The 122,500-nt window shown below is 34.8% G+C and overlaps 4 protein-coding genes across 8 annotated transcripts in view; 3 read left to right on the top strand and 1 right to left on the bottom strand.

Annotated features, from left to right (window-relative positions):
- The window catches only part of LOC131937157 (macrophage mannose receptor 1), a 136,790-nt gene extending 131,797 nt beyond the window's left edge, over positions 1-4,993 (top strand). For all 5 annotated transcript variants that reach the window (XM_059294359.1, XM_059294360.1, XM_059294362.1 and 2 more), the window contains one exon: positions 3,477-4,993. In XM_059294359.1, the coding sequence (XP_059150342.1) occupies positions 3,477-3,703 (227 nt within the window). In that variant the 3' untranslated portion in view covers positions 3,704-4,993. The remainder of the gene's footprint in view (positions 1-3,476) is intronic.
- Positions 4,994-28,291: 23,298 nt separating this feature from the next.
- LOC131937073 (SH3 domain-binding glutamic acid-rich-like protein 2) lies at positions 28,292-28,639 on the bottom strand. The gene has a single exon (XM_059294262.1). The coding sequence runs from the start codon at positions 28,637-28,639 to the stop codon at positions 28,292-28,294; it is 348 nt and encodes a 115-aa protein (XP_059150245.1).
- Positions 28,640-28,808: 169 nt separating this feature from the next.
- Positions 28,809-34,684, top strand: LOC131937155 (collectin-11). The gene is made up of 4 exons (XM_059294355.1): positions 28,809-29,082; positions 31,007-31,180; positions 31,314-31,499; positions 34,109-34,684. The coding sequence occupies exons 1-4, from the start codon at positions 29,025-29,027 to the stop codon at positions 34,237-34,239; spliced, it is 549 nt and encodes a 182-aa protein (XP_059150338.1). The 5' UTR covers positions 28,809-29,024; the 3' UTR covers positions 34,240-34,684.
- A 6,844-nt stretch (positions 34,685-41,528) lies between these two features.
- On the top strand, positions 41,529-117,786 carry LOC131937154 (retinal-specific phospholipid-transporting ATPase ABCA4). The gene is made up of 28 exons (XM_059294354.1): positions 41,529-41,619; positions 43,164-43,352; positions 47,492-47,665; positions 48,298-48,551; positions 57,247-57,481; positions 58,778-58,951; positions 59,777-59,940; positions 60,217-60,339; positions 63,433-63,550; positions 64,347-64,504; positions 66,529-66,684; positions 66,933-67,143; positions 72,660-72,757; positions 78,033-78,184; positions 79,756-79,800; positions 89,712-89,827; positions 96,137-96,492; positions 97,221-97,364; positions 100,265-100,489; positions 105,633-105,906; positions 107,926-108,063; positions 108,323-108,440; positions 110,899-111,059; positions 111,618-111,844; positions 113,693-113,880; positions 114,634-114,804; positions 115,746-115,938; positions 117,568-117,786. Exons 1-28 carry the CDS (start codon positions 41,550-41,552, stop codon positions 117,745-117,747), a joined length of 4,812 nt encoding a protein of 1,603 aa, XP_059150337.1. The 5' UTR covers positions 41,529-41,549; the 3' UTR covers positions 117,748-117,786.
- The last annotated feature ends 4,714 nt before the right edge of the window (positions 117,787-122,500 follow it).

The following is a 122,500-nucleotide window of genomic DNA, read 5'->3' as shown; positions in this document are numbered from 1 at the left end:
ATTTAAAAGACTTTAAGTATTTAAAATGGAGTTACCATCCCCTGTTGTTTTATATAAGAATACTAGCCGTCCCGGCCAGGCCTTGCACTGGCATCTCTGAAAAACGTATCTGTAAAGGACCATAACTTGTGTGTTTAGTAATGAGCATAAACCCGGCATAGCCCACCCTAACCACAACCAACAAAAACACAGAAAAAACGCAAACATAACACTAACACAAAACAAACACAAACGAAAACACAAAAACAAACGCAAAGACAAACCCAACCACAAACACAAAATAACACAAACACTAACGCAAACAAAAAACGCAAACATAAGACTAACACAAAACAAACACAAACGAAAACACAAACCCATCCACAAACACAAAAAAGCACAAACACTATTGCAAAAAATAAGCAAACGAAAAAAATCCCAACGCAAACACAAACCCAACCACAACCAAACGAAACCAAAACACACAAAAAAACGCAAACAACACAAACACAAATACAAACACAAACGAAAACACAAAAACAAACACAAACACAACCACAAACACAACGAAAACACAAACGCAAAGAACAAAGCAAACGAAAACACCAACGCAAAGAAAAAATAGCAAACGAAAACAAACCCAAACCCAAATCCAAACGCAAACACAACCACAAACGCAAACCCAAACTCAAACACAAAGAAAACACAAACGCCAATATAATTTAAAGTGTCCACAGTCTAGCCCGGGGCACCAAATCGCCCCATGACGACGTGCGTCGTAACCGCCTGATTCAACTTAGTAAACGACTGACTGTAGTACACAACTTATTCATAGTCTTTTGAACTCACTTACGCGAACGTAGGTACCATAGCGTACACGGTAAGTCCCGGGGCGCCAAATATCACCCTGTCGGATGCCAGAGGATGCCCGGATTTGATTCACGTAAAGACTATAGTAACATTTCTTATCCATAGTCTATCGCACTGTTTAAAACGAAATTATGCAGCATAGCGCTCACATGATAGCCCAGGGCGCCAAATAGAACCGTGCAGGGGCGGCGGCGGACGCGCCTGTTTCAATTTAGAAAACAAAATTATTAAACCCCAGGCTTATTCGTAAATGGAAAGAAAAAAACATATAGGATTTGTAGGACCTGGCTTCTTAAATGTTATTGATTTAAAAAAAAAGAATTAGTAGGGTTCATTGTATAGAATAAATAAAAGGCAGTATTAGAAATACCAACGACATTGCAATTAATCAATCCTCGCTAATTATGTAAAAAAAATTTCCTAACACCAAAACAAAGTAATAAAAAGTATATTCTTTCTTCCCCGGATTTAATGGGTTTTTTAAAGGAAAGTAACTGTGTTTTCCAAATCAAAGGACGTTATGAGAACTAAAGGACAAAATGCAAATACATTTCAGACACAATTTTGGAAATTTTTAAAACGTTAATACACTTTTTTTTTTATTTTATGTAATGTTCATAATTGAAAATTAGTATTCTAAGTATATAAAATGAAAATTGTTTTGAAAGACTTTCATTAGACATTTTTTAACTCATAAATTTAGACCACGGGCACTATAATAATTTAACACTTAAATCCATTGAAGTATCCACGACAAACATTTTTAAAAACAATCATTTTACAAACAAACATTCTGAATTTAACTTTATACATTAGACTAGCCGTCCCGGCCAGGCCCTGCTCTGGCCTCTGTGAAAAACCTATCTGTAAAGGACCATGACATGGGTGTTTTGTAATCAGCATATATCCGGCATTGCCCACCCTAACCACAACCAACCAAAACCAAAACACACAAAAAAAGAACCGCGAACATAACACAAACAAACATAAACAAACACAAACAAACAAAACACAAACACAACACAAACACAACACAAACACAACACAAACACAAACACAACACAAACACAAACACAAACACAAACACAATCACAACACAACACAACACAAACAAAACACAATACAAACAAAACACAACACAACACAAACAAAACACAACACTACACAACAAACAAAAAAACACAACACAAACCGGGACGGCTAGTATTATATAAAATTGTATATCTTCTTGTAGTTTGGAGCAGATGTCTATAAAAGAGCTTTCTGAAACCTATCTGTAAAGAAACATGACATGTGTGTTTAGTAATCAGCATATACTCGGCATTGCCCACTCTTAACAAAACCAACCAAAACCAAAACACAAATAAAGAAAGGAAACACAACATCAACACAAACACTAATACAAACGATAACACAAACACAAACCCAACCACAAACACAAAACCAACCACAAACACAAATACAAAAAACCCAAATAAAAAAAACAACAGAAAAACGAAAAGAAAGAACGAAAACGAACAAAATCAAAATGCAAATCCAACCACTAACGCAAACCCAAACTAAACACAAAGAAAACACAAACGCGAACATAAACGCAAAGTGCTCACAGTCAAGCTCGGGGCGCCAAATCGCACCATGCCGGGGCGCCGGCTGAATCGCCTGTTTCAGCTTAATAAACGACTATAATACCCCAAATTGAACACGTGAATGCACGGGGCCCCAAATAGCACCCTGTCTGGGCGCCAGAGGACGCCCAGATTCAATTCACTTTAAGACTATAGTTAGCTTTCTTATCCATACTCTATCGCACTGTTTAAAGCGAAATTATGCACCATAGCGCTCACAGGATAGCACAGGGCGCCTAATTGAACCCTGGTGGGGCGCCGGCGGACGCGCCTGTTTCAATTTAAGGAACAATTATAATACTCCAAGCTTATCCGTGAACGGAAAGAAATAAACATATAGGACATGTAGGACCTGGCTTATTAACTGTTTTTGATTTTTTTAAAATAATTAGTAAACAGTAAGTTCAGTGTATAGAATAAATAAAAGGCAGTATTAAAAATACCTATAACATTTGCACTTGATCAATCCCCGCTAATTATGTAATTATTTTTTTCCCAACACCAAAACAAAGCAATAAAACGTAAATTCATTTCCACTAATGCAATGTTTTATAAAGGGAAGTAATTGTGTTTTCCTAATTTATCAAAGGGAAGTAAGTGCTAAAGGACTAAATATAAATAATTTTCAGACATAATTAAAATTTTTGTAAAAGATGATTATTTTATAAAAATTGTGTTTAATGAACATGTCGACAATTATTACTATCAGTTTGAAAAATGAAAATTATTTCCCAACACTTTCAGTATTAATTTTTTAACTCATAAATTTAGACCATGAGCGCTTTAATAATCTAACACTTGAATCCATCCAGGTCTCGTTTCTTATATTCCTTTGTAATCCACGACAAACATTTTACAAACATACAGAATTGAGCTTTATATATTAGATTCGAGAAAGTTTTTATGGGAGATCACTCCCGGTTTTTTAAAAATTGCATTTGAAACAAAATAAATCAAGCACATCAACTTTGTTAAACTAACATGACGTTTTCAATTCTACAGATGTTTCAAACAGGCTTACTGGTGGACAGATTGCAGGGATTGTAATAGGAATTATGGGATTCTGTGTTATCATTGTAGCTGTCGCTGTTGTCGTTAGAAAAAAAACCCTTCCCACAAGATGTCTACGAAATTTGATTGGACAAGGCTCAGGATATGAAAACGCTCTCTACAAATGTGGGGAGGAGCGGAAAGACAATATCCAGCTGGGTCTGTCTACTGAGTCTTGAGTCGCTGTGCTATGTAAAATCACTCAAAGACTTGACTTAAGTTTTAATTATTGTGTGTGATACCTGACTTTTAGTGAATGTTGATTCATGAAACAAACAAAAAAAAAACATTCGCAGAGACAGATGATTGAAAATTATATTTGTATTATTTATAATAGAATTTTAAGATTTTCAAGCACACTTGTGCATTAGATGGATTCTATTTTCTATTTGATTTCTAAACCAAAACGTTATCGCTCATTTTTACATTCTCGTATATACGAAGTATAGAGAAAGTCTTGTAATCGCGCAAAAAAAAAAATCGAGATTTTTTGCAAATCTCGACGTTTTACACCTCACTAATACGGAAAACATAGTTTTGTAAGCTTGTCCGTATGTCTGTGTGTGTGTGTCTGTCTGTGTGTTTATAAACACGATAACTTTAGTACCGTTACAGCTAGGTTGATAAGATTTCATATATAAGTATTTTATCAAAATCGTAGATCTGTGTCAACATTTGAGCGATTTCCGATAACCGGAAGTGATAATTTTTCAAAAGCCTATAACTTGAGCACTATTTCAGATAGATAAATGAAATTTAACATGTAAGTAACAGATCTTTTTCTTCTTCGTTCTTAATTTTTAGTGTTTGAAGGGATCGAGCCTTATCTGCCAGAGGGTTTGAACTTGAGACTTTTTCAAATTTATCAACCATGAGATTTTGCCGACTCGACCACGCCTCCATCACAATTAAGGATACGTGTCAACTGGTTATGCGCCATTGAGGCCATTGACTCCGATTTCAGCCTGCTTTTCTTTTTGGATTTACTTCCATAGCCTTTGTCCAACCAAGAACAAACTACAAGGCAGCAGTTGTTAGATTTTGGAGTTGTCTCTCCTAGAAGAGTGGTTGTCCCCAGCTAACGAGCCTCGAGACTCTCGGGTTAGCATTCAAGAGGTTTACCGTCTCGACCACGCCGACCCCGTAAAAGATCTAATTCTCTACCTTCTGTCTCTACTTCTTTCGAGTAATTTCCGTTGACCGGAAGAAGTAATTAACGCCATTTCCGATTTCTAAAAAAAAAATGGATTAAAAATCATAACTATATCCCAAGCTCCCATCCCCGGTTGTTTCATATAAGAATATTCAAGAAAGTTTAGGGGAGATCACTCCCGGTTTATTAAATTTCATTCTGTTTCTTTATCATTTTATTGTATCATGTTCTTTAAAAATAGGTTGACTATCATTACATAAAAGCTTTCAAACTGTTTGTAAGCAAAGATATATATTAAAAGTATATCGTTTTCGACAATTATGCATGGTTACAGTTTATGCATACATAACTCTTCTTAAACAAGAATCTGAACATTATTGCATTGATAAAGTAAAAGAGACTAATAGTGAAATAAAGACCTGATATTTGATTTTTCTATTTGATATTTATAGGAGGCAACCGGCGTGCAGGATGATTTATTATATATTCGATTATATATATATATATATATATATATATATATATATATATATATATATATATATATATATATATATATATATATATATATATATATATATATATATATATATGGCGATTGTTGGATTCCTTGATGAAAATTACGGTTTTTCATAAGACTCTCAGCCCAATGAGCTGATTCATCTGTCTGCCTCCATGTCATCATCATGTTTGAACATCTTAGTTGACACGTTCTACTGAACATTGGCTTTGCCTATGCCTGGTTTTCTGTGAACAAGTTTAAGTTCAGGCCACACGTTTTTTAGTTTAGATTTAACTTTATTCACAAATTCTTTTCCATTAGGATTTGGATTAATTATTTTGGCAGCCATCTGGTATGTCTGTCTCTTGATCTGACGGTCCTTTTGGTCCATGTCGCATTGCACATAGAATGCTATACAAACAAGAGCCAAACAATACGTTACCCACAATGAATCCGCACCCAAAATAATGAAAATGCAATCACAATTTAGTCTAGATAGAACATTGGCCAGTACGTCCCGGTAAGTGCGCGCATTGGCCGGCCAATGTACGAAATACGCTCTTACTGCTACGTTCTTCGGGCTTTGGCCAAGAGAGCCGGCCAAAGCGCACATTGGCCGGCCAATCCGGGTTTGGACCGCATTTCGGGCTTTGACCGTAACATATATATATATATATATATATATATATATATATATATATATATATATATATATATATATATATATATATATATATATATATATATATATATATATGTGTGTATATTTATTATATATGTATTAGGACTTCACCAACGCGTTATCAATTATAATTATATGTTCTTAGACGCGTGACCTTCTTTTCTAAAAATAAGTTATTTAAATGTAAACAATGCTTGCGCTTGGATCATAAATATCAGGACACGGGTTTACCTCCACTACCGCATGAAAACCTTGAGTGTACATTAATCACTCACCGAAATAATATGGTAGAACACACTTCGGTGACCGCTTCTGTGTCAGAGACGTAGAGGGGCGCTCTCACGGCCCCCACCCCCCGATTACACTACCGCATAGGCGCGGCGTACGACCCCTGGCTCCTTAAGGGAACAAGATACTCATGTTTTCGATAAAATTTTAATTTTGCTCCCCAAAATTTTTATTTCTTAATTCGATACTAATACCTTTTATCTATCTAACCCGAACATTTCGGACTTCTACAGCTTACGGTTATCCGTTTATTGCGATGTGAAACATGGTACCCCCCGGCAAGTTTTCACACTTCTTCGCGGACAGCGGCTATCTTCGAGCGGGTATTACATGTATTTATGGCCCGCGAGGCACCATAAACTTTACAGCAATCTAAGGGCCAAGCACTCGTGTACCCGCTGGTGTAGTGACCTTTTCTTTTGTTCTAAAAATAAGTGAGATAGAAGTTGTTTTCTACAAAGTAAAATTTTATATGAAACTCCATATAAGGGCATGCGCGTAAAAATTATGAAGGGGAAGAGATTCATTGATACGCTTGACCAATCATATTATAGTACAGTAAATCAAAATAATTCACGATAGGCTGCAACTAACCACGTGTGCTAGGCAGCCATCTTGTTTGTAGATAAACAAAACAATCCCCTGTCTTGTTTGTTTACCTCATTTGCGTATACTCTTCTATTAGTTGTTTTAAAGTTATAGAACAACATTAAGTTTAGTAATTGAAACGTGGCCTAGAAATGCACTGTTGATTATCACTGGAACATTATTAAACACTGTTTCGTACGCTTTATACTAAGCTGAAACAATGCGTCATGGACATGACTATCAGTTTGAAGAATGTACTGTCCATCCCCTTTACTCCCTTCATTACGTTCTCGCCATTCAACCAACGGCCGGTTTATAATCTAGTTACGGCATGCTGTGATAGGCTTGAACGCGTTCATCAGGCTTTACACCGGACTGTATACGACACATGTGTTAATGTTTATGCCCATTTCTCCGTATAGGTTGTGGTAGCAACGAATGTAAATACTATATAGGATAGCTAAGAAGCATTCACTTAGGCCCTGTACTTGACCCTATCTACACAGATGTGTTATTCGCGGTTGAATGAACATTGGTAATCTATGGCTCATCGGTTCTTCACCTACTATCCAGCGGTGGGGTGGGGTGGAGGGGCCGTGTCTAGCCTCAAGCGTTGTACCAAGTGTTGTGTGGTAGGCTATTATCATAAGGCAATAAACTTGTGTAAGCTACAATTTGAGTAGAGAAAGACATTATTTTGAAGTGAGAAGACCAGCTAACAAACAAAACTTAAGCTGGTTTGGTGATAGCTGTTCTGAGAATACCGCTCGATTGATAGGATGTGTAATACTTAATAGTCATACATTTATTACCTGTTGTATACATATTTTCTGCTTACATAGAAAAAATCTGTCTAAAACTTACAACATAAATCAAAGCGTATGTTATTAGACAAATGGTTCTTCCACATATAATAAGACGTTTTTTTCTGTTTTCTATAAGAGAAAACGGACCGTGTCTTTTCCAGCTCTTCTTTTCACGTTTTCTCAACTTTGCATTTTTACTCAAAATTCAACATTCAAATCGCTAAGGCTTTGGAACCCTTTGTCATACAAGAATAAAACATTCCACGTGCATTCAGCATGATACCATCTACAAAACTACATTTGTACATTAAGTTTACTACAATACTTTAGGAAATATTGATATTTATGTAATACCACCCCCTAATTTTTGCACATACATTTACGTAAAAATTTGTATTAAAAATTGAGTACAAGCTATCGCAATGAGTAAACGTAGAAATGTATAGTTTGGTTTGAGAAATCTAAATCTTTCATCCGCTTTTTAAAATCTCTTATGGGAACAAAGCCTTAGCGATTTGAAAAGGTGTTAGTTTTCACACCTTTTCGCGGTTTCCATGGCAACCAGTACTGCTATTGACGGCTATATATTATTTTTGTCTATAGTTTAATAACTATAATTATATGAACTTATTAAACAACCAGAAATGTGTTAAATGAAAAAAAAAATTATCTGTGGTGCCTATCCTTAAAACTAACAGGCGCCATTTAAAAAAATTATTTGACGTGTTTTAAATATCAGTGTGACTGATGCAATATGTTATTTTTTCATCTGTCGCAAGGTGACGAAACTGTACAGAACGATTTCCTCGCGTTACAAAGTTATTTTTAGAAACCTGTTGTAGTTTTACCGCTGAATATAGTAGTACCCCTTACTCGCTATGCAGGAAGCTCGATTAACGGATGTCAAGTGCCAACATAGTCGCTCTAAAACTCTGGGCGCCAAACCGTGTATTGACGAAAGTTATACCCTATATGGCGCCGCCCATACGAAACTTTAGTTTTCTTTTTCGCAGAAATATTCTCGGGAGTATTCTCATCTACTCCCTAAAGTTTCATGGCACTCGGATGAACCGCATCCGAGTTTTATTTTTTTATATACCGTGTATAGAGAAAAAAAAATCGCTCCCCCAGGGGGGCGCCGCCCATGCAATATTAAACAATATTTTTTTGCTGAACCCTACCATTGAGTGATCTAATCATCTCCCCAAAGTTTCATAGTACACGGATGAACGGTGTGAAACCGAAATTTTATAAACCGTATTTATAGAAAAATCGGACCTTCCGGTGGCGCCGCCCTTGCGAAATTAAAAATTTTTTTTTCAGAACCCTTCCCTAGAGTGGTATAATGAACTCCCCAAAGTCTCATGGCTATCGGATGAACGATAAAACCAAAATCGACTTTTATTTTTATATACCGTATATAGAGAAAAACAAATCGCGCCCTACCGGGGCGCCACCCCTGCAAATTTGATTTTTTTTTCGCAGAAACCTCCCCAGGAATATTCTCAACAACTTCCTAAAGTTTCATGACGATCGTGTGAACGGTGTCACGGCAATTCACTTTTATTATTTTTATAAACCGCATATCGAGAAATATCGCACCCTCCCGTGGCGCCGCCCTTGCGAAATTAAAAATGATTTTTGTACAGAACCCTTTCCTAGAGTGCTTTTATCAACTCCCTAAAGTTTCATGCCTATCGGATGAACAGTGTGTAATCAGAATAGACTTTTATTTTTATATACCGTATATATAGAAAAACAAATCGCGCCCTGCCGGGGCGCCACCCCTGCGAATTTGATTTTTTTTTCGCAGAAACCTCCCCAGGAATATTCTCAACAACTTCCCAAAGTATCACGGCGATGTGATAAGAGGTGTGGTAATGCATAAAAGACACACAGACACACACACATACACACAGACATACATTGCTTTATATATATATATATATATATATATATATATATATATATATATATATATATATATATATATATATTAGGTAGGTAGGTAGGTAATAACCCCCGGACTGAGGTTTATATAAAGAAATAAACCGGGAGTGATCTCCCCTAAACTTTCTTGAATAATCTTATATAACATGGAATATAGACATGATTTTTAATTACTTAAACTTTTAAAAATAGAATAAAATCTCATAGAAAAAAGTATTTCGCACCAAGCGAATGCCAAAACAAAATGTGCATAATAGTGCGCAATATTATTAGAACTTTATAAATTTACATGCGTTTTTTGAGAAATCGGAAATAGCGTAAATTACTACTTCCGTTCAACAGAAATTACTCAAAATTTAAGAGAAGGTAGAGAATTAGATCTTTTACTTACATATAAAATTTCATTTATCTATCAGAAATAGTGCTCAAGTTATAAAGTTATAGGCTTTTGAAAAATTCAAAGTAGAAAAAGTACCACTTCCGGTTATCGGAAATCGCTCAAAAGTTTATAACGATCTACGATTTTAATAAAATACTTATATATAAAATTTCATCAACCTAGCTGTAACAGTACTCAAGTTATCTTGCTTACACACAGACAGACAGACAGACAGACACACACACACACAAAGACACACAGACATACGGACAAGCAAAATTATGTTTTTCCGTATCAGTGAGGTGTAAAACGCCGAGATTTGTAAAAATCTCGATTTTTTTTTTTTTGCACGATTACAAGACTTTCTCTATATGTCGTATATACGAGAAAGTAAAAATAACGATGATGTAAACCAAGAAATAAAAAGAAATTACATTAAATTTATTTAATTTTTTTACGACAAAGAAAATAGTTCCTAGACTAAAAAAAGGTATTCGGAATCAAGGAGTGACCTTAATGTATTTGATCAAAGATCGGGCACCGACAACACCTTAGATATAGGCCATCCTCATGTGGGAGACGTGCGGATCAAAGCAACACATTCTTAACAATTCAAATGATGTGAGGGATTCACCGGCGGAAGCTTGGTTCATATCCACCTTGGCATACAAAAGCATGGAATAAATATAAAATCAAATTTATTTCTCGACAAATCGTATATTTTCTGGAATGGAGTTCGTTCAATCTAATAAAGGAAATTTAAAGGTGATTTTTGAAGGCTATGTTTATGTCAAACAAAAAGATATGGCGAACGGCGTTGTGTCATTTGAGTGAACCAAAAGACGCAACAAGGCAGAATGCAAAGCAAAAATAAAGATTCACGGTGAACAGCTTGTTGGACGATGTAATGAACATTCGCATGGACCAGATCCATCTCAACTGGAAGTGTGTAAAGTAGTGCAGCAGATGAAACAATTGGCAGAAAACCGGAAGCAACACCCCAGCAGATCATCACTCAGTCCATTACTACGATTACTGAAGATGCCAAGGCCAAGCTGTCCTCGATTCCACACATACGGCGTAACATCAGGCGTCAACGACAAATGCTAAAACACCCACTGTCTGATCCAAGGAATGTTGATGATATAATCATTCCTGAATAATATACAATGCCACAAGATGGACAACAATTTCTTCTGTTCGATTCCCGTGCCAAATCAAAAGGTAGGATGTTTTTGTTTGGAAACAAGGACACCCTTAGGTTATTGGAGGTTAATTGGCTCTGGTTTATGGATGGTACATTCAAAACAGCTCCTGCGTTGTTTTCACAACTGTACACAGTCCATGCATTGATCAATTGACGGACTGTTCCATGTGTTTATGCCTTACTTCAAAACAAAACACAGGAAACATACACAACACTCTTACAGCAGCTAACGGTCTTAAACAAAAACCTGCAACCAATTTCTATTATGATTGACTTTGAAATGGCTGTGATAAAAAGTGTTGAAAGGGTATTTCCAGAGTGTGAGGTCAAATGATGTTTCTTCCATATTAGCCAAAATATATACAGAAAAATTCAGGACTCTGGCCTTCAACAACTCTACCAAACTGATAGTGAATTAGCTCTCAAGCTCAGAATGCTACGTGCGTTGGCCTTTGTTACCATCGAATACATGAGTTATGCCTTCGAAAAATTATTGGAAATTTTCCCCCAAGAAGCAATGCCGATTGCAGACTACTTTGAGGACTACTATATTGGCAGACCACAACGTCGAGGTCGGAGACAGCCATTGTTTCCACTTGATATGTGGAACATGCACACACGTGCTGAAGACCATATGTCAAAAACAAGCAACTCAGTTGAAGGCTGGCACAGAAGTTTTTAGTCGAATATGAGATGTTGCCACCCAAATATTTGGAAATTTATTGACTTTACTATAAAGGAACAATCTTTCCTAGAGGTTTATTGTACACAGATTAATTCAGGTCACTATTTACAAAAACAGAAAAAAATATATTGATAGCAGCTCTCGAATTTTAACTGTTGTTAAAAGTTTAATGAGTCCAGCATTATTGAGTATTTGCGAGGCATCGCTCACAATCTCAATCTGTTTTTTTTAAGTTATAATAAAAATTAAAAAAAATTTCAATTGTTTGTTTTGTATTTATATATTAATTTTGTTTCTGATCATCTTTGGTTTTTCCTTATATAAACCTCAATTGGGGGGTTTTTGTCCAGGGGGTTTATATCGCGGGGGGTATTTGTCCAGGGGGTTTATGTCGCGGGGAGGGGGTTTTGTCCAGGGTTTTTTTGACCGGGAGCCGTGTGGGTGGGGGTGGGTAGGTAGGTAGGTAGGTAGGTAGGTAGGTAGGTATGTAGGTAGTTAGGTAGGTAGCTAGGTAGGTAGGTAGGTAGGTAGGTAGGTAGGTAGGTAGGTAGGTAGGTAGGTAGGTAGGTAGGTAGGTAGGTAGGTAGGTAGGTGGGTAGGTAGGTGGGTAGGAGTGTAGGTGGGTGGGTAGTACCATTTTTGTAAAAAAAATACAAATATCTGAACGTACAAACTCATTCATAACTCCTGAGGTTGTAAAAATACCCGCGAGGGTCACTATAGAATAGGCGTTATCTTCGGGAAAACTTCGGAAGGCCTTTAGAACTGTCCGGTCCGAATTCCCTATGTAAACATTGTTAATTTGGTGAAAAATGATGATTATTTTCAAAACAATATTTGGGAACTTTGGCTCGTTGTTTTTATAAACCTGGGTAAATGAATTGGCCCTATGGATAAAATATCGGTCAGCCTCTGCTCGCACGGCGAAGGCTGAAAAGTGACCACGAATGACATTCTCATTACATAAGCTATATATATATATATATATATATATAAATTGCGGAACGACCCCCCTCGTATTTTGTGAGGTCGTATACCGACCCTGGAGGGTGACAAAAAACGTTATTCCCGTCGGAAAAAAAATAATTTTCGTTACATTGGTCCGGAAGGCGTATTTTCTTATATAAGCATTGCAACTGTTTGTTAAAACAACTAAGCAAAGACTACGTCATTCGGTCAATTTACAAGGGAGGTAGCTTTTTAAAGTAATTATATTTTAAACAATTTTATATTTTAAACATAAACAGAAAATGACAAAGTATAGCATTTGTTTCAGTAAAAAATAAAATTGTTAATTAAAGTATGTATGATAGTTAAATGTAAAAATTAATTTTAAAAGTCAATGTAATATAAATTATAAGGTATACTGTTCAGGGAACTTCAGTAGTTCTAATTACCTTTTGAGCCATACATTGCGAACATCCGATCATTATCTCTGAAAACGACCTCTAAACAAATAAACCGGGAGTGATCTCCCCTAAACTTTCTCGAATATTCTTATATAAAATAACAGGGGATGGAAACTCGGGCTATAGACATGATTTTTAATCCATTTTAAATACTTAAAGTTTTAAAAATAGAATAAAATCTCGTAGACAAATTAATTGCACACCAAGTGAGCGCAAATAAAAAAAGCGCATAATAGTGCGCAATATTATTAGTACTTTTAAAATTTACATTAGTTTTTTGAGAAATCGGAAGTAGCGTAAATTACTACTTCCAGTCAACGGAAATTACTCAAAATTTAACAGAAGGTAGAGAATTAGATCTTTTACTTACATGTGAAATTTCATTTATCTATCTGAAATAGTACTCAAGTTATAGGCTTTTAAAAAATTCAAAGTAGGAAAAGTACCACTTCCGGTTATCGGAAATCGCTCAAAAGTTGATACGGATCTACGATTTTGATAAAATACTTATATATGAAATTTCATCAACCTAGCTGTAACGGTACTCAAGTTATCGTGTTTACACACGGACAGACACACACACAGACACACACACACAGACATACGGACAAGATTGCAAAATTATGTTTTTCCGTATCAGTGAGGTGTAAAACGTCGAGATTTGTAAAAATCTCGATTTTTTTTTTTGCACGATTACAATACTTTCTCTATACTACGTATATACGAGAAAGTAAAAAGAACAACAATTTCTCTAAAATTAACATTGCTGTTAAAACGTGAGCACCCCACATATCAGCCGAATACTAATTAATTATTAAGCAATCAAATTCTCAAATGTTTTTGAAAACCTAAGCGAAGCTAGGCAGTATGCCTATTTTACTATAATTTATCAATAAAAACGGTGTTGGCCAGTCCATGCGTTTTATCCAGTGATTGGATGGTACTAGTTGTTCCTTTACAGCATCCGCTGCCATATTAACTGACGCTTAGGACATTACCTTTGATAAGTCTGCAAAAATGGGTTTTGGATGAGATAATTTTACATGGCCGCAGTCTTACTTGGTTACAGAGATGCGTGTATTATTGTCGCTTCTGTGGTACAGTCTCATTCATAATTGAAAAAATGCTGCCTATCTATCCCTCAGTGTCGAAACTAGACCCCTCCCCTTTCCTAATTTTTCTTACTTATTAAAGTGTTTGTGGACATGATATTTTTTGTTTTTCCATCTGTTACACGAATAATTCAGAGGTTTTCAAAAAACGTGAGATGGCCCCCATACAGTTTTTAAAGTGAGAAGCACAGACTCTCCAAATCTAGCCCATCATGTCAAACTGGCACAGTTTTTTATAACATTTTCATCAAAACGTTACCAGTCGTGTATTTTTAGATGTGTGCCTTGTTTAATTTAATGAAAACAATGTCGGCACATGGATCTTAGTTATTGGGGTTTGGGTTTATCCAGACTACCTACGAGACACCCCAGGGCAAGCTGTAAACTTTGTTTTACGCCAATAAACCCTAGGCGACGGCCCAGTTGTCAGGGGAATAGCGGGAGCCATCGATTACATTAATGTGACGGGTGCAATCCCCTGGTTAGATTTAAACATTGAATGTAGTAGCGAGAGTTATGCCTAGTGCTGTGTTAACTTTAAACGATTGTAGGGGCCAAACTGCTCATAGGTGCTCCGGATGACACTGCCGCCAGTGGATTCAAGTAGTAACCCTATCTTCCTGTGCAATAAGCGAATCGCAGGTGCAAAGATAGCTACAGGTGATCTCGGGGCGCTAAATCAAACACTGCACTCCAATATTTAAACAATATATCCATAAGGCCGATTTATTTTCCCAGGTTTATAAGCGAGACGTACAGAGCCAAACTTCCAAAACATTGTTTTGAAAATAGTCATCGTTCTAAAGGCCTTACGGAGTTTTCCGGAACATATCATAGTTTTTTTGCCAACCCCCAGGTTCGGTCTAAGACCTCAGGAGTTATGAAGAGGTTCCTACGTGGGAATTTCTTTTCGATATATAGTCTAGGTCAGTTTTGACCCCCTCTCTGTGGACTTGTTGGCCAACCTACACCGGCCCCCGTGTTCTTTCGCCCTAAGGCAGGAGCCAAATTTGAAGCGCCTAAAGCTTTATATATGTTACGGTCAAAGCCCAAAGTCGGCCACAGCACGCATTGGCCTGCCAGTGCGCGCATTGGCCACTATCGCCTCCTATTGACCGGTCAAAGTCCGAAACTGTACTTAAGCTCGGCCTTTGGCAGGCCTATCCGCGGACTGGCCATGGGGTACACTACCCTAACGATGGTACTTTTAATAGCTACACTACTCAAACTATGGTAATTGTAATAGCTACACTACTCAAATGATGGTACTTTCAATAGCTACACTACTCAAATGATGGTACTTTTAATAGCTACACTACCCAAACGATGGTACTTTTAATAGCTACACTACTCAAACTATGGTAATTGTAATAGCTACACTACCCAAACGATGGTACTTTTAATAGTTACACTACTCAAACGATGGTACTTTTAATAGTTACACTACTCAAACGATGATACATTTTATGCACATATTGACAAACTAATTAAACACTGGTACTTTCATCAGCATAAATTGAAACACTGATCAAACTGTTATTTTGTACTAAAACAACATTACCGAGCTAAAGGCTATAACACAATATCACAAAATTATACCTTTTCACTTTGGTGATAACATACTTAAACCTGATATACATGTATTACAAACAATATAGCCATCGACCATTAACGATTAATGCAATACACTGTTTGACCTCTCTCGGGCACACAAAATACACTTCTATCGATGTTAGTAAATTTAGCGTTAGTACAATAGCATTACCTTAGGCGTGCACAGTTCATCGAGGTGATGACAGTTTAATGGCTATGTGAAGCTGTAGAAATGTGTGTGGATAAAACCTTCCACTGTTTCAAGATTGGTATCGATTATTTCGAGCATATTTCTTTTTGCTTTCTTCCTAGACCCACTAGTTCTCGGGTCACAGTTCCCCTCCTTTGAATTTTCCTTCCATTTAGAGTTATACACCTAACACAGTGGTTCTTTCTGTTACTCTAAGGACTTAGGTGTAAACGAAGGTTCGTGCCCTTAAGATCAAATAAGGTGATAACGCCCTTTAGGTCAAGTAAGGTAAAGTCTCCCACTAGGTCATGTAATATGATGTCTCCCATTAGATCATGTAATATGATGTCTCCCATTAGGTCATGTAATATGATGTCTCCCATTAGATCATGTAATATGATGTCTCCCATTAGATCATGTAATATAATGTCTCCCATTAGGTCATGTAATATGATGTCTCCCATTAGGTCATGTAATATGATGTCTCCCATTAGGTCATGTAATATTATGTCTCCCATTAAATCATGTAATATTATGTCTCCCATTAGATCATGTAATATGATGTCTCCCATTAGGTCATGTAATAGAATGTCTCCCATTAGATCATGTAATATGATGTCTCCCATTAGGTCATGTAATATGATATCTCTGACTAGGTCATGTAATATGATGTCTCTCACTAGGTCATGTAATATGATGTCTCCCATTAGGTCATGTAATATTATGTCTCCCATTAGGTCATGTAATATGATGTCTCCCATTAGATCATGTAATATGATGTCTCTCACTAGGTCATGTAATATGATGTCTCCCATTAGGTCACGTAATATGATATCTCTCACTAGATCATGTAATATGATGTCTCTCACTAGGTCATGTAATATGATGTCTCCCATTAGATCATGTAATATGATGTCTCCCATTAGGTCATGTAATATGATGTCTCCCATTAGATCATGTAATATGATGTCTCCCATTAGGTCATATAATATGATATCTCCCATTAGGTCACGTAATATGATATCTCTCACTAGATCATGTAATATGATGTCTCTCACTAGGTCATGTAATATGATGTCTCTCACTAGGTCATGTAATATGATGTCTCCCATTAGGTCATGTAATATTATGTCTCCCATTAGGTCATGTAATATGATGTCTCCCATTAGATCATGTAATATGATGTCTCTCAATAGGTCATGTAATATGATGTCTCCCATTAGATCATGTAATATGATGTCTCTCACTAGGTCATGTAATATGATGTCTCCCATTAGATCATGTAATATTATGTCTCCCATTAGATCATGTAATATGATGTCTCCCATTAGGTCATATAATATGATATCTCCCATTAGGTCATGTAATATTATGTCTCCCATTAGGTCATGTAATATGATGTCTCCCATTAGGTCATGTAATATTATGTCTCCCATTAGGTCATGTAATATGATGTCTCCCATTAGGTCATGTAATATGATGTCTCCCATTAGGTCATGTAATATGATGTCTCTCACTAGATCATGTAATATGATGTCTCCCATTAGGTCATGTAATATGAGGTCTCCCATTAGATCATGTAATATGATGTCTCTCACTAGGTCATGTAATATGATGTCTCCCATTAGGTCATGTAGTATGATGTCTCGCATTAGGTCGTGTAATATGATGTCTCCCATTAGGTCATGTAATATTATGTCTCCCATTAGGTCATGTAATATGATGTGTCCCATTAGATCATGTAATATGATGTCTCTCACTAGGTCGTGTAATATGGTGTCTCCCATTAGGTCATGTAGTATGATGTCTCCCATTAGGTCATGTAATATGATGTCTCCCATTAGGTCATGTAATATAATGTCTCCCATTAGGTCATGTAATATGATGTCTCCCATTAGGTCATGTAATATGATGTCTCCCATTAGGTCATATAATATAATGTCTCCCATTAGATCATGTAATATGATGTCTCCCATTAGGTCATGTAATTGATGTCTCCCATTAGGTCATGTAATATGATGTCTCTCACTAGGTCATGTAATATGATGTCTCCCATTAGGTCATATAATATAATGTCTCCCATTAGATCATGTAATATGATGTCTCCCATTAGGTCATGTAATATGATGTCTCCCATTAGGTCATGTAATATGATGTCTCCCATTAGGTCATATAATATAATGTCTCCCATTAGGTCATGTAATATGGTGTCTCCCATTAGGTCATGTAATATGATGTCTCCCATTAGGTCATGTAATATGATGTCTCCCATTAGGTCATGTAATATGATGTCTCCCATGAGATCATGTAATATGATGTCTCTCACTAGGTCATGTAATATGATGTCTCTCACTAGGTCATGTAATATGATATCTCTCACTAGATCATGTAATATGATGTCTCCCATTAGGTCATGTAATATGATGTCTCCCATTAGGTCATGTAATATTATGTCTCCCATTAGGTCATGTAATATGATGTCTCCCATTAGATCATGTAATATTATGTCTCCCATTAGGTCATGTAATATGATGTCTCCCATTAGATCATGTAATATTATGTCTCCCATTAGGTCATGTAATATGATGTCTCTCACTAGGTCATGTAATATGCTGTCTCCCATTAGGTCATGTAATATGATGTCTCCCATTAGGTCATGTAATATGATGTCTCCCATTAGGTCATGTAATATGATGTCTCCCATTAGGTCATATAATATAATGTCTCCCATTAGATCATGTAATATGATGTCTCCCATTAGGTCATGTAATTGATGTCTCCCATTAGGTCATGTAATATGATGTCTCTCACTAGGTCATGTAATATGATGTCTCCCATTAGGTCATATAATATAATGTCTCCCATTAGATCATGTAATATGATGTCTCCCATTAGGTCATGTAATATGATGTCTCCCATTAGGTCATGTAATATGATGTCTCCCATTAGGTCATATAATATAATGTCTCCCATTAGGTCATGTAATATGGTGTCTCCCATTAGGTCATGTAATATGATGTCTCCCATTAGGTCATGTAATATGATGTCTCCCATTAGGTCATGTAATATGATGTCTCCCATGAGATCATGTAATATGATGTCTCTCACTAGGTCATGTAATATGATGTCTCTCACTAGGTCATGTAATATGATATCTCTCACTAGATCATGTAATATGATGTCTCCCATTAGGTCATGTAATATGATGTCTCCCATTAGGTCATGTAATATTATGTCTCCCATTAGGTCATGTAATATGATGTCTCCCATTAGATCATGTAATATTATGTCTCCCATTAGGTCATGTAATATGATGTCTCCCATTAGATCATGTAATATTATGTCTCCCATTAGGTCATGTAATATGATGTCTCTCACTAGGTCATGTAATATGCTGTCTCCCATTAGGTCATGTAATATGATGTCTCCCATTAGATCATGTAATATGATGTCTCCCATTAGGTCATGTAATATGATGTCTCCCATTAGGTCATGTAATATGATGTCTCTCACTAGGTCATGTAATATGATGTCTCCCATTAGATCATGTAATATGATGTCTCCCATTAGGTCATGTAATATGATGTCTCCCATTAGGTCATGTAATATGATGTCTCTCACTAGGTCATGTAATATGATGTCTCCCATTAGGTCATGTAATATGATGTCTCCCATTAGGTCATGTAATATGATGTCTCCCATTAGGTCATGTAATATGATGTCTCCCATTAGGTCATGTAATATGATGTCTCTCACTAGGTCATGTAATATGATGTCTCCCACTAGGTCATGTAATATGATATTTTCTATTCAGCTTAGCCTGGTGGGGTTTGTAGTAAATTATAACCTTCGTCTTTGTTAGGGAAAGTATCGTGAAATGGGTGTTTGTGGTAAGAAATTCTTTACTGAAAAAAGTATAGATGTGATTGTAAGTGTGTGCCAAAATTAAAAACCTCGTTCAGTTTATGTTGGGTTCCAAAGTTAAAAACCCCGTTCAGTTTATGTTGAGTGCTAATGTTAAAAACCTCTTTCAGTTTATGTTTGGTGCCAAAAATAAAGACATGTTTACATTGTGTGGGGTGTCAACGTTAAGGGCGTTGTTCATTTCTATCTAGTTATAATTCATTTAAAAGACATACATTACGTGCGTAAGCATAAAACAAAACTGCTGACAAATCATAAATTTTCAAACATCAAAATTTTTTAGAACCGTTAAATTAAGTACAAGTGTTCGATCCAAAACACACGGGAAAAATTGTAAAACGGAAGCGAACAAATTTCCACTCGGAAATAGATTAACATCTCTAATGTTGAAAGACCTAGTTCATTGATTTTTTTCTAATCTGATGCCGTTTAATTAATTGAAGTCTGATGTTTTTTTTTAATTATTAACTTAAATGGAAACTAACAGTTGATATGAACTGTCAGACCAACCATACTGACCAACCATACTGACCAACCATACTGACTAACCCAAACTAGCACAAGAGCTGATTACATTGCATTCGCTCACTCTTCTAGATTTTATAGCGTTAATAAGGTAAGTGAATTTTGTATATCAAATAATATATTATGTATCTCGTTAATATTAAAAATAGTTAGCGTACTTTTAAACCGTTATTTGCAAGTACAAAAGACATAGCTATTTTTAATCTTTCAATTATCCATTAACACAAATTTATTAACCAAACCCTTGCCCAATCTTAACCTACTCTAAATAAAACCCTTGCCCAAACCCTTAGCCTAAGTCTAAATCAAACCCTTGCACCACTTTAACGTTAACTCTAAAATGATAAAATAACGTAAAAAACGTATCTGGTAATTCAATAGTTTCATTTACGCTGGGTTTAGGTTAACGTTAGCATTAAAATATTTTGTTGAAAAAAATCAGTTATAGAAAACATTGTAATGTTAATATTAAATAATAACATTTGATAATGTTTACTATATTGTTTAATTTAGCTGAAATCGGTATTACAATGCTACCTACGTTTGCCTATCTGCTTCCATTGCTGTTTACATGTAAGTAAAACATACAATGTTTAATTTTGGTTCGAATAATACATTAGACAAAGCTATATTTTTTAAGCAAAGCAACATTTAACTATCAATAGCCAAAATCAGACACAGTTATAAATGGTGCGCGAACCTTTGACCACAGGTGCTTTGACCATAGGGGGTTTGACCATAGGTGGTTTGACCGTAGGTGGTTTGACCATAGGGGCTTTGATCATAACGGGGCTTTGACAATAAGGGGTTTGACCACAGGTGTTTTCGTAGCAAAGGGTCTGTGATCCCAGGTGGTTTGTGAACAGGTGTTTGATCACACGCGCTGTTTAGACATATGGACAAACAGATGTACTAACATGTGGTCAAACAGATGTACTGATATGTGGTCAAAAAGATGTACTGACATATGGACAAACAGATGTACTGACATGTGGTCAAACAGATGTACTGATATGTGGTCAAAAAGATGTACTGACATATGGACAAACAGATGTACTGACACATTTGTGTGAAATAGCACATCTTAATTTTGTTAACCATACAAGTATTTCTTCTTTGACTGTACTAATTGCATGTTTTTTAAAATCCTTTTTTATCTTTTATTTACGCTATATATTTTCAAGTACATCTACATTATTTATTTATGAAATTTGTTATATGTCGTATTATTTGTGTTGTATTTAAATTTTAAATAAATCTATAAGCCCTAGCACCAGCCTTTATGTGGAGACTAAAATAACGAGAATTTTTTTAGTGCATGTTAATTTCTACTAATGGTCTCTCGGGAAACATGTATAAAATCGTATTTGTTGTATCATAAATTTAAATCAAATAACAGTTTCTAATTTCTATTTTAAAAACCTATATATTATGGTTAACCGCCTTCTGTGGTCAAACCCCCGTTGTGATCAAAGCCCCGCTGTGGACAAAACCCTTATGGTCAAAGCACTTGTGGTAAAAGCACATAGAACCATATAAATGCATATATATATATATATATATATATATATATATATATATATATATATATATATATATATATATATATATATATATATATATATATATATCAGGTCATTAAATGCCCCTTTTTTCCATTTGGTACAAATACCTGCATAGGAAAAATTTTATATGATGTCGTTACTAAAAGATATAGATCTATAGCTCCAAAAAAGTGAGATATTAATTTCATATTTAAAAATATATTTATCGCAGTTTTTACAAGCTTTTATTTAACTCACTTCCTCTATCGTCAGTCGTCAGTCTGTCGTCAGTCTAGATAGAAACTGCAGGAGTGAAAATTCGGACAGTTGTACTTGACCGATACGATTCACATTTGGCACGTGGGTCAAGACATGAAGACAAGGCAATCTGAAACTAAATTTGATTTAATTGGGTTCCTAATTAATTTTTTATGAATTAATTAAAATTTGGACCGAATTAGTAGGCATGTCTATCAAACCACAGCACACGCGTCATCAGGTTCAATAGCTGCGCCATCAGGTTCAATAGCTGCGCCATCACGTTCAATAGACGCGCAATGGTTTTTAGTCATGTAACACTATTGTAAATAAAACAGGTAAAGTACTGAAAAAAAATTCATAAAAAAACGTTTTAATAACAAGCTTTTATGTACTAATGCACTAAAAAGTAGAAAATAAATTATACACTACTATTTAAATTACTATAAAGAAAAGCGTGGGTCTCTTCTCAAATATTAGTAAGGGTATCCAATAGGTACTAAAGCATTAAAGTGACCCACGCTTTTCTTTATAGTAATTTAAATAGTAGTGTATAATTTATTTTCTACTTTTTTAGTGCATTAGTACATACAAGCTTGTTATTAAAACGTTTTTTTATGAATTTTTTAAAAATGTTTTAATCTTTTAACTAATTACAGTTTTTTTTTACTGAGTGTAGTTACAGTTGTGTTACAGACATAGCTATTTAAAGTGTAAAATTTAACAATCTTTGTAGAAACTGATTTCCAGAAATGACAGTTGTTATGTTGAGTCGCTATCGCAATAAATCTCTCATGCTCAATTAGATCGGTCACAGTTAAGTTTATACTCATTGCTTTTACAAATTACAATGACAAGCAGTTTTGACAGTACAGTACTACCAGTGGGTGATATGTTCAAAATATTGTAGCTTTGAAATTTCGAATTTAAATACTGGTCAACATTTTATATAAGCAAGTCTATTCCGATAAATTATTTCCATTGTATTGCAGGAAGATTTTTGCCAGTGAAGTAAAAGTATTGAACTTATTTGTACGATAAGAACCGTATTGCGATGCATTTGAGTGTTTCAGAAATGTCCTGTGGTGTGCAATATAATAATATACCATTCCAAATAATAGAAGAAATAAATGCTTTTAACTTTCTCGTATACGAAGTATAGAGAAAGTATTGTAATCGTGAAAAAAATAAACTTTCTCGAATGTTCTTATAAACCACTACGTGGGATGGCAACTCGGAATATAGACGTTATTTTAAATTACTTAAAATTTGAAAAATAGAATAGAATTTCGTAGAAAAAAGAATTGCGCACCAAGCGAACGCCAAGCGAAATGTGTATAATAATGCTGAATATTATTAGTACTTTATAAATTCACATGCGTTTTGTTTGTTGAGAAAACTGAAATAGCATAAATTACTACTTCCGGTCAACTAAAATTACTTATAATTTGACAGAAGGTGGAGAATTAGATCTTTTACTTACATGTCAAATTTCAATTATCTATCTGAAATAGTACTCAACTTATAGGCATTTGAAAAATTGAATGTAGAATAAATTCCACTTCCGTTTATCGGAAATCGTTGAAAAGGTAAAAAGGATCTACAAATTTGATATAATACTTATACATGAAATTTTTCTCTTACAAAAATTTGCCAGCTGACTCTACCAGTGATAGTACAAGAAGGATCAATGATATATATTTTGCTCTATGAAATTTTAGAACTCCTTAAAAGGTAGTTTTTTTCCAAGATGGCCACCGTTGCCATGGCAACCATATTTCAGAAGAGTCCCTGATGCATGCAAAAAAAAATTCTTTATGTACCCTAACTTATACATACACAAATAATTAATTATACGTGATTAATTAAAACGTTTTTTTCCCGTTTATTCCCCGAGCCTACCCCCTTAAACAGTGTAAGTAATTAAAAATGGATTAAAAATCATGTCCATATCCCGAGTTGCCATCCCCCGTAGTGTTATATAAGAATATTTGAGAAAGTTTAGGGGAGAACACTCCCGGTTTATTTTTTTTTTATGCCCGGGCCTTTGCTTTCTAATACACCAGTTTTATTGTAAGGATTAGGGCCTACAGTAACTTTTAGTCACAGCTTCTGTTTATATTTATAAACACGTTTAGATTTAGTTTTTCGGTGAGAACTTACGTTGGATTAGAAAACGTTCAAGGGCTTACATTTTTGCATTCGATATTTTAATTTAGTTTACTTCTGTTCTAGAATTGATTGATAATTTGGCACTAATAGTGCAACCTTTAAAACTAAATATAAAGGATTGCAATTGTTTTAATTTCTATCAAAGAGGGTTCATGTATAATGATATGATACAGCTGCTTATCATTTTAAAAATTCTTACATCTTTGTGTTTATGTATTGAGCGTAGCCTTGTGCAATGTTCTTTAATTTTTTAGCGCAATTTCCATACTGGACAATTGCGATTATTAACTCGTCATTTCTAGTGATGGATGGATGGATGGATGGATGTGTGTCCGCAGCTTTAAGTCGTATCTCCTCCTCAACGAAGCAATATCGAGGACTAGTTCCAAAGCAAATATGTTAAGCAAGTTCAGAGGATGCTTGTGGGCCAAAAAAAAATCCCGAAATTCCTTCCTGGATTTCCCGGAAAAGCCAAAAAACCTCGAAAAATGCAGTTTTTGGCCCATATCTCGGCAACCGGATCACTTAGCGACTTGAAACATTTACCAATCGATTTCCGCCATTGTTTACAACAATATTGCCGAAGAAAGTTTTCAAAAATATCCTTTCGTTCGGTCACAAAAAATTAATTAAGAACATTTAAACTGAGCATCGTGTAGGCCTACTCGTTAAAATAAAACTATTTCCTTTGATATAGGTTAATATAGTTGTCTTTTTTTTAGCGCAAAAAAATATCCTTTCGTTCGGTCACAAAAAATTAAAAATTGTTATGGATAGCATAAGGAAATTGCGCTTAAATTGTCACTAGACTTTTTATTAACTTGTTTAATGTATTTATTTTAATCATATAAGTGTAACACTGGTGACCCTGAGAGATAACACACAACACAACGACGCTGTTGTTGTCCGATACTGGCCCCTTTTTAGTGAATTATTACATAAAAGCTTGTTATTGAAACGTTTTTTTTATGAATTTTTTTTAGTACTTTACATGTTTTTATTTACAATAGAGTTACATGACTAAAAACCATTGCGTGCTACTGAACGTGATTGCGCGTGTGGAGTAGTTGGATAGAACTGCCTACTAATTTGGTCAAAATTTTAATAAATTGATAAAAATAAATTAGGCATCCGATTAAGTCAAAAATTCATGTCTTGTACCACGTTCCAACTACGAACCGTATCTGTCAGTTAGAAGTGCTTGCCATTTCGCTCGGGCGTTTCGATCAAGACAGACAAACAGACTTACGAGGAAGTGAGTTAAATAAAAGCTTGTAATAATACCTTAACCCTAACCCTAACCCTAGCCGAAAACGGCTGCTTTGATAGTTATTTGTTCATTTATATATTACTTATTTTTCTTTGTTTTTTTTTTTTACTTTCTCGTATATACGAAGTATAGAGAAAGTCTTGTAATCGAGCAAAAGATAAAATCGAGATTTTGTGCAAATCTCGACGTTTTAGGGCTCCCTGAGTCGGAAAAACATAGTTTTGCAATCTTGTCCGTATGTCTGTGTGTATGTATGTGTGTCTGTCTGTGTGTGTGTAAACACCATAACTTGAGTACCGTTACAGCTAGCATGATGAAATTTTATATATAAGTAGTTATCAAAATTGTAGATCCGTATCAACTTTTGAGCGATTTCCGATAACCGGAAGTGGTACTTTTTCTACTTTGAATTTTTCAAAAGCCTATAACTTGAGTACTATTTCACATAGTTAAATGAAATTTCACATGTAAGTAAAAGATCTAATTTTCTACTATCTATCACATTTTGAGTAATTTCCGGGAAGAAGTAATTTACGCTTTTTCCGATTTCTCAAAAAACGAATGTAAATTTATAAAGTACTAATAATATTGCGCACTATTATGCATATTTTATTTGGCGTTCACTTGGTGTGCAATTCTTATTTCTACGAGATTTTATTTTATTTAAAAAAAATTAAGTATTTAAAGTGGATTAAACATCATGTGTATATCGCGAGGTCCCATCCCCTGTTGTTTTATTTTGTTTTATTTTATTTTATTTATTTTTTTTCTCAGTTTTCAAAACTGTTTACTGTATAATGGTGTTAAGGTAAAAAGTATATCACATCATCTATATATATAATTCTCTTCTGCGAGCCGTTAGAAAACAAGCTGCAAACGCCTCCTTGCAGTCCCCTCTCTTTCTCTCTATCACTATCACTACCACCCCCACCCCACCCCCACATTGTCTGGTGAGTGGTGGTCACGCTAAATGTTTACAAAGCTAAATGTTTACAAATCGTAGAGCCGTAGAGCCGGGTGTCTATTAGGGGCAGATAATTTAGTTCGATTTTAAACTTACAGGAGGTAACTAAGAAATAACTAAGAGGAGGCTGCTTTCACGGGCGGGGGGGGGGGGGGGTGTAGGGTCGGGGTTAGGGGAAAGGGGGAGGGGTTAGTGTTTTAAAGCAAATATTTTCAGTGGCAGCATTGGTACTGTCGAATTCACAAATTATGAATTACTGAAAAGTAGAAAATAAAACAACTAAATAGCGGCGTATGATACGCTGCGGGTCGGCTCGTATTTCTTATTTTTGAATATTAACAAAACATGCATGAGAGATTTAACAAAACAATCTTTAGAACCTATTTTTCACACAACTAAATAATTAGCTGGGAAACTGAATAACAATTGAATAGCTTTCATTTAATGAGACTCTGAATAATATGAGACGTTTTGATTACAATAATTATTTTCCAGGGGTGCAAAGTTTGCTGACACTAGCCACTAAGTCATGGAGAAAGCTACAATCAAATTATTTGTTACCTGTCATAAAACTGCTTGACACAAAGGTCGATTATATTAATTCAAGATAAAACTTGTAAACTTATGGTCAAAGCTTTATATATGTAAAAAGATAAATTGATTTTTCCCATTGAAAGCAGCAATTGGGAAATTCATTGTTTTACAACTTGTATAAAAGATATTTAAAGCTAAATAGAATGTCTATTCTTTTGTTATGGTGATCTGAACTCTCATTATGTATCAGAAATAGTGGTTTAAGAATGAAGTTAGGTGCCCTTGCATTGCTGATAAATTAAATACTAAAATGTGTTATTCTAAATAAATTAATGGTTAACACTGGACATTTACACACCCCTGTCCATCCTTTTAAAGGAAAAGCACTAGGCAATGAAATTATTATACTATTGTAAAAAACATGAGCAATTTTCTCAACCAATTCTGGAAAATACTTTCTATTATGATGATAAAAATCTACCATTTACTCACAAAAGTTTGAGATTTAAGCAATTGAAAGGATCAGCAAATACTGGACAAAGCATAGTAAAAATTTAGCAAAGTAAAAAAAATTAGCTTAATTTGTGCCTGTAGTTTTCCTTTAGTTCAGGATAGTCACAAGTTAACAAAGACAACTGACTTAACTGTATATGTATTTTTAAAAACAATTCAAGTTCTCTCTTTACATTACATCCACACAATTCAACCTTAATTGTATATACACAAACAATTCCTACATTCATATTCATTCTAAAGATTATTACATGATTGTATTCATCTTATACATTAGATGTTCATACAACTTTTTAAAATGTATAACTACCATGACTGAGAAAAAATCCAAAACAAGTGGGTGGCTATTCTAAAACATCTGCAACAAATGCCGCCAACAGACGTGGTTATGTACATCAGGGACGAGATTCAACTCTAAGTATCACACAGTCTTCAAAACATCACATGTATTCAGGGCAAATGAACATCACACTAGTTTGTATTGTCATAGGAATAAGGATATCATGAGCTTTTCCCTGATCAGTTTTTTCTGTGTTCCTCCTCATCTTCCCCAGTGATAACTGATGCCTTGGAAGTTTTGTTTGGATTTTCAAGTTTTAGAAATTCATACAACTGATCCCATTCTAATGACTCGACAAATTTGGAATAATCCCCACAATAATCATCTCCATTAAACACAGGTTTCTGGTTTGGTTTCTTTGGTTTGGCATTGCAGTGCATAAATTTGAGCTGTTCATCATTTCGAGGATCAAGGACATCAACCACATCATATGGAATTTTTAAAGCACTCAGGATATCTTGGACATGTTGTTTCTTCCTAACCTCGTTGCTAACAGCAGAATTAATAATGAACACCTTGACGCTCATGTTTATTGAGAGCAATTTGAGGAGGACGGATCCCATGTTGTTTTATATAAGAATATTTGAGGAAGTTTAGGGGAGAACATTCCCGGTTTATTTTAATTTATAAATTAACAATATTTATTACGTGTTAAATCTATATACTTTGTCTTAATTATATATTTTTGTCGATAAGCTGTGGGTTAATTTTCGGTTAATCGCCTATTAATTGAGTCAATTAATTATTTATTTTACTTCAACATATGTTTATTCTTATCATAAAACGTTGTTTTTATCAGTGACAGTTAGTTTATTCAACCAATTTGCCGTACTGACAAACCCGTACGTCAAGTTCTTACCCCTTGGTATTACAATTTCTGGATCAAGTCCCCTTTCATGCGCCAGAGCGTGTATGGAGTCTAGGTGTTTTTCCTTTATTTTCAACAGCTCACTTCATACCTGCAGCCTAGGTGAATATAACTACTTTATACATAGTACTACCTTTGATCTTAGCTAGCGTTTCATTCATATCTAAAGTTTACCCTCCTTTATAAAGTATTAAACATCGGTACCCGTTACACGTGAATAATAGGCCAATATATTTTTAATGTTGTATTTATAAAATAGTTATTGGTCAAAACGCAATATGCTTTACATACGTTGAACTATATTAGTGACAAAGAAAAAAAAATCTAACCAGCTAAAATTCCAACACCTTTAAAATAACATAGGTCACCAATACATATTAGAACAATCTAAACCAAATTATATACATTATTGGTCAACACAACACCATACTAAATGCACACACTGATTTAAGAGACTTAAACGATTATGTTAAAAATATTATTAAAGGTATCGAATAGATAATAAAGCGACGCACGCTTTTATTAATAGTTTTTTAAATAGTATTGTATAATTTATGTTCTACTTTTTAGTGCCTTATTACATAAAAGCTTGTTATTAAAAAGTTTTTTATTAAAAAAATTATTATAAGCTTTTATTTAACTTGCTTTCTCTGTCTGTCTAGATCAAAACGCTCGAGCTAAATTTCGGGCACTTCTGACAGATTCGGTTCAAAGTTGGCACGTGGGTCAAGACATGAAGACAATGCAATCTGACATTAAAGTTGAATTAATTGGATGCCTAATTACTGTTTTATGATTTTACTCAATGTTGTCCGAATTAGTAAAATAACTTGCCCAACTATTCCGCTCTATTATAGGTACTTTATCATGTTCATTAGGTGCTTAATGGTTTTTAGTCATGCAACTCTATTTAAATTTCTTTTAAGTTAAACTACTGAAAAAAAAATTCATAAAAAAACGTTTTAATAACAAGCTTTATATAAAATAATGAAGGTCTGAAATAGTTTTGTCTGAAACTCATTATTATCTAGATCTAGTGATAGAGTTATCTACATTCTACGACTGGTTTGGTTAAGTCGAGTTTTCTGGTACTTCTAGATCTAGAACCTAGATAGATAAATCAGTTGTATTCTTGAGTTAGATGATCCTTGAAGCTAAAAAGCAAAGATTTATATCAAATATTTAAGGGCTAAAATAAATAATAAAAGAAACTAAAAAACTCAATAATTCATTGTGATTTAAAATGGTTTTTATTTTAACTACTTAATTTTGGTTTGACCTAGAATCTAGATCTATAACTTCCTTGGCAGCCGATCTTTAGATTCTAGATCTAGAGAAATTTATTTTATACTCTAACTTAAATATAAAGGACTGTTAAAAATTGATATTAGTGTTGGAACGTAATAAAAATAGCAAACCATGTATCGCTAAAGCTATGGCCGACTGAAAGTTAGCTATTATACTTTTGAATGGGTGAAAAAATCTTGTATGGAAGCCGCTATTATTGTTATAAAAAGTAAATAAATCATGTGACGTCACAATAAAGCCATTATTCTGAAACTTTATAATTAGTGTGGTTAATCTACTAATTAATATATGAATAAATTAATTAACGTCTTTAAATTAATGTGTGATTAACGGTCTGTGTAAAAACAAAAATTATTCTCTACCTAACTACGTATTGTACAGTTCTATACATAGTGCAGATTCTCTCCTGTCACCAAACGGACAAACAAAAAAACATAGTAAATGTAATTATCCTCTTGATCAAACATTTGTTGTCTCTGGTAGTTTTGCAGACTATTTGAGGGCAAGTGATCATTCGGGTAAACGTCTGGCTTCTCTCTGCCGTAAAACTATTTCAGAATTGTTTATAGCATCCCTTCCCATGCATGTAAAAAAATGATTATTAACAAACTCAGCCGTTTAGCGGTAGCAATACAATCACGAACATGCATCTAGCAATTCACTTTGAGAAGTTGTTTGTACAAAAGTCATATTTATCTATTTTCAAACGAACTTTTAGGCGATTATCCTGTTGAGTGGACACGGGCTACAGAACACAAAGGAGTTTACAGCACAACTATGTTATGTAACCCCGGTACCAATTTCACCCTCCAGCAAAACGGAAGTCAAAGTCTTTGTGTTCGGATATCCAGCGAAAGTGTCAACTACACAAATGCAAAGTTAGCTTGCGAGGGTAAGTTTTAGCACTCAGATTATAACTGCAATAAGTAGTTTTGAAAATCTTTAGAGATCTCTGAAAGATCTCTGGATGTTAGGGTTTTTATAACATTTTCTCATTTCTTATACATCGAATTTTGCTGCTCTAGTGTTGGGCGGTACTCTTTACACCCCTAAAACGGACGAGAAGCTCAATATTTTTCAACAACTAGTGACGTCGTTGAATGTTATGCTATGGATAGGATTGGATGACATCGAAACAGAGGATGTTTTTAAATGGGCCGATGATGGGTCCATACTTACATCGTCATGGCGAGTTCGTTTATTTCCTTCAGGTTTGTATTATGCCTTGTCCACTTGCTAATTTTGTTATATTTCTATTTCATAAAATTGTGCATACATTACTGAAGTATCTAAAAACTTTCTATACGATTTGTTATAATTTGTTAAAAATCAACATTAACGATTAATAACAACACAATGTATTGAGATTATCCTTAGTAAATATGCTTTAAAAAGTATTTCGTTGCCCTATTTATTCATTTTAAGCTGGTAACGTGTAATGATTCTTAGTTGATTGCGTGGGCCTACAAGACTAATCAATAATAGCTAGAGAATGATAATCAAAAAGTTATTTATTGAAGCATGCGCTGCTAAATATAGATTATAATTATACTTGTTATTAGAACAAACCGATGTGGTTAATTTCCTTAGTGAAATTGTAAGTTAGCATTGTGGCTACTAAATTACTTATCCTATGTCTAAAAGTTACCAACTGACAACCGACATATATAGAGGTAAATATTGCAAATATATTAAATTAGTTTTCAAGCAGTTCAAAACATTTCTAAAATGATGCCATTTCACTTGATCTACTTATCTTCATTACTCCTTGTTACTTTCTCGTATATACGAAGTATAGAGAAAGTCTTGTAATCGTGCAAAAAAAAAATCGAAATTTTTGCAAATCTCGACGTTTTAGGGCTCCCTAGGTCGGAAAAACATAGTTCTGCAAACTTGTCCGTATGTCTGTGTGTATGTATGCCTGTGTGTCTGTGTGTGTGTGTGTGTGTGTGTGTAAACACGATAACTCGAGTACCATTACAGCTAGGTTATGAAATTTTATACATAAGTATGATATAAAAATTGAAGATCCGTATAAACTTTTGGGCGATTTCCGATAAGCGGAAGTGGTAATTTTTCTACTTTGAATTTTTCAAAAGCCTATAATTACAAGCTTTTATTTAACTCACTTCCTCTGTCGTCGGTCTGTCGTAAGTCTAGATCGAAACGCAGGAGTGAAAATTTGGAAACTTCTACTTGACCGATACGATTCACATTTGGCACGTGGGTCAAGACATGAAGACAATGCAATCTGAAACTAAATTTGACTTAATTGGATGCCTAATTATTTTTTATGAATTAATTAAAATTTGGACCGAATTAGTAGGCATGTCTATCCAACCACACCACACGCGTCATCACGTTCAATAGCTGCGCCATCAGGTTCAATAGCTGCGCCATCACGTTCAATAGACGCGCAATGGTTTTTAGTCATGTAACAATATTGTAAATAAAACATGTAAAGTACTGAAAAAAATTCATAAAAAAAAACGTTTTAATAACAAGCTTTTATGTACTAATGCACTAAAAAGTAGAAAATAAATTATACACTACTATTTAAATTACTATAAATAAAAGCGTGGGTCTCTTCTCAAATGTTAGTAAAGGTATCCAATAGGTACTAAAGTACTAAAGTGACCCACGCTTTTCTTTATAGTAATTTAAATTGTAGTGTATAATTTATTTTCTACTTTTTAGTGCATTAGTACATAAAAGCTTGTTATTAAAACGTTTTTTTAATGAATTTTTTTAGTATTATTTCAGATAGATAAATGACATTTCAGATGTAAGTAAAAGTTATAATTCTCTGCCTTCTGTCAAATTTTGAATAATTTCCGTCGAACGGAAGTCGTAATTTACGCTATTTCCGATTTCTCAAAAAACGCCTGTGAATTTATAAAGTACTAATAATATCCCGCACTAATATGCACATTTATTTGGCGTTCACTTGGTGTGTAATTCTTTTTTTTACGAGATTCTATTCTATTATAAAAAGTTTAAGTAATTAAAAATGGATTTAAAATATTGTCTATGTCCCGAGTTGCCATCCCCGTAGTAATATGATAGAATATTCGAGAAATTTTAGGGGAGATCTCTTCCGGTTTATGTATCATAGGGACTGAACTTTATATCTTCCATTTTTCCCAATCCTCGGATGTTGATTTTACAGCCCCCCAAGACATCCCTGCTGTCTTAATTTTTCCAAAAAGACTCCACTTCATGGTCTGCCTTGAGCGCTCTCATTCGCCTTCCTTGGTAGTACCACTCAAGCGCCTGACGTGTCACATTAGTGTGAAACTTTCGCAATGTTTGTCCTACCCAACTCAACTTCCTCCTTCATATTTGTACTGTCATAGGCCTCGCCCTTCTCCTTTGGTCTATATTAGGCACTTTGTCCTGCCACCTCAATTTCAGAAGCTGTCTAAGACGTTAGTTCATGAAGGTCTGCATCAGCTAGTCTGTGAAGATCTTGGAGGCTCTCCGTGTCTTTGCTCCGTTTAGCAAAACCGCCGACTATTAAATATAGAATCCTAACTTTTGTTATGTTGGAGATTGCAGAAACTTTCCACATTGGCCTCAAAACTGTGAAAATGCTGCCAATTAATATGGAATTAATAACACAATTTATCGCGTCTTTGGTATCATACAGCTAGGCAAAATGTATTTATCAAAATATTCTTTTATATGCAGGTTAGAGAAATTCGTTTAAATATCGGTTTAGAACATTACACTCAGTAAATTAACCCAATTCCCGCCCCTACCCCCCACGCTTCGACACTCTCAGTTATTAGTTTTTATAATTTTCAACAAATATTTCCAGGGCAACCAGACAATGCCTGGGGAAACGAAGACTGCGTCAGCTACAACTACTACTTTCCTAAACAAATTAACGATGCTGCTTGCGACATTAAAATGAATTATTTGTGTGAAATGTCTATTCTACAACTTTAATGGCTACACATTAACTAGAAACACACATACATTGGAAACTGGATTCTGCAGAACGTATTATGGACACTCGATTCTACAAGATGCCTTATGGATACTCGATGATCTTCTTATATAAGGATAGCGTGGAATTCTGTAATATTTAAGTCGAATTAAACTTTGGTCATATTCAGGGCAAAGGTCAGCAGTGTGAGCCTGCTTCGTTTTAAAAATAAAGATGGCTGTCCAACGTGTTACTTTCTTGTCATTTACAATTGGTAGCTTTAATTAATAACTGCTTTTTGCTTCTATTGTTTTTTTCTGTTAGGTTCCAAGATTTCTATTGATTATCTAATTCGGGAATACAGCAATAAATAAATTTAAGCAATTTGTAACGTCCGTGTTAGGTCGATACTATGGGAGAAACTCCATTATAGGTTTAAGATTACACAATATGTAATTGCATTATTTACTGAGCTATTTCATGAAATTATTCTTTGTTTCTTAACATTGGAATATGTTAAATTGCAATATAAATTAATTAAATTTAACATTGGAATAGTTAAGGAGATATGCTTCGTTTTTTTTTATTTGTTACAATTTAAGTTCAAAAGCATTTTTAGTATGTTTTGCACATGAAAGCAAGTATTAAAAAGCAAAAAAGAATTTTGGTTGTCATGGAAATGCAAAAAAAAAAAAAAAAAAAAAAAAAATCCGCCATTTTGAATTTTTCGGTACTTTTAAAATGCTAAGCTTTTTTTTTTGCATTAATAGCAATCAAATTTAAACAGCTTGCATTTCAGTATATATTAAAACTTTTGTCACTATAACTTTTTGAAAGAGCTACTCGTCAGGTTTTTACTAGGTCTGAAAAATCGCACAATTATTAGTATTCAAAAGTTTCAAAATGTGCATATTATTTACAACATTTTTTTTCTATGAAAGCCATCACAATTTCCTCTTGATAAAATTTTTGTTTTTGCATGAAGAACAATTAGTGAAAATTCGGAGGGCGTTGTTTAATAAATAAAAATAGTAGCAGGTTTTTAAGTGTTAAAAAACTGCGAAATGAGAAAAACAACAAAAAGTAACGTAAAGTAGGCCACGAAAATACCATATCTGTGTAATTTGTAAAGCCGATTGTAAGCTTTCGGTGTTTCCAAGAGGATTGAAAATACGCTTATCAAATACATGATCCAATGATGCCAAAAAAATATGTAGACGGATATAAAACTTTTTGTAGAGAGCTTTCGAATTGAGAAAAAAAAAGATTATTTATTAATTAATTGGGTCATAAAAATGGTATTTTAAACTCATTTTTTTTACAATTAAGTCTATTATTTTAATAATACAAAAATGGACAAAGTATCCAAAAGTGCAAGATACCTATCATGATGAAAGAATTCGGTGATTTTTGAGGTACAGAGCATATCCCATTAAAAAGAATATTATACAAAATATTTTTAGCAAATATTATGAGAGTTCCTAGTCAAGATGATAGCGCGTTAGTTAATCACTCAGTTGGTACGAATACGAAACCCTAACAGTCATTTGCAATGCTTCCACCCAAAAATTGGACAGAGGAAAATAACAAAGTACGCTGTCAAGACATGAACACAATGCAATCTGACATTAAATTGATTTTTTATGAATTAATTAAAATGTTATCCAAATTAGTAGGCTGTCTTTTCCAACTATTCTGCACTATTATACGCGCATAAAAAACGTTTTAATAACAAGCTTTTATGTAATAATGCCCTAAAAAGTAGAGAATAAATTATACACTACTATTTAAATTGTAGTGGGTCTATTCCTATATATTAGTAAAGATATTCAATAGGTCATAGGTTCCCAAACTTTGTGTCGCTATCTCCCGGGGGTTCGCAAAGGGCTGTCTGTGTGTGTGTGGGGGGGGGGTCTCCAACTGGTAGACTAAACGCTAGCAATAAAAAAAAGAATGAATAGAAGAATATCTGAAATTCGGCTTTATTAACATCACTGAAAATTGAATAGAGAAGAAACAATGCGTAGTGTGCAGTTGTTCTCAGCCAGCAGTCTTTTAAACCTTCAAAATAAAACATCACTTAGAGCCAGTCATTCGGAACACCAAACAGATATGGAGTTCTCGGTCGGTATGAAGCCAATTGCAAATGTCAGAGACTTGATCGAACGGGTCTACGACAAATTCCCGAAAGACACTTGCCAGAATGCCGTTTGCCCGAAGGCCGATTTCCCGAATGGACACTTGCCCGAATGCGACAAACGCCTGAATGGGCACTTGCCCGAATGCGACAAATGCACGAATTGACACTTGCCCGAATGCGATAAATGCCCGTTATAGTTATATATTGTCGGCACCCCGTCAAAAGAGCGCACGACAACAGAGCGCCGACATAAGAGCGCAGACAAAAGAGCGCAGACAAAAGAGCGCCGACATAAGAGCGCAAACTAAAGATCGAAAAACCATATTTAATAAATAGGAACAAGAAAATTAACTCAGATCAGAAGGCATCGTTTGATGTTAACTCTTTATTGTTTCAATAAAAAACGAATTGTTCAGTTTCTTTAACAAAAAACTGGTTTAATCAACGTGAAGTCCAATTATTCAAAACGCAATCTAATAAAACATACACAGATTTTAAATGTTAGGCATAAAGTGAGAATATAAACTGAAATGAAATGTAACAAAATGAAAATATATTTCAAATTAATAAAACGTTTCTTTATAGTTGCATTTATATTGCTAAGTTCTGGACTATACCTCGTATAGTAGTCCATTATTGGATCATTAGCATAGGTTGAAGCAATCCCCTGCAATCTTCGGTTCAGCTGAACATATTTTTTCTTTGAAGCTTCTGGTTGATCAACTCCAGCTAGATGACGTTCCAGTTCGATTTCGATGTGATCTTGTTCCAGACGAAACTGGTTGATCAATTTATAAACGGCAGGGTGATTGCAATATACCGTTTGTTGGAATGCGCGATGCCATGCCTCGACTGAGTTGTTTGTACGGGGTAGATTTTCAGCGATACGATTATGCACATTCCAAATAGCAAGAGCGAAAGGCGGGTCACCTCGACGGTTTCTCCTTCGCCTCCCTATGTAAGTATCCTCCCGAACAACATCGTTCAGCATTTCATCCGTCCTCGGCAGCCATCTTTCTTGCAGCATCTCCATGTCGTACTTCATCAGCATTTGCTCTGTCCTTTCCACATCTGTGGCCTTCGACCAATATAATAACCTTTCTGTGATTCGATCTTCTCCATGTTACTTGGGTTAGAAATATTTTCAAACTGCATTCATAACATATTACCCATAATATATAAATAAACACGTCGTGTTATCGTACCGCCGATTGTTTCAAACAAGTATGCCCAATTCGTTTAGCGTACATGTGTTTTTTTCATTGGCTGCGCTCTTATGTCGGCGCTCTTTTGTCTGCGCTCTTTTGTTGGCGCTCTTTTGACGGGTCACCATAAATTGTCTTATATAAACCTAAGTCGGGGGGTTATTGACCAGAGGGTTTATGTCGCGGGGATTATTGTCCAGAGGTTTTATGTCGCGGGGGTTTATGCCCAGGGGGGTTGTTTCCAGTTGGTTTTTTTCACCGGACACCGAATTAAACCAAATCGCACACTACCCCGCCCCTCACCCATTGGTATGCTGGTCGCGGGGCACATTAAAAAACATGTTGGGCCACAGTGAAAGATCCCTGAGGGCCGACAGGATCAGTGTTGTATTGGACTTTTTTTTATTCCTTTCAGTTAAAAAATGACTATTTAACTGACCCTTCCGATTCGTTACTATGCTATTGTTGTATATTGAAATTTGAAATGACCGCTGTTGTTATACCCGAGTCACTTGTGCACAGCCAGACCACCCTTGTCTACACTCCAATCAGAACCCAACACTCCTACCCTAACTACACAATATATAACCTACCAAATACCACTACACTCCAATCAGAACCCAACACCCCGACCCAAACTACACAATATATCACCTACCAAATACCACTACTCCCCAATCAGAACCCAACATCCGATCCGAACTACACAATATATAACCTACCAAATACCACTACACTCCAATCAGAACCCAACACCCCGACCCGAACTACATAATATATCACCTACCAAATACCACTACTCCCCAATCAGAACCCAACACCCCGACTCGAACTACACAATATATAACCTACCAAATACCACTACACCCCAATCAAAACCTAACACCCCGACCCAAACTACACAATATATCACCTACCAAATACCACTACACCCCAATCAAAACCCAACACCCCGACTCGAACTACACAATATATAACCTACCAAATACCACTACACCCCAATCAGAACCCAACACCCCGACCCGAACTACACAATATATCACCTACCAAATACCACTACACTCCAATCAGAACCCAACACCCCGACCCGAACTACATAATATATCACCTACCAAATACCACTACTCCCCAATCAGAACCCAACACCCCGACTCGAACTACACAATATATAACCTACCAAATACCACTACACCCCAATCAAAACCTAACACCCCGACCCAAACTACACAATATATCACCTACCAAATACCACTACACCCCAATCAAAACCCAACACCCCGACTCGAACTACACAATATATAACCTACCAAATACCACTACACCCCAATCAGAACCCAACACCCCGACCCGAACTACACAATATATCACCTACCAAATACCACTACTCCCCAATCAGAACCCAACACCCCGACTCGAACTACACAATATATAACCTACCAAATACCACTACACCCCAATCAAAACCCAACACCCCGACCCAAACTACACAATATATCACCTACCAAATACCACTACACCCCAATCAAAACCCAACACCCCGACTCGAACTACACAATATATAACCTACCAAATACCACTACACCCCAATCAGAACCCAACACCCCGACCCGAACTACACAATATATCACCTACCAAATACCACTACTCCCCAATCAGAACCCAACACCCCGACTCGAACTACACAATATATAACCTACCAAATACCACTACACCCCAATCAAAACCCAACACCCCGACTCGAACTACACAATATATCACCTACCAAATACCACTACACCCTCCAACACTACGATCCACACGCAATTATTTATTTCCCATACACACCATTGTAACCGTAGCAGAATTTCATAATATGCGATTATTGAGACATAAAATAGCTGTGTTCTCGTGTATATCAATACACGCATGTAACAGCAAGATCCGCAACTAAACCACACCATATTACTGCTATAGTATAGTAACGGTTGATACCGTGTTAATTGAATTAGGCTAAAACAATATTGTAAGCATCCTAAAATTTGTAGACCGCCAACTATCCTGAAATTTGAAGACCACCAACTACCCTAAAATTTGTAGACCGCCAACTATCCTAAAATGTGTAGACCGCCAACTATCTAATAAAGTTTTGACCGCCAACTATCCTAAAATGTGTAGACCGCCAACTATCCTAAAATTTGTAGACCGCCAACTATCCCTAAAGTCTACGCTTGTGAACTGACAACTGCTACTGTGCTATATCTTTAGTATAAACAGTGGCGTAGCGAGGTCGGTTGGTACCCGGTGCGGCACTTAATTGTGTCACCCCCCAGAGGCGTAGCGACCCTTCCCGGGGACAAACTTTCAAATTTTCGATTTGCACCCCCCTCAAACTTTCGATTTGCACCCCCCCTCAAGTTTTCCTTTATATATTTTGCTATTTTCTGCCTTGGTGTCACCCCTAAATGGTGTCACCCGGTGCGTTCCGCACCCCCCCCCCCCCCTCGCTACGCCTCTGAGTATAAACACTCTCTTCATTGTGTTTACGTGCACACTTATTAATGCGCACATTTTGTATTCTTTACTCGATCTTCGCACTTTTAGCACGTTATAATACAAACAAAACGGATATATGTTTAAAAAGTTTGCATGGTAAAAAAATTGTGAAGTAGCTTTTGGTAAGTGAACAATAAACATTTGACTGGGATAAGATAAAGGTTACGTCTATACCAGACGACACATCAAATATAAATATCTATCGGTAGAAAATAACATTGTAACATAAATATAAGTGACTACGTATGATAAAAACAAAACAACTTTCCATGTTAAATGTAGGCCTATCTGACCTATCTTTTAGAACAATTCATTCTCTATAGATCTAGATCTAGATCTAGTCATTAATCATAGGATCAAATTATTTGTAACGTCGATCTAACTCAATAGTATGTTCCTCATTAAGTTATTGGCCAAGCATATATTTTGTACATGTATGAATTTAGACACATCATTAAATCACTAACTATAATAACAATAGGTAATCTATCGTTTTAGGTACGTCAAATCGCCCGAGACTAGTAATATTCGAGAAAGGTAGCTCATTAATATGGCTTTAATGTATCTATATATGTAATTCTCTTCTTGGAGACCATAGAAAACACCAAGCTGTGAGCGCCTCCTAGCAGCCCCCTCTTTTCCTCTCTAGGCATATCCCTACCATCCCCAACCCCACATGGTCTGGTGAGCTGTGGTTCACGCTAAATGTTTACAATCGTAAAGCCGGGTTTAGTGACGGCTATTAGGGGCATATAATTTAGTTTGAAACGATTTTAAACTTAGGGGAGGTAACTAAGAGAAGGCTGCTTTCACAGGGGGGGGGGTAGAGGTTGGGGGAAAGGAGGGTTTTAGTGTTTTAAAGCAAATATTTTCAATGGCAGCATTCAAATTATGAATTACTGAAAAGTAGAAAATAAAACAACTAAATAGCGGCTCGTATTATTATATTTTTGTGTCAAATATAATAGATAATTGAATAATAAACCAAAAGCAATGTCTAAATATATCAATATAGGACAGAAATCAACTTTAAACAGCCTTCTTTCGAGCAAGATTTGCTATATAACCAGCGGCCATCTGTAAGTTAGAGTGGTTTCCCCTGAATCTCTAAGAGGAGGCTGCTTTCATGGGAGGGGGGGTTGGGGTTGTGGAAAAGGAGGGGGGGGGGGGAAGGTTATCGTCCTTAACGAGCTACTGATATTGTTTTGAGGCAAATATTTTCAGTGTCAGCATTGGTACTGTCGAATTTCACATATTATGAATTACTGAAAAGTAGAAAATAAAACAATTGATAAGCGGCGTATGATACGCCGCGGGTTGGCTCGTTAATTATATTTTATCCCTGATTGTGTATAGTTTTATTCTTAAATTATGATTCACCTGATTTTAGTGTTTTTATTTATTAGGTTGTGTTTTCTGAATCATGAGCAGAGAGTCAGTTCTGAAGCGTCAGATGGGAGCATTACTCTATAAGACATGGCATCAACATAGACGCTCATACATAATGATTCTAGTGGAAATAGGTTCAGTACCTTTATCTTTCTCTCTCTCTCTCTCCCTGCCTTTATTCATATGTCTCTACTCCACAACTGGACAACTCCACTCGTTATCGATTGGTTAAATATATATATATATATTGGTCAAACAAATCGTGGCGATATGTCCCACAAATATTTTCCCAATAACCCGTTTTCACCCAGTGCCGATAAATATAAAATTATCAAGTTAAATACATTGTAATATGTAAAAAAATAGAGAGAGAAAGAGAGTAGTTCATCGAGATTATATATAAATATATATATATATATATATATATATATATATATATATATATATATATATATATATATATATATATATATATATATATATATATATATATATATGTATATATATATATGTATATATGTATATATATGTATATATGTATGTATATATATATATATGTATATATATATATATATGTATATTTATTTACTTATTTATTTATTTATTGATTTATATACATATATATATATATATATATATATATATATATATATATATATATATATATATACAAATGTATATAAGTAAATATATATATATATATATATATATATATATATATATATATATATATATATATATATACAAATGTATATAAGTAAATATATATATATATATATATATATATATATATATATATATATATATATATATATATATATATATATATATACAAATGTATATAAGGGGGGTTAATAAGTTTTGCCTAAAGCGCTAAATAACCTGGCGCCGGCACTGTATGTATGTATGTTTGTATTTATGTGTATGTCTATGCGTAGGTGTAGGTGTGTGTAAAGCTGTAGGTGTCTGTATGGGGGTAGTTGTAGATGTAATTGTAGGCGTTGACGTAAGTTTAGGCATAGGTATGGTCGTAGGCGTAAGCAAAAGCATTGGTAGAGGTATATGTATAGGTATATGAATTGGTTTTATATATGTATGCATGTATATTGCGGGGTAAATTAACTGCTGTACTGAAAATGGTCTTCGGTGTTAGGTGGAATAGACAGACAGAGAGACAGACAAACCGACGGAAGGCAGTCCAGCCGGTAGGTAGACTGGCAGTCAGTCAGACACAGACAATTTGTTCGTCTCTTGTGACCAGCTTTATAGACCTTCCTTCCTCTGTATGTCTAGTTTTCTGTCGTGCTTCAACTGACCGCTTCAAATTTGGCGCGTGGGTCAAGACCCAATGCTAATGCAATATAACATGATTTGACTTGATTGGATGCCTTATAAACGTTTTATGAAATAATTCAAATGTCCTAAAATTAGTTGGGTGACCTATTATTTATCGCACTGTTGTACGCTGATTTTTATGTGCATTTGGTGTGCAACAGTTTTAGTCATATTATTAAAAAATGTTAAAGTACTGAAAAGAAATGCAAAAAAAAAACGTTTTAACCCATATTCTGCTAGCGTCCCACTTTTTTGGAAATCTCACCGCTTGCCACAGATTTACTTGAACGTGTACATAGACGAACAGAAAATATTTGTATTTTAAATTCTTGCATTGATTCAGTTTTTCCATATCTGATGTCTTTTCTGTTGGCCTACACGTTCTATGAGCAATCAGCAACGTTTGGATTTGATACGTTGTATTTAAATAAAGAAGTATTGGACAAGAGTCGAAGCTGGCATCCCTTGAGCTATTTTCCCAAGGAAACGGCTTACTCCGACATGATGCGTATCGGAAGAGAACCCCTTACACGTACGTATTTCTATTTTAAGTCCCTTTTACTGGTATGTGTCTTAACACCAAGTCACTGTAGTACTGTGTAGGCTTAAGTAATGGCGCGTACTGGGGTATTTGTCTATTGCTCTATGGCGGACAATTTTTGGCATAATATTTCAGATTTAATGTCAAATATTGTTCTTATAAGAAAATTATATTTTAAATATATTTTAAATTAGACTTCCCAGCCAGACGCTACACTACCCTTTGTGAATAAAGTAGGTGTAAAGGACAATGACTTGTATGTAAGCAGCATATACAAAGCGCTACAATAAAGTAGGTGTAAAGGACAATGACTTGTATGTAAGCAGCATATACAAAGTGCTACCCATGTATTGGGAATATATTAAAGTTCCAATTAAATTTCTAGACGCAAATTTTGAGAAAATAAATATAACTCTAAACCAATCTCTAAACATTACCATAACAACGACAACAACAAAAAACACAATTAATATTACAAACAGAAGCATGAAAATGAAGATAAAGATGTATTGAACGTGAATGTCAACGTAAACGTAAACCTGACTATAAACATAACTACAGTTGTAAACGTAATCGTAATCTTAAGCATTAGGGGGATATGCTCCGGGTTTTTTTTTTTTTGTTTTACAATTTAAGATCTAAAGACTTTTGAATACTTTTACCATGTTGGGCACATATAAGTAAGTATTAAGCAGCAAAAATGTATAAAATCCCAAAAAACAAACCTCCGCCACTTAGAATTTTAAGGGATTTTTGAAAATGCGGAGGCTTTTTATTCATGCACTTATAGCAATCAAATTTAATTGCTTATATTTCAGTATATATTAAAACTTTTGTCACCACAACTTTTTGAAATAGCTACTAGAAAATTTTTTACACGGTTTAAATAACGTTCCCTTTTTAGTATTCAATAGTTTCAAAATGTGCATATTATTTACCACAAACTTCCACGCTATTTATAGATGAAATATAACAGGCGCTATGCTGATAGCGGTATTTTTTTCTAATCCGAAACCAAGAGCCATATCCGGACCTCAAACTAAATCTATACATTGAACCGGTATAGAAATTGATCTGGAACTAAAGTTGAATCGGAAACGGTAATTTATCTCGAACCAATTTACAACGGCGTAGCGAATCCTCCCAGCGCCCAAGGCGAGCTTTCAATTTACCCCACCTATATATATATATATATATATATATATATATATATATATATATATATATATATATATATATATATATATATGTATATATATATATATACATACATATATATATATATATATATATATATATATATATATATATATATATATATATATATATATATATATATATATATATATATATATATATATATATATATACATCCATATATATGTGAGTTTGTGTATGTGTGTGTGCGACAGTCCAGAAAAACATTTAATAATTACTGTGTTTGATTTTTGTTCCCTAAAACTTAATCGACGCCGATTCAATTCCCCTTAAGATGCGTAGCAAACAATCAGAAAATGTATTGTTCACATTGGAATAGGACATGAGTATTTGGTTGATTAGTTGATTGAATAATTAAACAAGCTAGAACAAACAAACTGGAATCCAATGGAAAAAACATTTTGAAGTCTTGGAGTCTGCAGATGCGCGCTGCCTTCTCGCACATAGTCAACAGCTAATGCATAACACATTGCAAAGGATGAAGAAGCAAAAACTGGTTTAATGATAATGGTACCACCCATGATGTACAGATTACAATCAGCAGCGACTACATGCGTTTTAACATTCTAAGACAATGCGGAATTTAAATGCATTGTAAAAAAAAACTCAATCAGGATTTATATAGGGGTCGGCGTGGTAGAGTCGGTAAAGCTCAAGGTTGCTAAACCGAAATGTCTCGAGTTCGAACCCTCGTGCAGATGAGGCTCGTTGTTGCTGGGGACAGCCACTCTTCTAGGAGAGACAACACCAAGATCAAAAAACTGCTGCCTTGAAATTCGAAAAAGACTCGAATTCAAATCCTCTGGCAGATAAGGCTCGATCCCTTCCAACACTAAAATTAAGAACGGAGAAGAAGAAGGATTTATAGCTTAATGTGAAGTATCTTTTACTGTATGGCTGAGAGGTAGGTTATAGATAGTGGAGAATGAAAAAAGAGTAAAAAAATTAAGTGTTTAAGGCACAATATCAGAAAGACAGTAAATAACATCAGTAAGCAGATGCTGGTGTTATGTCCACATGGAAAGAGGAAAGAAGGAGACCAAAAAAGTCATGAAGGAAATCGTTTGAAATAGAAATGGGGGAAGGAGGGGGGGGGGCTGGATTATTAGGGTTCGATCTTCGAAAGAATTAAAAAGAAGAAAAATCAAAAGAGTTTAGAGCAATGTTTCTTAACCTAGGTTTCATCGATCCAAGAGGTTCCGTTAGTCGGTTTCATGGCTTCAGCGGAGGTCAACACACACACGCCCGATATTATTTACGCTCAGATTTGATCAGTGTGATAATAAAACTATTAACAAGGGTTCAGTTACTGCGCATATGAAACTGGTGGAGTTTGATACCTCCACAACGGTTAAAAAAACACTGCTTTAGAGTGTAGTTTGTCAAAAGTGCAAGCTAATTAGGTTTACTTTTAGTCGTCTATTACAGTTTTCAATTATCAGTTGAACAACAAAACAAAGTAACAAAGCAGTAGCAGTCGCCGTGTTATACCATCATTTCGTTTAGCAAATCTAGTGTCCTTACTTATGTGAAAATCGCAGTACTAGTACTTCTTGTGAATCAAGCAATCAAAATATGATTTATTCGGTACACAATACTAATTTTCTTGGCTCTTAAAATTTCGGCAAAGAGTATCGCCTTTTACCCTCCCGCTCCAACCGAATGCTAACCCTAACCCTAAGAATCCGTGATAATTATTTCTCTTTAATACTGTGATCTCTCACGTCAATAGAATCGTAAGGATCGTGGAAAAACTAGTCGCGTAATAATTTACAAAAATGGCTGGTGAAATCCTACATTACGCGTTACATTTGTTTTCTATTCTATGCGTTAAAAGAGTTTTCTACCCATCAATCCAGTACAAATCCTAGCCATTTTCGTTTGGCAAAACTGCACCTTAAAAAGAGCTTTTAAGTTTTTCTTTCTCTACCCCTTCTAACGCCTTTAGGGGCGGCACCAAGGCTGCCGACCTCCCGCCCCTCCCCCACCTCACTTACGCCTTTATTAATTTAACAAGAAAACGGAAACTTTTTTCCGGTTGGAAAATTAAGCCTGAACATTGACCGGTACAGGACATTTCACCAGAAACGGCAATTTAACTATCACCGCCCTAATTCTTTATCTAAGCCTTTAAACCGGATTCGGAACTTTAATCGGAAACGAAAATAAACCGGAACCCATTACTTAACTTCTGTTTGAAATTTCCTAACCTGGATTTGATCAGGAAATTGGACCGGAGCTGGGTTTATTTTTCATGTCATAAGTTATATCTGAGCAAGATCAGGAAATTGAACCTGAACTCAAAATTAAAATGGAACTGGAATTTTAACGAGACCTGAAGCTTTTAATGGAACAAGCACGTTAACTTGAAATGGAAACGAAACTAGAACACGAACATTTACTGGACCATAACTTTTACCAGAATCAGATTTTTAATATCAAACAAACCCTTAATCGTTAGCACAACAGTAAGGAAAACAAAAGAAAACAGGAATTTTACCAGAAATTTTTACTTGACTTGAACATGATCTTTAACCGAAAACGAAACAGCTTTCGGAAATTTAACCGAAAACGAAACAGCTTTCGGAAATTTAACCGAAAACGAAACAGCTTTCGGAAATTTAACCGAAAACGAAACAGCTTTCGGAAATTTAACCGAAAACAGAACTTAATCCCAAATGCTTTTGTCTGTAGTGTTTTTATCTATCGTCCGTTATAGATCCAGCTTAAATGGAAAATATTTCGAGCAAACTGTCAGTTTAAATATGACAAATGGGAAGTTACTTATTTCACACAAATGTGAAGTTACTTATTTCACACAGCATAGAAAGGACTAGTACCAGATGAAAGGCTCAACGTTTATAACAGAGATTTTTTTTCATTTATGCTTATCTATTTTTTTAACATTCAAGATCCCGAGCATCTAGCATTCAATTCGCTCAAAGAGGCCGAGGAGTTCATGGAACAAGTTTCTATGTATCGTCACATAGTCCAGTTTGAGCGCTCCACAAATGAATCTATATTAACCTACACAGTTTTGTTAGACAATGCAAAGACACCAACAGATGTGTTTCTTGATTGTTTTAGTAAGTACTCATGGTAAAATTTTGGTTTGAAAGACAAAGAATATCTACGTCATGCAATAGCTATAATCTTATATTAAGTTTCATTGAAGACTCATTGATGTCAATTTTTCCCTCACATTTTATAAACATTTGCATCTTATGTTATACCCCATATTTTATTATCAGTCACATGTGTTATAATACATTTTCATTTTAAAAATTAAATCATATTATACTAGCATTCGCAAAATAACAGAAACATTCGTGTGCTCATACACAAAAACAGATGTACATTTACTTAAAAACAGATTTTTTTACACACAAATAAAACATCAACCCAGTAACCTAAAACATTTTTTTTTCCTTTTTCGCTGCTACAGAGATATATCCATGAGAAATTATTTTAACTATCGTCATTACTTATCTCATAGATAAATTTTGATCCTTCGCTTTCTCTTAAAATAATATTAACCAATCTTATTTTCGGTCTCAAGTTAACAATTAAAACTTAATCCGTTAAATTTAGACGACCATGCTTACAGAGACGGTCATAAATATCAGAGACTAATATTTGACCATTCTTATTTTAGGAAAAAAACGATTTAATCGAAAACAATTGTTGTAATCTTAAACTGTTACTTATCTCTTTTTAGAAGAATCTGTTGATTATTTGACTACAACTCAACTAGTGATAGCTCAAACCTACATTCGTTATTGGAACTTAAAGCTGGGCAAAACTAATAATGCTGACATTCAAATCTCCATGCAAGAGTTGCCTCATCCTGGCCATTTTGTCGACACTTCCGGTAACGTCATCTTACTGCGACTTCTCTTTCCGTTCTACTTTATTTGGCTAGCAGTGTTTACGTCCAAATGGATCGTTGACGATGATTTAATGCGATATAAGGTAGGAACAAAACAGTTTGTTACATAGAAGTCTTTTAAACTGTCTGTACCAATTCAGCTTTCAGCACCAGTAATTTGTCTTAAGTAGATATTTAAGTTTCTATCTTAAGGGCCGTTTAAATACTTGTTCTATGTTTGGCACATGAAAGTAATTATTAAACTGCAGAACAGCGAAAAAAGCGTGTAAAAATAAAATTGATTATCATGAAAACCAAAAAAAAAAAAAAAAAAAAAAAAAAAAAAAAAAAAAAAAAAAAAAAAAAAAAAAAACATCCGCCATTTTGAATTTCTCGACACGTTTAAAAAGCTAAGACTTTTTAATTGTATGCACTTATAGCAATAACATTTATACATCTTCTACTCCAGTATATATCAAACTCTAGTAACGACAATTTTTTCATAGGGCTACTGGTCACAATTCTACAAGGTCCAACAAAATGCGAGAATTTTAAAAGTTAGCATATTTATTTTTTCTGCCATAAACTTTTTGTCTATGAAAGCGATCAAAATTCCTTTACAATAAAATTTTTTATTATTACTTAAAGAACAAATAATACTGAAGATAAGGCGGGAATCGAATTATTAATAGAAAAGTGTAGTAGTCTTTTTAGTACATTGCGAAATGAGAAAAAAAAGCAAAAACTAACACAAGTAGACCTGGAAAATAACAGATATGTATAATTTGTAAGGCCTATTGAAAGCTTCAGGTGTTTTCGACATAAAGGAAATATGAATAATGTCAGATATCCAATAATGTCAAGTAAAATTTCATGGCGGATACTGATCTTTTCGTACAGAAAGTAGGATTGGGGGGGGGGGGGAAATGATATTTTTTTCATTAATAAGGTCATAGGAATCTTAGTTTATACACTTTGTGAGTTCTTGTAGGTTTATGTGTCAGTAGCCTTATAGCATGCTTCATAACAAGAACATCGCTATTTGAGATTGCGAGTGATGTTATGTTTCTTTTTCATCAAACCACCAAAATGAAAAACGTGCTTTGTCTTTAGGTCATTGTTTTGCAAGTTCACTTACGCTTCAATTTTAGTCTATCGCCATACATGTAAGATTTGGGTTCAGCTAGTCACGTTCGGGAATAATATTTTATATTTTGTTAGACGACCAAGTTTCCCACTGGAAAATGGTCAGTCACCAAATAATATTTTTTTCGTATATTATATCCTAATTTAACCTATTCAATTGCTAATTAACAGACTGTAGTATGAAAGATTTAAAGGCCTATCATACTTCAGTAAAAATTCAATTATTAAATGTTTCTATAGGCCCATTTTTTTTTTAATAATGGATTTTGATTTCACCAAACTTTTCTTTAAAAAAGCCCAAATTCTACTTTATTAGTTAAAACAATGTATTTGGTTTGACAGAGATTCCAGATCTTATAGATCTAAAAACAAAATGACAACTATTTTAACTTGTGAGGAAATTAATACTCCATCGAATAGTAAAATGCGTCAGTTTTTTTGGATTAAATTAGTATAAACATCGTCTAAATAATTAGCAATTTAGGAGGTACTTCTTTTGTCCAAGTTTGTGCATACGGTCTAGCCATATTATCGTTGAGCATACAAAGCATTATCCAGATGTACATATCCTAAGTACTGTCAAAACATTTTGAACATGACCCGCTGTTTTTCACATTAATTACAATGTTAGCATAAAATAATATGACCGGTCAGCGTTGACCGCTTTACCGATTTTTCCCAGATATAGCACGTCTTTCCTGGCATCAATGGGCACTGGTCTGCCACCTCTCAAAGTATCGGATGGGGGGGGGGGAGGGGCAGGTTCGTTTGGAAAAATTCGCTTTTGAATAATAGCTAGTGTAAAGATAACTTAATTCGCGGTCGCGTTTTAGCCCTCTGCTATTGCCAAGAGCAGGGGTCGGCAACCTTTTGAGACGGAAGAGCCAAAAGTTAAGATTTACAAAATTTCCCAGCTTTTAGAGGGCCACTAACATTTTATTATAAAAGTTTATTACTTTATTAGGATTAGGTATATAAATAGCTTTAAAAAAGAAAAAACATTTATTTATAGAAAAACATGTTTCTCCCAAAACGTATTAAAGTATTTTCGCTAACTCGGCAATGATAAAATTAGTAATCAAATAATATACCAATAGGACAATCCCAGTCCACTTTAGAAGATATGGTGAAGGGTGGAAGCAGGCGTTGTAGCTGAAATAGCAATATAAACATAAAGTGATATATATATATATATATATCTGTACCTTTGTCTACCCTTGGCGTTGAAATATCACTTTATGTTTATATTGCTACTTTAGAAGATAATAATTTTCTTTGTTTACGGACACCACCCCCTCAAGATGTGTCTCCCATTAGACAGGCATTAACTGGCTGGGGTGTCGGTTTGATTATTGCATCTGTAACGTTTACCTATCTACCAGCCAGATAGATGGTGAACGTCCCCGGATTCTTTTTCGGGGTTATATGCAAATGACTTAAAGCCTAAATGAATGAACACTAACTCAACAACACACTAGGGCTCGACTTCGATGTCTAGGGAAAACTAGTGATACTATTGAAGTTAACAACTCATTCAATCTGCATACAACCTTTGATAAGCGAACACAGTTGTGGCAGAACACTAGGTTAAACGAGATAAAATATTTAATTTAGAAAATAACAAAACACAACTTACAAAGCGTAAGAAAAAATACTATCACAGATTTTAACACTGTATAAAAATAGCCACAGGTCACACAACACTGCTATAGCTTCAAGAATCACTTGGCGACAAGTAATATTATACTAGAATACTAAAACAGCTTAAGAAAGCATAGCACACTCAGGACTTAAGTTCTCTCACGTTCAAATGGTCAGAATCTATTGCCGGACAAAATGGACGGCCTGGACATAATGGACCGTTTGATCAAGGTAGACTGCCTCGTGTTGCGAGTGTGCGATCCAGTTAAAGACTTATGCAACAGGGGAGGTTATCCTCAACTCATGTAGCCATTGGTTGGGATGGTCATCTGATCAGAATCAATCAATCAGATCTTGATGGAAAATTTCTGGGTCCTAGACACCCTTAATAAGACAGTGGAAAATTCCCGGTAGTTGCACCATCAATCCATATAAGGTATTATACAATGTCAAAATAAAACATTACTGGACCTAAGTAGGTCACACATCGGTCACTTCTCTCCTTTGGTTCTCACCAGACGTATCTTCCACCCCACAGAGCCCAGTGTAAACTCGTACCCACCCGTCCAGTGCCCGGCTTGACCGTAGGAAGCTAATAATTTTAAAAAAATACTTCGTCACTCAGGTCAAATTAATGCATACTAACAGGTAGAGAAATGCATTCTGTAAAAATTACATTCTCCATTTCTCGATATTCGAATAAGTCGGCACTTTGACAGTGGCAAGCATGGAATTGTCGTCACGGGGCTGGCTAGAGCACGGCTGTGGGGCTGGGCCTGGTGCCCAAGCGGCTTTCATAAATAATTAGTTCTATTTGTGCATGGAACTGGAGAGCCGCATCTAGTCATCCAAAGAGCCACATGCGGCTCGCGAGCCGCAGGTTGCCGACCCCTGGCCTCGAGTGATAGATTTCCCATACGGTGTATTCATTTATCAAAGCATATGTAAGAAAGAAATACCCAGATTTACAGACCTAAAGATTATATAAGGCGCCTCTCATTCATGGTCACTTTGTATCCCTCGGTGAGGATGTAGAGTCTGACCTATTTGTTCCCGTCTTCTATTCACCTTACGCCCGTACCTGTAAAATTTTAGGCGCCTGCAAGAAGAAGAAGGGTCAAAATTGACTTTGGCTGATCGGAGCTATATCGAGAAAAAAACTTCCTTCGTAGGAACATCTTCATAACTCCTGAGGTCGTAGACCGACCCTCGGAGGGTAGCAAAAACAACTAATATATATTTGGGAAAACTCAGGAAGGGCTTTAGAAGTGACCGGTCTAAGTTTTCCTAATATAAACATTCTTAAATTTGTGAAAAACGATGACTATTTTCAAAACAATGTTTAAAAACTGGCTCTGTACATCTGGCTCATTTTTTTTCATAGACCTGGGTAAATGAATGGACCGTATGGAAAATGTATTGGTCAGACTCTGGTCGCACGGCGAGGGCTAAAAAGTGACCGCAAGTGAAATTCTTCTATCAGCTATATACCCAAAAACAAATTCTCACTTAGGAACCCGTTGAAAACTCTTGAGGAAGAACATGGGCCAAAGGGGTCAGGAAAAAAATAGCGCTACCCTCGGGAAAACTCCGGAACACTGTTTTAACAGACCAGATGCCATATTTCCTTATAAAAACATAGTACTGTTTTTATTTTAAAAAATACACACATCTAGACGTACATACCCAATCATAACTCCTGAGGTCGTAGAATTACCCGCGAGAGCTACTAAAAAATACGCGTTATCTTCGTGAAAATGTCAGATGGGCTTTAGAAGTGACCTGTCCGAATTCCCTATATAATCAATGTCGATTTGGTTCATTTTTTTCCGTAGACCGGGATAAATGAATGAGCCGTATGGAAAAATTACCCGTCAGCTTCTTCTTGCACAGCGAAGGCTAAACAGTGACGACGAGTAATATTCTCATTATAGGTGCCATATAGCGAAAAAAAACTTTTGCCGAAAGGCCCCCTTGATATTATGTGAGGTTGTAGAAAAACATCGATGGGTTTCAGAAAAAACTCGCCACATCTGAGAAAAAAACATGTAAATCCTTCAAAACGGACCAGTCGTATTTCCCTATATAATCATTGTAATTTATTCTAAAAACAGTAATTTTAACCAAAGAGTTTAGGTACTAAACCTCTGTACACCTGGCTGATTTCTTGCATGTATTTAGATAGATGGCTAGGCCGAATTGGGAAAAATGTCGGTCAGACTCTAAGCCCTCGATAAGGGCTAAAAAATGACCACGAATGAAATTATCCTTATATGAGAGAAATATACAAATAATTAATTGCCGAACGACTTCCTGCTCCCCCCCCCCCCCCCCCCACCTTGATATTTTGTAAGGTCGTAGACCGACCCTGGAAGGTAACAAAAAATCATTATGTTCGTCGGAAAAATCTGATACGGCCGTTAGATTTATACAGATACCCTATTTTCTTATCGAAGCATAGCATTTTTTACTTTCTCGTATATACGAAGTATAGAGAAAGTCTTGTAATCGTGCAATAAAAAAAATCGAGATTTTTACAAATCTCGATGTTTTACATCTCACTGATACGGAAAAACATATTTTTGCAATCTTGTCCGTATGTCTGTGTGTCTGTGTGTGTGTGTGTGTAAACACGATAACTTGAGTAAGGTTACAGCTAGGTGGATGAAATTTCATATATATCTATTTTATCAAAATCGTAGATCCGTATCAACTTTTGAGCGATTTCCGATAACCAGAAGTGGTACTTTTTCTACTTTGAGTTTTTCAAAAGCCTATAACTTGAGTACTATTTCAGATAGATAAATGAAATTTCACATGTAAGTAACAAATCTAATTCTCTTCGTTCTGTCAAATTTTGAGTAATTTACGTTGACGGGAAGTACTAATTTACGCTATTTCCGATTTCTCAAAAACGCATCTAAATTTATAAAGTACTAATAATATTGCGCAACATTATGAACATCTTTATTCGGCGTTCGCTTGGTTAAAATGGATTAAAAATCACAAGTATAACCCGAGTTCCCATCCCCTGTTGTTTTATATAAGAATATTCGAAAAAGTTTAGAGGAGATAACTCCCGGGTTTTTTTTTATTTACTTAACTCAAATTATGCGACCATCGGTGATGAAGAGGCTTAAGGGCGTTCTACAGACTTGGATCCCTGATTTGTACTGGATACTTTGTGAATAGCTTGCTTTACTCTCTCTCCCTCTCTCTCTCTCTCTCTCTCTCTCTCACTCTCTCTCTCACTTTTTTTTCAGGCCACGTTTTATACATTTATTCAATCAGATTATTGAAGAAGAAAGTGACTTCTTTGTTATTAAAGGTTAAAATATCAATTTTATACTGTTAAGATATTTGTATTAAATTGGCAATAGTGCTAAGTTTTATTATTTTATTATATTAATTACTAGGTATGCTGCCGAGCTTCGCTTAGGGTTTCAAAAACATTGATAATTTTAATGTTTAATTAATTAGTAATTGGCTGTTATGTGTAGTGCTTACGTTTAAACAAGAATGCTAATTTTAGAGAAATTGTTGTTGTTATTGCTGTTTGTTGTTTATGGCCCGTTTTCAGAGAGATTGATGTGATGTTCGCAATATATGACTCAAAAGGTAATTAGAACTACAGAGTTTCCCTGAACAATATAACCCATAACTGATATTACATTGAAATTTAAAATTAATTTCTACAAATTAGAATGCACTTCTTAATTTACAATTTTATTTTTTTACTGAAATAAATGCTATAATTCGTCATTTTCGGTTTAGGTTTAAAATTGTATAAAATTGTTTGAAAAATAACTATTTTAAAAAGTTATCTCCCTTGTAAATTGAACGAATAACTTAGTCTTTGTTTACTTTTTCCACAGATAGTTGCTATGCTTATATAAGAAAATACGGAATCTAGAAAATTTTAAAGACCATAATGGTTTTTTTCCGACAAGAAAAAAAACACCTTTTTATTACACTCCAGGATCGGTCTATGACCTCATTAAATATCAGGGGGATCGTTCGGCAAGTTTTTTTTTTAATTTATAGGTTGTGTTAGAAGAATTTCACTCGTGGTCACATTTTAGCACTCGCCGTGCGAGCAGAGGCTGACCGATACAATAAGGCCGATTCATTTACTCAGCTCTACGCAAATAATGAGCCAGATGTACCGAGACAAAATTCTAAAACATTGTTTTGAATATAGTCATCGTTTTTCACCAAATTAACAATGTTCAAAAAGGAAATTCGGACCGGTCAGTTCTAAAGGCCTTCCGGAATTTTCCCGACCATAACGCCTATCTTACAGTGACCCCTGCGGGTACATCTACGACCTCAGGAGTTATGAATTGGTTTGTACGACCAGATATTTGTATTTTTTTTTTTACAAAAACGGTAGTATGTTTTTATAAGAAAATATGGCCTCTGGTCAGTTAAAAGACTGTTCCGGAATTTTCTCGAGAGTAGCACAATTTTTTTTCCCTACCCCCTTGGTCTGATGTACATCTCCAAAAGGTTCCTACGTGGGAATTTTTTTTCGATACATAGCCCATGTAAGACGCCGGTCAGACGAGGTCCGTTTTGACCCCTCTTCGTAGACTTTTCGGCCGACCGGCACCGGCCCCCGAGTTCTTTTAACCCAAGACAGGATCCTGCCAAATTTGACGCGATTGCTGCGCCTGGAAGTGCCATATCAGGCACCGACCACTTTGCTTTATATATAGATAACACAGCTTATGTAAAGGGTAAGAATTTAGGAAATTGCTTCTCGTAAACCTAAGCGAAAGCATGCAGTACGCCCAGTCTATATATATAATTTTCTTCATGCACACTCAGGGGTCTCCAAACTTTTCAGCCCGAGGGCCGCATTAACTATCAAATATAAGTTCGGGAGCAAGAGTTTCTTCCAGGCATCTCTTATATATATATATATATATATATATATATATATATATATATATATATATATATATATATATATATATATATATATATACATTTCAAGTGCCCCCCACCCGAGATAAACGTCTGAAAGAAACACTGTCGGGGACCGACAACACACATTTGAGGTCCAAGTTTGTTCTCAGATTGTTCTTCATGTAGGCCTACTTCATTCTTGATAAAGGTTGTATGTTGTCCTAAAATTTGGAAAGTATTATGATGCAAAAGTTTTATTATTAGGAAAGTCTTCCTTGGATAAATAGTAATAAACCCACCCGCACTTCTTTGAACCTTCAACATTCATTTTTTTTTGTGGAAAAAAGATCTTCGCGGGCCGGATCAGAAGACCTCGAGGGCCGCATCCGGCCCGCGGGCCGTAGTTTGGAGACCCCTGATGTACACCATAGAAAACACCAAGCCGTAAGTGAGCCTAGCAGCCATCTCTCTTCCTCTCTAGTCATATCCCTACCACCCCCACCCCCACATGGTCTGGTGAGCTGTGGTTCACGCTGAATGTTTGCAATCTTAGATCCGTGTTCAGTGATGGTTATTAGGGGCAGATAATTTAGTTTGAACCAATTTTAAACTTCGGGTAGGTAACTAAAAGGAGGCTGCTATCAGGGGAGGGGGGGGGGGGGTTCTGAATAACGATATTTCTATGAATTTATTGATGTCTATTAATATTTTAATTTATTTTACTTTTTAACACACACAAAATTTTCAACATAAGCGCATATTTCGGAATCCTACACATATTGCAGATTTTTTGCTTTTGTGTTTCCGAAAATAATAATATAAAGTTTAATTACATAATTACATAAAGGTTCAAACATGAACATAGGGTAATTTTTAACAGAATATAGATATAATTACGAAACTAATTCTTGAAATTAAAAATCAAAACTTGAATGTACCTTTATGCTTTTTCCAAATATTTGAGTCCAATTAAGTGTAACAAAAATGTGCGCAGTTATTCGACATCAAAAAGATAAATCAAGCATTCAACCAAATAGGAATTTTAAAAAAAACTATATCGCGATTATCATTGAACAATTATTATATTTTGTTTTTCTCTAGCATTCAATGTCGATTCTTGGCCTCAATAAAAGTGTCTATTGGATGAGTTGGTTGATCATCCGTTGCATGATGGGACTAATTCCAACATTTATTACTTTGTACATGATGACAAGCACCGAACCTCATAGCACCCTGCTAAAACACGAGAATTCAATTGGTGTCTTGTTTTGGCTGATACTGACCAACGTAAACACCGTCTCTTTCGGTTTCATCGTTTCCCTTATAACTATCTCGGGTAATTACTTTATCCTTCTATCTGTAAAATACAAATGTATAATCCATCCATCCACCCATCCATCCATCCACCCATCCATCCATTCATCCATCCATCCATCCATCCATCCATCCATCCATCCATCCATCCATCCATCCATCCATCCATCCATCCATCCATCCATCCATCCATCCATCCATCCATCCATCCATCCATCCATCCATCCATCCATCCATCCATCCATCCATCCATCCATCCATCCATCCATCCTTCCATCCATCCATCCATCCTTCCATCCATCCATCCATCCATCCATCCATCCATCCATCCATCCAATCATCCATCCGTTTCTCCATTCATCCATTCATCCATTCATCCATTGATCCATCCATCCATCCATCCATCCATCCATCCATCCATCCATCCATCCATCCATCCATCCATCCATCCATCCATCCATCCATCCATCCATCCATCCATCCATCCATCCATCCATCCATCCATCCATCCATCCATCCATCCATCCATCCATCCATCTATCCATCCATCCATCAATCAATCCATCGATTCAACCATTCATCCATTCATCCATTCATCCATTCATCCATTCATCCATTCATCCATTCATCCATTCATCCATTCATCCATTCATCCATTCATCCATTCATCCAATTATCCATTCATCCATTCATCCATTCATCCATTCATCCATTCATCTATTCATCCATTCATCCATTCATCCATTCATCCATTCATCCATTCATCCATTCATCCATTCATCCATTCATCCAATTATCCATTCATCCATTCATCCATTCATCCATTCATCCATTCATCTATTCATCCATTCATCCATTCATCCATTCATCCATTCATCCATTCATCCATTCATCCATTCATCCATTCATCCAATTATCCATTCATCCATTCAACCAATCATCCATTCATCCATCAACCCATCCATCCAACCATCCATACGTCAATCAAGCAATCCATCCATTTAACCATTCACCCATTCATCCATCCATTCATCCATCCATCCATCCATCCATCCATCCATCCATCCATCCATCCATCCATCCATCCATCCATCCATCCATCCATCCATCCATCCATCCATCCATCCATCCATCCATCCATCCATCCATCCATCCATCCATCCATCCATCCATCCACCATCCATCCATCAATCCATCCATCCATCCATCCATCCATCTATCCATCCATACATCAATCAATCAACCCATCCACCCACCCACCCATCCATTCATGTATTAAATAGGCTTGTTTTCTTACAACATATTATCTATTATCTAGGCTGGTTTCCTAACGTTATAGCATTTATAACTTATTTGGCCGTGTGCTCTATTTCAACTCTGATCACCCTGGTCAAATCACCTGTATTATCTAACATCTTCGGCACTTTCATTTATTATATTGGTATCAGCGTATGCCATGAGGCCATCGTCTTACAGAAGTTCAGCTTACAAGGTAGGTAGTCTAGGTACAAAATACTTAGTGAATATCTTGGGAAAACATGAGACACTGCAATATGTGTCGCCTTAAATGCATTGGTGTCACAATTAAAATATCTAAATTAAAATATCGGAATATATGTGTAGAGGGTAAATTTTTATTTTTATACCAGGGGTATATGACGGGAGGGGAGTTATATTATGATTTTAGTTTTAACAAACACATACATCACTATGTACCGATACGCAACATATTATATCATGATTTCAGTTATAACCAACACATACATCACTATGTACCGATACGCAACATATTATATCATTATTTTAGTTTTAACCAACACATACATCACTATGTACCAATACGCAACATATTATATCATTATTTCAGTTTTAACCAACACATAACATCACTATGTACCGATACGCAACATATTATATCATTATTTCAGTTTTAACCAAGTACCCAATCTAACAGATGCGAAAAACAAACAGAAACAAACATTTTCCATTTCACTTCATAAAACAATTAATAAACCCATCTTTTTAACATAAAATTTTCAATTAGACAAGAAACCTTAATCAATCCATCTCACTAAACTATGCATTATTAATTTTTACTAGAAAGCTTAATTAACTCATGACACTACTATATTTTCAATTTGATAAGAAAATGTAATCACCCCATCATGCTAAACTTAAATTTTTCAATTGGAAAAGGACATTTTGAATAAACCTATCATTCTATACTTTAACTTTTAGTTGAATGACATCAAAGTGTACTGAACTCAATAACTAGCTCAAAGGTAAATAACTGGTTTTCTATGATTTGTTTCAACAGACAACGATCATGTTGCCAGCCATTTTCACTACCCATTCTCCATGAAACAAGGCATGATCTTGATGACGTGTAATACACTCTTTAACTTGCTCTTTACCTGGTATCTGCAGACAATAATATCCGGTGAATTAGGTTTACAGAAGGCTCTATTCCATCTCTTCAGTGTAAGTAATAAGAATAAACTATAGTTTGTTGTAAATACCTTAAGCAATTAAATACAGTGTTTACATTGATAATAATACTTGATCATAATTTATAAACCAGCGTTATAAAACAGCACGATTTGGTTATTTCTTAGAAGTCATCATAATGTAGATTTTCTCTGCAAAATATTTATAGAAAAAAGATGGATAAGTGAATATTACACAAAAAAGATTTCGTCTCTCGGTTAAAAGACAAAATTTAAGTCTTGTGTTATTACTTGTGCATGATAATTACAGGCAAGATTCTGGTTAAAAGATAAAACAATCCAGTTTTATGAACTAGCTCCTCAACACCAAAAGTATATCCAGCCATTGCTATCAGATGAAACTGAAGAAATTGTTACTAAAAATGTAGTCAAGGTAAAAATTTATACATATATATATATCTAATATATAAAGCTCAATTCTGTATGTAACATGTAATAAGTTTGTTTGTCGTTGACATACTTCTATGGATTTAAGTGTTAGACTATTATCGTGCTCATAGTCTAAATTTATGAGTTAAAAAATTACTATTGAAAGTGTTGGGAAATAATTTTCATTTTTCAAACTGATAATAATAATTGTCGGCATGTTCATTAAACATCATTTTAAAAAAATATCATCTTTTACAAAAATTCTAATTATGTCTGAAAATTATTTATATTTAGTCCTTTAGCACTTACTTCCCTTTGATAAATTAGGAAAACACAATTACTTCCCTTTATAAAACATTGCATTAGTGGAAAAGAATTTACTTTTTATTACTTTGTTTTGGTGTTGGGAAAACAATAATTACATAATTAGCGGGGATTGATCAAGTGCAAATGTTGTAGGTATTTTACGGTTAAGCTTGGAGTATTATAATTGTTCATTAAATTGAAACAGCCGCGTCCGCCGGCGCCCCACCAGGGTTCAATTTGGCGCTCTGTGCTATCCTGTGAGCGCTATGGTGCATAATTTCGCTTTAAACAGTGCGATAGAGTATGGATAAGAAAGGTTACTATAGTCTTTAAGTGAATCGAATCCGGGCGTCCTCTGGCGCCCAGACAGGGTGCTATTTGGGGCCCCGGGCCTCCCGTGTTCGGTTAGGCGCCTACGTTCGTTTAAGTGAGTGCAAAAGACTATGAATAAGTTGGGGTACTATAGAAGTTTGTTAAGCTGAAACGGGCGATTCCGCCCCGGGTCAGACTGTGAGCACTTTGCGTTTATGTTCGCGTTAGTGTTTTCTTTGTGTTTAGGTTGGGTCTGCGTTAGTGGTTGCGTTTTGATTTGGTTCGTTTTTGTTCTTTCTTTTTTCATTTTCGTTTGTGTTTTTTTTTTGGGTTTGTATTTGTGTTTGTGGTTGGTTATGCGTTTGGATTTGGTTTGTTTTCGTTTTCTTTTTCATTAGTGTTTTTTTCTTTGGGTTTGTGTTTGTGGTTGGTTTTGCGTTTGGATTTGGTTTGTTTTCGTTTGCTTTTTCGTTGTTTTTTCTTTGTGTTCGTATTGGTGTTATGGTTGTGGTTGGGTTTGTTGTTAGGTTTTTGTTTTCGTTTGTATTTGTAATTGTGTTAGCGTTATGTTTGCGTTTTGTTGTTTAGGTTTTGGTTGATTGTGGTTCGGGTGGGCAATGCCGGGTTTATGATGATTAATAAACACACAGATAATGGTCTTTAAGAGAAAGGTTTTTCACAGAAGCCAGAGCAGGGCCTGGCCGGGACGGCTAGTATATATATATATATATATATAATTATATATATATAATTATATATATATATATATATATATATATATATATATATCTTCTATATATATAATTCTCTTCTTCGAGCCGTTAGAAAACAAGCTGCAAACGCTCTCCCTACCTCCCCACCCCTACATGGTTTTAGTGAGCTGTGTTCACTCTAAATGTTTACAAGCAGAGCCAACGATTTTAAACGTAGGGGGGAGGGGGGGGGAGGGGGGGAGGGAAGGAAGGGGGGGGGGGGGGTTATGGTCCTTAACGAGCTACTTATAGTGTTTTAAAGAAATATTTTCAGTGTCAGCGTTGGTACTGTCGAATTCACAAATTATGAATTATTGAAAATTAGAAACAACTAAATAGCGGCGTATGTTATGCCGCGGGCCGGCTCGTATATATAATTATGTATATTGATCTATATTTATGTACAACTAAGTACATATATGTTTATAGTCATTTTCATTAATACATACAATTTGTATGTTTTTTTTGTTTATTTGTTTATTTTTTATTTATTTATCAGCTTATCTGATTACTTTTTCATCTGTTCATATGTTTATCTATTGATCTATTTATCTGTGTATCTATCTGTTTTTTTTTTGTTTATCTATTTATGTATGTTTTTATTAATTAATTAAATTATTTATTTATTATTAATTCATTAATTCATTTTTTATTTTAACATATATATATATATATATATATATATATATATATATATATATATATATATATATATATATTATTTATTATTAATTCATTAATTCATTTTTTATTTTTTATTTTTTTAAATAATTTTAACATTTATTTATTTATATTTTTTTAATATATTTGTTTATTCAATTTACCTGTTTAAATACACTCAGAGTACGGCAAACATGCAGAGATCGATAATTCGAACAAAGGCCCAAGGTTTCTGTTTAGACCGTTAACGTGCACGTATTTTAACACGTTTTTCTTAACTCAGCTTCGCGTTTGTGGATGTGTGGATTTGTTTGTTGTTAAAATTGACATCGAAAATTAGCCCACTTCTGATTGCTCTAGAGACCTGAAATTTGGCATGCATGCTACTTTCGCCTAACAATTTCAGATGCAATCATAAAAACTAGCAATTAGAGACCGTAGTTAGCTTAATTTAATTACGCCCAAAGGACCATAAAATTGAGGACATGATTTCTAAAGATACCGACAAGACTGGAGGCTTGTTGACACAGTTACTTCGGCCCCAATCGATGTGAGCGCGCTGGCCGTGTTCGTATAGTGGTTAGTACTTCGCGTTGTGGCCGCGACAACCCAGGTTCGAATCCTGGTCGCTCAAGATTTTTTTAGTCCGTGTATTTATAAACACTTAGTCAATTCATACTTAATCAAGTCATTAGATAAAGTAGAAAATAAACTATATAAAAAACTTTTTTAAAAACCACGTTTTTCATGTGTAGCAACGGACTAAAAAGGAGAAAATAAAATACTTAAAAAAAACTTTTTAAAAAACCACGTTTTTCTTGTGGACTAAAAAGTAGAAAATAACTATTTACATACATTTGATGACAAAAAACGTGGGTCGGGCAGATGGGTCGGGAAATTTGATGGTGAACGTACCCACGTTTTTTGTCATCAAATGTATGTAAATAGTTATTTTCTACTTTTTAGTCCACAAGAAAAACGTGGTTTTTTAAAAAGTTTTTTTTAAGTATTTTATTCAACTTTCTTTTAAATCGTTGCAACGTTATATAATTAACTTTTTTTCTTAGACATTTGGTCACAACGTTGCACTCCATGGCGTAAGCGTCAACTTTTTAAAAGACAAAACAACTGTGATACTTGGAGAGTTCAACTCAGGGAAATCAACATTGATCTCTATTCTGTTAGGTGAAACTTTTAAAGTGTATTACAATAACTAAAGCGAACTAATATATCTATACAAGGAAGATTTAAAAATCTAATTTTAATGAACATTTGTGGTGATTGAGCAGCTATTTTTGCCATGGGGGTTGGGGTTGGCCATAAAATTGAACTTCCTGAGCCATGTAACAACAACACTCCAAATCTTACCCTAACTCTAACCTTTTCAGGTTCCAATTCTCACCTAAAACACACTAAATTAAAAACTTAAAGTTTCTTTCTAATAATAGGTATAAACATAACACTACCCTAAAAAAAACAAGTTTTAACGGATGGTATATATAAACTCAAAACCGTTATATGAGCATTATGTGGCAGCAACATTTCCTTGTTTCGATCGAAAACCAAATTTTAGCCTGTAATAATGCAGGTCTAATGATTAGCAATAGATTTACCAAGTAAATGTAAAATGGGCACCGAAATTCAGCCTTAAATGTAATAGAATGTAACATCGAAATTAAAACCTCTATAGCTGGGAATAGAATAATAAGATACATTACCATAAAACTGCAGCAATACTGTGAGATTATAACACCTAGAGCTGGGAATAGAATAATAAGATACATTACCATAAAACTGCAGTGTTACAGCGATATTATAACCCCTATAGCTGGGATAGAATAATAAGATACATTACCATAAAACTGCAGTGTTACAGCGATATTATAACCCCTATAGCTGGGATAGAATAATAAGATACATTACCTTAAAACTGCAGTGTTACAGTGAGATTATCCTTAATAGATTCGTTTGGTGTGTGCAGGTCTGGTCCCAATGACTAGCGGCAGTGTCTACATGGAAGGCTGTAACATAACTGAAAATCTACCAGATGTTCGTTATGAGAAATTTGGAGTGTGTCCACAGGAAAACATTATTCTGGCTAAGCTAACTTGCTTGGAGCATTTGATCTTTGTTTACAAGGTTTGTGTGGGTTCGAGTTTAGATTTTAAATGTAGGTCGAAACAATTTAATTTGATAGATTTTTTAAACGAAATTCCTGTTTTACATTTTATCAAAATTACAGGGCTTCGATATTTTCTTAAAATAAGTCAGCTAGACATCGTCTTCCTGTTTTCATAAGCAGCTGTTGCTAACTCTCTGTTAGGGTAGGGGTGTGTACTATCAGGAATCTAAATTGGAGCACAGTTTTTTTAATTGATATTTTGTATTTTCATAGAAAGTACTATTTTTGTGCTTCTTTTCAAATTGATATTGTGGGGTTCTTTAGAATGTAGTATTTTGTGACATCCTACCATGTCTAAATGTCGGATATTCAAATTTTATTTTAATGTCACTAATGAATATATTTTTAATCTTACAATCAATGACGCCATTACTGTTGTGTAGTTTCCTTAGATTAAACTTGTTTTTGCAAGTGATAACTTTGGTGTTACTTATATGTTCCTTAGAGCTTCCGTGTCTTTAAATTCTCCGTATGCTGATGGTAATACATCACACATTATTTTCAACATACTACCGTGTCTTTAAATTCTCCGTATGCTGATGGTAATACATCACACATTATTTTCAACATACTACCGTGTCTTTAAATTCTCCGTATGCTGATGGTAATACAGCACACATTATTCTCAACATACTACCGTGTCTTTAAATTCTCCGTATGCTGATGGTAATACATCACACATTATTCTCAACATACTACCGTGTCTTTAAATTCTCCGTATGTTGATGGTAATACATCACACATTTCTCTCAACATACTACCGTGTCTTTAAATTCTCCGTATGCTGATGGTAATACATCACACATTATTCTCAACATACTACCGTGTCTTTAAATTCTCCGTATGTTGATGGTAATACATCACACATTATTCTCAACATACTACCGTGTCTTTAAATTCTCCGTATGTTGATGGTAATACATCACACAATATTTTCAACATACTACCGTGCCTTAAAATTCTCCGTATGCTGATGGTAATACATCACACATTATTCTCAACATACTACCGTGTCTTTAAATTCTCCGTATGTTGATGGTAATACATCACACATTATTTTCAACATACTACCGTGTCTTTAAATTCTCCGTATGTTGATGGTAATACATCACACATTTCTCTCAACATACTACCGTGCCTTTAAATTCTCCGTATGCTGATGGTAATACATCACACATTATTCTCAACATACTACCGTGTCTTTAAATTCTCCGTATGCTGATGGTAATACATCACACATTATTCTCAACATACTATCGTGTCTTTAAATTTTCCGTATGCTGATGGTAATACATCACACATTATTCTCAACATACTACCGTGTCTTTAAATTCTCCGTATGTTGATGGTAATACATCACACATTATTCTCAACATACTACCGTGTCTTTAAATTCTCCGTATGTTGATGGTAATACATCACACATTATTCTCAACATACTACCGTGTCTTTAAATTCTCCGTATGTTGATGGTAATACATCACACATTATTCTCAATATACTACCGTGTCTTTAAATTCTCCGTATGTTGATGGTAATACATCACACATTTCTCTCAACATACTACCGTGTCTTTAAATTCTCCGTATGCTGATGGTAATACATCACACATTATTCTCAACATACTACCGTGTCTTTAAATTCTCCGTATGCTGATGGTAATACATCACACATTATTCTCAACATACTACCGTGTCTTTAAATTCTCCGTATGTTGATGGTAATATATCACACATTATTCTCAACATACTACCGTGTCTTTAAATTCTCCGTATTTTGATGCAGATACTGTTCTCAGAGCTTGTGACGGAAAGAGATAGACAAGTGCGCAGATCGGCTTTTATTAGGATTACAATTTGTAACGTCTTCCAAGACACAATTTTTAGATTGTTTTTTTTTTCTTTGTTTACAACAAAAATGCTCATACCTAGTATTCTGCTCTAAAAGATCTAGTAGTAGAAATGATTTCTGTTTGATTTAGCTGCGCCATGAATTTGTCCCAACTGTCAAAGACGAGATAAAGGAATTGCTTGCACTAATACGTCTCAACAATCAGAGCAGCGTACTAACTACCCGGCTAAGCTCGGGACAGAAACGGAAACTTTGTGTAGCTAGTGCATTCCTCGGGAAATTCAAGGTTATTATTTAATTGTTTTTCTAAAAAGGGCGTTTTGATGCTCTAAAGAAAGGTATGTACAGCACGCTGCATTAAATCTACGGCAAGCCGTTATCTAAATGCCTTTTTCAAAATTCCAAAATGTTTTTCTAGTGAAATAACTCATGACATTAACAATCAAACTGATTTAAAATTATTCCTAATGTTCTGAAACTTTGTTTATGAGCTAATGTACATGTTCCTTGCTCATTGTATGTTGTATAAAACAGACGATTTTTGTGGATGAGCCAACTTGCGGGCTAGATGAGAGAACACGGAGAGACCTGTGGAATTTTTTCAAGAGTTTTCACCATAAGAGGACGTTGATCATGACAACACATAACGTAACAGAGGCTGATGTACTTGGAGACAAAATAGTCCTGATGAAACAGGGGATCGTTAACGGCTGTGGCTCCATGTCTTTTCTCAAAAAGTTATATGGTTAGTGTTTGTTTGCATATTTATTTCTTTAAGAATAAGCAATGTTTTAATCACCTGCTGTTTACACTTCAACCACGCTAACGGTTGGTTTTGATTATTTACAATTGTGATTTCACCTATAAATCAAGCATTATCATTGCACTCCAAGTATCGTCCAATAACTACAAGTTAAAAATCAGTCCGTTAAAAGCAGTGACACACCAACACACACACATATATATTATATACTAGGTATACTGCCCAGCTTCGCTTAGGTTTTCAAAAACGACTGTTGAGAATTTGAATGATTAATTAATTGGTGATTGGCTGTTATGTAGAGTGCTTAGGGTCTAAAATCTAAAAACGGCATCCGGAATAATCTAACGAACGTAAAAGGTTTTTTCCGACGGGAATAAAGTTTTTTGTAACCCTCCAGTGTCGGTCTTATAGGGGTGGGGGTCGTTCGTCAATTTATTTATATATATATCGGGTCTACGACAAATTCCCGAAAGACACTTGCCCGAATGCCGTTTGCCCGAAGGCCGATTTCCCGAATGGATACTTGCCCGATTGTGACAAATGCCATAATGGACACTTGCCCGAATGCGGCAAACGCCCGAATGGACACTTGTCCGAATGCGACAAATGCCCGAATGGACACTTGCCCGAATGGGACAAATGCCCGAATGGACACTTGCCCGAATGCGACAAATGCCCGAATGGACACTTGCCCGAATGGGGCAATCGCCCGAATGGACACTTGCCCGAATGCGACAAATGCCCGAATGGACACTTGTCCGAATGGGACAAATGCCCGAATGGACACTTGCCCGAATGCGACAAATGCCCGAATGGACACTTGTCCGAATGCGACAAATGCCCGAATGGACACTTGTCCGAATGCGACAAATGCCCGGATGCATTTCGCATTCGGGCAAGTGTCCATTCGGGCATTTGTCACATTCGGGCAAGTGTCCATTCGGGAAATCGGACTTCGGGCAAACTCATTCGGGCAAGTGTCTTTCGGGAAAACGTCCGGCTCCCATATATATCTTACACAAATAGAATTTCACTCGCGGTCATATCAAGGGGGGTCGTTGGGCAAAGGGTTTTTCCTTATAGAGCTCATATAAAGATAATTTCACTCGCGGTCACTTTTTAGTCCTCGTCGAGAACTTTGAGTCAAACCGATAGATTCGCCCTACGGCATAGCAATTTACCTAAGAGCATCCCAAAAATTAGCCTGAGGTACAGAGGGTAAGTACCCTGAAATTACCCTCTGTTTTACACATAAAATCCAAGGATTATATAGGGAAATACGACTGGTCAGTTTTGACCCACATCCAGATTTTTTCCGGACATGGCGAGTTTTTTTGTGACACTCCTAGGGTTCTCATACCACCTCACAAAATATCAAGGGGGGGGGGTGATTGGGCAAAATTTCTTTCGTAATATAGCCCATATTAAGCGCCGGTCAGTCAGGGTCAGTTTTGACCCCCTCTATGTGGACTTGTTGGCCAACCGGCATCGGCTCTCGTATTCTATCGCCCCAAGGCAGGCTCATGCCAGATTTGAAGCGCCTGCGGCGCCGGGCAGTGCCCTATCGGGCCTAACCTTAACACTGAGGTGTGGAGTGCTTAAATTTAAACAGTAATCCTAATTTTAGAGAAAATGTTGTTGTTGTTGTTGTTTGTTGTTGAAAGTCCGTTTTCAGAGAAAATATTGGAAAGTTCGCAATCTATGACAAAAATGGAATTAGAACTACAGAGGTTCCGTAAACAGTATATATCATAATTTATATAACATTGACTTTTAAAATTAATTTATTTTTTTAATTAAGACATGTACCTTTATTAACAACTTACTGAAACAAATGCTATACTTTGTCATTTTCTGTTTAGGTTTAAAATAGTATACAATTGTTTGAAAAATAATTATTTTAAATAAATTACCTCCCTTGAAAATTAAACGAATGACGTATGTCTTTGTTTACTTTTTTCTAAACAAACAGTTACTATGCTTATATAAGAAAATACGGTATCCGGACATATTTGACGACTATCATGGCTTTTTCCGACGGGAATAAATTTTTATTGTTACTTTCCAGGGTCGGTCTATGACCTCACAAAATATCAGGGGGATCGTTCGGCATTTTTTTTAGCTGATGTGATGAGAATGTCTTTCGTGGTCACTTTTTAGCCCTCGCTGTGCGAGCAGAGGCTGACAGATAGTTTATCCATAAGGCCGATTCATTTTTTCAGCTCTATACAAAACATGAGCCTGATGTACACAGCCAAAGTACCTTAAAAGTGGTTTTGCAAATAGTCATTGATTTTCAGCAAATTAACAATGTTTATATATAGGGAATTCGGACCGGTCAGTTCTAAAGACCTTCCAGAATTTTCCCGAAGATAGCGCCTATCTTATAATGACCCCCACGGGTAAATCTACGACCTCAGGAGTTATGAATTGGTGTGTACGTCCAGATATTTGTATTTATTTTTTTGTACAAAAACGGTACTATGTTAATATAAGGAAATATGGCCTCTAGTCAGTTAAAACATTGTTCCGGAATATTCCCGAGGGTAGCACAATTTCTTTCCTGACCCCCTGGGTCCGATGTACATCTCCAATAGTTTTCAAAGGGTTCCTACATGGGAAATTTTTGTCGATATAAAGCTCATATAAGGAGAATTTCACTCGTGGTCACTTTTTAGCCCTCGCCGCGCGAGCAGAGACTGACCAATAGCTTATCCGTAAGGCCGTTTCATTTACCCAGGTGTATGAAAAAAATTAGCAAGATGTACCGAGCCAAAGTACCCTAAAAGTGGTTTTGCAAATACTCATCGTTTTTCACCAAATTAGCAAAGTTTATATAGGGAATTCGGACCAGTCAGTTCTAAAGGCCTTCAGGAATTTTTGGTCTATGTCGCATTGCATATAGAACGCTATACAAATTATACGTTACTCACAATGAAACCGCACCCAGAATAATGAAAACGCGATAACAACTTAGTCTAGATCGGACATCCCGGCCAGTGCGCATATTGGCCGGCCAATGCTTGCTTTTGCCGCACTTGGGGCTTTGACCGTAATATATATATATATATATATATATATATATATATATATATATATATATATATATACATACATACATACAAACCAACAATTATTACAAGAGGGTGGGGGTGACACCATGCCGTAAGCGTGCTAAGTATAGAGAAAACATTAAGTCTGAAGTGATTAAAGCTTACATATATATATATAAGCTTTAAAAAATATATATATTTATATAGGCCTATATATATATATATATATATATATATATATATATATATATATATATATATATATATATATATATATATATATATATATGGTTCCATGACAAATGATCTCAGGACAAAAGATACCAGGACAAAATATATCAGGACAAATGATCTCAGACAAAATATCTCAGACAAAATATCTCACAGCAAAATGTTGATAGTATGTACAATGATTTTAGTTCATTTGAACTTTTTTTTAAATTGACTGTCAATATGGTTTTGTTTACTTTCTTTACGCATCATAATTGTGAATAAAATGAATTTGTTAAACTTAACAAACCATCAAAAGATTTATTTAACTTAATCTTTGTAATGGCCTTTGATTTGAAAAAATAAAAATTAAAACAAACTTTCTCCTTTAGCCTGAAAAGTATGATAAATGATAATGTATAAAACAAAGAAACGGTAGCTATACAACAATAATGTTTAAAACAAAAATGTTAATGGGTCTCTAGGTTCGTAACGTAAAATTATTGTTTTTATTTCATGATCAACACAAACATAACGTTTACGTTTTTTTTTTTTGTTGGTAGGTACATCGTTATAATCACACCTCTCCAATACTATGTGATCATGTATTGTGTGAACTCTTGCTCGACAAGTTCTAACTCCGCGATGACCGCTGTTTGTCTTAAATAAGCATTAGTCACCTGATCACTAAAGTGTGACCGACGCATAACTATTGAATTTAGCTATTAGTTGTATTGTTCATGGAGGGCGGATGTCTTTCCCTTAAGGCATATCTCTACCATCAAAGCGGGCTGCCACCTTGATACGACGGTGTTTCTCTATTGTTATTTCATCCTCTTTGATCTAGTTTGTCCACCTGACATAGTTGGATTGTCTCATGTTTGGCAAGCCCGCCTACGCGGTCTATCGAACAATTTCTTTAATCTTCTATAGTAATAATCCTAATTTTAAAATGCAATATACAATTTTAAAAGTGCAATATGATAAATTTATACGGCAAACAATATTAAACATATTAAACAAAACCATACGACAGTTAATAAAAATTGTTCAGATCAACTAAAATCACCCAATACACTATTAAAATTTAGGTGTGAGATATTTTGTCTGAGATATTTTGTCTGAGATCAATTGTCCGTGGTATCATTTGTCCTGATATATTTTGTCCTGGTATCTTTTGTCCTGAGATCATTTGTCCTGAGATCATTTGTCCTGTCACCATATATATATATATATATATATATATATATATATATATATATATATATATATATATATATATATATATATATATATATATATATATATAGGCCTATATATATATCTTGGGTGGGGGTGACACTATGAAGTGCCGCACCGTGTGACAACCGACCTAGCGACTCCAGTAATCATCGCTAATCCTAACCCTAAACCATGAAATTCAACTCCAGTTTTTCATTATACTATCTTTATAGGTAGAATGTCACAGGGCCCAAAACATTTAGCCCGCTTTTTACAAGCTTTTATTTAACTCACTTCCTCTGTCGTAAGTCGTCAGTCGTCAGTCTAGACGGAAACGAAGGAGTGAAAATTCGGACAGTTCTACTTGACCGATACGATTCACATTTGGCACGTGGGTCAAGACATGAAGACAATGCAATCTGAAACTAAATTTGACTTAATTGGATGCCTAATTGATTTTTTATGAATTAATTTAAATTTGGACCGAATTAGTAGGCATGTCTAGCCAACCACACCACACGCGTCATCAATAGCTGCGCCATCACGACCACGTAATGGCTGCGTTCAAAAACCATTGCGCGCCTACTGAACGTGATATTCAGTAGGCGCGCAATGGTTTTTAGTCATGTAACTCTATTGTAGATAAAACATGTAAAGTACTGAAAAAAAAATTCATAAAAAACGTTTTAATAACAAGCTTTTATGTAATGATGCACTAAAAAGTAGAAAATAAATTATAGACTACTGTTTAAATAACTATAAAGAAAAGCGTGGGTGTCTTCCTTAACATTAGTAAAGGTATCCAATAGATACTAAAGTGACCCACGCTTTTCTTTATAGTTATTTAAATAGTAGTCTATGATTTATTTTCTACTTTTTAGTGCATCATTACATAAAAGCTTGTTATTAAAACGTTTTTTATAATTTTTTTTTTAATTAAAATGTCGTTATGCGTTCTGATGAGGACTTCTTACATATATTGAGTCTGCTTTCACTGGTAATTTATGTTTTTAGGTGCGGGATACATGTTGAGGTTGCTGAAACACGACCTGTGTGACGATTACGTTCTTTATAGGCATGTTATGAACACGTTGGAAACAGCAAAATTAAAAGTAAATTATTTATTTATTTCTTTATTTTGTTTATTATAAGAGTGATTTTATTTAATGACAAAAAAGTTTTATACAAACACAAAAAGAGAGGAACAATGTAATGTGAATAGACAGAGAAACATGAGAGGAACTACGTAATGTGAATAGACATAGAAACATGTGAGAAACAATGTAATGTGAATAGACAGAAAAACACAGTCACTTTGATAAGTAAACCATGGAGAAACGTTGACATTGGCCAACATTTGTCTGAATACTCTGCTCTCAATCCTATAAAACAGCATGTTTAATATCATAAATCAAGGTGTCAATAATGTTTTCATTTGTAAAATAATTTATTAAAACTCGTAAAACATTGCTTAAAATGTATAACACAACGTGAAAATAATTACCATACGGACTTAATGTTATAATTTATTTCGCATTTTATCAAATGTTTTTACACTGCTTACATTTTATCAATTGTTGTTACACTGCTTACATTTTTTACAAGCTTTTATTTAACTCACTTCCTCTGTCGTCAGTCGTCAGTCTGTCTGTCTAGATCGAAACGCTGGAGTGAAAATTCGGACACTTCTACTTGACCGATACGATTCACATTTGGCACGTTTGTCAAAACATGAAGACAATGCAATCTGAAATTAAATTTGACTTAATTGGATGCCTAATTAATTTTTTTATGAATTAATTAAAATTTGGACCGAATTAGTAGGCATGTCTATCCAACCACACCACACGCGTCATCACGTTCAATAGCTGCGCCATCACGTTCAATGGCTGCGCCATTACGTTCAGTAGGCGCGCAATGGTTTTAGTCATGTAACTCTATTGTAAATAAAACATGTAAAGTACTGAAAAAAAAATTCATAAAAAACGTTTTAATAACAAGCTTTTATGTAATAATGGACTAAAAAGTAGAAAATAAATTATAGACTACTATTTAAATAACCATAAAGAAAAGCGTGGGTGTCTTCCTTAACATTAGTAAAGGTATCCAATAGATACTAAAGTGACCCACGCTTTTCTTTGTAGTTATTTAAATAGTATTATTAGTAGTCTATAATTTATTTTCTACTATTTAGTCAATTATTACATAAAAGTTTGTTATTAAAACGTTTTTTATGATTTTTTTTATCAATTGTTGTTACACTGCTTACATTTTGGGTGTATGGAGATTGTCTAATCATTACACTTATGGAAAAGTCAAAGAAAATCGGAATTTAATATTTACATAGCGACCACACCCCCCCCCACCCCAAATACAGCATGGCAGCGGGGCAAATCAAACTACGTAATCCGTATCTGCTTACATCTCAGTTTTTCAGTCTGTCATGCTGTCAGTTTTTCATTCTGTCATGCTGTCAGTTTTCCAGTCTGTCATGCTGTCAGTTTTTCATTCTTGTCAGTTTTCCAGTCTGTCATGCTGTCAGTTTTCCAGTCTGTCATGCTGTCAGTTTTTCATTCTTGTCAGTTTTCCAGTCTGTCATGCTGTCAGTTTTCCAGTCTGTCATGCTGTCAGTTTTTCATTCTGTCATGCTGTCAGTTTTCCAGTCTGTCATGCTGTCAGTTTTTCATTCTTGTCAGTTTTCCAGTCTGTCATGCTGTCAGTTTTTGAGTCTGTCATGCTGTCAATTTTTCAGTCTGTCATGCTGTCAGTTTTCCAGTCTGTCATGCTGTCAGTTTTTCATTCTTGTCAGTTTTCCAGTCTGTCATGCTGTCAGTTTTCCAGTCTGTCATGCTGTCAGTTTTCCAGTCGGTCATGCTGTCAGTTTTTCAGTCTGTCAAGCTGTCAGTTTTCCAGTCTGTCATGCTGTCAGTTTTCCAGTCTGTCATGCTGTCAGTTTTTCATTCTTGTCAGTTTTTCAGTTTGTCATGCTGTCAGTTTTCCAGTCTTGTCAGTTTTCCAGTCTGTCATGCTGTCAGTTTTCCAGTCTGTCATGCTGTCAGTTTTCCAGTCTGTCATGCTGTCAGTTTTCCAGTCGGCCATGCTGTCAGTTTTTCAGTCTGTCATGCTGTCAGTTTTCCAGTCTGTCCTGCTGTCAGTTTTTCAGTCTGTCATGCTGTCAGTTTTTCATTCTTGTCAGTTTTCCAGTCTCTCATGCTGTCAGTTTTCCAGTCTGTCAAGCTGTCAGTTTTTCAGTCTGTCATGCTGTCAGTTTTCCGGTCTGTCATGCTGTCAGTTTTTCATTCGTCAGTTTTTCAGTCTGTCATGCTGTCAGTTTTCCAGTCTGTCATGCTGTCAGTTTTTCAGTCTGTCATGCTGTCAGTTTTTCAGTCTTGTCAGTTTTTCAGTCTGTCATGCTGTCAGCTTTCCAGTCTGTCATGCTGTCAGTTTTCCAGTCTGTCATGCTGTCAGTTTTTCAGTCTGTCATGCTGTCAGTTTTTCAGTCTTGTCAGTTTTTCAGTCTGTCATGCTGTCAGCTTTCCAGTCTGTCATGCTGTCAGTTTTTCAGTCTGTCATGCTGTCAGTTTTTCAGTCTGTCATGCTGTCAGTTTTTCATTCTTGTCAGTTTTCTAGTCTGTCATGCTGTCAGTTTTCCAGTCTGTCATGGTGTCAGTTTTTCAGTCTGTCAAGCTGTCAGTTTTTCAGTCTTGTCAGTTTTTCAGTCTGTCATGCTGTCAGTTTTTTAGTCTTGTCAGTTTTTGAGTCTGTCATGCTGTCAGTTTTCCAGTTTGTCATGCTGTCAGTTTTTCAGTCTGTCATGCTGTCAGTTTTTCAGTCTGTCATGCTTTCAGTTTTTCAGTCTGTCATGCTGTCAGTTTTTCAGTCTGTCATGCTGTCAGTTTTTCAGTCTGTCATGCTGTCAGTTTTTCAGTCTGTCATGCTGTCAGTTTTTCAGTCTGTCATGCTGTCAGTTTTCCAGTCTGTCATGCTGTCAGTTTTTCAGTCTTGTCAGTTTTTCAGTCTGTCATGCTGTCAGTTTTTTAGTCTTGTCAGTTTTTGAGTCTGTCATGCTGTCAGTTTTCCAGTTTGTCATGCTGTCAGTTTTTCAGTCTGTCATGCTGTCAGTTTTTCATTCTTGTCAGTTTTCCAGTCTCTCATGCTGTCAGTTTTCCAGTCTGTCATGCTGTCAGTTTTTCAGTCTGTCATGCTGTCAGTTTTTCAGTCTGTCATGCTGTCAGTTTTTCAGTCTGTCATGCTGTCAGTTTTTCAGTCTGTCATGCTGTCAGTTTTTCAGTCTGTCATGCTGTTAGTTTTCCACTGTGTCATGCTGTCAGTTTTCCAGTCTGTCATGCTGTCAGTTTTTCAGTCTGTCATGCTGTTAGTTTTTCATTCTTGTCAGTTTTTCAGTCTGTCATGCTGTCAGTTTTTCAGTCTGTCATGCTGTTAGTTTTTCATTCTTGTCAGTTTTTCAGTCTGTCATGCTGTCAGTTTTTCAGTCTGTCATGCTGTCAGTTTTTCAGTCTGTCATGCTGTCAGTTTTTCAGTCTGTCATGCTGTTAGTTTTCCACTGTGTCATGCTGTCAGTTTTCCAGTCTGTCATGCTGTCAGTTTTTCAGTCTGTCATGCTGTCAGTTTTCCAGTCCGTCATGCTGTCAGTTTTTCTTTATGTCAGGTTTCATTATGTCAGGTTTTCATGCTGTCTTACTCGCAAGCTATTTGTTTATCAGTCTTTCAGTCCGTCATGATGTTCAGTTTTTTAAACTTAACTAGCCGATGATGTTTAAACGAAATAGATTCCATTTCCTGAACAATGTATTGATGTAGATGATAATGTCAGGCATTCAGAGAAACAAAGAGTAGTTTTTACATAGTGGAACAGGAAGGAATGCTCAAACATTAGAGAAGCTAAAATTGGCTCACTTCGAAAGCAATTTTGTTGGCTTGCTCAAACATATAAATCATTGACCGTTAGCTATCATGAACCTTATCAATCCATAGTGGTTACAAGATGTCCTGAACGGTATAGATCTATAGAGGTCCTTGAAAACATTCAAAAGGCTGGACTACTGAAAACGACCAATAATTAAAACATTCACAAGACTAGAATTTTGAAAACACCAAATAAAATACTAAAGATGAATAGATCTTTTACAAATGTTAATAACCACAGCTTTCAAGAAAGAAAGCAAATTAGTTTTATTTTCTTATTTTCAGTGCAAATAAAAGCGTGCTAATAGAAAGGTTTTTTAAATTTGTTTTATTTTCTACTTTTTAGTAATTCATAATTCGACACTTCCAATGCTGCAACTAACAACTTTTGCTTTAAAACACTATCAGTAGCTCGTGAAGGACGATTATCCTTTCCCCCCCTTCTCCCACCCCCACCCCCGTTAAAGCAGCCGTCATTGACGACAGTTTACAGACTGCAGCAACCAGATATTGTTACCTCTCCTTAGTTTTAAATAGTTTAAAAACTCTATTGTTTGTCCCTAATAGCCTTCACTTGAACCGGAGATACAATTCTAAACATTCGGCGTGAAGCACTGCTCAGCAGACAGATCGCGTATAACTTTTTATTTCCCCTTATGTTTTGGAATTTAGTAATCTATCGAGTGATTGCTAGCTTTTGATCTTGTTATGACCCCTTAGTTTTAAAACCGTTTAATTAATTGTTAATGTCTATTTAATGTATTGAAAAAATAGGTATTCATGCCTTACCCTCAAAGTAGAAAGTCTATGAATAATAAGAACAAAATCGCTGCATTAGACGTGGGTCAAATTTGAATTGCAAGATTTGCCCCAAATTCACAAATATACGTTGTGAACAAAGTAAACGCTTGTAAAAGCCCATAAGCTAGTGTAAACTATACACTTAGAAAATTATTTTAAAAAGCCCAAAAACGAGTGTAAACTATACACTTAGAAAATTATTTAAAAAAAACCCATAAGGTAGTCTAAACTATACACTTAGAAAATTATTTTAAAAAGCCCAAAAACGAGTGTAAACTATACACTTAGAAAATTATTTTAAAAAGCCCAAAAACGAGTGTAAACTATACACTTAGAAAATTATTTTAAAAAGCCCAAAAACGAGTGTAAACTATACACTTAGAAAATTATTTAAAAAAACCCATAAGGTAGTCTAAACTATACACTTAGAAAATTATTTTAAAAAGCCCAAAAACGAGTGTAAACTATACACTTAGAAAATTATTTTAAAAAGCCCAAAAACGAGTGTAAACTATACACTTAGAAAATTATTTTAAAAAGCCCAAAAACGAGTGTAAACTATACACTTAGAAAATCATTTTAAAAAGCCCAAAAAACGGGTGTAAACTATACACTTAAAAAAATTATTTTGAAAATGTTTGATCACTTTTAAAATTTCAGGTTAACACATTAAACGAAATGGTCTTTTTCCTGCCTGATTACGAATGTAGAAGATTTTCTGCACTTTTCTCTTCACTAAAGCAGAACATGGACAAGTTAAAGATTATAAAAATGAAAGTTTCTGCATTCTCTTTTGTGGATATTTTCCAAAGGTTAAGATGTTTCTATCTTTAAACAAAAATAGTTTTAATGCATTGTCTACATATCTCCCTGTCTACATATCTCCCTGTCTACATATCTCCCTGTCTACATATCTCCCTGTCTACATATCTCCCTGTCTACATATCTCTCTGTCTACATATCTCCCTGTCTACATATCTCCCTGTCTACAGATCTCCCTGTCTACATATCTCCCTGTCTACAGATCTCCCTGTCTACATATCTCCCTGTCTACATATCTTCCTGTCTACAGATCTCCCTGTCTACATATCTCCCTGTCTACATATCTCTCTGTCTACATATCTCCCTGTCTACATATCTCCCTGTCTACATATCTCCCTGTCTACATATCTCCCTGTCTACAGATCTCCCTGTCTACATATCTTCCTGTCTACAGATCTCCCTGTCTACATATCTCCCTGTCTACATATCTCTCTGTCTACATATCTCCCTGTCTACATATTTCCCTGTTCTGTGGTGGTCCTGCTTGATGGTATATGATTGGTATGTTCTGGGGGGGGTGGGGATGTGCAAACTCGCTGGGGATTACCGTTCTATTGGTACCTCGTTCGACCGCCAAAACATTTCGTTTGCAGACTTAAGTCCTCATGTTTGTTTTATTACGTCATCATAAGAGGGCATTATTTCATATGTTTACGGCACACGTTTTTATAAATGGTTATATTATTTTCATATGAATAAAACAAGTAAAGTTTATATTAAAAAGAGGTTGCTCTCACTCTACATAATGAGACAAACGTCTTGACATCCAGATCATTATTCTAACAAACCAATCCTCTTGAGTATGCGTTGGGTAAAATGTTGATAGTCAACCCACTGGTAGGAGTGACTTCCATTTTATAAAACAAGCATATTCAAATAGTACGTTTAAAATAGTAAACCCGCTTCATAAATTGAATATGATCTCATGTTTATAAAAATTGTTTATAAAAATATGCATTGTTATGGTTTTTGTAATGGATTGTGGTTTTATTATGACACAACTGACGATGAAGCCATGTTTATGCGCACCTTGTCTTTATTCTGCATCAACAACCGGAACATGACATTCAAGGGACATCACCCAAAAACATTATAAATATAAGACTAATACAAGAAGAGTGAGTTCCCTTGAATTCACAAGGCTCAATATATTACAGTTTTATTTTGATATTGTTTTCTGTATGTGTTTCGCTCTTTCTTTTGTCTCCCTCCCTCTCTCTCTCTCTCTCTCTCTCTCTCTCTCTATCTCTCACACTATCTCTCACACTATCTCTCACACTATCTCTCACACTATCTCTCTCTCTCTCTCTCTCTCTCTATCTCTCTCTCTCTCTCTCTCTATCTCTTATTAATAAATATGTGTGTAGCATTTCATTGTCGTTGTTTTATATGATCATTCTATAAGAACTATTACTTGTGTTATATTATGGCTTAGAGTTGGGGTCTCTTCTTTAGAATTAGGATTAGGATTTATTCTATCAGTATAATTACTTTTGGTTAGGATTATTAGCTTTTATATAGAAATGTTAATAACGTTCTGCAATTTTTAAAAATCGTACAGGATTAACGACGGCATGAAACCAACAGACTGGGCCGAATCAGAGATGTAAGTTTCTTATTACCTTCAGTTATAAGTAATACTAGACTACCGGTTATTCTTGTAAGTTTCTTATTACCTTCAGTTATAAGTACTACTAGACTGTCCGTTATTCTTGTAAGTTTCTTATTACCTTCAGTTATAAGTAATACTAGACTGCCCGTTATTCTTGTAAGTTTCTTATTACCTTCAGTTATAAGTAATACTAGACTGTCCGTTATTCTTGTAAGTTTCTTATTACCTTCAGTTATAAGTAATACTAGACTGTCCGTTATTCTTGTAAGTTTCTTATTACCTTCAGTTATAAGTAATGCTAGACTGCCGGTTATTCTTGTAAGTTTCTTATTACCTTCAGTTATAAGTAATACTAGACTGTCCGTTATTCTTGTAAGTTTCTTATTACCTTCAGTTATAAGTAATGCTAGACTGCCGGTTATTCTTGTAAGTTTCTTATTACCTTCAGTTATAAGTAATGCTAGACTGCCCGTTATTCTTGTAAGTTTCTTATTACCTTCAGTTATAAGTAATGCTAGATTACCTTCAGTTATAAGTAATACTAGACTACCTTCAGTTATAAGTAATACTAGACTGCCCGTTATTCTTGTAAGTTTCTTATTACCTTCAGTTATAAGTAATACTAGACTGCCCGTTATTCTTGTAAGTTTCTTATAACCTTCAGTTATAAGTAATACTAGACTTCCTTCAGTTATAAGTAATGCTAGACTACCTTCAGTTATAAGTAATACTAGACTGCCCGTTATTCATGTAAGTTTCTTATTACCTTCAGTTATAAGTAATACTAGACTACCTTCAGTTATAAGTAATACTAGACTACCTGCAGTTATAAGTAATGCTAGACCACCTTCAGTTATAAGTAATGCTAGACTACCTTCAGTTATAAGTAATACTAGAATACCCTTTATTCTTGTAAGTTTCTTATTACTTTCAGTTATAAGTAACACTAGATTACCTTCAGTTATAAGTAATACTAGACTGCCCGTTATTCTTGTAAGTTTCTTATTACCTTCAGTTATAAGTAATACTAGATTACCTTCAGTTATAAGTAATACTAGACTGCCCGTTATTCTTGTAAGTTCCTTATTACTTTCAGTTATAAGTAACACTAGATTACCTTCAGTTATAAGTAATACTAGACTGCCCGTTATTCTTGTAAGTTTCTTATTACCTTCAGTTATAAGTAATACTAGACTACCCGTTATTCTTGTAAGTTTCTTATTACCTTCAGTTATAAGTAATACTAGACTGTCCGTTATTTTTGTAAGTTTCTTATTACCTTCAGTTATAAGTAATACTAGACTACCCGTTATTCTTGTAAGTTTCTTATTACCTTCAGTTATAAGTAATACTAGACTGCCCGTTATTCTTGTAAGTTTCTTATTACCTTCAGTTATAAGTAATACTAGACTTCCTTCAGTTATAAGTAATGCTAGACTACCTTCAGTTATAAGTAATACTAGACTGTCCGTTATTCTTGTAAGTTTCTTATTACCTTCAGTTATAAGTAATACTAGACTGCCCGTTATTCTTGTAAGTTTCTTATTATCTTCAGTTATAAGTAATACTAGACAGCCCGTTATTCTTCAATAACCGTGTTTCGAGGGTCATCCATAAATCACGTTATGTTTATTCGACTGTTTTTATCTTTCCCCTTCCGTTCCCAATGTCACATATCTTCACAAAAAGTAAGACCCCACATCAGGCAACATGTTATTCTTTTAAAAACACCGATTTCGGCTGAGCATGGGTCTGACCACACTATCCCTTCGTAGAGAAAAATTCTACTTCACCTGCCCCGTGTCTCGCCAAGTCACAATAGGCAACTTAATTCATTTGAAACTTTAAGAAAATGATACAAATATTTAGTATTGACATGATGTGTCACGAACCCGTTCAATTGCATAGTAACTATTGCACTATCAACTTAGCTATCTGAGCACATCAAATTAAGTGCAAAATTAGTGGAATCCTTTACTTAGAGAGTCCGCGTCAGAAACTTGAGCTATGCGAATAGGCCCATCAATTCAAATTTAATTATATCCCAAATTAGCAAATTCCATAGCTAAATAAACAAATCTTTACATAAAATAATTAAGGTCTGAAATATTTTAATATAGAAACTAATTATTGGCATAGATTATAGATCTAGAAAGAGTTAAATCTAGATTTTCTAGATCTAGAATCTACGGCTGGCTTAAGTCTAGTCTTTCCGCAGCTCTAGATCTAGAATCTAAATAGATAATACACCCCTTGTATTCGCGAATTAGATTATCCTTGAAGCTAAAAAGCAAAGATGTTTATCAATTATTTAAGGACTATAATAGTTTAATAAAGAAACTCAACTATTTATTGTGCTTTTTGTATCTAACTAATTAAATTAGGTTTGGCCTATCGTTAGATCTAGAATCTCTAGATCTAGCTAGAATCTAGGCTAGATAAATGTATTGTATAGATCTAGTCAAATCAGAAGAACTACCCAGTGTATACTTGATAATAGTGTTGGATCCTAATAAAAATAGCACACAGACGTATCGTTAAATCTATAGCCGACAGAGAATTTAGCTAACACAGATACACCTACCCAGAGTCCTAGAGGTCACATGACATGGGAACACGTGGAACATCGCTTACAGAAGAGCATAAAAAATACATTAACAATTGCGGTCTCACAGGGGCGGCAACCATATAAATAACAAATTACCCCCCTTGACTGGTAACCCATGGTATGTGTTACATTATAATGCGTTAAACTTTTGAATGGGCAACAAGATCTTCCATGGAGGCCGCCATGCTTGTTGTAAAAATGTAAATAAATCATGTGACGTCACAATCAATAAAGTCACTGATCTAAACTTCTATAATTAAAGTAATGTTTCCATCAACGAATATATCAATACATTAATATACGTCTTTAAATGAATTTGTGATTAACACTTAATATTATTTTACAGCTCTACAAATAGTGCAGATTCTCTCCTGTAACCAAACAGACAAACAAAAAAACTAACAAGAAAACCAATAAATATACAAACTTGTAAACAAACTTGAGTTTTAGTAGTATATAGATAGATGGTACTGACATTTATATATATTTGATAACTGTATTTTTTACACTTACATAGTTGCAACTTATTGATAACTTGCAAAGACGCAATTATGAATTAAGTGCGTGTTCATGAGAAAAAAATCGAAAATTCAGGTAAAACGGTTGAGATAATACTTCGAAGTAGAATCTGGTTATAGAAATATAAAAGTTTGCGACAACAGCGCTGGTTTTCAACAAAATAAATTGATGCGAAAAGTTCGTAGAATATGTTACTTTATGTGCATTTGGAAAAAAATATTCCTGCGGTTTTAGGTCTAGTTATTGTGTTAATATGGTTGTACAATAATATACAACTTCCCGTTTTAGGAAATCGCAAAAAAGTCTACAGATACCTGCGTAAACAATAATACTTACATATGAAATTTCTTCCAACTAAATAAAGCGATACTCGAGTTAATATGTTCGCGCACACAGAAAGACTTTAAGACAAAAGAGTAAAACTGTTTCACCATTGTGTAATATTTTTAAAGTGTAAACGTTTGTACTAAAATATAAATCGATGTCTAGAAATCTTAATATTTTTCATTTCCAAAATTAGTGTTTATTTTGCAAATTAATATTTTTATTAACATAAAGTGCAAAGAGCAAAATCAAACTAAATGTATTACGTTTCACACCACACCAAAAAAAATATTTTTTCAAAAGCAATTATACCAATTATTTCTCTGTACGTGGTAAGTGATTTTTATGAAAATTTAAATTAAAACAGTAATCATAATTGTGTATTTCTTCCTGTTGTTTGTGTTTGTGCTAGGTTAGGTTTGTTTTGTGTGTTTGTGTTTGTGTTAGGGTTAGGTTTGTTTTGTGTGTTTGTGTTTGTGTTTTTAAGCGAATTAAAACTGGAGAAGGGAAAAGGGTTTATTTATGTTTACGTTTAATGTTGTTTTTTTTTTTGTGTTTGTTTTTAGGTTTGGATTTTTAAGTTAGGGTTAAAGTTATGGTTTTTAATATAAACATATTGATGTCTTTGTAAACAAAACTGAATTTTAAAAATCACTATGTCAAACCGCATTGATAACTCCCAATAGTAGAAATATGTGCTGGGTCACACAAAAATGTGGTTTAACCCTCGAAAAACTCCGGAAGTTGGTTAGAAATCACAATCATTCTTGCTGTGTGTAGGGGAGTAACTTTCCAAAGTAATAATTATTTAATAGATCTTATACTATTCATTTAGAGGCGAAAAAGAATGGTATTATTTAGGGTTATAATTTGAATACATTGCATGTATCCAAATAACATTATAGATAATAACTGAAATTACAATTGTAGTATAATGTTTCAGTTATTTTATCGACCACACCTTGTAATTCTAATTATTTATATTGATTTAGAAGGTGCGCAATTCAATGTATTTGTAAAATGGAAAAATACAGCTTAAATTTAAGCCTATGACACGTCCATATAACATCTAATCACCAACAAAGTATCGTATATGCTTTCAATAAACATAAATTAAAATGTTTGGATTAAATATAAATAAACCATTTTTAGGCCTACTAAATTACTATTTTAAATCTATATCAGTCGCCACAAACCAACGACAAAAGTTGTAATAACAAGCAGGCAATGCAAACAGTTGATGTCAATTACATGTCTTATGCATTTTATAAAAAATAAAAAATTCAAATAAATTGAGATTCAGCGATGTGTTCATTTTTTTTCTATTTATTTTTTTTACAATTTACTATCCCAGGCACATAAAAGTAAATACTAAATAACAAACAGGAGTTTTAATTACGACATCTTTTTGATAGGCTACTGGTCTGAATTATTTTTAAAAAATGATGTAAGCCTACACTTTGTATGTGAAAATTTGAAAAATACGCATATTTTTTATCTTGAACTTTTTGCTATGAGAACCTTAAAAATTTCTTCGTGACAATTTTTTCATTGTTACATTAACAATAAGTACTGAGAACTTTGGTGGAAATTGTATCCTAAATAAAATAAAACTAGTAGGCCTTTTAGTGTCGAAAAACTGGGAACTAAGAAAATCCGGAAAGAAATAGCAAACATTTGGTAAGGAAAATACCATTTTTGTGTGCTTTGTAAAGTCAATTGAAAGCTTAGGGTGACAGAAATTACAATTACCGAATACCGAAGAAATCCCGCTTTTCAATTATGTTAAATACAATATGATGGCATTGTCAAACATTTCGTAGTGAACGGGCAATATTAAGAAAATGGAATAATTTTTTTATATGTAGGGTGATAAAATATTTATTTTTTTTTAACTTAAGAATTTTTCCCCCATTTAAGTTTTTATTTTCTTAATTAATGAAATCGATAAAGAATCCGAAAGTGAAAGAAAACCATTATTACGAAAAATCAGAATTTCGGTGATTTTTTTTTTGTTTATTTTGCGCATATCCCCTTAGGTACAATAACCATTCTTAATCATATGCAGAGGCGTAGCGACCCTTTCCGGCGCCCGGGGCGAACTTTCAGTTTGGTGCCCCCCCCCCCCCCCCCCATATGAGCCGACTCATAGGATTCATGATCGGATTTTGTCAGTGTGGACGATACAACTATTAAGGAGGGTTCGGTGATTGCGCATAAGAAACTGGTGGGGTTTGGTACTCCAAAAAGTTAAGAACCACTGCTTTAGAGTGTATTTTGTAGAAGGTGCAAGCCTTATTTGGTCTACTTTTGGTCGTGTCTTTAGAACAATATCGATAATAGTAGGCCAATATTGCAATTTTGAATTGTCAGTTAGGTTGAACAAAGTAATAATCAGTACAATTTACTAATTTTCTTCTCTCTTAAAATTTTGGCAAAGAGTGTCGCTTCCCATCCACCCGCTCCGACAGTCTGCTTTTTACTGATCGGATAGCGATACAAGAATCCGTTATATTTATTTTTCTTTAATAATGCAGTGATCCAGGCAAGATGTTATGCAATCAAGTAAAAGTATCTGATCTATCTCGATCAAGTTGAGAGAATCGTAATAAATGTTCAAAGAACTAGTCGCGTTATTACTTAGCAAAACTGGGTAGTGAAATCGTACATTAAGTGTTAGCAACCGATCTAGTACAAATCCTGCGATTTTTGTTAGTGAAAAAGCGCCCCACGATCTTGGACAAAAATGGTAGAGCGGATTTTAAACGTCACTAACTCTTTTTTATGTTACATAATCGTAAAATACGCTTTAGTTCAATGGGTTTCTTTTCTGAGTGATATCGGTTATTTATTCCTTAATCCGTTGTAAATTTTTCCTATTTTAGTCTTCGAAAAAGCGCCCCACCCCCTCCCCATCTAGGAAAGCTGGAAAGCGGTTTTTCCGGTCACTGTTTCTTAAAGATATACGTTTTACAGTTACACAATCAAGGTAGAAAACAGTTAAATCAGTATGCAAAGTCTCTCAGCCGTTAAATTTCTTTACTTTGTTTATAATTCAAAACTGCAGCTTAAAATTAGCTTTTAATTTTTTTTTCTACACCTTTTGGCGCCCCCCTAGGGTCGGCGCCCGGGGCGGCCGACCTCCCCGCCCTCCCCTAGCTACGCCTCTGATCATATTGCGCCCCCTCCCTCCTATTTCTATATATATAGTTATTCATGTCTATGAAAAAGTGCCCCACCCCAGTTGGAAAGGTTTGTGGCACTTCTTACCAGTTAATAAGCCTTAACATTTTCTATTTCTGTGCCACACAATTGTTATAAAAAACAGCTAAATCAGGGTGTTAAGTCTTGTATTCGTTTATTTTCGTAACTTTGACAGTGTATCTAATATATAAAGTTCAATTCTGTATGTTTGTTTGTAAATTTTTTTTTTTTTTTTTTTTTTTTTTTAATTTTTTTTTTAATACTTTTATTTGCAATTAAAACAAGTACATCAACATCAAATTTTTTAACATAATTTTGAACACCAAATGAAAACGAAAGGTTTTGCAAATGTACATAATGAATATTTACATGATGTCATGTATTTGATTATAAAAAAAAATTGCAAAGGATGACAGTAAAAGGGGTGAAGGTCAAATGAAAGTGTCAGAAGTCTGGGTGGGGAGAGGAAAGGAAATTTTTCAGAGAGGGTCAATGGGACAGTGAAGCATTTTCTATGTAGGGAAACAACTTAAGTTGACTAGTTGAAAGGGTGTTGTAGTGGTCGCATTGAGTTTTCAAAAGGTTGCAGTGTGAAAGATGAGGGGAAAGAGACAAGATTTAGAACTTTAAATAAGTTCTGGAAAAATGTTTGTAATCGAGGATAACAAAGGAATATAAGAAAAAAAAAAACCCCAAAAAAAACGATACGTCGATGGATTCAAGTTTTAGATTATTAAAATCCTCATGGTCTAAATTTATGAGTTTAAAAAATTACAATTGAAAGTCTTTCAAAACAATTTTCATTTTATATACTGAGAATAATAATTTTCAATTATGAACATTACAAAAAAAAAAATTAAAATGTGTATCGACGTTTAAAAAATTTCTAAAATTGTGTCTGAAATGTATTTGCATTTTGTCCTTTAGTTCTCATAACGTCCCTTGATTTGGAAAACACAGTTACTTCCCTTTAAAAACCATTAAATCGGGGGAAGAGAGAATTTACTTCTTATTACTTTGTTTTGGTGTTAAGAAAAAAAAAATACATAATAAGCGGGGATTGATTAAGTGCAATGTCGTTGGTATTTTTAATACTGCCTTTTATTTATTCTATACACTGAACATACTGTTTACTAATTATTTTTTAAATCAATAACATTTAATAAGCCAGGTCCTACAAATCCTATATGTTTATTTATTTCCATTTATGGATAAGCTTGGAGTATTATAATTTTGTTCACTAAATTGAAACAGGCGCATCCGCCGGCGCCCCTGCGCGGTTCGATTTGGCGCCCTGGGCTATCATGTGAGTGCTATGCTGCATAATTTCGATTTAAACAGTGCGATAGACTATGGATAAGAAAGGTTACTATAGTCTTTAAGTTAATCAAATCCGGGCGTCCTCCGGCACCCCGACAGGGTGCTATATGGTGCCCCGGGCTTTCCCGTGTTCGCTATAGTACCTACGTTTGCGTGAGTTCAAAAGACTATGAATAAGCTGGGTACTATAGTCGTTTACTAAGTTGAATCAGGCGGTTACGCCGCACGTAGTCATGGGGCGATTTAGCGCCCCGGGCTAGACTGTGGACACTTTGAGTTTTTCTTTGTGTTTGAGTTTGGGTTTGCGTTTGTGGGTTGTGTTTGCGTTTGGATTTGGGATTGGGTTTGTTTTCGTTTGCTTTTTTTTCTTTGCGTTTGTGTTTTCGTTTGCTTTTTTCTTTGCGTTTGTGTTTTCTTTGTGGTTGTTTTTGTGTTTGCGTTTGTTTTTGTGTTTTCGTTTGCGTTTGTATTTGTGTTATGTTTGCGTTGTTTTTTTTTTTTTGGTGTGTTTTGGTTTTGTTTGGTTGTGGTTGGGTTTGTGTTTGCGTTTGGATTTGTTTTCTTTTGCTTTTTTGTTTGCGTTAGTGTTTGTGTTTTGTTAGTGTTTTTGGTAGGGTTTGTCTTTGCGTTTGTTTTTGTGTTTTCGCTTGTGTTTGTTTTGTGTTAGTGTTATGTTTCGTTTTTTGTGTGTTTTGGTTGGTTGTGGTTAGATTGGGTAATGCCGGGTAAATGTTGATTACTAATCACACAAGTTATGGTCCTTTACATATACGTTTTTCAGAGATGCCAGTGCAGGGCCTGGCTGGGACGGCTAGTAATTATATACTTTAGCTTAAAATGAGCTTTTAAATTAATTTCGCTACCCCTTTGGCGCCCCCTAAAGGTCGGCGCACGGGACATCCGTCCCGTGCGCCCTGCCCTAGCTACGCCTCTGCCTTTAAAGCCTTTTAAACAATTTTGTTACATTTGCCACATGAAAGTAAGTATTAAGCAACGAAAAGGTTTAGGTATGCGCTCTATGCAATTAAATTTATACTGCTGGTATATCAGTAAATATAAAAAAAAATTCATACTACAACTATGTATTAGGGCTACGTATAAGAATTCTACAACGTCCAAAATATTGCCTTCTATTTAGTATGTTTTTTTTTAAATTCACACTTATTTTGTTCATAAACTTTTTGTCTATTATTATTCGTTCTTTGACAAAATTGTTATTATTACACGAATAAAACATAAAGAAAATATGGTGGGTATTGTAGTATTAATTTTTATAATTATAGTAGTCTGTTGAGTGTTAAAAACTTACAAATTCAGAAGCACAGTGAAAACTAACAAAAACGAGGTTCAGGATTTTCTGTGAAATTCTTAAAGACGATAGGAAGATTGATGACGGAAAACACCGGAGAAATCTAGTTTTCCAGTGTTACCAAATACAATATTTTCCCAACCCAATTAACGCATATTTACACACTCCTCTCATGGACATTTACCACATCCTGCACTTGAAAAAGTTCCCACCCATCAAAAGCAAAATTACCTAAATCCACACACTCATATTTTCCCCACCCCAGACAGATACATTTTCCCCACCCCAGACAGATACATTTTCTACACCCATCACGCGTACGATTCCCCACTCGTTACGCACATATTTACCGTATCTCAGACACACATACTTTACTCCCCACACACGCACATATTAAGCAGTCCAAGAAATACTCCCATAAATTACCCACCACGCTCTCAAATTGCTATCTGCATAAAAATATCGTACCACAAGACTTGAAACTTTGAGACTAACGGTATGCTTGCTAAGTAGTCACTTTGTAATCTTTTTTATTTGTAAATGATCCTATTCGAAAACCCATTGACCATAACTGCACCCAATTAACAAAAGTAACGAATTCACTTCGTTTTATTCAAAAAGGAAAATTTCAAGTGAGTCTTTGGAAGAATTAGACAAAGACGATGCTTTTCTCATTTCTCCGGCTTATGAGTATGAATTGATCCAGTCAAATCGAATTTTCTCGGACACTATCATCGGTATGTCCAAACATTTTCATTCATTTTGTCTATTTGAAAAGTTGCCTTTAAATGTCACTAATTTAATTTAAGTTAGTCCTTATTTTATAAACATAACTTAAACACAGCTAAATCTGCATTGTTGCAAATACTTGAAATTGCAATCAAATGACATCAAAATGAGAATCAAAATTATCAATGCTTCAGAATCAATGTTACTTTCTTAAACTCATTTTAATATATATATATATATATATATATATATATATATATATATATATATATATATATATATATATATATATATATATATATATATATATATATACATATATATATATATATATATATATATATATATATTTACTAGCTGCATACCCGTGCTTCGCCAAGATGAATCTTTTTTAAATGTACCAACTCGGGAACAGAACATAACCAAACACAATAGAAACACAAACGCAAACAAACTCAAACTAAAAGAAAAACACAAACGCAAACACAAACACATTATCAAGCTACGCTTTCCCGGAGACTCAGAGAGAGCTTTCCAATATTTTCTAATTTAACCATCCCTTTAACTTGATAACACCAAACAAATTAATTAAAAAGTCTAGTGACAATTTTAGCGCAATTTCCTTATGTACGCGTCATCACGTTCAATAGATGCGTCATCACGTTCCATGGCTGCGCCATCACGTTCAGTAGGCGCGCAATGGTTTTTAGTCATATAACTCTATTGTTTTTAAAAAATGTGAAAAAATGATTAGGCCTAGCGAAACAAAACCTTGTAATTGTAACTCCCTATCACTCTCATATAAATTATAAATAAATTAATAGGGTACAAAAATAACGTTTGAATTAATAGGTAAATAAGTAATTTAAAAAAATCCTTTCGAACCTCAGCGCTTTGCGCTAAAAACCTACAAGACGCTCAGTTTACATTAAAACTAGGCCTACAAGACGCTCAGTTTAAAATATATTAAAAAAAATTTTTGTGACCGAATGAAAGGATATTTTTAAAAATTTTCTTCGGCAATATTGGTTTAAATTATTGCAGGAATCGATTGGTAAATGTTTCAAGTCGCTAAGTGGTCTGGTTGCCGAGATGTGGAGCAAAAACTGCATTTGTTCGAGGTTTTTTTTGCTTTTCCGGGAAATCCATGAAAGAAACCCGGAATTTTTTTGGCCTATGTTCATCGTCGTAACTTGCTTAACATAATTGCTTTTGGAACTAGTCCTCGATATTGCTTCGTTGAGGAGGAGATACGACTTAAAGCTGTGGACACACATCCATCCATTCATACATCCAGAAATGACGGGTTAATAAACGCAATTCTCCAGAATGGAAATTGCGCTAAAAAATAATACAAAAAAGAGTGATTTTAAGAGATCCTAGAAATTTTAAAAAACTATAAATCTCTGTAATGACTAATCAGAAAATACTATAAATAATCCTAACATTAATCTATTATAATTATGAGCCCTAACAAATAACAACCAGTGCAATAGCAATAAATAAAAAAAAACAATTACTTAATTGGCAATATTTAGCTTTGTTGAATTTCTTCTTTAACTACCTCTCCTGACATAATTAACATTTTATTAAACATTTTATTTCATTAGTAGTGTACGACCCCTACTGTTATTAAAAGGAATCCATTTTCAAGGCATATAAAAGAAAAAATTATTTGACATTGGTCCGTTTAATAATTAATACACTTTAGCAATGTGAGTGTATTTAATATTTTCTTTGTGTTCGTTTGTTGACGATAAAAAAAAATTACGTTCTTACAAAGATAGCACCTACTCCAGTGCTTATAATAAGACACTGCGATGAAACTAAAGCAATGCTCAGTACACTATCGTAGGAACCAATTACTTTAATTATCCTTTAACTGACCATCTCTGTATGAGATCCCCATGAGTCTGCGTGTATTTTATATCGTTTATATTCTCCCTCTATCTACGTAATATTATTTCTTTATTCTAAATTTTTAATGCTATGTTACTGATATGTCTTTCTTCTTTCTTCTTTCTTCTTCTTCTTCGTTCTTAATTATTAGTGTTGAAGGGGATCGAGATTTATCTGCCAGTGGGTTTGAACTCGAGACTTTGTTCGAATTTATCAACCATACGCTTTTTGCCGACTCGACCACGCCTCCAACACAATTAAGCGTTACGTGTCAACTGGTTATGCGCCATTGAGGCCATTGACTCCGATTTCAGCCTGCTTTTCTTTTTGGATTTGCTTCCATAGCCTTTGTCCAACCAAGAACAAACTAAAAGGCAGCAGTTGTTTTAATTTTGGAGTTGTTTCTCCTAGAAGAGTGGCTGTCCCCAGCTAACGAGCCTCATCTGCCCGAGGGTTCGAAGTCGAGACTTTTCGGTTTAGCAACCATGAGCTTTACCGACTCGACCACGCCGACCCCCTTTAACTATTTCTTTTTTTAATTAAAAAGTTATTACATTTCTAAATACACCGGTAGCGATCTCCCCTAAACTTTCTCGAATATTCTTTTATTAAAAAACAGGGGATGGGAACTCGGGATATAGACATAAATTTTAATCCATTTTAAATACTTAAACTTTTAAAAATAGAATAAAATCTCGTAGAAAAACGAATTGCACACCTGTGAACGCCAAATAAAACGTGCATAATAGTGCGGAATATTATTAGTACTTTATAAATTTCCATGCGTTTTTTGAGAAATCGGAAATAGCGTAAATTAGTACTTTCAATCAACGGAAATTACTCAAAATTTGTCAGAAGGTAGAGAATTAGATCTTTTACTTACGTGTGAAATTTCATATATCTATCTGAAATAGTACTCAAGTTATAGTCTTTTAAAAAAAATTCAAACTAGAAAAGTACCACTTTCGATTATCGGAAATCGTTCAAAAGTTGATCAGGATCTACGATTTTGATAAAATACTTTTATATGAAATTTCATCAACCTAGCTGTAACGGTACTCAAGCTATCGTGTTTACACACAGACACACACACACACACACATGGAGACATATGGACAGAATTGCAGTTTTTACGATCCGAAAACGCATAAAACGCCAAAATGTTTATATATTTGTATTAATAATTTTTGCCTGATTAAAGTAAGTCCTCTATACTTCGGATGTGATGAAGGACTGAGGAGTAAAAACGTGAAAACTGTCAAAATTTCATGTTATTTTTGTGCACGATTACAATACTTTCTCTATACTTCGTATATACGAGAAAGTAAAAAGAACGGCCAAATGTGGAAAAAGGCCTTAGTGCCTGCAGTTGTTACTGTTTCTGAATAAACTGAAAGTGAATATCGTTTTAAAAAAAAGTTCTCTAAACCAAGTGACAAGGAAAGATTCCTGATTGGACAAAAAATAATGAATCGGGGACGGAGAGTATGGATGATAGAGTGTTTACCCAGGCTAGGGTCAGTAGGTCGTCATGGTGGCTGGGCATGGTGGCTGGGCTTGGTGGCTGGGCATGGTGGCTGGGCATGGTGGCTGGGCATGGTAGCTGGAAAGGGTGGCTCGGTTTGTTGGCTGGGCATGGCGGCTGGGCATGGTGGTTGGGCATGGTGGCTGGGCTTGGTGGCTGGGCATGGTGGCTTGGCATGGTGGCTTGGCATGGCGGCTGGGCATGGTAGCTGGAAAGGGTGGCTCGGTTTGTTGGCTGGGCATGGTGGCTGGGCGTGGTGGCTGGGCTTGGCAGCTGTGCATGGCGGCTGGGCATGGTGGCTGGGCATGGTGGCTGGGCATGGTGGCTGGGCTTGGTGGCTGTGCTTTGTGGCTGGGCATGGTGGCTTAGCTTGGTGGCTGGGCATGGTGGCTGGGCATGGTGGCTCGGTTTGTTGGCTGGGCATGGTGGCTGGGCGTGGTGGTTGGGCATGGGGGCTGGGCATGGTGGCTGGGCATGGTGGCTTGATTTGGTGGCTGAGCATGGTGGATGGGCATGAAGGCTGGGCATGGTGGCTGGACAGGGTGGCTCGGTTTGGTTGCTGGGCATGATGGCTGGGCTTGGTGGCTGGGCATGATGGCTGGGCATGGTGGATGGGCTTGGTGGCTGGGCATGGTGGCTGGGCATGGTGGCTGGGCATGGTGGCTGGGCATGGTGGCTTTGCTTGATGGCTTGGCATGGTGCTGACCACACTGTCCCCTATAGTCTAAGGTTTTAAAAACCAATAAACCCTATTTTATCAGCTCCGTGTGTCTGGTTACAAACTGGAAAAGAAGATGATAAATCCTGAGTTCTGTCAACCATTATTCTTGCGCTGACAGTGTACATCAATGTTATAGATTTGAAAAATGGATGAAACTTTAAAAAACTGGATATTTTGAAAACTCAATAGCATTTTCTGTAAAGTCAACCTTTCCGAGTTTCGACTAACCTATTTCATGTATCTACATGTGTTAAATAGCGGCTCTACTTACAAAAGCAACACATTTTTTTCTGTCTCCGTTATTTTTCTGTGTCGCCTTTTTTCTGAATTAGTCTCTCAGTGGATTCTGTATCTCATCACGACGACTTGGTCTATGCTGCTGACTCTAATCACATCACACATCCCCCATCTTATAAAAATTGACCTACAGTTTAATACGCACGCTGACCATTTTGTTAACTAATAGTTTAGGACAGACGCCGACCACAAGATATGCGTTTTTATTAGCCAACAACGAGGTACAAATGACAACGATATAGGTCTTTCATTCATCTGACCACAAAGTAGGCGTAAATATTTATTTTTAATAATTTAGTTATCCATCGCTGACTGATCTTGCTCGTTTTAATAGATTTCCATTTCCTAAAAAGGCGCAATTGTAATAAAACCACTCTCTGGTGGACCAGCCACTCACATGTACCCAGCTAACATATTATAGTAAATTTATAAGTTTAATTTAATATTTATGAGAAAACAAATTACTTTTATTACAAGCTTGTATTTAACTTGTGTTCTTTTGTCGTGCTTTTTCGTCCTTTCTTCGAGCCTTTGTAGTGCTTATGTATGTTGTCATTTATTGAAACCTCTCAGTGAAATTTCGACATTTCTAACACACTAATTTCTCTAAAACTTTGCACATATACCGAGACCGGATAAAAGTGCCATCTTACAACTACTTTGACTTAATGAATGCTTATGTTCATGTTCAGATTCAGGTTCAGGTTTAGGTTTCAGCTTCGGATCGGTGCGAAATGTATGCGTCCAATTACAATCAGATTATTGATTTTAAAACCTCAAAAACCATCAGATTTCAAATGTAAAAGTTGGTTTATCAGTATGTGGCGGCAATATATGTATTTGAATGACATGAATATTTTTTTAAAACTCGAATTGATCGCCCTTGTGTAATTTTTTTAAAATGTTAATATGTGTACTAAAATCCCAATTGACATCTAGAAATTTCAATATTAAACGTTTTAAAACTACGTATATTTATTTCACCACTTATCATTTGAATTGAATCAAACAAAATATATTATCTTTTACAAAAAGTTTAATTTGTCCGAAAAAAAGTTTACAAAATACGTCCCTTTGTACCGATTATTTCACTAAATAGATGACCTACAAAAAAATTACATCAGAAAAGTAATTATTTTTTAAATTTATTTTGATGTTGGAAAAAAAACAATTATATAATTAGTATGGAATGATAAAGTGTAATGTGGTAGGTAAAAACCGATTTTTTAAACACTATCTTTTTTTTTATACCCTGAATGTAAAAGTAGTTCTCCTTCCAAACCTGACGGTCTATGGGCAAGTTCAGTTCATCTTTTTCTGTCACGTCATCATTAAAAAGGATAGTGTGGTCAGCGCTACGCCCAACCTTTACCTTGAAAATACTGTTAACTAATTATTATTTTTAATCAATAATAACTAAGAATCGGTTGCTATATGTTCTCTATGTTTACGTTTATCTTTCTATTTGCGTCATTGTTTGCGTTTACGTTTGTATTTATATTTGCGTTTATGTTCGTGTTTATGTTTCCAACTAAGTTTGCATTTGCGTTTATGTTTGAGTTTGCATTTATGATTGTTTGTGTTTACGTTTATGGGTGTTTATGTTTACGTTTGTGTGTTTTTGGGTGGCTTTTTTCGTTCATTTTTGCGTTCGTTTTTTGCGTTTATGTTTACATTTTCACAAACGCCCATATTTACATACGTCATAAATTCCAAAACACCGGGCAGCGCAGGGTATATGATGCTTAATGAGCACATAAATCACGGTTCTTTACAAATAACTTTACGACTAGTAAAATATATATCTCCAATTACAATCAGATTAAAAAACTTAAAACTCCATTATCAATCGGATTAAAAAATGTTAACCTTCAGATAAGAACGATCTTCAACGCTGCATGGTAGATTACAAGGCAAACGAAGGTGCTGCCTTATTTTGTCAACAACTCTACGCCATGTTTGTCAAAAAGTGGATTTTCCTTAACCAGAACCTTGAACTTGTATACCGGATAATCACGCTACACATGGCCTTGACCTCAGTATGCATGGCTGTGGTCTACTTTACGAGCTCTGGCAATAATGGCACAACTCAAATAAATCTTGCTGCCGGACTGGAGGAGAAGGTGACCATAGCAATGCGGATCCCCAACGAACGAACTGTCGCCATTTTTGAAAGATTGAATGAAAGTTTACCTCAAAACTTTGAGAGACTTTATGTGAATATGGATATGGTATGAATTTATGTGGGTTTTTTTGTGTTTTTTAAATAGAGTTACAGTTTGCTTCTGTATGTGGTTTGGGTTAGGGTTAGGTCTGACAAATGTGCAACTTGATGTATGAAAGTATTACTAATAAAACACAGCTAACCAGTAGTATCAAAGAACAATTTACGGCCTAGTTTGATTGAAAGTACAACAAATATAATTCTAGCATAGATATAGTTATTAAAATAGTAGTGTTTATTACATTTGTTTTAAAAATCATATATTTTCTCCGTTTTAGTGCATTGTTACATAAACGTTGTTAATAAAACGTTTTCATGCATTTTCCTCGGTACGTTAAATTAACAAAAACGATTGCGCACCAAATGTACATGATAATGTGCGTATAATAGTGCGGAATAGATATAGGGAACCCTACTGATTTCGGAAAATTCTAATTAATTTATAAAACATTAATTAGGTATCCATTTAATTTAAATTTGATGTCAGATTACATTGAGATGAATCGGTCAGTTAGAAGTGCTCAAAATTGTGATCGCCCGTTTCGGTCTATGAAGGTCGAAAAAAAGACCGACAGAGGAAATAAAAGCTTATAAAAATACACAACACTAACCATAATTGATTAGCCATGTAATAATTTAACCTAAAAACACAAAACACTAAATCTGACAGCTAATAACTGAAAAAAAACATAACACTAACTAGTATGTGTTTTCCTGCTATGTCTATTTATCCAGAGTTTTCCCACGTTTCTATTGGATTGGATTAAAACGAATGCGTCTGTAGACTCTGTGACCGTTTTGGGTGTTGATCTGTACGAGCCACCTTTTCACAATCTAGTTTACACATCCAGCCCATCCGTCTACACGCAAGTTTATGTGGTAAGTAGCACAAATATCTCACCTAAAAAATAGGGGCAGTGGATAAGGTTTGTATTTATGTTTATATTTGTGATTGAGGTTGAAGTGAGAGATGGTTTATGCTTATGTTTGTGGTTATGTTGTTTTTTTTGCGTACAGCTAAGTTTGTATTTGTGGCTTGGGTTGGGTTATGTTTTTATTTGTGATTGATTGTGATTAGAGTCAGGTTTAAAGTTAGGTTTAGCGTTTTGTATAATTTCTTAAACGTCATTTTTTGCATTTAGACATTTAATTGTACGGCAAGTAATGAATATATGAATAAGTCAGAGTCAAATTCAGGAATGCTTGGCTTCGTCTTGATTTCAGCGAGCGTTTTGTTCTTGTATCTTCCGTCTATACTAAGCTAAAGGAAGTGTTCCCTTAAGTTTTGTTGGTGCTAGAGTAGAATTGCTTATGTTGCATTGCAAATCGTGTGCTTAAAACGCTACCTTCCTTCACATTCAGCAGTAGCGTAGCGAGGGGGGGCGGGGGGGACATATGTCCCCGGACGCCGACCTTAGGGGGCGCCAAAATGGGTTGGAAAAATAAATTGAAAGGTTTAGGGGGGTGCAAATCGAAAGTTTGATGGGGGGGTGCAAATCAAAATCTCGAGGGGGGGTGCAAATCGAAAGTTTGAAGGGGCGGGGTGCAAATCGAAATCTCGAGGGGGGGGGTGCAAATCGAAAAGTTTGTCCCCGGGCGCCGGGAAGAGTCGCTACGCCTCTGACATTCAGTTATATAGCTGAATCCTTATAGTAAATATGTGTGCGACCACTTTCTTTTTGTGCTCGGCATAGTTAGTATAATAGGATTAAAATATTAGGAAAGAAATCACACATTACAAGTCGACTACCGGGCCACTATATAGAAATAAAAATCATGTTCATCACAAAACGTATATACACGATCAATGCGCGCCCGTATAGGTGGCGTTGACACGGTTCGTGACGTACATGCATAGTTACGCGAAGGGTTCCACGATATAGAAAAATCACGATACGGATACGTTTTACGTCCTACTGGAACACTTGTCATCTTGTGATGATTGGCCGTCGTATTGAAACTGTCGTCGGCTGGGGCCGCTAGTTCTATCATCCTAACCCTAACCCGTCGTATTGAAACTGTCGTCGGCTGGTGCCGCTAGTTCTATCATCCTAACCCTAACCCGTCGTATTGAAACTGTCGTCGGGTGTGGCCGCTAGTTCTATCATCCTAACCCTAACCCGTCGTATTGAAACTGTCGTCGGCTGGGGCCGCTAGTTCTATCATCAGCAGTGATTTTATTTTTATTATTTTTATTATTATTTGTATTATTATTCTAAAATTACCACTTTTGGACAAAGCCCGCTATGATCAAACCCACGCCGTGGACAAAGCCACGGTTCGGTCAACCCACCTATGGTCAAAGCCCCTATTGTAAAGGCTCATGTGGTTAAAGCATCTAAAATCCGAAATCAAATTGTACTTTTTATTTTGCACGGTTAGAAAAAATGTAAAATAAGATAATACAGTTCTCTAATTTTCTCAGCGTTTTATGGTCATGTTCATAATAATTTTGAGAATAAAATGGAGGCGAGCGAGTTGACAAGAATCCTTCCATCATGTTGTTGGCATGGAATAAAAACTTGCTTTTTTACTTTCTCGTATATACGAAGTATAGGGAAAGTCTTGTAATCGTACAAAAACAAATTGAGATTTTTTACAAATCTCGACGTTTTACACCTCACTCATACGGAAAAACATAATTTTGCAATCTTGTCCGTATGTCTCTGTGTGTGTGTGTCTGTCTGTCTGTGTGTAAACACGATTACTTGAGTACCGTTACAGCTAGGTTAATGAAATTTCATAGATAAGTATTTTATCAAAATCGTAGATCCGTATCAACTTTTGAGCGATTTCCGATAAACGGAAGTGGTACTTTTTCTACATTGAATTTTTCAAAAGCCAAAAAAGTTGATTACTATTTTAGATAGATAAATGAAATTTCACATGTAAGTAAAAGATGTAATTCTCTACTTTCTGTAAAATTTTTAGTAATTTTCGTTGACTGGAAGTACTAATTTACGCTATTTCCGATTTCTCAAAAAACGCATGTAAATTTATAAAATACTAATAATATTGCGCACTATTATGCACATTTATTAGGCGTTCACTTGGTGTGCAATTCTTTTTTCTACGAGATTTTATTCTATTTAAAAACTTTAAGTATTTAAAATGGAGTTCCCATCCCCTATTGTTTTATATAAGAACGAGCCGACCCGCGGCATAACATACGCCGCTATTTAGTTGTTTTTTCTACTTTTCAGTAATTCATAATTTGTGAATTTGACAGTACCAACGCTGACACTGAAAATATTTCTTTAAAACACTATAAGTAGCTCGTTAAGGACCATAACCCCCCCCCCCCTTTCTTTCCCCCCCCCCCCCTCCAACCCAAATATTGATTGGCTGTACAGGAACTCCGTGATCGAAAACTATTTGTTTACAAAACTTTGCAGTTAAATGAAAATTTAAACCCCATGACCTTGTTTTCCTTTTTTTTTCGCTTACAATGTGTACAATATAATTTATGGCAGCCTATCGAATAGCAAGATGCCATTGCTTATGTCGCCATTACACGTTAAAACCATATTGCTTTTTTTTTTTAATTTTTATTTAGTTACCAAAAATATTAAAAACATCAAATACATCCAATCTTTAGTAAAGTCCGAAAAAAACCAGACAGACAAGATTTTATAACCATATTAATTGTAATTGTGATTTTTAAATTAATTAATGGGCCTCTCGAATACTTTCTCGCTCGCTTCCATTGAAATGCTATTGTCGCTATTTTATGATCTTATGAAAATCAGCATTTTTACACTGAATTTTTTTTAATCCAGATCCAGTCCATTTTAAATGCCCATATCAAGGCATACTTTGGAAGCAACCACACCATTATTAGTCGTGCTAGAACATTTTATTCTATTCCTCAAAAATCGGAATTGAATAGTTCTAAATATTCAAGTTTGGAACAGATGCACATTTACCTGCCAGCCTGGGCATTGAGTGTAGCTTTGTGGTCTACTGAAGCATACATCCTCTACAGTTTAGTTATAGAAAAAAGTGTAAGTATCAATTTTTATTGGTCGTTTTTCGCGAAAATCTATTACCTATTCGAACGCCTTAAATGCAAGTAAACCGGATAAATTATTACTTTCTCGTATATACGAAGTATAGAGAAAGTCTTGTGGTCGTGGATTATCGTGCACAAAAAAAAAATCAAGATTTGTGCAAATCTCGACGTTTTACACCTCACTGATACGGAAAAACATAATTTTGCAATCTTGTCCGTATGTCTGTGTGTCTGTCTGTGTGTCTCTCTGTGTGTGTGTGTGTATGTGTGTGTGTGTGTGTGTGTAAACACGATAACTTGAGAACCGTTACAGCTAGGTTGATGAAATTTCATGTATAAGTTTTTTATCAAAATCGTAGATCCCGATCAACATTTGAGTGATTTCCGATAACCGAAAGTGGTACTTTTTCTACATTGAATTTTTCAAAAGCCTATAACTTGGGTACTATTTTAGATAGATATATGAAATTTCTCATTTGAGTACAAGATCTAATTCTCTACCTTCTGTCAAATTTCGAATAATTTCCGTTGACCGGAAGTACTAATTTACGCTATTTCCGATTTCTCAAAAAAAAGCATGTAAATTTATAAAGTACTAATAATATCCCGCACTATTATGCACATTTATTAGGCGTTCACTTGGAGTGCAATTCTTTTTTTTTACGAGATTCTATTCTATTATAAAAAGTTTAAGTAATTAAAAATGAATTACAACTATTATTTATATCCTGAGTTGCCATCCCTCATAGTTTTATATTAGAATATTTGAGAAAGTTTAGGGGAGATCACTCCCGGTTTGTTTTATATCACAATGTGAAACAGTTTGTTTCTTAAAGGGACATGCATTTTCAGAGTCACACGAGTTATTAAGTTTTAAAAAGCACATTACAAAAAAATGTTAAACAATTACTGAATAGTTTAAAAACTTCAAATGAAAACAAGCTTCTCCAAAGTGTATATTAAATTCCAGTTGAAAATATTAACTTTTTTTTAAAACGTGCAAGAATTATGTTTAACGAAAGAATATGAACAGTGTTTCTTCCAGGCACCTCGGGAAAGTCTACCCCTCCCCTTCATCGAAATGGAATTTATATAGAAAATATATACTTTTAAAAGTGTCCGCCCCCCACCCCCACCCGGAGAAAACAGTCTCGAAGAAACACTGAATATGAAGTTTATTGTATCAGGTTATTCAGAGATATGGGGTCTTCCTTAAATGACATCACGGTTTTTTTGTCAAAAAGTCAGACATCCCCCCCCCCCCCCCCCCTCGGCAATACTAACATGTCGTCACACTACATCCAACCCTTTAATCTACAAGCTATCTTATGTTTCAAATATATTGTGGTTTTCTCCACAACTTATCTTATGTGTCAAATATTTTTTTTAAATACTTAATGTCAATGTGGGTATTTCTTGCAGACCTGACGATTCATGTGAGAATAGTTAGAGTATATGAATAATGTAACTGTTACCAATATGCCCAGACCCTTACTTTTGCCAGTACAATTTTTACTGTAATTTGTATGATGGACAAAATTGATGTCATTTATCAAATAGCAATAGAATGGTCAAGGATTTCATTATCTGATAGTAAGTTTATCTGGACCTCAGCATAGTATGCTGGTTGGTTTAGGCTTAGGGTTAGCATAGTATGCTGGTTGAAGGTTTGAAATCACTGACGTCATGAGCATTGATAACTTTTTCATCGCACTTCGATGGGTATTTCTTTTGCCACATTATAGGATGTTTCTTTATTCGTGGGTGTAGATACAAATGCTGTTGATTTAACCAGAAACGTCAAAAGTGAGTCTTAAGTGGCAGCAATTTCTTTTAACCCTTGCGACTAGACATCCGTTTTTAGCTGAAGATATGTATCACATTTTATATTCTTGACTTTTCTTCTTGGCAAATCGTTTTACTCTTTTTAGTGGATGTTAGCATGCAATCATCAAACATTCACTTAAAAATGTATATTAATCATTTACAGTCCATTTTCAAGTACATTAGAAAGGTTATTTATCAGATCTAATTGTGAATTGAAAAACCTCACACAGAAAAAGTTAACACAGCGAGACACGTGTATGCCTTTTTGAGCTGATCCCATAAACACTCATCACAAGCTAACCCCACCTACATCCGCTTTTTTGGTGCAACCCCACCCCCCCCCCCCCCCCACCCTCACTCAAACTTTCGATTTACACCCCTCCCCCCTTGAATTAATCACTTAATTACGTGGAATTAGTGGAATTATCATTTCTCTCTATATATTTGGCTATTTTTTGCCTTGGTGTCACGCCCCTAAATAATGTCAAGCGGTGCGGTCCGCACCCCCGCTCCCCACCCCCTCGCTACGCCACAGATCGTGCAAAAAAAACGAAATTGAAATTTTTACAAAGACCTTCCTTATTTTAATCGAGCAAAAATTATAAAAAATGTCGGCGTTCTACGCGTGATCGAGTTGGATAGACTGGGCTTTGCAATTCTGTCCGAACGTCTGTGTGTATGTATGTCTGTGAACACGATAGCTTGAGTACCATTACAGCTTGGTTGAGGAAATTTCGTATTATCTATATATATATAATTCTCTTCATGGGGACCTTGCGAGAAAACACCAAGACGTAAGCGCGCCTAGCAGCCCCCTCTCTTCCTCTCTAGGTATATCGCTACCACCTCCACCGGTCTGGCGAGCTGTGGTTCACCAAATGTTTACAATCGTAGTGACGGCTATTAGGGACAGATAATTTTGTTCGGAGGGGAGGTAACTAAGAGGATGCTGCTTTCACGGGGGGGGGGGGTTATTGGAAAGGAGGAGGGGGTGGGTTATCGTCCTTAACAAGCTACTGATAGTGTGTTAAAGCAAATATTTTCAGCGGCAGCATTGGTAGTGTCGAATATACTACGCCGCGGATTGGCTCGTATCAAATAGTTGTGTATCAATTTTTCAGCGATTTCCGGTAATTGAAAGTGAAAATTATTCTACATTTGGTTATTCAAATGCCTTTAACTTGAGTACAGTTTTAATTAGATAAAAGAAATTTCACATTTAAGTAAAAGATCTAATTTTCTGCCTTCTTTCAAATTTTGAATAAGTACCGTTGATCGGAAGTAGTACTTTACGCTATTTCCGATATCTAAAAAAAAACGCAAATGAATTTATAAAGTACTAGAATTCCGCACTATTATACACAGAGTGTTTGGAGTTCACTTGGTGCGCAATTCTTTTTTTTATGAGATTCTATTCCATTTTACAAAGTTTAAGTAATTAAAAATTGATTAAAAATCATGTCTATATCCCGATTTTCCATCGCCCCTAGTGTTATATAAGAATATTCGAGAAAGCTTAGGGGAGCTCACTGCCGGTTCATTTGATTTATTTTTATTTTATATTAGCAATTAAAAATTAATTAAACCGTTTCTGAGCCAAGCGGAAACTACAAGATGAAATGCTAGAGATCGATCACTGGATAGATTACTATATCCAATAAGAGTAGGGGAGATAACTAGCTAGACGCCATCAACCGAACAGCCCGAAGAGCTGCGGTCCACACCGAATGTTTATAATCGTAGAGCCGGGTCGAACTAATAAAGGCTGTTAAGTGCAGATAATAAAGTTTTTAAACCATCAGAAACTAATTAAAGCTTGCTCTTGTCTGTAAACTAGGCCTATGCTCACCGATGGCTGCTATCACGGGGCAGAGAATCGTCTTTCAGACATCGCGAGCTACTTATGGCGTTTTAAAGCAAATATTTTTAGTCGTGTCCACTTCATAAATTATCCTAATATATAATAGCCCATGTACGCACTTCTCTCTCTCTCTCTCTCTCTCTCTCTCTCTCTCTCTCTCTCTCTCTCTCTCTCTGTCCGCAAAATATTTTCGCCGGATATCACGTCAGAATCGGCAGCGATATATGGAGAACTTGATACGGACTTTTGTTGAAAATAATATGTTAGATGTTTTAAATGTATAACCACAATTTTATTTAAAGAAGAAAAATAAAAAATAAAGGCGTATTCGAATGTAGAGAAACAGTTTTAATTATGCAACAGGAAAAGCGTTTATAGTTGTGAAAAAGAATGCATAAAATAGTGACGTCACTAATGTTTATACATTAACTAATGACGTCATCTGCCGTGTTTAGAATAAAAAGAAATGAACTATTTCATTTAAATTTCATTTAGATCTACGTACGCTATAAAATTTATACAATACAATTTTGCTCGGGCTAAACTTAAAAAAAAATTCTTTTAGGATTCTAGATCTAGATATTCTAGATCTAGATATTCTAGATCATCTAGATCTAGATATTCTAGATCATCTAGATCTAGAGATTCTAGATCATCTAGATCTAGAGGTTCTAGATCTAGATCTAGATGATATAGATCTACGGAAAAACTAGACTTACACAGATGTAGACCCTACCTAGATCTAGATCTAGATACATTTCTATACTTAAGTATTTCAGGCCTTAATTACTTTATTGAAATTTTTGTTTATCTATGCAATTTGCTAATCTCTATAATATATAAAGCAAAGTTGTCGGATGCCCTATAGGGCACTTCCCGGCGCCGCAGGCGCTTCAAATTTTGCAGGATCTTGCCTTGGGACGACAGAACACTGGGGCCAGTTGGCCGAAAAGTCTACGATGAGGGGGTCAAAACTGACCTCGACTGACCGGCGCCTTATATGAGCTATAAATCGAAAAAAAATGTCCACGTAGGAACCTCTTCATAACTCCTGAGGTCGTAGACCAACCCTCGGGCGAATTAATCAAGCATTCAAATTCTCAATGTTTTCGAAAGCCTAAGCGAAGCTGGGCAGCATGCCTAGTGAATCACTAAAAAGTAGAAAATAAAACAAAATGATTTTTTTTTAAACTGTATAGGAACAAGTTTTTAAATGCAATCAAATAAGAAAATAAAACTAATTTGCTTTCTTTAATAAAGGTTTTGGTCGCTCATGGGATCTTTTACAAATTGTGGGACAAAACTTTTATTAAAGACAGCAAATACGTTTTATGTTATGGCAGCTAATGAAGAAATAAAATTTATTTTAATTGAACAGAGTTTCATATTTCAAAAATATCCATGATAGGGTGTGACCTTACATAACATAATCTTGTTTCTCCAAAAGTCAGGTTTTAAACACCTGCAGTTGATCAGTGGCCTCAGCCCAAGCAGGTACTGGAGTGCACATTTCCTTTTTGATTCCATCGTCTGTCTGTTTGTGGCCCTACTTCAATGGACGTGCTCCTTAGTTCACCCGGCCATTCAGGTGTATACCCCCCTTCTGCTAACCTTGACCTTCTTTGTGTTAGACATCATACCTTATTTGTATCTCCTCAACTATTGTTTGGGAGGACCGGAGGAATCTGTCACTCTTTTAATAGCCTGGAATTTTGTTGTTGGTAAGTCTTTAACAAAATACCCAACGCCTACACGTAACGGTGTTTGAAGTCATTAATATAATTGCAATTATTTAAACTATATCTGCCCCATGAGTGTCAGGGTCGATGGTATAACGTCGTTCAATAAAGTTTAGTGGTAAAGGTTTCTTGCAGCCTGGGGTGATTGTGGGTTGTTAGGGTTAGGGTTCGATGGTATAACGTCGTTCAATAAAGTTTAGTGGTAAAGGTTTCTTGCAGCCTGGGGTGATTGTGGGTTGTTAGGGTTAGGGTTCGATGGTATAACGTGGTTCAATAAAGTTTAGTGGTAAAGGTTTCTTGCAGCCTGGGGTGATTGTGGGTTGTTAGGGTTAGGGTTAGGGTTCGATGGTATAACGTCGTTCAATAAAGTTTAGTGGTAAAGGTTTCTTGCAGCCTGGGGTGATTGTGGGTTGTTAGGGTTAGGGTTCGATGGTATAACGTCGTTCAATAAAGTTTAGTGGTAAAGGTTTCTTGCAGCCTGGGGTGATTGTGGGTTGTTAGGGTTAGGGTTAGGGTTCGATGGTATAACGTGGTTCAATAAAGTTTAGTGGTAAAGGTTTCTTGCAGCATGGGGTGATTGTGGGTTGTTAGGGTTAGGGTTAGGGTTCGATGGTATAACGTCGTTCAATAAAGTTTAGTGGTAAAGGTTTCTTGCAGCATGGGGTGATTGTGGGTTGTTAGGGTTAGAGTTCGATGGTATAACGTCGTTCAATAAAGTTTAGTGGTAAAGGTTTCTTGCAGCATGGGGTGATTGTGGGTTGTTAGGGTTAGGGTTCGATGGTATAACGTCGTTCAATAAAGTTTAGTGGTAAAGGTTTCTTGCAGCATGGGGTGATTGTGGGTTGTTAGGGTTAGGGTTAGGGTTCGATGGTATAACGTGGTTCAATAAAGTTTAGTGGTAAAGGTTTCTTGCAGCCTGGGGTGATTGTGGGTTGTTAGGGTTAGGGTTCGATGGTATAACGTCGTTCAATAAAGTTTAGTGGTAAAGGTTTCTTGCAGCATGGGGTGATTGTGGGTTGTTAGGGTTAGGGTTCGATGGTATAACGTCGTTCAATAAAGTTTAGTGGTAAAGGTTTCTTGCAGCATGGGGTGATTGTGGGTTGTTAGGGTTAGGGTTAGGGTTCGATGGTATAACGTCGTTCAATAAAGTTTAGTGGTAAAGGTTTCTTGCAGCCTGGGGTGATTGTGGGTTGTTAGGCTTAGGGTTAGGGTTCGATGGTATAACGTGGTTCAATAAAGTTTAGTGGTAAAGGTTTCTTGCAGCCTGGGGTGATTGTAGGTTGTTAGGGTTAGGGTTCGACGGTATAACGTCGTTCAATAAAGTTTAGTGGTAAAGGTTTCTTGCAGCATGGGGTGATTGTGGGTTGTTAGGGTTAGGGTTCGATGGTATAACGTGGTTCAATAAAGTTTAGTGGTAAAGGTTTCTTGCAGCCTGGGGTGATTGTGGGTTGTTAGGGTTAGGGTTAGGGTTCGATGGTATAACGTCGTTCAATAAAGTTTAGTGGTAAAGGTTTCTTGCAGCATGGGGTGATTGTGGGTTGTTAGGGTTAGGGTTCGATGGTATAACGTGGTTCAATAAAGTTTAGTGGTAAAGGTTTCTTGCAGCCTGGGGTGCTTGTGGGTTGTTAGGGTTAGGGTTAGGGTTCGATGGTATAACGTGGTTCAATAAAGTTTAGTGGTAAAGGTTTCTTGCAGCCTGGGGTGATTGTGGGTTGTTAGGGTTAGGGTTAGGGTTCGATGGTATAACGTCGTTCAATAAAGTTTAGTGGTAAAGGTTTCTTACAGCCTGTGGTGATTTTGGGTTGTACCGTCTTTTTTAAATGAATACACGAGTACTTTTTATGGACTGACGTATTAAAATAAAAGATAATGTACAAATAAAATGGTATAAATCATAATTTTTACATTTTGAATCCGAGAAAATTTGCTTATTAGTACTTCAGAAATCACAATTATAATTACTACCTAATCATTATCTTAGTTTCAATCATTTCTATTTAGTTATGCTTGATGAATCTCAAGCCGCAAAGCTACTGCACTTTGAAGAGTTTGTGACTTCCGCACTGGACATTATCTCGCCTAATTTAATGCTTCACAAAACGTTACTCAAATTATTTGACAGGAAATATACCCAGCAAGGTATTTAAAAATACATTATAGCGCTTTCAAAGTAATACGAGTATATGATTATGTACGTGTTTTCTGCCGTATTTGTAGTTGAATTTACATTTGCATTATTATTCATGTTCATATTTATACTCTTATTTGAGTTATGTTTTTGTTTGTATTCGTCGCATAAACATGTATTTGTGTATGCAATTACAGTTGTAGTTCTATTGGTGTAATTACAAATTACATAAAATTCTCGATTTTCCTTTTATTCTACTTGACATCACAGATATTGATTTTCAAGAATTTGAGTGGTGTGATCAAACGGCGAGATTTTTTCTGCTTCATGCAATATGTTCGTGGTTTATTTTGTTAATCATCGAGCTTAACTACGTTCAAAGAATATGGTAATTATTTTCTCTTGAATCTATTAACTCTACATAATCTTAATTTACAAATCCATGTTATCTTAAGATTTCTACACCTTATTTGAAAATCCACTTACTTAAATCTCGAATTCGAACCCTCGGGCAGATGAGGCTCGTAAGCTGGGGACAGCAACTCTTCTAGGAGAGACAACTCCAAAATCAAACAACTGCTGCCTGTTAGTTTGTTCTTGGTTGGACAAAGGCTACGGAAGCAAATCCAAAAAGAAAAGCAGGCTGAAATCGGAGTCAATGGCCTCAATGGCGCATAACCAGTTGACACGTATCCTTAATTGAGATGGAGGCGTGGTCAAGTCGGCAGATAAGACTCGATCCCTTCAAACACTAAAAATTAAGAACGAAGAAGAAGAATCAAAATTATATTAACCATTATTATGAACTTAAACATATCGTCTACTTTCTCGTGTACATTATCGTTTACTTACCCTTTACTTTCTCATCTACTTTCTCACCTACTTTCTCCTCTACTTTCTCACTTACATTCTCCAATACTTTATCATCTACTTTCTACTATATTTTCTCATCTACTTTCTCATCTACTTTCTCATCTACTTTCTCCTATACTTTCTCATCTACTTTCTCCTCTACTTTCTCATCTACTTTCTCATCTACTTTCTCCTATACTTTCTCATCTACTTTCTCCTATACTTTCTCATCTACTTTCTCATCTACTTTCTCCTCTACTTTCGCCTATACTTTCTCATCTACTTTCTCCTATACTTTCTTATCTACTTTCCCCTCTACGTTCGCATCTATTTTCTCTTATACTTTCTCATCTTCTTTCTCATCTACTCAATCGTCTACTTTCTCATCTATTTTCTCTTTTACATGCTCATCTACTTTCTCTAGTATTTCCAGATCTACTTTCTCCTCTACTTTCTCAATTACTTTCTCCAATACTTTATCATCTACTTTCTACTCTACTTTCTCAACTACTTTCTCCTCTACTTTCTCCTCTACTTTCTCCTCTACTTTCTCCTCTACTTTCTCATCTACTTTCTCATCTACTTTCTCATCTACTTTCTCGTCTATATTGTATTCCAATTTTGTATTAAATTGAAAGCAAGATTGGAACAAATCTTAACGTTTTATAGTTTTCGGAGTCGAATTTTTTTTTTGCAATCTTTAAAATTCCAAGGTTACCAAATACTCTACAACTATGCAAACTGTACTAATAATAGAAAAAAATAAGTACTAGAATTCCTAGGCTTTATTAGTCATCAGTTTTAAAAATAGAATTTAATCTAAAATAATAATATTTTTCTGTTAACGATATTTGTAATCTACTCTATGCTTCTGTGACGCGTGTTTCAAGCTGTTTCTTCAAGGTTTTTTAATCTCTTAGGGGGAGGGGGAACCTGAAATTTTTCGGGGGGGCAGGGGGGGAAGTGGGCGGGCTAAAATTTCCTGGGGGTGGATGGGGCGGACAGAAATGAATGGAAGAAACTCTGGTTTCAAGTGATAACCTATAAACTCAAATCAGAAGAGTGACGACATTTATAAACTACCTCTAAAGTAAAATTGATAAAGAAAAGAATTAGTAAATGTCACATTCGGTTTATAAAATAAAGAAAGTTAGTATTTAAATACATTTCAATACCCTAACCCTAACCCTACCACCCTGCACCTAATTAATTCGATACAAAATCAATACGTGTATCCTAACATAAGAACAAACAAAAGGAAGTAGGCTCTACTTACAATTTTTTTTCTAATATTACTTTTAATTTTATGCATTTATATACCGATCGATGGAAGTAATTTGTAAAATAAATAACAAATATTTATTTTTTTTGCACTTCAGATTGTTTAAACGGATAGTTGAAAAATGAACCAACTTATTACAATAGAGAAATGTAGAATTTTCCCAACCTGAAATTGAAATTAAAACCATAAGCATAAGAAAAAAATTTCCATCACCCACATACAAACACAGTCCATTTCAACTTTAAATATAGACAGAGAGACAGACAGTCCGAAAGATATATATATATATATATATATATATATATATATATATATATATATATATATATATATATATATATATATATATATATATATATATATATATATATATATATTTATATATTTATATTTATTTATTTATTTATTTATTTATTTATTTGGATGAGTGGTAAATGGACAGATAGAAGGTCGGAAGTGCCATTTCTAATCTATAGATCTGTTCTACTCCAAGTGCCATCAAAACATTACTGCTATTAATCGAATGTAATCAAAAGTTACCGTGCTCACTCAAGTTCCATTGAAGTCGTGGCAGCTTTTAAAAACTATCTTTACTATTTCTTTAATAGTATCTAGTGTGTGTTTGGGATTTTGGTTAATATTTTGTTTGAGTTCATCTCAATCTACTAATCCCGACCGCTGCTTTAAGTTTAAATGATTGTCCGTGTTACAGGTATGCCTACTGCTGCTGTTGCGCTGATATTTACGTTTGTTTTAATGATTATACCCGGATCCATCGCGCGAGGTACAAAAAGTACTACGCCAATAACACTGCTGTTCAGAGGGAGATGGTACGCGTGTTAACTGAGAAACAGAAAGGGAATATAGAGCAAGGTAAAAGGGTAGGATTAGACAATCTAATATGCATATACCTATAAATATACTTACATATTCATATACACATACATATACTTTATACATAAAGGTACATAAAAAATATATATATCATATATATGCATATATATATATATATATATATCATATATATATATTATATATATATATATATATTATATATATATATATATATATATATATATATATATATATATATATATATATATATATATATATATATATATATATATATATGAATACGTAGACATATAGATGCGCATGCGCAATCGCCCAAACGTTTGCGTGTACACTTTTATGTCTGTAATTAAAAAAAAATACAACGCATAAGGTCATTATATAACACAAAAGGTCATTATATAACGCATAAGGTCATTATATAAGACATAAGGTCATTATATAACACATAAGGTCATTATATAACACAAACAATACAAATTGTAATCCTACTAATACACCAGAAATCATGCAATGACCTCGATTATAATCTTGTATTTCATGTGGTATATGTCGCTAATGAAAACTATTTGTTCACAGACATAGTAGTTTTTTTGAACATGTGTAAAAAGTATCGGATCAAACATCGTATTTTGACGGCAGTGGAAAACACGTGTCTAGGCATTTCACCAGGCGCCATCTTTGGTTTCCTAGGCAACCATGGTTCTGGTAAAACGTCCATACTTAAAATGATGACCGGGGAATTAATGTTAACCTATGGTGACATTTACTACAGCGGACAGAGTATCAAATCCCATTTGTCAACAGTAAGTTGCGCTTTCCTTTGAAGCATCGGCGTCTCTACAATAAAACATACAGGCTTTGTAGTATATTGAGTATATTTCATCGTGATCGAAACGTAATGAGATGTTGATAGTTTTCGCCTCTTTTCCCTACTGTATCTAATACGGAATGTAAATGATGTTGGGTTAGGGTTACTCTAATCCTGCAAGAGCTTAAAATTGATATTTAGAAAATTTCTACGTTTTACGCACTCCAGAGTCGTAAAAGTTTACAATTTTGTTCGTCTGTCTTCCCGTCTGTCTTCCCGTCTGTCTGCGTATGTAAACAAGATAAATTAAGTAACGTTTCAGCTGGTGGATGAAATTTTCATACTCGGGTTTATAATCTAGTTCTCTTGTCAAATTTTGAGAAATTTCCGGTGACGGGAACTAGTATTTTTCGCTATTTCCGATTTCTCAAAATTCCACCAGAACACGATAATTTTATAGCGCTTTTGAGAGCAATTTTTTTTCTAAGCGATTAAATTGTAGTAAAGTGTGTATAGTTGAGCGTTTTATAAAGAAGTGTTTCGTTATATCTATTGAAACATTGTTCTGGGGATATGCTAAGCATAAAATCACAAAATTTCTTGTTTTTCGTCATGATGGGTTTCTTGCACTTTTGGATGCTTTGTCCATTTTTGTATTAAGAAATTAATTACTTTAATGAGAAATAATTTTTTAATGTGTTTAAATTACCATGTTGATGACCATATTAATTAAAAAATAATCAATTTTTCGCGATCTAATGAGCACTCTATCAAACGTTTTATATCCGTCTTGATTGTATTTGGCATCATTGGAAAGCTGGACTTCTCATATGTTTCATAATCTTAATTTCCATCATCTCGAAACACCCTAAGCTTACAATCGGCTTTACAATTTACACAGATATGGTTTTTTCGTGACCTACTTTTCGTTACTTTTGCTGTTTTTCTCAGTTCGCAGGTTTTTAACACTAAAAAGCCTACTACTTTTTGTTAAACAATACCAACCATATTTTCAGTAGTTGTTTTTCGTGCAAAATAAAAATTTTGTCACGGGGAATTGTGATGGCTTTGATTGGAAAAAAGTATCTGGTAATTAATATGCATTTTTTTTTTATTTTGGATACTAAAAAGGTACAATCTTTTAGACCTTGTGAAATTCTTACTTGTAGCTATTTTTAGCATTTTTAAAAGTACCATAAAATTCAAAATAGCGGAGGTTTTTTTGGGGTTTCCATGACAACCAAAATTGTTTTCAACCATTTTTTTGCTTTTTAATACTTTCTTTCATGTGCCAAACATGGTAATAGTATTTAAAAAGCTTTAGATGTTATATTGTAAAAAATAGAAATTACATAGCATATCCCCTTAAGTCCCTTGTAACATTTGTATCATAGTTATGTCCCTTGAGCGTGTAGTGTGTAAGCTGTGTGTTGACATCCGGTAGAGACCACGTGATCAGACGTGACGTCAGAGACTGTTCTCTACATAATGTGTTAACATAATGGCGTCTACTGTTGCGTTCTGAACAGTATACAATAAGCTGAGTTGTGAAGCATGGGTTATTTCGCTCTATTTCCGATTGCTCAGAGACTTTCAGGATTAGATCATTTAACGTGTGTTTTCGAAGTAGATTGGCAATAACGATTACAATTCAATGTATTAAATATCGAAGTAAATTGGCAATAACGATTACAATTCAATGTATCAAATATCGAAGTAGATTAGCAATAACGATTACAATTCAATGTATCAAATATCGAAGTAGATTAGCAATAACGATTACAATTCAATGTATCAAATATCGAAGTAGATTAGCAATAACGATTACAATTCAATGTATCAGATATCGAAGCAGATCGGCTACTGCCCTCAAAGTAAGACTCTGATGAAACAGCTGACTGGGAGACAAACACTGGAGTTGTTTGGGAGGTTACGGGGCGTACCGGAGAACAAGATTAGTCACATGATTGATTACGTCACACAGATGATTTTTTTATTCCCATATGTGGATTTCCTCGTCAAACAATACAGGTAAATTTAACAATACAGGTAAATTAAACAATACAGGTAAATTCAACAAAAAAAGTAAATTTAACAATACAGGTAAATTTAACATAAAATCTATATTAAACAATACAGGTAAATTTAACCAAACATATAAATGTAACAATTCGTTTAAATTTAACAATACGGGTTTATTTTATAATGTGATTTGGTAGTTGTTGCCATTTATTAAATTATAAATATAGATACTATTTGGGATAAAGATAAAACAAGTAAACATTAAAATAACACGTAAAATTGGACTATAAAACTTTCTAAATCATATTAACTCGAGCATCTTTCAATATCATTTCTTCTTTTCTTAAGTTATATGTCACCATTATCAAATATGCACACATATTTATTTTTTAATTTATTTATTTTATTTATTTATTGTAGTATTTATTTATGTATTCATTTATTTTAATTATGTATTTCATTTTTATTATTTATTTGTTTATTTATTGATGTATTTATGTATCTATTTTATGTATTTATTTTTTATTTTATTTTATTTATTTTGTTTTACTTTATTTTATTTTATTTTTATATTATTTGTGTATTTACTTATTTATTCATTTATTTATTTATTTTATTTGTTTGTTTGTTTATTTGTTTGTTTATTTATTAATGCTTACATTTATGTGGATCTTCTATTGTATCTGTCTAACATCCCTAGCAACAAATAAATGCTCCGCTAATTTAAATACATATGAATGTTTACATTTAAATATATTGCAGTTGTGCTAACAGGAAGAAACTGTCTTTCGCAATTGCGATGATTGGGGTGCCGAAATTGTTACTTATGGACGAACCAACTAGAGGAGTTGAACCATTTGTCCGATTTGCAATGTGGAATTTCTTAAAGCAGTATCAGAAGTTGGGCTCCACAATAATCTTGGCCACAAAAAGGTTTTTATTAGTATAGGCTTTATTGAGCTTCCAATGTATTCTGGTGGGTGTGTGGCAAACATTATAACTCGACTTTAATCCACTTTTAATGCAGCCATTTCATTCTAACTTTATAGATACACTCGGTTTTTTATGAAAATGCAAAAACATATCAATTTTACAACTCATTAGACATTACATTAAATCATTAAAAATTAATAAACCATTTTTTCAAACATAACTGGAGATAACCAAGTCCTAGTAATCGTAAGGATGCCTGTGAACAATATTTTTACAACTAGTTGGTTTAGGGTTAGGGTTAAGGCTAGGGTTAGGGTTGGCATTAGCCTAACCCTAACCCTTAGGGGAATTTGGGTTAGGGTTAAAAATGTATTTTCATTGTGTTTTTTTTAATTTTATATAGGTTTTTTTTATGTAATTGGTTTATTTTTAGTGCAGAAAACAAAGCGAAGTAATTCAACACAGTATGGTAACATTTAAAGGAAGCACATTTAACACAGAATATAATCACACAATTAAAAAAATCGCATATACTTAACACAGAATAAAATCACAACGTGTAAACACAGTTTACAATCAGACAGTGAAAATGAATTCAACAAACCAAACTATGTTACTGATAAAACTTACAATAAGTTGGGATTTTTTTACTTCCCTCTACCTAAGAAATCTGCGTTTTCTTAGTAAATTGTCGTATTTTTATTAGCTGTCACTCCATACAAGGTAAAACCAATAAAACCCAAAAACATTTTTACAGATTTTTTTGAACAATCAGAAAACACAAAAGTGATTTGAAGGTATATTGCAAGTACATACAATTATACACTATAGTAAAAACTACGAGTAACTTTTAAATATTTATAACATGACATAACCCCATGATATTTTTATTTCACATCACCTGATGATTGCAATATTTGTATGACCATATTTCTACCAAGTTTCGCAGAATCTAACTCACTTTGCACAAAGATGGCGGTCTTGATCGACGGTAAAGTAGTTTGTCTTGGCATTCCACAAGAATTACAGAGAAAATACGAGAATTACTACACAATCAGTTTTCAGTTGAAAGATTTGGGGGAAGCCAACAAACAGGTCCCTATCTACATCAAGAAAGCATTTAGGAAAGTTATGGTTAGCATTGTTAATCTTTAATTTATATGCTGGAGTTGTAGATGTAGTAGAGTTGATGTGCGAGAGTTGCAGATTTAAAAAGGTCCGAGTTAAATTTAAAGTGGCCAAATAAAAAACGTGTGAGTTCGAATCTTCTCGAATTTTATCATTTGTGTTGAATGCTTGGCGAATGTTTAATTAAAACCCTTTATATCGGCAACCTTTTGAGACGTAACAGCCAAAATATGCAATTTACCAAATTTACCAGTTTTAAAGGGCCACTAACATTTTATTTTTCATTATTTAGGATTAGGTATATATATATATATATATATATATATATATATATATATATATATATATATATATATATATATATATATATATATATATATAATTTAAATAAATAGCTTTAAATATAAAATAATATTTATTCTTTTTTTTTTAGAAAATAGGCCTACACGTTTCGCACAAAACATATTATAGTATTTTAGTTAGCTCTGCTAGAATAATAAAATTAGTAATCATAAAATATAACTATAATCATTGAATATTTACAATAAATACATCAATGGGAGCATTGACCTTGCATGCTGTTTGAAAGTTTGTTTAAATCTGGCTCATAACTTCTTGTTTTAGGAGGTTTCAAGCACGCCTCTAGATCTGTTTTACTTAGTTGGCTTCTTACTTAGCTTTTTATTATATTCATCTAAGAGAACTCTTGCTAGCACGAATGTGTTGACCTAAAGATCTTCAGCACTCCATAAGTCAACTTCTCAACGTTACTGTACCATCCTGCAAATCTTTTCCATGCGTCACGTATGAGTGCCTCAACTTTTACAACTGTCCAGTTGTTCAGCGTAACGTACATGTTTTACTGGACCTTCAACTTTTTCTGCTTGCTTTTGGGTTCTATGAATTTTCCGCTCCACAAATGAGTCGTTTTCAAATCCAGCAATAGCATTTCAAGCGAACCAGCATCAATTCCAAATAGCTCAAAGTTAATCTCATTTGTTTTTTGTGTTGAAATAGTCTACTATGAACGTCAGAGTACTTGCATTTATTTGTTTTGAATAGCTCAAATCTCTCAGTGAACCCATCCTTCGTTTTGTTTGTTGTAATGCTGAAGCAATTCATGCTAATAGTTGCATTGGCTTCTAGATTTTTTTTTTCAGATTTTTCGAAATCAAGTAATTTACCGCTCTCCGTGTCTTCAACAAAAAAAAGTAATTTTCTTTTTTCGAAACATCCACTTCTAAAGCAAGTCATAGGCTGAGTTTTCCTTTCCGTGCAGTTTTACATTTAGCTCGTTTAGTTTCTTTGTGATATCCACCATGAAGTTGAATGTTTCAATTCGGGATGAACAGTTTAATAGGAAGTACATAGAAAATAGGGAGTACCTAAATATTCTAATAGAATAGCAAGTGTTTATTGTTTATTGTATATAATTCATAACCGAGTGTTGCAGAACATTTTTATGAGTTTTGAAAATAAAATAAAATGATTATTTGTGCATGGAGCCGAAGAGCCGCATCTTGACCTCAAAAGAGCTGCATGCGGCTCGCGAGCCGCCCCTGCTTTATATAGAATGATAAGCCCATAAATGAAATGTGAAATGGAATTGAGTAATATGTTGTTTTCTATTCACAGATCTTCGAAACTTCAAATGTGTACATCCACTTTCAAATTCCTGAGAACCTCTTGTCCTTATCCAAACTATTTACAGTCATGGAAAACGCAAAAACAAAATTAAATCTTGACTCATACACTGTTCATGAAAACTCGCTTGAACTAATGTATCAATTGTTTCTGTGGAAAGAAGAAGACTAATGACGTTTTAAAAGAAAAACTCTGGACAAATTAATTCAATAAACGTATTAAACATTTAAATTGTTTTATATTTAATTTTTAACCTGTTTTAGGTTAACAAAGTTTGTCTAGTAGGTTAGATTAATTGTTAGCCTTTAATTTATAGCATGAGTTTGTGGTTATCTATATACTACTAAAACTCAAGTTTGTTTACATGTTTGAATATTTGTTTTGTTGTTTTTTTGTTTTTTTGTTGTTTTTTTTTTTGTTTGCTTGTCTGATTGACTACTGTAGAGGATCTGCGCTACGTGGAGAGCTGTAAAATAGTATGTAGGTAGAGAACAATTTTTTTCAGACAGACTGTTAATCACAAATTTATTTAAAGACTTTAATTAATTTATTGATTTATTCATAGGTAGATTAACCACATTAATTTTAAAATAAAAAAAAATTGAGATTTTTGCAAATTTCGACGTTTTATGGCTCCCTGAGTCGGAAATCATAGTTTTGCAATCTTGTCTGTGTGTGTGTGTGTAAACACCATAACTTGAAAACCGTTACAGCTAGGATGATGAAATTTTATATATAAGTATTATATTACAATTGTAGATCCGTATCAACTTTTGAGCGATTTCTAATAACCGGAAGTTGTACTTTTTCTACTTTGAATTTTTCAAAAGCCTATAACTTGATTACTATTTCAGATAGATAAATGAAATGTAACATGTAGGTAAAACATCTAGTTCTCTGCCTTCTATCAAATTTTGAGTAATTTCAGTTGACCGAAAGTAGTAATTTACGCTATTTCTGATTTCTCAAAAATCTAATGTAAATTTATAAAGTACTAATAATATTATGCACATATAATTTGGCGTTCACTTGGAGTGCAATTCTTTTTTCTTCGAGATTTTATTCTATTTTAAAAAGTTAAAGTATTTAAAATGGATTAAAATCATGGCTATATCCCGAGTTCCCATCTCCTGTTTTTTTATATAAGAAAATTCGAGAAAGTTTAGGGAAGATCACTCCCGGTTTATTTCTTTTACTTTTATTTTTTATTTTTTCGTATATACGAAGTGTCTACAGGATATTACCCACCACCCACCCCCCTCTCCCCCGGAAATTACCCCCCGGACATTTCACCCCCGTATTTACCCCCCGGGGAATTACCCCCCCCCCCCCTCTCAAGTTAGAATCCTAACTCTAACCAGAATTCTATACCTATATACTCCTTTAATCCAAACCTTAAGAAAAAGACCAAAACCTAAGCATCCACCTTAGCCTAAAACTTCACACAAAACCAAAACCAGCGCTAGACATTGGTTTAAGCCTAACCCTAACCCTAGCTCTAACCCTAGCCCTAACCCTAACCCTAATTCTAACCCTGTCCGGGGGGGGGGGGGGTAATGTCCTACTGGGCGGGGGGGTAATTAACAGGGGGTAATTTCTCCGGGGGGGGGGGTAATGTCGGGGGGGGGGAAAGGTCCGGGGGTAATTGAAAGGGGGGGGGGGGGCGAATGCCCTGTTCCTATACGAAATATAAAGAATGTCTTGTAATCGTGCAAAAAAATCGAGATTTTTGCAAATCTCGATGTTTTAGGGCTCCCTGAGGCGGAAAAACATAGTTTTGCAATCTTGTCCGTATGTCTGTGTGTGTGTGTCTGTATGTGTGTCTGTGTGTGGGTAAACAAGATAACTTAAGTACCATTACAGCTAGGTTGATGAAATTTCATATATAAGTATTATATCAAAATCGTAGATCCGTATCTTTTGAGCGATTTCAGATAACCGGAATTGGTACTTTTTCTACTTTGAATTTTTCAAAAGCATATAACTTGAGAACTTTTCAGATAGCTAAATGAAAATTCACATGTAAGTAAAAGTTCAAACTTTCTGCTTTCTTTCGAATTTTGATTAATTTCTGTTGACCGGTAGTTGCAATTTACGCTATTTCCGTTTCCTCAAAAAAAAAACGCATGAGAATTTATAAAGTACTAATAATATCCCGCACTATTATGCACATTTTTTTTTGGCGTTCACTTGGTGAGCAATTCCTTTTTTTTATGAGATTCTATTCTATTATAAAAAGTTTAAGTAATTAAAAATGGGTTAAAAATAGTGTCTGTCCCAAGTTGCCATCTGCCGTAGTGTTGTATTACAATATTCGAGAAAGTTTAGGGGAGATTGCTCCCGGTTTATTTTTCTTTTTACATTTTCTTATTTTACGTTTTTTTTATTTCCTTTTTTCTATTTTCCTTTTTTTTATTTTACTTTTGTTTCAATTTATTTTTTTATATATTTCATTTTTTTTTTAAATTACATTTTATTTTTTTTTTTTCCATTTTTATATTTTCCATTTTTCGATTTTCCATTTTTTAATCTTCCATTCTTTTTTTTCCATTTTTTTATTTTCCAATTTTTTATTTTGTTTATTTTACATTATTTTATTTTACACCGTAGCGTAGCGAGGGGGGGGGGGGCGGGGGGGACATATGTCCCCGGGCGCCGAGCTTAGGGGGCGCCAAAATGGGTTGGAAAAATAAATTGAAAGGTTGAGGGGGTGCAAATTGAAAGTTTGAGGGGGGGTGCAAATCAAAATCTCGAGGGGGGGGGGGGGGGGGTTGCAAATCAAAATCTCGAGGGGGGGTGCAAATCGAAAAGTTTGTCCCCGGGCGCCGGGAAGGGTCGCTACGCCTCTGATTTTACATAATCATTTTTTCCTTTTTTTTTTTATTTTAGTTTTTTTTTATTTTCCTTTTATTTATTTTTTAATTTATTTTAATTTTTCATTTTCCATTTTTCATATTCTATTTTTTGCATTATTTTTATTTCCTCTTATTTTGTTTTCCATTATTATATTTTTTTTTTAATTAAGGGTTAGGATTAGGGTTAGGACAATTATATTTTTTTATTTTCCCTCTTTTTATTTTCCATCTTTTGATTTTCCATTTCTCCACGTTTTTAAACTTAGAAACCTAAAAAAAACCTTAAAAAACCTAACAGGTTTTTAGGTTTATAGTTATTTTTAGCTTTTTTAGGCTTTAAGTTTATTGAGGTTTTTAATTTTTTTTAAGGTTTTTTTAAGTTTTTAATTTTTTTAGTTTTTTTTTTAATTTTTTTTTTAAATAGGTTTTTAGCTTTTAGATTTTTAGGTGTTTATTTTTTTTTTGGTTTTTTTTTTTTAGATTTTTTAAGGTTTTTTTTAGGTTTTTTAGGTTTTTTAGGTTTTTTAGGTTTTTAAGGGTTTTTTTTATTTTTTTTATTTTTAACTTTTCAGTTTTATTTTTGCTTAGGTTTTACAGGTGTTTACCCTAACAGAGGCGTAGCGACCCTTCCCGGCGCCCGGGGCGAAGTTTTAGTTTGGCGCCCCCCCCCCCCCAATATATATATATATATATATATATATATATATATATATATATATATATATATATATATATATATATATATATATATATATATATATATATATATATATATATATATATATATATATATATATATATATATATGTGTGTGTGTATGTGTGTGTGTATGCGACAGTCCGGAAAAAATTAATAATTACGCTGTATGATTGTCGTTCCCAAAAACTTTACTCAACGCCAATTTAATTTTCCTTAAGATGCATTATCCTTTAAAAAATGACGATTAGTATTGTCAGAAGAAAAAAAATTGTTGCAGGTGCTAATTCGTTTAGGACAGTCTTTTTTTGTTTTATCTTTTGGAACAGTTTCTGTTATGATATAGTACACACTTGAATTATTAATTTGTTAGATAAAGGCTATACAATTGACATACAATAGCAAATTATTGTTCACATTGGAATACGATATGGGTATTTCGTTGACTGTTTGATTATATAATGAAACAAGCTAGTGGAAACAAACTGGAATCCAACGGACACAACAGCTCGAAGTCTTGGATTTATCAGATGTGCGCTGCCTTCTCGCACACAGTAAACAACAAATTCAGAACTAATTGTACTTGTTGAAGAAGCTGTAATAACTGGTTTAATGATAATAGCTGACGCCCATGACGTTCTGATTAGAATCAGCAGCGATAAAATGCGTATTAACATTCTAAGTCGATGTGGAATTCAAATGCATTGTCAAAAAAATTCAATCAGGATCTATAGCTAAATATGATTTATCTTTTACTGTATGGCTCCGAGCTAGGTTAAAGACAGTGGAGAATGAAAAGATGGTGGTTAGGACACAATATGAGACAACAAAAAATAACATCACGGGGAAAGAGGAAGATAAAAAGACAAAATAAGTTCTGAAGGTAATCGTTTGAAATAGAGAAGGGGGAGGGTGGATTATTAGGGTACGATCTTCATAAAAATCAAGTGAGTTGACGAAGTGTTGATTACGCCTATGTTCCTTATGAAGCCGAAACGAATTAACAGAAGAAAATCAAAAGAGTTTAGAACAGTGGGTTCCATCGAACCCGAGAGGTTCGGTAATTCAGTCTCAGGGTTTCCGCGGAGGTCAAGACACTCACCCGACTCAAATGATTCACGATCTGATTTTTTTCTGTGTGGAAGATACAACTATCAGTTAGGTTGACCAAAGTGTTATGAAAAAATGAATAAAAAAATGATCTATTCAGTACAATATACAAAACTGCAGCTTAAAATGAGGTTTTAAAATTATTTTCTACCCCTTTTGGCGCCCCCCTAGGGTCGGCGCCCGGGGCGGCCGCCCTCCCCGCCCTCCCCTAGCTACGCCTCTGTACCCTAAACTCTAAACTCTAAACCCTAACCCTAAACCCT

Source organism: Physella acuta, unplaced genomic scaffold (assembly GCF_028476545.2).
Source record: "Physella acuta isolate Inbredline_101_S28 unplaced genomic scaffold, ASM2847654v3 ptg000200l, whole genome shotgun sequence".
NCBI lineage: Eukaryota > Metazoa > Mollusca > Gastropoda > Physidae > Physella > Physella acuta.
This window is presented reverse-complemented; position numbering and strand designations above follow the sequence as displayed.

What these genes read in the sequence shown, in the direction of transcription:
- LOC131937155 (XM_059294355.1), top strand. Translation starts at nt 29,025, where the DNA reads ATGGAGTCTAGGTGTTTTTCCTTTATTTTCAACAGCTCACTTCATACC. An exon ending in ACTTCATACCTGCAGCCTAG is followed by an intron (nt 29,083 to 31,006) that starts GTGAATATAACT and finishes ACGAACTTTTAG; the next exon opens with GCGATTATCCTGTTGAGTGG. An exon ending in TGCAAAGTTAGCTTGCGAGG is followed by an intron (nt 31,181 to 31,313) that starts GTAAGTTTTAGC and finishes TTGCTGCTCTAG; the next exon opens with TGTTGGGCGGTACTCTTTAC.
- LOC131937073 (XM_059294262.1), bottom strand. Translation starts at nt 28,639, where the DNA reads ATGAGCGTCAAGGTGTTCATTATTAATTCTGCTGTTAGCAACGAGGTT.
- LOC131937154 (XM_059294354.1), top strand. Translation starts at nt 41,550, where the DNA reads ATGGGAGCATTACTCTATAAGACATGGCATCAACATAGACGCTCATAC. An exon ending in ATTTGATCTTTGTTTACAAG is followed by an intron (nt 64,505 to 66,528) that starts GTTTGTGTGGGT and finishes TGTTTGATTTAG; the next exon opens with CTGCGCCATGAATTTGTCCC. An exon ending in TTTATGTGAATATGGATATG is followed by an intron (nt 96,493 to 97,220) that starts GTATGAATTTAT and finishes CTATTTATCCAG; the next exon opens with AGTTTTCCCACGTTTCTATT.